At 32.6% G+C, this 144,179-nt stretch overlaps 10 protein-coding genes, 1 non-coding gene and 1 pseudogene across 12 annotated transcripts; 5 read left to right on the top strand and 7 right to left on the bottom strand.

Annotated features, from left to right (window-relative positions):
• Positions 1 to 31,575: 31,575 nt before the first annotated feature.
• Positions 31,576 to 32,632, top strand: LOC131171069 (uncharacterized). The gene is made up of 2 exons (XM_058130523.1): positions 31,576 to 32,203; positions 32,476 to 32,632. The coding sequence occupies exons 1-2, from the start codon at positions 31,732 to 31,734 to the stop codon at positions 32,535 to 32,537; spliced, it is 534 nt and encodes a 177-aa protein (XP_057986506.1). The 5' UTR covers positions 31,576 to 31,731; the 3' UTR covers positions 32,538 to 32,632.
• Positions 32,633 to 43,663: 11,031 nt separating this feature from the next.
• On the top strand, positions 43,664 to 46,749 carry LOC110637955 (tryptophan aminotransferase-related protein 4). Its single transcript, XM_021788342.2, has 5 exons — positions 43,664 to 43,999; positions 44,297 to 44,591; positions 45,262 to 45,557; positions 45,964 to 46,241; positions 46,387 to 46,749. Exons 1-5 carry the CDS (start codon positions 43,692 to 43,694, stop codon positions 46,575 to 46,577), a joined length of 1,368 nt encoding a protein of 455 aa, XP_021644034.2. The 5' UTR covers positions 43,664 to 43,691; the 3' UTR covers positions 46,578 to 46,749.
• Positions 46,750 to 50,619: 3,870 nt separating this feature from the next.
• Positions 50,620 to 51,486, bottom strand: LOC110637975 (auxin-responsive protein SAUR63-like). Its single transcript, XM_021788363.2, has one exon. The coding sequence runs from the start codon at positions 51,239 to 51,241 to the stop codon at positions 50,795 to 50,797; it is 447 nt and encodes a 148-aa protein (XP_021644055.2). The 5' UTR covers positions 51,242 to 51,486; the 3' UTR covers positions 50,620 to 50,794.
• A 5,838-nt stretch (positions 51,487 to 57,324) lies between these two features.
• On the bottom strand, positions 57,325 to 57,431 carry LOC131171479 (small nucleolar RNA R71). The gene has a single exon (XR_009142139.1). It is a non-coding gene; the product is annotated as a small nucleolar RNA R71 (small nucleolar RNA).
• A 19,374-nt stretch (positions 57,432 to 76,805) lies between these two features.
• Positions 76,806 to 77,286, bottom strand: LOC131171107 (auxin-responsive protein SAUR63-like). Its single transcript, XM_058130561.1, has one exon. The coding sequence runs from the start codon at positions 77,202 to 77,204 to the stop codon at positions 76,806 to 76,808; it is 399 nt and encodes a 132-aa protein (XP_057986544.1). The 5' UTR covers positions 77,205 to 77,286.
• A 2,199-nt stretch (positions 77,287 to 79,485) lies between these two features.
• Positions 79,486 to 80,551, bottom strand: LOC110637976 (auxin-responsive protein SAUR63-like). Its single transcript, XM_021788365.2, has one exon. It carries the CDS (start codon positions 80,037 to 80,039, stop codon positions 79,593 to 79,595), a length of 447 nt encoding a protein of 148 aa, XP_021644057.2. The 5' UTR covers positions 80,040 to 80,551; the 3' UTR covers positions 79,486 to 79,592.
• Positions 80,552 to 91,181: 10,630 nt separating this feature from the next.
• On the bottom strand, positions 91,182 to 92,071 carry LOC110637956 (auxin-responsive protein SAUR63-like). The gene has a single exon (XM_021788343.2). It carries the CDS (start codon positions 91,863 to 91,865, stop codon positions 91,419 to 91,421), a length of 447 nt encoding a protein of 148 aa, XP_021644035.2. The 5' UTR covers positions 91,866 to 92,071; the 3' UTR covers positions 91,182 to 91,418.
• A 2,445-nt stretch (positions 92,072 to 94,516) lies between these two features.
• LOC110637988 (auxin-responsive protein SAUR63-like) lies at positions 94,517 to 95,052 on the bottom strand. Its single transcript, XM_058130522.1, has one exon. The coding sequence runs from the start codon at positions 95,023 to 95,025 to the stop codon at positions 94,588 to 94,590; it is 438 nt and encodes a 145-aa protein (XP_057986505.1). The 5' UTR covers positions 95,026 to 95,052; the 3' UTR covers positions 94,517 to 94,587.
• Positions 95,053 to 97,844: 2,792 nt separating this feature from the next.
• Positions 97,845 to 98,894, bottom strand: LOC110637973 (auxin-responsive protein SAUR63-like). The gene has a single exon (XM_021788362.2). It carries the CDS (start codon positions 98,389 to 98,391, stop codon positions 97,945 to 97,947), a length of 447 nt encoding a protein of 148 aa, XP_021644054.1. The 5' UTR covers positions 98,392 to 98,894; the 3' UTR covers positions 97,845 to 97,944.
• Positions 98,895 to 109,809: 10,915 nt separating this feature from the next.
• LOC110637967 (protein GIGANTEA) lies at positions 109,810 to 125,870 on the top strand. Of its 2 annotated transcripts, none has more exons than XM_021788359.2 (16): positions 109,810 to 110,131; positions 110,559 to 110,598; positions 110,722 to 111,000; positions 113,810 to 113,881; positions 114,046 to 114,100; positions 114,223 to 114,365; positions 114,597 to 114,871; positions 116,155 to 116,210; positions 118,092 to 118,332; positions 118,673 to 118,823; positions 120,249 to 120,458; positions 120,775 to 122,325; positions 123,800 to 123,868; positions 124,205 to 124,423; positions 124,651 to 124,743; positions 125,159 to 125,870. In XM_021788359.2, exons 3-16 carry the CDS (start codon positions 110,914 to 110,916, stop codon positions 125,456 to 125,458), a joined length of 3,522 nt encoding a protein of 1,173 aa, XP_021644051.1. In that variant the 5' UTR covers positions 109,810 to 110,131; positions 110,559 to 110,598; positions 110,722 to 110,913; the 3' UTR covers positions 125,459 to 125,870. The 2 variants fall into 2 exon arrangements, with proteins under 2 accessions (XP_021644051.1, XP_021644050.1); XM_021788358.2 differs by having other exon boundaries at positions 110,717 to 111,000.
• An 857-nt stretch (positions 125,871 to 126,727) lies between these two features.
• LOC110637970 (40S ribosomal protein S18) lies at positions 126,728 to 130,429 on the top strand. The gene is made up of 4 exons (XM_021788361.2): positions 126,728 to 126,930; positions 127,209 to 127,369; positions 129,034 to 129,222; positions 130,060 to 130,429. Exons 1-4 carry the CDS (start codon positions 126,928 to 126,930, stop codon positions 130,163 to 130,165), a joined length of 459 nt encoding a protein of 152 aa, XP_021644053.1. The 5' UTR covers positions 126,728 to 126,927; the 3' UTR covers positions 130,166 to 130,429.
• A 1,628-nt stretch (positions 130,430 to 132,057) lies between these two features.
• On the top strand, positions 132,058 to 136,216 carry LOC110637969 (protein GIGANTEA-like; annotated as a pseudogene).
• Positions 136,217 to 144,179: the final 7,963 nt, after the last annotated feature.

Genomic DNA, 144,179 nt, shown 5'->3' with positions numbered 1-144,179 from the left:
AGAGAGATTCTCTTCAATTTACAATCTACTATTGCCTGATGATGGGATAACCAGTCCATTCCCAAAATCACATTAAACTCATGGAAAGGCAGTTCGATTAAGTCTGCTGAGAACTCTTTCTCTTGAATCTTCAATGGACAGCTCTTATACACCTTATTTACTACACTGTGGCCTAACGGATTTGTGACCAGGATGTCTTGGTCACTTTCCTCTACTGGTATTCCCTTTTCTATGGGCAGCTTGATACAAATATATGAATGAGTAGATCCAGGATACACTAATGCATGCACAAAAGTATTATAGAGGAGGAACGTACCCTTGATAACATCTGGAGCATCCTGTTCCTCCTGTGCCCTTATAGCATAGGCTCTGGCTGGTTTTCTGCCTTCTGCTCTCTCCATAGATTCTGACACAGGTTTCTGTGAAGTACCGGCTGCCTTAGCCTTACCCGGCCTTCTACCCCTTGGAGTTGGAGGGGCAGGCCTATCAGTTAATACCGGAGTGGATGTAGCAGTTTTGCGAGGATAATCTCGGACTAGGTGGTCTGTAGATCCACACTGTAAACAAGCACCTATCATCCTCCAACATTAACCCTTATACCATTTTTGGCAATGTGGGCAAGCAACAGATACTGTTGGGGCTGGTCCCCTAAATCCTGTCCTTGAAAAGCTAGCCATTAAAGGTGTGGACTGGCCTCTCCTTGGTGCAAATTGAGATTTGGGCCTCTGTGACTGACCCTGACTTCGTGCTCTACTGAAACTCTGAGTAGGTGAACCTCTGAATTTCTTACTAGGGGCAGAAGATGTACCGGTCTGACCTTGACCACTTTTCTGCTGTCTGTCCCTTCTGTTTTGCTCATTCATTCTAACTTTTTCAACCTTCAGTGTAGCTTCTACTAACTTGGCAAACTCTGTAATCCCCAAGACTATAATCATTACTTTAATGTTATTATTAAGTCCTTCCTCAAATCTCTTGCATCTCTCTACCTCATTATGGACTATTTCCCTCCCATAGTGGCTCAGTCTGATCAATTCTCTTTCATATTCAGCCACTGTCAGCTGTCTCTGGCGTACGGTAATAAACTCCCTTCTCTTTTCTTCCAAGTATACACTGCCCACATACTTCTTTCTGAACTCAGTGAGAAAGAAATCCCAAGCTATCTTGTCACACCCTACCCCTCTGTAAGGCATAACATGATCCCGTAGTATACCTAATGAATTACCAACTCCGTCTACTGATAACCCATTAAATACACTACAAGGGATTTTCAAAACTTTTCTTACTTCTTTTACAGTGGTGAGCACTATTTACAGGTGTTAAAAACCTTTTTGAACTGAAGTGGTAGAACTAACACATTTAAATTATTTGGAATTTCTGTAAAAATTTTGGCAGAGTGCCATCTGTATTTTAGATAAAACAGTCCTTCAGAAACCCTGTAAAAAGCACTTCAATATTTTTCCAAATCTCAACTCCAACAAAATTCAACACAATATTTTTCTCAACTCAATCCACAACAATTTTTCAGTATTTTCAAAGGATGCGATAAAAGAAATATAATACAAATTTTACAAGTCAAAATAACTCATAATTCACTTTACAACTTCAATGTACAATTTTAATTTACAACTGCTCAAATAATTTACATACATATTATTACATGCATACATCAGACCTATGTACATGGGTATACCTATAATATACCTGGAGCTGGTCTGAAAGTGTCTTCAAAGAAACTTACTCATTGCTCTATGCTCTTCTTACCTGCGACAACATACAAAGCTATCGCTGAGTGGTGAACTCAGTAGTGCACAACTATAATTTAAAACATAGTACAATATACATTGACAAAATTTACAGTAAATAATTTGGAAATCTGAATACTCATCAAATTCCAAAACTCAAAATATTCATTGCCAATAATGTAAATCATTTGTATAAATGACTTTGATCACAAAATTCAATTTATCAAATCATGACTAACCATTTAAGTAATTCCAACAAAATCAGTTATACATAAACCATAATTGAAATCACAATTCTTTACCATTCAAAAGCCATTCTGTATCTCAAAAATCATTATGTATCTCAAACATCAATCTTTATCTCAAAAACATGTTGTATCTCAAAAACCACGCTGTAGCTCAAAAACCATGCTGTATCTCACAAATCATTCTTTATCTCACTAACTATGCAAGACTAATCCGATAGGGCCATCTTCGATGTGATTCTAACTCCCTATGGTCGGGGAGGTCGAATCAGATTCTAACTCCCTATGGTCGGGGAGTTCGAATCATCGTGCACAGTACCATCACAATAATGAATCTTCCGCAAGGGCCATAACGATAAAATAAACTTAGATCTAACCTCAAATCAGAGGAAAATCTAAGCCTGTGCACGTACCATGGTAATCAAAACACAACTAACTCCATTGTCTTCTCAACAAATGAGAGAGACGGGTAATAACCTAGTCAAGCATCTATAGTGAGATATAAAGCAATATCACAATCCTTTTAGTGAGCATAAATCACAATATAATTCGATTCAAAGTCGATTCCAATATCCAATAATTTTTATGCTCAACACAATTCAAATCATAAATTTGCATTTTTCCATGAAAATTACCATCACAATTCAAAACATATTCTATCACAATTTTCCAAAACATAATTTATTCAATCCATAACAAAGCTTAATACTTGTGGAAATACCATTCCACAAAGCTAAATTCATACATACTATAACAATTTCAATAATCATTGAATTAAATCCAATGCTTGTTAAACATAATACATGAGAAAAATATGTCATTTAATCATATGAAATATTCAAACAAAATCAGTTAAAAACTAGCTGTGCACAAACCTCTGATAACTGTCTTTCGGTCTAGACTCAGTGTTTCCTTCCCTTTTCCTGAGTCTTTGGTAACTGAGAAACACAATTTGAAGTGTTTCAGTACTAAATTAAACTGTCTCTAACGATAATGTTCGATAAGTAATTCACTGAAGGCTATTATTTGCTCAATCACCAAATATACCGACTATCGATGCATTTTAGGTAAATTAGGTTTTAGTGTCATTAATATGTCACATTCGATAGGGTCTTAGGGTTGGTACGTTTTACCAAACTCATTTCCTTGTTTAGTGCATTTTAATGCAACTTGCTGGATTTCGGTATACTAGTTTGACCTAGCCGGACGACCTAGTTCCCTCGGTTTTCGGGTTTTGGTCAAAACTAAAAACTTGTAGATCTATGTCTTACGGAACGCGCGGCAAAATTTTAGGTCAATCCGAGTTATGTAGACCAAGTTATGGTCATTTTACTGTTGCTGGTCAAATGGCATCAAATTTGGTCATTTTAGGTCAATTTGGTCAACTTTGGTTCGGCCAGTTTTTGGACCCGAAATTGTGCAAGCTGTTTGACATACTTATGGTCATTTCTGGGCTTTGGTGTCTTCATAATACTTGTAGGTATGGGTCTTAACTATTCATGGTTAAAATCTCAGGTCAATTGGACCTGTTTTGAGTGAGTTATGGCCTAAACACTAACTGCTGCCCAATTGGTCAGTTTTTAGGTTTCAATTGCACTTAATCCGAATTGGTCATTTTTCATGCCACCTTGCAAGCAGAATTTTGGTATGCTTTCTCAATGAAAGTTGGCACATTTTGTGCCTAGTTTCACCTCCAATTGGTCTCATACCAATTGAGGTTACACATTTAAAGTTATAGGCTAAAATGCATACTGCCTTAATCACATTGCTTAAACATACATCAATTACACCCTTACCTTACTATATGTTCACTTCCCTTACCAATTCTGTTTTGGTACATTACCAAAACCATATTCCACTTCACTTTAATATCACTTTGGGCAGATTACAATTATCCTTAATACACCAATTAAAACTCAAATTTACAAAGTCTAAGTGCAATCACATATACACCTAACATTACAAATTCTTACATACACTTTACACAATCACTCTATATACATATCCATCAATCCAATGTCAATATTCTGCCAATACCTTCATGAACACATACATTTATCCAAGAGCTCCAAGGCTGCCGAAAATGTTCTTCAATACCAAAGTATCATACAATTCATCAATTTCCATCCCAAGTGCAAAATTCACCATATACATATGGAATAATTTACTAGGATATTAAATCACCATAACCAACATAATTTCTCATCAAATATATGCACAAATATTTCATCAAATACATAACTCCATGGCTGTCTAAAATGGACATCTCAATAACTCTTCAAACTTGAAAATTTTCTTCACAAAACCAACACCCATAACATGAACACAAAGTTTAACAAAGCAATCTTCCAAAATACAAACTTACCTTATGGTTGGAACTTGCTAAACCTTGATTAAACTTCTTGATTTTGGTATCAAATTCTTCCTTATGATGTGTAGACAATCTTTAATGAAGAAATCTAGGTGATTGGAAGTAAAATGAAGGAGGTTAATGGAGCTTTTTCAATTTGCGGCCATGGAGGTTTTTGGAGAAATTCATTCGGCCATGGTAAATTCCCAAGCTTAAAGATGAAATGGCAGATTGTATAATGGGTGTACACCTGCCCCTTTAGTCCTTAATTAAATCCCTAGTGGTCCACTCACCAAATTTAAATCATATAATATGTTAAATGTGTTAATTACACACTTTCACTCCACTTTTGGCTATTTACATTAGGTACCACCAAATTAATTTTTTATTTTATTTTCTAAGTGTAATATTATTTATTTTTAATGAAAATTTAGGTCAAAAGACAATTCAGGGTGTCAAATGACCACAATGCCCCTGTTCGGGTTGCATTCCCGATTTTTCGGTAACACCGAGTTTTGTCCGTTTTTCGATTTCTCACTTTTCTTTGTACTAATTATTTAATTTTTCTTTGATATTTCTAATGATATTTATACTTCAATAAATATTTATTGGAGTCCTAAAAATATTTTCCAGGGTTCCCCGCAGTCCAGGGTTAGTCAACGGTCCACGCCGTGACTTCCCGATGCGGTCACCCATCTCTAGGGTTTTCGACTCGCTTAACTTGGTTACATTTCTTTGCTATTATTTTTCCTTTTGTTTTTCTTGTATTTTCTTTTCTTGTATTTCATTATTTAATGTCTCATCACACATAACGAAGTGTAGTTCTAGGCATCCTAGCTGTCCGGACAGCACTGGTCACCGGAACAGCAGAACGCACTACCGAACTTAGGGGTGTTACAATTCTCCCCCCCCCCCCCCTCAAATAAATTTCGTCTCAAAATTTTACCTGGTATTAGTCTCTGAACAGCTGTGAGTGCTGTCTCCTCATATCCTCTTCACGTTCCCAAGTAGCTTCCTAGCCTGAATGATGGTTCCACAGCACTTTAACCAGGTGTATCTGTTTGTTCCTCAGCTGCTCACCTCATAAGCCAGAATTTTTATGGGTTCTTCCTCATATGAGAGGTCTGGATTTACCTCAATCTCTTCAACTGATAGTACATGAGATGGGTCAGATCTATACCTCCTTAACATGGACACATGGAAGACGCTGTGTATCCTTGCTAGCTCTAGAGGTAATGCTAACCGATATGCCAAAAGACCCACTCTTTCCAGAACCTCATATGGTCCAATGAAACGAGGACTCAGTTTCCCCTTTCTGCCAAATCTCATAATTCTCTTCCAAGGAGAAACTTTGAGGAATACCTTATCACCCACTGCATACTCAATATCTCTTCTTTTCAAACCAACATATGACTTCTGACGGTCTGATGCAGCCTTGAGTCTATCTCTAATCAATTTGATCTTTTCCTCTGTCTGCTGAACAATTTCTGGCCCAATCATCTTCCTTTCACCTACTTCATCCCAACATAAGGGAGTTCTGCACTTCCTACCATACAAAGCTTCATATGGAGGCATCCCAATGCTTGATTGGTAGCTGTTGTTATAAGCAAACTCAATCAAAGGCAAGTGTGTATCCCAACTACCTTCAAATTCAATCACACAAGCCCGTAGCATATCCTCCAATGTCTGAATAACCCTTTCAGACTGGCCATCTGTCTGTGGGTGGAATACTGTGCTGAAGTTCAATCTAGTTCCTAGGGCTCTCTGAAGACTACCCCAGAATCTAGAAGTGAACCTAGGATCCCTGTCAAATACAATTGATACTGGCACTCCATGCAATTTTACAATCTCATATATGTACAATCCGCCAATCTTTCTGTGCTATAGTCCATCCGGACTGGCAAAAAGTGAGCAGACTTGGTTAGTCTGTCAATTATAACCTATACTGCATCATGACTATTCTGTGTCCTCAGAAATCTCATCACAAAATCCATAGTTATCTGTTCCCTTACAATGTTTCATAGGGTGCCGTTTGTATGCTAGCATGACACATATTATTGTATACAAATTCTGTTAATGGGATGTATCTGTCTCATATCTCTCGGATTCAAGGACAGAAGTTCTCAGTATATTCTCGAGGGTTTATTCCATTTTACAGGTTATTATTATCATTTCATTTCATTATTTATCGGAACTCAATGAGTTTCCGAATTTACCTAAATTTCTTATTTCAATTGTCCATCTGTCTGAGGATGATACGTTGTACTGATATCTCTAAGCTTATAGCAATTACTGTGGTACAGGTAGTTCACATTATTGTAACCGAGTTCATCGACTCACTACCTTACAAGTGTAGTCTTTCGACAGTGCTAGTTCTCAAGTTTTAAATTTCGACTAAAATTTTCACATTTATTTCGAGAATAGTACCCTATTCGGGTGCAACTGTATCAATTTATAGATTACTTACAAATATTCTTACTTATTGTACCACGAGGAAGCACGTAGCTCTACACAATAATCCCGTGTCGGTACTGTAATATGCAGCTTACAATACAAACATCGAGAACATTATATAGTCACTACGTTATAGCCTCATGGACTAGGTTTTCTAACATCTTATCTTTCTCGAATCCACTAATATCCCAAATCGATTCTGACAATTTCCTTTGACAATTACTAACAGTAACATCTTTGCCCTCATCTAAAGCAATTCTATTACTGTAACTCACTTTTACGTCCTCTTGCCTTACATTAAGTAGGCTCGCCATTTAGCTTTATAATTTATGGTATGTTAGAAAATACTTTTAGCTAACAATTCTTCCAAAAGTAATGTCAATCATACTTGTTATTATAGTTATTATCCTAAAGGACTAGTCACTAATACATCAAAATTCATTTCCATATAAAGGAATAATAACAGAACATATAGTTCTGACACTAACACACAACTAAGTAGTGCTGGGATCAAATAATATCTAATTGTTTCTTTCAAAAATTAAGAACTTACCAAAGCCTACATCCAAGTTTCTGCTCCTTTTATTTGTCACATATTGGACTCTCCGACTTGTGCTTTAATATATTCGGTTTTACTCACTGTTTTATAGTGGTGAGGAGTACCAACTCTATTTCTATCTTGACTCTGACTGACGGTCTGTGAACTCCAGAGAGCAGATCGAGGTGGTTTAGCACAATCTTTAGCAAAGTGTCCAAGTTTTCCACAATTGTAACAGGCTCCAGAGGCCATACGACAAATACCTCCATGATATCTTCTACAAGTTTCACATTGGCGGGAAGGGTAGGAACTTCTAGTTGTTCGACGACTAGATCTTAGTGGTCTCTACCCTGATGATCCGCCTCTATCATATTTCTGAGCTCGGGTTTCCTCAAATTCTTTTCTCTTCCCCAAATTACTGTTCGAACTCTGACCCATAGGTTTCTCCCTCTTTTCCATTTCACACTGCCCTTGTGGGGATTGGGTGCAGATTGGGCTTGGGTGTGATTATCAGCCATTTGTTGAAAGAAAGTGGCCATTTGCTGGGCCATTTGTGCAGTAATTTGTACTGGTAAAGCTGGTACAGTCGGGCCTTCAACACTTTGTGGAGTTAGGGCCTCAACTTGTATTTCTGCCATCACGGATTGTTCTATTGTCTCATTCTTCTCTTCCATTCTTTTCACAGAATTTTCTATTCCTGTACAACCAACACAAGGAGATTCCTCTCCATTAGTTCACATTTATGATGTAAATGTACTATATGTATCAAACATTTGAGCAGTTGTAGTTACCGATAAAAAGATTTCAAATTCACAGTTCAAAATTTACTTTAAAACCATTGCTCTGATACCACTTAAACATGTCACACCCTACCCCTCTGTAAGGCATAACATGATCCCGTAGTATACCTAATGAATTACCAACTCCGTCTACTGATAACCCATTAAATACACTACAAGGGATTTTCAAAACTTTTCTCACTTCTTTTATAGTGGTGAGCACTATTTACATGTGTTAAAAACCTTTTTGAACTGAAGTGGTAGAACTAACACATTTAAATTATTTGGAATTTCTGTAAAAATTTTGGCAGAGTGCCATCTGTATTTTAGATAAAACAGTTCTTGAAACCTGTAAAAGCACTTCAATATTTTTTCAAATCTCAACTCCAACAAAATTCAACACAATATTTTTCTCAACTCAATCCACAACAATTTTTCAGTATTTTCAAAGGATGAGATAAAAGAAATATAATACAAATTTTACAAGTCAAAATAACTCATAATTCACTTTACAACTTTAATGTACAATTTTAATTTACAACTGCTCAAATAATTTACATACATATTATTACATGCATACATCAGACCTATGTACATGGGTATACCTATAATATACAGAGTTGGTCCAAAGTGTCTTCAAAGAAACTTACTCACCGCTCTATGCTCTTCTTACTGCGACAAAGATACAAAGCTATCGAGTGGTGAACTTCTGGTGCACAACTATAATTTAAAATATAGTACAATATACATTAACAAAATTTACAATAAATAATTTAGAAATCCGAATACTCATCAAATTCCAAAACTCAAAATATTCATTGCCAATAATGTGAATCATTTGTATAAATGACTTTGATCACAAAATTCAATTTATCAAATCATGACTAACCATTTAAGTAATTCCAACAAAATCAATTATACATAAACCATAATTGAAATCACAATTCTTTACCATTCAAAAGCCATTAGGTAGCTCAAAAATCATTATGTATCTCAAAAATCAATCTTTATCTCAAAAACATGTTGTATCTCAAAACCACGCTGTAGCTCAAAACCATGTTGTATCTCACAAATCATTCTTTATCTCACTAACTATGCAAGACTAATCCGATAGGGCCATCTTCGATGTGATTCTAACTCCCTATGGTCGGGGAGGTCGAATCAGATTCTAACTCCCTATGGTCGGGGAGGTCGAATCATCGTGCACAGTACCATCACAATAATGAATCTTCCGCAAGGGCCATAACGATAAAATAAACTTAGATCTAACCTCAAATCAGAGGAAAATCTAAGCCTGTGCACGTACCATGGTAATCAAAACACAACTAACTCCATTGTCTTCTCAACAAATGAGAGAGACGGGTAATAACCTAGTCAAGCATCTATAGTGAGATATAAAACAATATCACAATCCTTTTAGTGAGCATAAATCACAATATAATTTGATTCAAAGTCGATTCCAATATCCAATAATTTTTATGCTCAACACAATTCAAATCATAAATTTGCATTTTTCCATGAAAATTATCATCACAATTCAAAACATATTCTATCACAATTTTCCAAAACATAATTTATTCAATCCATAACAAAGCTTAATACTTGTGGAAATACCATTCCACAAAGCTAAATTCATACATACTATAACAATTTCAATAATCATTGAATTAAATCCAATGCTTGTTAAACATAATACATGAGAAAAATATGTCATTTAATCATATGAAATATTCAAACAAAATCAGTTAAAAACTAGCTGTGCACAAACCTCGATAATCGTTTCTGGCGGACTCGGTGTTTCCTTCACTTTTCCTGAGTCTTTGGTAACTGAGAAACACAATTTGAAGTGTTTCAGTACTAAATTAAACTGTCTCTAACGATAATGTTCGATAAGTAATTCACTGAAGGCTATTATTTGCTCAATCACCAAATATACCGACCCTCGATGCGTTTTAGGTAAATTAGGTTTTAGTTTCATTAATATGTCACATTCGATAGGGTTTTAGGGTTGGTACGTTTTACCAAACTCATTTCCTTGTTTAGTGCATTTTAATGCAACTTGCTGGATTTCAGTATACTAGTTTGACCTAGCCGGACGACCTAGTTCCCTCGGTTTTCGGGTTTCGATCAAAACTAAAAACTTGTAGATCTATGTCTTACGGAACGCGGGGCAAAATTTTAGATCAATCCGAGTTATGTAGACCAAGTTATGGTCATTTTACTGTTGCTGGTCAAATGGCATCAAATTTGGTCATTTTAGGTCAATTTGGTCAACTTTGGTTCGGCCAGTTTTTGGACCCGAACTTGTGCAAGCTGTTTGACATACTTATGGTCATTTCTGGGCTTTGGTGTCTTCATAATACTTGTAGGTATGGGTCTTAACTATTCATGGTTAAAATTTCAGGTCAATTAGACCTGTTTTGAGTGAGTTATGGCCTAAACACTAACTGCTGCCCAATTGGTCAGTTTTTAGGTTTCAATTGCGCTTAATCCGAATTGGTCATTTTTCATGCCACCTTGCAAGCAGAATTTTGGTATGCTTTCTCAATGAAAGTTGGCACATTTTTTGCCTAGTTTCACCTCCAATTGGTCTCATACCAATTGAGGTTACACATTTAAAGTTATAGGCTGAAATGCATACTGCCTTAATCACATTGCTTAAACATACATCAATTACACCCTTACCTTACTATATGTTCACTTCCCTTACCAATTCTGTTTTGGTACATTACCAAAACCATATTCCACTTCACTTTAATATCACTTTGGGCAGATTACAATTATCCTTAATACACTAATTAAAACTCAAATTTACAAAGTCTAAGTGCAATCACATATACACCTAACATTACAAATTCTTACATACACTTTACACAATCACTCTATATACATATCCATCAATCCAATGTCAATATTCTGCCAATACCTTCATGAACACATACATTTATCCAAGAGCTCCAAGGCTGCCGAAAATGTTCTTCAATACCAAAGTATCATACAATTCATCAATTTCCATCCCAAGTGCAAAATTCACCATATACATATAGAATAATTTACTAGGACATTAAATCACCATAACCAACATAATTTCTCATCAAATATATGCACAAATATTTCATCAAATACATAACTCTATGGCTGTCCAAAATGGACATCTCAATAACTCTTCAAACTTGAAAATTTTCTTCACAAAACCAACACCCATAACATGAACACAAAGTTTAACAAAGCAATCTTCCAAAATACAAACTTACCTTATGGTTGGAACTTGCTAAACCTTGATTAAACTTCTTGATTTTGGTATCAAACTCTTCCTTATGATGTATAGACAATCTTTAATGAAGAAATCTAGGTGATTGGAAGTAAAATGAAGGAGGTTAATGGAGCTTTTTCAATTTGCGGCCATGGAGGTTTTTGGAGAAATTCATTCGACCATGGTAAATTCCCAAGCTTGAAGATGAAATGGCAGATTGTATAATGGGTGTACACCTGCCCCTTTAGTCCTTAATTAAATCCCTAGTGGTCCACTCACCAAATTTAAATCATATAATATGTTAAATGTGTTAATTACACTCTTTCACTCCACTTTTGGCTATTTACATTAGGTACCACCAAATTAATTTTTCATTTTATTTTCTAAGTGTAATATTATTTATTTTTAATGGACATTTAGGTCAAAAGACAATTCAGGGTGTCAAATGACCACAATGCCCCTGTTCGGGTTGCATTCCCGATTTTTCGTAACACCGGGTTTTGTTCGTTTTTCGATTTCTCACTTTTCTTTGTACTAATTATTTAATTTTTCTTTGATATTTCTAATGATATTTATACTTCAATAAATATTTATTGGAGTCCTAAAAATATTTTCTAGGGTTCCCCGCAGTCCAGGGTTAGTCAACGGTCCACGCCATGACTTCCCGATGCGGTTACACATCGCTAGGGTTTTCGGCTCACTTAACTTGGTTACATTTCTTTGCTATTATTTTTCCTTTGTTTTTCTTGTATTTTCTTTTCTTGTATTTCATTATTTAATGTCTCATCACACATAACGAAGTGTAGTTCTAGGCATCCTAGCTGTCCGGACAGCACTAGTCACCGGAACAGCAGAACGCACTACCGAACTTAGGGGTGTTACATATCTGTTCTGGTGGCACCCCACTAGTTACTGTATCCCACCATTGGTATGCATCATCTTGCAGTAGTGATACAGTAGCTTCCAAATTCTACTCTAGAGTACAATGAAGTTGTTTCAAGACTCATTCAGTTCTGTCCAACCAGTTTTCAGCTGTAACAGAATCATCTTCCCTTTTGCCCAGAAAATCCACTGCTCCAAACTTCCTGAGTCTCTTTATATGAGATTTTTGATGTGGAGGTGGTGGTGGTGGCATAACTCCTGCCATCTGTCTAAAGAACTCAGCCATTTGCTGAAATGTGGCTGGTGCATTTGGTACTGGTGGAGCAAGTTCCCTTCTGTCTCCTGGTTCAGTCATAGATGGAGCATGACTTTCCACTTCCTCATCGACCGCTCTCTGCGATGTGGAGTCCATATTTTGATCAAAATAACAAAATAAATCAAAAGATCTGCATTAGAGTCATCTTAACACTTACAATGAAATACATGATATGCAATCTATCTAGGTCCATAAATGCCTAAACCTGGCTATGATACCACTGAATGTAACACCCCTCACTCGTCTACAGAATAACCAAGCAAGGCGTGCTACACGGCATGCCGGAACACCTAGTCTATGATTATTTCATTTCCTGAGCTCAATTTGATTCTAAGAAGTTTTTTTTATGTAATATTCATATTATACTGATACTATTTTCATACTTTGGGAAAATCAGTGTTTCAAGATTGGTAATAAAAATTTGGCAAGGTGCCATCTATATTTCAAACAAACTGTCCGTTCAAACCTATTAAAAATAGTTTAATATGATAATATCAAAATCTCAAATATTTCACAGTCTCTATTTCTCAGTAAAGTCATTAGACTTTTACAGTCATTAAATAGTTCCATGATACAGTCCATAATAATTTAAATATATCCAGAAAATCTCCATGTTATTTAATATGTACAAGATATTACAAACTTTAGAGCTTTCATAATATTACAAAATACAAGGTCGAAATTCAAAAATACAACAAAAGTACAAAATACAAGATATCCTAAGTCCTACCATGTATGCAATGCAGTGCAGATGACTCTGGACTCCTGTGCAGATCTGATGTCTCACCCGGTCGTAGGTCTGCTGGGCTCCCCAGCTGTGTCTCCGATACCTACGCGTTACAAAAGCAACGCGCTAAGCAATTTTGCTTAGTGGTACCAAATATAAAGAAATATACACTAAAATAAAGTAAATAAAGTGTTTACGAATTTTTGGTGGTGCTGTATGTCAGTAGACTGGATTTAGCTATTTGAATTTAATAGTACTTGAATTACTGCCCGTGTAGCCTATATACTGACTAGACTGGATAAACGGATATACTGGCACTGGGTAACTAGTACCTCGAGCCGTCGCACCATCAGTCACAAAGTATCTCCCAGTGTACAAATAGCGTGGCTAAAAAGCCATATATTCAATCTGGCGATAAGCCAAGAATAAATACACAATATGTATAGCCATAGGCTATTAAAGTCACAGTGCGGCATAATAAGCCATAAAAATACAGTATGGCATGAAGCCATTTACAGAACAACTGTCAGAATCCTATTGGCATGCCAACCTATTCAAACTAGTCAACTAGGCAAACTAGGGCACATTATAAATTAATTGTTTAATTTTTCAATTTTTAGAGTTTATTAACTATTATGTAATTCATAAGTCAATGCATATGTTGACCTTTTTAGGTAATATGGATAAGTTATTTCTAGCATAAATATGTCAAAATTTATATCTCAATATGCTGCCAATATAATGCAATTTACTATTTTTACAAGTTAGCATTCATTGCCAAAATGCTTTAAGCATCATTGTATGTAAAATGTCGAATTCTCAATTTATGTGTGCTAGATTGGTCTAGCTTAAAGTTCTATTTCTCTTGGTTTTTAGCTTCTGGTCAAAGAAGAAAAATTGTAGCTCTATATCTTATTGCACGCGGGGCAAAATTTCAGGTCATTCTGAGTTATTTAGACCAAGATGTGGTCAATTTACTAAATCTGGACAGATTGCACCTTTAGTGCAAAATTTGATCAATTTTAGGTCACTTTTGGTTCGGCAGTTTTTGTACCCGAACTTGTGCAAGCCATTTGACTTAGTTCTAGCCATTTCTGGGCTTTGGTGTCTTCATAAGAATTGTAGATCTATGTCTAAAATAACCATGGTAAAAATTTAAGGTCAATCGGACCTTTTTTGAGTGAGTTATGGTCATCCCAAGGACTACTGTTCATATGGTCAAAAATCTGCGTTGCAAGGTTGCTATTCTGGATTTGGTCATTTTTAAGGTCAGTTTCTAGGCAGAATTTTGGCAATATTTCTACATAAAAGTTGGCCTATTTGGTGTCTAGTTTCACCCCCCATTGGTTTCATTCCAATTGGGTCCACATTTTGTCACTTATGACCTAATTTAGGCACTGCCTTCAATACACAACCTGCACAAAGCACATACACTTCCAATTTGATATTTCTTCTCCTCCTCATTACTTCAATATTCAATCAATGACACTTCCATATATATATGGTACACAATTCCAGCAACAATTTTGGGCAGAATATTCAAGTGCTCAATATACACAATTCACCATTAAGTTTAACATTCACTTCCACCAAAATTCAACATATCTCAATGTCAAAATTACACATACACTTCAATATAATCATACTTCAATATCACTTACATATGCTGCCCATAATTTAACACTAGTATATTTCATTAATAACTACATATTCACATACAAATTCATGGTTTAATAGGCTGCCAAACTTGGCAGTTTGCCAAAGCATCAAAATCCCATTTCAAACCCTAAATTCAAGCATTAGCATGCACATACTTGGATATAAACTTACTATAACTTTCATTTGAATTAATCAACCTTCATTTCCATTTATTAGAAGTAAAAATAACTCAAGCTCAACAAAGGTTCATGGCTGCCGAAAATGGACAAGTCCATATCTCACTATTTCTTTCATTTATCTTCACCAAACTACTCATCTCAACCTAAACACAACTTTTACTAAAGCTAGGGAGAAGATTTGGACACTTACCACTTTTGAAGCTTATCAAAACTTCACCAAATCTTGTTTTTCTTGTTGCTAATATCTTCCCCAAGGTAAGTAGGCAAGCTTTAATGGAGGAACTAAGTAGAAATGGTGGCATGATCATGCACCCATGGAGGTTGCATGTGGGGCGTCCATGGTGATTTCCATGGTGAACTTCGTTTCTCTCTGCTGGTTATTTCTCAAGGTGGAAGATGATGGTTCTGCTATCCCAAAGGCATATTTAGGTGTCTCAAATTAAGAGTTAGTGGAGCACTAACTTGGATTTTAATGTTAATTATTCAAAGTTTCATATATTGGATTTTATCCCCCATTTCTTTCACTATTCATATAATGTGTCACAATTTAATTTTTCATGACATTCTCTAAGTGTAATATCATTTATTTTTAATGGACATTGAGGTCAAAAGGCAACTCTAGGTGTCAAATGACCAAAATGCCCCACTTCGGGTTATTTTTTTGATTTTTCGGTAACACCGATTTTTGTCTGTTTCTTGATTTTTCATTTTTCTTTGTACTAATTTTTTTTTTATATTTCTAGTGTCAATTAAATTTCAATAAACCTTTATTTATGTCTCAAAATTAAATTCATAGGGTTCCCCGCAATCCAGTGGTCGGCAACGACCTTCCCGATGCGGTCACCCATCGCTGCGGTGACGGCTCGTTTAACTTAGCTTCACTCTCTCTTTCATTCTTTTTTTATTTTTCTTGTATTTTCTTTTTATTTATTTCATCATTATATGTCTGTTCACTATCACATAAGTGTAGTTCCAGACATCCTGACTTGCCTGGACTGTTATTTGGCTACTGGAGCAATAGAATGTACAGAACACGTACAGGGAGGATGTTACACTGAAGATCTGAGAGACTAAGTCAAGGCCTAGAGGCGACTCACATCAGGTTTGTGTACAATAAACCTTATTTGAGCATTTTGTCATTGAAAAATTAATTTAGTATGATTTATGAAAATTTGGTGTTACTCATGAATTGTGTTGCCACTTTGTGAATGAAACTATGAGTTTGGAAATTTATCGGATTTCTCATGAATTATTTGAATAAAATGTTTGAAATTGATTTTTGATTCACACTTAGCATGACAGTGCCTTATTATTCCTCCTCCATTTATAGGGTGAGATCGATTATTTTTCTGTAACACCCTAGGCAAATCCCACATCGACAAAAATGGGAGAGATGCTGGGTTTATAAGTTGGCGGTTCATAACCCCTAGTGACACGTTTTAAAACCGTGAGGGCTTCAGCCCAGAGCGGATAATATCACTAGTGGACCGGGCCATTACATTTATAGTATCAGAGCCACTCCGCGTGCAACCTTGGACGATGGTGGGGCAAACCTCAGCGAGAACGCTGAGTCCCATAAGGGGGGTGGATTGTAACACCCTAGGCAAATCTCACATCGATACCAATTGTAACGATCGGGCTCCAACCACTAGAGGAATTGTCCATTTTGGCCATAAGCCTCATGGTTTTGTCCCATAGGTGGAATGAAGAACTTCCTAGGAGGTCACCCATCCTAGAATTTCTCTCAAGCGAGCACACTTAACCCTAGAGTTCTTCCAACTCTCCCGGCCATTCCACCAAAAGGCGCTTCTAGTGATTAGTTCTCCCATTTTATATATCTTTACTTTTTGAACTCAAGACCATCTTCGTGCTTTGCCGATGTGAGATTTGCCTAAGGGACCTTTCTCCCCCCCTTTCGGGACTCAACGTCCTCGCTGAGGTTTGCCCCATCATCGCCCAAGAGGACATACGAGCGACTCTGATACCAATTGTAACAATCGGGCTTCAACCACTAGAGGAATTGTCCATTTTGGCCATAAGTCTCACAGTTTTGTCCCATAGGTGGAATGGAGAACTTCCTAGGAGGTCACCCATCCTAGGATTTCTCTCAAGTGAGCACACTTAACCCTAGAGTTCTTCCAACTCTCCTGGCCATTCCACCAAAAGGCGCCTCTAGTGATTAGTTCCCCCATTTTATATATCTTTACTTTTTGAACTCAAGACCATCTCTGTGCTTTGTCGATGTGGGATTTGCCTAAGGGATACCAATTGTAACGATCGAGCTCCAACCACTAGAGGAATTGTCCATTTTGGCCATAAACCTCACGGTTTTGTCCCATAGGTGGAATGGAGAACTTCTTAGGAGGTCACCTATCCTAAGATTTCTCTCAAGCGAGCACGCTTAACCCTAGAGTTCTTCCAACTCTCTCGGCCATTCCACCAAAAGGCGCCTCTAGTGATTAGTTCCCCCATTTTATATATCATTACTTTTTGAACCCAAGACCATCTCCGTGCTTTGCCGATGTGGGATTTGCCTAAGGGACCTTTCTCCCCCCCTTTCGGGACTCAGCGTCCTCGCTGAGGTTTGCCCCACCATCACCCAAGAGGACACGTGAGCGACTCTGATACCTTAAATGTAATGGCCCGGTCCACTAGTGATATTGTTCGCTCTGGGCCGAAGCCCTCACGGTTTTAAAACGCGTCACTAGGGGTTACGAACTGCCAACTTATAAACCCAGCATCTCTTCCGTGTTTTGCCGATGTGGGATTTGCCTAGAGTGTTACAATCCACCCCCCTTATGGGACTCAGCGTCCTCGCTGAGGTTTGCCCCACCATCACCCAAGGTTGCACGCGGAGCGGCTCTAATACTATAAATGTAATGGCTCGGTCCACTAGTGATATTGTTCGCTCTGGGCCAAAGCCCTCGCGGTTTTAAAACGCGTCACTAGGGATTACAAACCTCTAACTTATAAACCCAATATCTCTCCCGTGTTTTGCCGATGTGGGATTTGCCTAGGGTGTTACATTTTCCTCCCTCTCTGGTTTACCAGTTGAGGTTGTAGATCGGATGAGTACTCATTAGCTAGCTAGCCACCTCCCTCATTGATTTTGATTAGTGGGGTTGTAGATCACTTTGTTGTGGTGTACAACATGGCATTGATCGAAAATTTTGTGTCATGGCTTAAGTTGTGTATGAATTGGCAACACTATGTTTATGAAATTGTTTAACCAAAATTTGTGTTATAATGAGTTTTGATGATTTGTGTAATATTTAAATTGTGATTTATCAATAAATGTTTTATGTACAATATTTCAAATTTTTATTGTACACTACTAAGTATTTTTATACTCAGCAATAGCTTATTTTACTGTCGTAGATAGGAGCAAGGAAAAAGCAGCAGAGTGAGCTACTGAACTAGAAAGACCTTTGCTGATTTTGTACGGGTATTATTTTATACCCAATGTAATTTAGTTTGATGTAAATAAATATTGTTCATATGTATTAATGTAAAGTTGAACAGTTATATTTATAAATTGTAATAATATTATTTTTGGTTTTTATGTCTGTAAATTAAACTTGTGAATGTAAATTAGCTTTATTGAATGCAATGTTGATGGAATTATTTTGAAACGGTTTGATTTGAGAATTTTGAGTTGAATTGAGATTATTTGGAGGTTGGGAGTTGAGGAAAATTTATTGGAAGTGTTTTTTTTTCAGGTATTTGAAGAACTGTTTTCTCAAAATATAGATGGCACTCTGCCGAAATTTTTATAAAATTTCTAGAAAAATAAAAATGGACAAAAATTTTTACTAATTTTGAAACATCAATTAAATGTTTTTAATTCCTACCAAAATGCTCACCACTTCCAAAATATAAGAAAATGATTTTAAAATCCTTTGTAGTATATTTAATGGGTTATCGGTAGGCGAAGTATGATAATTCATTAGATGTACTACGGGATCATGTTACATCTTACGGAGGGGTAGGGTGTGACAGATATGCCTATGGAGTTAGAATTGAAACACTTCATCTCAATTACTTACGAAAGAGGCAGAATTGGGGGAGTTAGTGTTTCTTAATTCTATCCCGATAAAACAGGTTGTTTGTGGCTTATTAATGGTCTTGTATAGAGGAATAATTAGTCGAAACACCATAAAATGAGGTGAAGTTCCAAACAGGCAGCTGTTAGAACCCTTATGCCTTGAAAGAGGGAAATCGGTATGAAGGTTGGAGGAGTTCAATTCTATGCTTATTAAATTGATGGTTGTATTCCTAAGTATCCCCTGAAATATGCTTTAAACCAGAGTTTTGTTTTGCTTGAGGACAAGTAAAAGTTTGAGTTTGGGGGTATTTGATACACTTGAATTGTATAGATGTTTTTAAGCACATTTGTATCCTAAATCATAGCATTTAGACAAGTATTTTCATGCATAATAGTTGATTTCATTAGTTTTCATAAATTCTATTACCAAGCCCTTAACTCCATGTTTTCTGCATTATTTCAGGTGTTTTGGTGAAGCCCCAAAGGATGGATATGCAAAGGAAAGCTTGGAGAGGTAAAAAGACAAAGAATTGCTGCTGCTACAAAGTACACGGGTCGTGTAAACCAAGCACCGGACCCGTGTAACTCCCTGCCAGAAGAAAGCCAAGAGAATCAATGAGAAACACAAGTACACAGGTCGTGTAAGTAAACCCGTGTAATCTGCAGGGACCCATGTAAGTCTCTGCTGGGCGCAAGCTTGAAGAACCTTATGGGAACAAAAGTACACAGCCTGTGTGATCAGGCTCTTGTAGTTGGCACAGACCCGTGCAACTTTCTGTGCCAAAACAAGACCGCGCGATTCTCCTCCAATAAGTTACACGGCCCCACTCTGCGGGACCCATGTAGTGACACACGGGCCATGTACTATGCTACAGCCTATTTTCTAACTCGAATTCCCCTCCTGTTTTCTTATTCGAACGAGACTCCTAAAGCCTTTTGGACTCAAAATGACCTAACCCTAGAGCAACCAATATAAATGGAGAAGAAAACACCAGGAAAAGAGGTCGACGACTGTTATCGGGAATGCTGCTGAAGGTTGCTATTGTCGTGCTCTACATCAGTACCAAAAGAAGTCTTTCAGCTAAAGCTCCGTAAGATCGAAGCTGAAACTCTCTTTAGTTCCTTCATTTCATCTCCTTAGACAGAATTTTATTATTTTATTTCTTTTGCATAACTCTCTTTTTATTGTTTTTACTTTTTATCATGACATTTGCTGAACTCACCATGAATGAGTAGTTTTCATATTCTGGATTTGGGAGAGTAGCTCATGTAATTATTATTATGGATGAACACTGAGCTTTATTTATTGGATTTGAGATTCGTTTCTTGATTTAATTTCTTATGATCTTAATGCATGCTATGTGTTGGTACCCACTTAGTTATGATTATAGATGTTAATTAAAGGACTGAAAGGTGAAGATTAACATTAGAAAATCGAGATCTTAAACCTAGGAATTCTGACCTAGACATAGGCTAATACCTTTGTGGAACCTAAAAATTGGTCAAAGGTCTTAAAGGATTTTAATTGATTTGATCACCACGAAAGTAGGGTTTGAGTTAATTAGAATACACCCTAGATGCCTTGAGAGAGGATCTAGGATAGCTTAGGACTGATTTCCATCAAGGAAAACGATCTTCAATTTAGTAAATAAACGAGATAACATCCCTTGTATGATTCAAGTGTGAAATCTTAATTCCAGAATTGCTTCAAATAAATTATTTCATTTTAAGTTTACCATTTTAGTGTTTAAAGTTAACAAACTTCATTCCCTAAGTATTCAATATCCTAGATAATCAAGATTTCTGTGTAGATTGGTACTTGCTAAACAAAATTCCTCATGGAAACGATACTCTACTTATCACTTTATTACTTGTTAGCGATACGTGCACTTGCAGTAATTGCAAAATAGCGAAACATATATCCATGAAATGCATTTGCCACAAAACCCCAATCTTCTCATTATGGTTACAAGGAAGTCCCAATTCACATTGTCATAAGCTTTATGCACATCAAGCTTTATTGCCATAGCTCCCACTTTTCCTTTTTTTCTTGCTTCTCAGACTATGAAAAGCTTCATAAGCGACTGTAATATTATCTTGAATACTTCTTTTGGGGACAAAAGCTAATTGTATGGGAGCGACAATCTAATGAAACATCGGTTTCAACCTGTTGGCTAGCAATTTAGAAATAATCTTATAAGCAAAATTACACAGGCTGATCGGTCTGAAGTCAACAAAAGAATGAGGATTACTACATTTGGGAATCAGCACCAAATTAGTGGCATTTAGATGATCAGGCAGAACACTAAATTGAAGAAATTCCTGGACCATTTTTGTCGCATCCTGTTTTATTTCCTCCAAAACTTTTGATAAAAGAGTCCTTGAAATCCATCTGGACCTGGGGTGTAACACCCTCATATTAAGTAGTCTATACATTCTACTGTTCCGGTGACGAGTGTCTGTCCAGACAGTTAGGATGTTTAGAACTATATCTATATCATCTAGAAAAGCCCTAAATGAAAATTATTAGAAATTATATGAAAGTGAAATACAAATAAGAAAAACAGAGCATAATGGATTAAATGAGCCGAGGTCCCAGCGATGGGTGACCATACCGGGAAGTGACTGCGAGTTCAGTTGCTGCCCTAATTTTATATGGGACTCTGTGACACCCCAAGCCTAGAGATAATTGCGAAGCTAGTGAAAATGTAAAAACCACATCAAAGAATAGAGAACAAGTTCAAAAAATTGAATCAGAGTTTAGGAAGTAATCTAGTGCTATTGGAAAAATGAATCATACCGATAAGGGGCAAAATGGTCAATTCACCCTTAGAGGTGACTCTTGGCCTAAGTATCCATTAAAATATAGAAAATTAAAATTATCAAAAACAATTAAAAACATAAGAGGCATATGGAAGGAAAAGGAAAAAGGAAAAGAAAAGAAATCAAATAAGGGAATTATGACATCATGCGTAAGTAAGGGTGACATCATAAAAAGTTATAATTTAAAAATTAGAAATCATGGGATAAATGTTAACATAAAAGACAAATTAAAAAGAAAAAGATTTTGGTCTTCTCTCTTCTCCAAATTATTGTCCTCCCTTTCTCTCCTCTCTCATCTTCCTATTTCCTACATTAAAGCTAATCCTAAGCTTTTGCAACCCTAAATTTAGTCATAAATTTTTTAGTTTCCTTAAGTAAACCTTGCTTTTGGGTCTTGATTAGAAGATTGGGAGTAAAAAGGAAGAGAAAAATTGAAGAATTGAAGATTTAGAAATTCAACAAAGAGGTAAGTGAATCCAAGTCCTTTCTTTTTGAATAATTCATTGAATTGAAGTTAAAATTGATGAATTTATATGAAAAAAACTTGGAAAAAATGCATGGTTGGAGAGGGATAAATTTTTGGCCAGCCATGGATTTGAGAGGAATTGATGTATTTTAAATCCAATTAAACCTGTATTCATGCTTAAATGACTAAGGATAAGTGATTAGTATGCTTAAATTGAATGAATTGTGGCAATTGGAAATTAGGGTTTTAGTTGGAAATTGGGGATTTTTGAGAATTGATGACCTATTGATATTGGTGATGTTTAATTTGGTCAATTAGTGTGTTATGGAGTGTGAATTAATGAATTGAATTGAAATAGATTGTGGTTGTCAAATTGTTGAATTCTGGCAGCTTGACCTTTGTCCACTTAAAAGCCTATAAGATGAATTTTATTACTCTAATTGGTGTGATGCCAATTGTAGATGAAAATAGAGTCATAATGCAACATTTTTTATGTAGAAATCTAGCTCTAAAACTGACCCTAAGTTGACCTAAAGTCTGCTCGAATCTGGAATTAGTACCCTGTTACTGGGCAAAATTGACCAAATGAACAGTACATGTTCAAATGGTCATAACTTAGCATAGAAAGGCTTAAATGATCTGATTTTTGAACCTTTGGAAAGCTTAGACATAGTAGAATAACTTTCATGAAGAACACAAACCTAAATTCTGACCATAACACATGCAAATTGCTAACCAAAGTTAGGTTATCAAAACTACCAGAACCAAAAAGTTGCTCAGAATTCTAGAATTTGACCAATCCAGCCAGTTATGGTAAAAATGTCATAACTTGAGCTACAAAACTCCAAATAGAGTGATTCAAAAAAGAAATTAAACTAGACACATTAAAGAATAACTTTCATGAACAAAGCTTAGCCAAATTTTCACTGTACATTGGTCCAATAGAACAGTAAACCTTAGAGACAAAAAAAACTAAAAATTTACAATTTCTCTTAGGAAACTTTGAATTGAATTTGGCAACCAATACCAAAAAATGTAAAACCCAAAATGTAGTAGGACCATGAATTTAGATTTGGTATACCTATTAAATATGAAAAAGTCAACAATTTACATAATCAGTCAAGTAAATAGTAACTACCATAACAAAAATATAAAGAACTCAACTTATGAGACTATATAAATAAATTGAAAATGCAAAGTTCAATCAGTGAAATTATTATTAGAAATAATTTAGATAGGTATTGAAACACTATAATTTTGTGTTTCAGTGGAAAAAGAGCCTTCCAAGGAAAGAAGTAAAGGGGATTGAATTAAATCGAGCGAAATAGGTTTGTACACAACTAAGCTTCTCAATTGAATTTAATTTTGTAAATGAGTTAAATAAATTTGATTATAAACTATTTGGATGCAATTATGATTTTTCTTTGAATTTTATAAATTATGTTTTGCTAACCATATAAGGGAAATTTCATTGAATGAAATGTGTTATGTGAATTGAAATACAATTATTTGAATGGAAATTTTATGAAATTATTTTTAAAGCACAGTTAGCATTATAGTCCCGCTCGGAACTCTCCAGTGGTAACAACTATTTGGGGTTTGATAATTAAAAATTGCTTATGTCTCCCATTAATAACGGTTAGTAGGGTAATACTATATGAGTACTCATTAGCTAGCTAGCCCTCCCCTCATTAATAACGGTTAGTGAGGTGATTTGCTTTGTCGTGGTGTACAACACGGCATTGATCATGAAATTTTGTGTCATGGTCTAGACTGTATGTTCTTGGCAATACCTCTACTTTGTGATTTGCGAAATATGGTTTGAAATATATGAATCTTATTAACTTGAAATTTTGAAAATTCTACTTTGTTATATTTTGATATATATATATATATATATATATATATATATATATATATATATATATATGATGTGCTTTATAAATGAGTTTTTTTTTTTTTTTTTAAAGTTTAGTTGTGTACCACTGAGTGTAATACTCAGCGATAGCTTTTTTATGCTGTTGCGGGCAAAGAGGTAGATAAAGCAACAGAGTGAGCTGCTTTTGGCTACAGTGAAGATATATTTTTAGATCTTGTACGGATATAATATTTTATACCCTTATAATTATTTTTGATGTAAAATTTTTATTCATATGTATCTATAGAACTTACTGAGCAGTTGCATAGCAAAATTTGTATTAATATTAATTTTGTTTTCTTTTCTGTAAATTGAGACTTTTGTATGTGAATGAGGTTAAATTAAATAATATTGAGGTTTATAGAAAATGTATTGCAATTGTATTGATTTATTTTGGATTGTTGATTTAAAAGGAGTAGTGGATATAGAAAAATATTGGGAGTATTTTTAACAAGTTTTGAAAAACTGTTTTTCTCAAATTACAGTAAGCACTCTGCCAAAATTTTTGTAAAATTTTTGCGATACTAAATTAATTAAAATTTTTACTCATGATACAAACTTCAATTAAAGGCTTTTTTAATAATCATGTAATATTACCTTACACTTTAAAATGAATAGAAATTTGTTTAAAATCCCTTGTAGTGTACTTAATGGGTTATCAGTAGGCAAAGTTCAGTGATTTATTCGGTATACTATGAGATCATGTTATACCTTACAAAAGGGTAAGGTGTGACATGGGGCTTTAAATGCCCCCATATCAAATACTGCAGCTCGCACCTCCTCTTCATTTGTATCTGCAAAAAGGATCTCATTCATGCCTGATGTCACAACGTTTGGAATAGTTTGCAAAATATAATCAGATATATAAATATGTCTTTCCCTGAAAAGATCATTAAAAAAGTCAAAAGTTGCATCCATAATACCCGTTTCATCCTGAATTCTCCTTTCCTGGTCATCCCAAATTGCTAAAATCTGATTCCTTTGTCTTATTTGGGTAGTGGTGGCATGAAAAAATTTTGTAGTCCTGTCTCTGTAAGATAACCAATTTACAGAAAACTTTTGGAACCAAAACATTTCCTATAGGCTCCAAAGAGATTTCAACTGGCTTTTAATCTCGTAAATTTGTTGTTGGTTATCGGAGTTTGAACGGTCAGACATAAAGGAATCAAGCTTTTTTTATAGTTCCTGAATATGTTGTCTGGAATTCCCAAATCTACTGCAGCCCCAAGAAATTAAAGCTTCCTGGCAACTATTAAGTTTATTTATGAAATTGGCATTTGAGTGATTTCCTGACCAAGTTTCTTTGATTACATTGGCACATTCCCCTGAAGTGGTCCACCTGGTATCAAAAACAAAGTTCTTCTTTGGTTTACTAGTGCATGGTTACAAGAATAGGATCAATGGCCTATGGTCAGAAGCTCCGAACTTCTCATGGATTAATTGGCAATAGGGAAGCATAGATAACCATTCAGAGTTAATGATGGCTTTATCGATGCGTTCCAAGATCTTAGCCCTCCCCTATTGATTATTAGTCCACGTAAACTTTCCCCCTTTGAACGGAAGTTCCACCAGTGCTTCATTAAATAGAAACTGATTATAAGCCTTTGCCACTGTGGAATTAATTCTTCTAAAGCCGATTTTATTAGAGATAACATTATAAATATTCAAATCACCCAAAATGAGCCATAGAATGCCATTTTTCAAATTTAACAAACGTAATTCATTCAAAAAAGCAATCTTGCCAAATACAACAGGGTCCTCATATACAAAAGGAATATGGAATTTACTTGGCATTGACACCATGACATCTATCCAGCTCTTAGATGAGTAAAGAACCTGCACCAAATAGTCTGAATTCCACCAAAGAGCAAGACCTCCTGACAATCATCTAGTTCAACATAAATTGAGTTTTGACAGCCAAAACGACGCTTCCACCTCTCCAAAAAACTTTCTTTTTTCTTTGCCTCAGCTAAGAACACCATCCTAGGCTTATTACATGAAATGAGCTCCCTGAGAGCATTCATTGTCAGGAGTTGCCCAAATCCTTGGCAATTCCAACTTAAAATGGTCATTACTCTTGTGGTGGCTTTAGGCTAGCCACTGGAGCCTCTGTCACACCTTAGCCCTCTGTAAGGCATAACATGTTCCCGTAGAATACCTAATGAACTACCGAACTTCACCTACCGATAATTCATTAAGTACACTACAAGGGATTTTAAAACTCTTTTCTCGCATTTTGGAAGTGGTGAGCATTTTGGTAGGAATTAAAATCATTTATTAAAAGCTCATAAACTAGTTAAAATTTTTGTCCATTTTTATTTTTCCGCAAATCTTATAAAAATTTTAACAAAGTTCCGTTTGTATTTGGGGAAAATAGTTCTTCAAATACCTGAAAAAAAAAATACTTCCAATAATTTCTCAACTCCCAACCTCCAAATAATCTCAAGTCAACTCAATTCAATCCACTTCAAAATAATTCCACAATCCAATCAAAGTTTATCATCTCAAAATATTTCATAACTTCATTCACAGTGCATAAAGTGTGAAATTCACAAATACAAACCTTAATTTACAAAAAGAAGTCCAAAAATAATATTATTACAATTTATTATACAACTGCTCAACTTTACATTGATACATAAAACAAAGCAATATTTACATCAAAATAACTACAAGGGTATAAAACAATACCCGTACAAAAATATCAGTGTGGTCCTCAATTCAATAGCAGCTCACTCTGCTGCTTTCTCCTTACTCTTATCTGCGACAGCAAAATAAGCTATCGCTGAGTATAAAAATACTCAGTGGTGCACAATAAAATTTTAAAATATAATACATAAATCATTCATTGACAAAACACAATTTAAATATTTCTCAATCACATTTCACAAATTATCAAAACTCATAATAACACAATTTGATCAAATAATTTAATAAACAAAGTGTTGCCAAATCTTACACAACTTAAGCAATGACACAAAATTTTCGATCAATGCTGTGTTGTACACCACGACAAAGCAATCTACAACCCCACTAATCGAAATCAATGAGGGAGGTGGCTAGCTAGCTAATGAGTACTCATCCGATCTATAACCTCAACTGGTAAACCAGAGAGGGAGGAAAAATAATCGATCTCATCCCATGAATGGAGGAGGAGTAATAAGGCACTGTCATGCTAAGTGTGAATCAAAAATCCATTTCAAACATTTTATTCAAATAATTCATGAGAAATTCGATAAATTTCCAAAGTCATAATTTCATTCACAATGTGGCAACACAATTCATAATTAACATCAATTTTTCATAAATTATACTAAATCAATTTTTCAATGACAAAATGCTCAATTAAGATTTATTATGTACAAACCTGACGTGATTCGCCTCTAGGCCTTGACTCACTCTCTCAGACCTTCCAAGTCTTTTTCAGCTGAAACACACAGTTTCACAGTGTTTCAGTACTATAACTTAGCATAAATCCGAAACTAAATTCAAATTCACTTTTATCTAGTTTATATTCGCTAAACTCGATGTTCTTTAAATTTTATGTTTCAGGGTTACTATTCACTACACTATTCAAGTCAATTTGTTGACTTTCTAAGGCTTAATAGGTATGGGAATTCCAACTTCACCCACATACCACATTTTGGTCACTAAATTTGTTGGTTTTGGTTATTTTCTCAAAACTTAGGTCTTTTAGGCAAAATTACCAATTTTCAGTTTTGGAGTCCTAAGTTGCACTGTTCCATTGGTCATTTTACTGTTGGAATTTGGCAAAACTTTCTTCATAGAAAATGTTTCCTAATGTCTTAAGTTTATTCTCCTTTTTGAATCACCCCAATTGGAGTTTTGTAGCTCAAGTTATGGCCATTTGAACCATGGCTGCCGAATTGGATTCAACCCAGAATTCTGGGCAATTTTTGGTGCTGGCAGTTTTGGGTCACCAACTTGGGGTGGCCAAATGACTTGGTTAATGGCATAATTTGGGTTTATGTTCTTCATGAAAGTTTTAGATCTATATCTCATCTAACCACTGGTAAAATTTCAGGTCATTTAGACCTTTCTAGCTTAAGTTATGACCAAATGAACAAATACTATTCATTTGGTCAGTTTGTATAGGGAAGCCTGCAATTTTCTAACTTTGGTCAATTTGTTCACTAGGTTTTAGTCACTTTTTGGGCATGCTTCCTAAATGAAAATTGTGTCATTTAGTGTCTATTTTCATTCCCGATTAGTCCTATACTAATTGGACTTGTAAAATTTCATTTTTGATCCCTCAAAGGTAACTTGGTCATGCTGCCAGCAGCATGACCACACTCAATCCGAATTTAGCTTTGATTCAAACACTTCAACACACTTAATTAGGTCACAAATGACCATTTCTCACTTCACATTAGGTCAAAGACACCATTTACAAGTTTCTCACATTTTTGTCTCTAACCCTAAGAGTCCCAAAACCCTAACTTACTAACTTGTTGCATTTAACCACATTTAAGCATACCAATCTCATTAGCACATCCATACAAACTTGACTACAATTTAATTTCAATGAAAACTCAAACATATGCATAGTAACCCTAGTTGGCCAAATTTTCAGTTTGGTCCTTCACAAATGTTTTTATTTCATTTTAAGTTAAGATCTAAGTTACCTACACCAAGAACACAAATATTAAACATAAATTTTCAATTTAAATTCACTAACCTTAAACTTTGAATTTCAATCTTCAATTCCACCCCTCTTTCCTTCCTTCTTTCTTGCTCAATCCTCTTCTCAAGTGACTAAAACAAGTTTTTATGTAGTAATTATGGGAGAAATTGGGGTTTAGTAGGGATTTAAGAGCTTGAAGCAAGCTTTAATGGAGTTTTAACAATGGAGATGTGAGGGAGAGGGAGAGTGACGGGTTGAAGAAGACTTTTGTGTTTTGTTTTTTTTTTTTTTCTTTTCTTTCTTTATGCCTTTTGTCTTATGGAAGACCCAAAAATCCATTTCATCTAATTTATTAATTATAGGATTTATGGCATCATGCATGATGTCATGCATGATGTCATCTTCCTACACCTTTTTCATTTTCTTTTTTTTTATTAGTTCTTTAATTTGATTCTCGATTTCGAAATTTTCTTTTCTCCGATTTTATTTGACAGTTAGGTCAGGAGTCAATCTCGGGGTCAATTGACCAAATGGCCCCTCTCCGGTTCAACCCGGTTTGCAAATAATTTAATATTTCTTCTGGCTCCCTGACCTAATTATTTGACTGGCTTAACATATCTTTTTCGTGATTTTCTCTTTTCCACTGTGTTCATAATGGTCCTAAGGACCGCGACGTCACATTTTACGGTTCGAAATTTGAGTTTAAATCGACTTCGTAGTCGTTTCCGAGAAGGTCACCCATCATTGTGACTCTCGGCTCGTTTAACTTCTTATGTTCTGTTCTTCTTATTTATACTTAACCAATTGGCAATTACTAATTATTTGTGTTTATGGCTTATCTAGTTGTCTTACGTGTGGTTCTAATCCCCTTAATTGTCCGGATCGACACGGGTCATCAAAACAGTGAAATATACCAGGCTATACAAATAGGGGTGTTACAGCCTCAACTTGGAAAATGTCAGTCTATATTCCTTCTTGAATCACATTGCTCATAAATACTGGTTTTTGTTGTTCTCCTTCCCCCATTCTCATTGGTCTTAAGTTTAATTGCATGCGTACCAACTGCTTCAATTTCATATTTCTCCTATTCCCCCTTCCTATGCCCTTATTTGGCCCATCCGACTTTATCTTTAAGGTTTGATCTTCTGATTTGAATAACACTCCTCAAAACAATAATTGTATCTTCACATCATTCAAATATTAATATCCCAACTAAATTTATTTTAACTTTTACTTTGCTTTCACTTAAATTTAAATTTATAATTTTTTATTTTTAATTTTTAACTTAACTTTTACTTTTTTACGTTTATATTTATTTTTTTATTTTTTTACTTAACTTTTATTTTCAATTTTTAATTTTACATTTAATTTAAATTTATTTATTTTAAATTTACTCTTCCACCAATTAATATATAATTTTTGTTAACTTTTAAATAATTTCAACATCACTCTAAATTTATAATTTTTTTTTCCATTCACCATAAAATTGTAAAAAGCCCACAGATTGCATATTCTTCTGCTTCACATATTCGCCTCTTCGCCTGTTTAAAAGCACTACACGCATAGGTAAAAATGTTTTCACTAGTTAAATTTTCCTGCCAGCATAATTTTTTTTTCTTTTTTCTTTTTTTTTTTTTTTTTTGAGAGGTTAAATTCGAAGCATACTATGGAACCCTGAGCAAGCTACTGATTTAGGTTGGCAGCAATTTTTTTTTTTTTTTTTTTTTAATTTAGGTTGGCAGCTCTTTGTTTTATGACATACATTGTTAGAACTTATTTGACATACTATCTTAAATATGTTTATTAGAAGCTATTAAAATCTGATTTTAATTTAAAATTGACATTTAATTTGACTTCGATTTAAGATATTTTCTAAAATAAAGGAAATTTGAACCAAAAAAAAAAAAGAAATGCATAACGTGTTAGCATAATTACAGCAATTAGCATGATTATAGGAGATTTGTGTAGCATAATTATAGCAATTATTATTCTTGTCCAAATTAGTTCATATTTTCATGTATAAATAGATGTAATATCTCTGTAAATGGGACACAGACAAATACACAATCCTTTTCTTCATTACTTGTATTCTTTCTTCTAACATAGTATCAGAGCCATAAAGCTTTTATTTCTAGTTTTTGGGGTCTCTCTGCTCTCTCTACAACCTGTTCTGGTTCATTCTTTCATACCTATTATTATACCATTTTTTTTCCTCCTCATCTTGTTATCAATGGAGAAATCTGATATTTCAAGACCTATTGCAACAGTTCTGACTGGTTCCAACTATAATCTTTGGGTTCAATGAATGAAAAGTTTTTTGATAGGTCGTAAGCTTTGGTGTATTGTTACCGGAGATATCACTGCGCCGACAAGAGAGAACGATGAAACTGATGCAAAATTTGCTGACCGTCTTGAGGATTGGGATAGTAAAAATCATCAGATCATCACCTGATTTCGCAATACCTCTGTCTCATCCATCCACATCCAGTTTGCTAATTATAACTCTGTAAAAGAAATCTGGGATTTTTTGGCTAATCGATATTAGACCACTGGACTTGCCCACTATTATCAGTTGTGGACTACTCTTCATAATCTGAAACAAGAAGCAGGTCAATCTGTGAATGATTTTCTTGCCCAGGTCCAACCTATTTGGAATCAAATATCTCAGGCCAAAATCAGTGAAGATCATCTTCATCTCATTCAAGTTCTAATGGCTCTTCGATCAGAATATGAGGCCGTTCGAGCGTCCCTGCTACATCGAAATCCATTCCCATCATTGGAAACTGCTATTCAAGAGATTATTTTTGAAGAGACTCGTCTCAGTTTGGATAAAACTCCTCAATTTGAAGCTGCTCTTGCAACTACTCGATCCTCACATCAGAAATCTGGCAATCAACTTTGTAAGAATTATAATCAAATTGGTCATGCTTTTGCATATTGTCCTACTATAAAATGCAAATATTGTCATGGTTACGGTCATATTCTTGAACATTGTCCCACACGTCCTCCAAGACAAAAAGGAGGGCAGTCTAAATTCAAGAATGTCTCAAAGCCTGGATCTTCCTCTGTCACTGCTGTTGCTGCTACTGAGGGCTCTACTGCCATCACCATGAGTGATCTTGAGGCACTATTCAAACAGGTTATCTCTTCTAATTCTCCTGCTGCCATGTCTGCCACTCCGGGTAATTCTTATTGGCTTTTTGACTCTGCATGTTGTAATCATATGACCACTAATCTTAAATTCTTGTCTTCTGTAAAACTTGTATCTTCCTTACCACCAATCCATACTGCAAATGGTACTAAAATGAACATCACACATACTGGTCATGTGTCTACCTCAAATCTTCATCTCCCTGACACCTATTATATCCCTAATTTGGCACTCAATCTTATTTCTGTTGGTCAGTTGTGTGAAAAAGGACTAAATATTATTTTTTCTCACCATGGTGTCCAGGTACAGGATCCACAAACGGGACAGATTCTTGGGGAGGGTCGCAGAGTGGGTCGATTATTTGAGCTTACATCTTTACATCTTCCTCAGAGATTTGTGTCTGCAGCTACAATCCCTAATTCCTCCATTCACCAATGGCATCTTCGTCTTGGTCATGCTTCTACCAATAAAATTCAACCTTTAATTTCTCGTGGATTATTAGGATCTACTAAGTTTGAGTCATTTAATTGTTTAAATTGTCAGCTTGCAAAACAACCTGCATTATCTTTTTCTCATAATAATACTACTTCAGACACTCCTTTTGGTTTAATTCATTCTGACATTTGGGGTCCTTCTCCTATTTCTTCAATAAATGGTTTTCGTTATTTTGTAATATTTATTGATGATTATTCTCGGTTTACTTGGATATATTTTTTGAAACATCGATCTGAGTTATCACAAATTTACATCACATTTGCAAAAATGATTAAAACTCAGTTCTTTTGTGACATTAAAATTCTCCGAACAGACAATGCCATGGAATATCCGGATTCTTCTTTACTTCAGTTTCTTAGTCAACAAGGCACCGTTGTTCAACGTTCTTGTCCTCACACCTCTCAACAGAATGGGCGAGCCGAACGCAAGCATCGCCATATTCTTGATTCTGTACGTACTCTTCTTCTTTCTGCCTCATGTCCAGAAAAATTTTGGGGAGAAGCAGCTTTTCATGCTGTTTATATTATTAATCGTCTTCCTACCTTGGTTCTTCATAATTTATCTCCTTTTGAAAAGTTGTTTGGACAACCTCCTGACTATTCCATCCTTAAACCTTTTGGATGTGTTTATTTTGTTCTTTTACAACCTCATGAACATACCAAATTAGAACCCCGTGCTCGTCTATGTTGTTTTCTTGGTTATGGCATTGAACACAAAGGGTATCGTTGTTGGGATCCTGTTTTCTAATAGTTACGCATCTCTCGTCATGTTACCTTTTGGGAAAATCCTATGTTCTCTTCTCTTTCCAAATTTCATCACTCACATCATCGACTCTCTATTTATCACTGACTCCTCCAAAGAGCTGGTTCCAAGTCCTGATGCAGTTATTTGTGATGTGCTCAATATTAGCCCACCTACACCGCCTCGTTGAATCGGCACCGCTTGTTGATCCAAAGACTGCGCGCATCTCCTCCTAGCACTACTCTTCGTCGTTCTACCCGTAAGAGAAACTCCTCATTATCTTCGATTTTCACTTTGTTACTCTACTATTGCAACCCTTCATGAGCCTCGTTCTTATCGTGAGGCAATCTTGACCCTTTTTGGCGAAGCTATGACTCGATTTAACTTGGGCTTTAGAGAAAACTCATACTTGGGATGTAGTTGATCTTCCACCAAACAAGACCCCTATTGGTTGCAAATGGATTTACAAAATCAAGACCCGTTCTGATGGAACTATTGAACGCTACAAAGCTCGCTTAGTAGCCAAAGGGTACACTCAAGAGTATGGTATCGACTATGAAGAAACTTTTGCTCCAGTGGCCCGATTAACATCTATTCGCAGTCTCTTAGCTATTGCTGCAGTTCGTAAATGGAAACTTTTCCAGATGGATGTCAAAAATGCTTTTCTTCATGGTGATTTAACAGAAGAGGTTTATATGCATCCTCCACCTGGTTATCATTCTCCTCATAAGGTTTGCAAACTTCGGCGAGCCTTATATGGATTAAAACAAGCTCCCAGGGCCTGGTTTGCCAAATTTAGTTCCACTCTTGCTCAACTTGGTTTTCTCTCTAGTCCACATGATTCTGCATTATTCACTCGCCGAACTAACAGTGGTATTGTTCTTCTGTTGCTTTATGTTGATGATATGATAATAACAGGAGATGATTCGTCTGGTATTCTAGAGTTACAACATTATCTCAATCAACATTTTGAAATGAAAGACCTGGGTTCTCTCAGCTATTTTTTGGGTCTTGAAGTTTCTCAAAATTCTGATGGCTATTATCTATCTCAAGCCAAGTATGCATCCGACTTACTTTCTCGAGCAGGCATCACTGATAGCAAAACAGTATCAACCCCATTGGCATTGGAGCTCAATTGCAAACTTACACCTCTTGATGGCACTCCTCTTGATGATCCTACTTTATATCGACAGCTTGTCGGGAGTCTTGTTTATCTCACAGTTACTCGACCTGATATTTCATATCTTTGTTCATCAGTCACCGGTTTATGTCGCTCCTCGCTCAACTCATTTCTCTCATGCATTGAATCCTTCGTTATATCAAAGGCACTCTTTTTCATGGTTTGCACTTTTTCGCTACCTCCTCCCTAGTATTATCTGGCTACTCTGATGCTGATTGGGCTGGTGATCTAACAGATCATCGCTCTACAACTGGTTATTGTTTCTTCTTGGGTAATTCTCTTATCTCTTGGCGTAGCAAAAAGCAAACTGTTGTTGCACGTTCTAGCACAGAATCTGAATATCGTGCTCTTGCTGATGCTACATCTGAATTACTTTGGTTACGGTGGTTATTAACTGATTTGGGTGTCACTCATTCTTCTGCTACAATGCTTCATTGCGATAATAGAAGTGCCATACAGATTTCTCATAATGATGTATTTCATGAGCGTACCAAACACATCGAAATTGATTGTCATTTTGTACGTCATCATGTTGCTCATGGCACCATATGTTTGATTCCTGTCTCCTCTGTCAGCCAAACCGCTGATATATTCACCAAAACGCATCCTCCCGCTCGCTTTCAGGATCTCTTAAGCAAACTCAAGTTGGCACCTGTGCTACCACCTTGAGTTTGAGGGGGGGTGTTAGCATAATTACAGCAATTAGCATGATTATAGGAGATTTGTGTAGCATAATTACAGCAATTAGCATGATTATAGGAGATTTGTGTAGCATAATTATAGCAATTATTATTCTTGTCCAAATTAGTTCATATTTTCATGTATAAATAGATGTAATATCTCTGTAAATGAGACACAGACAAATACACAATCCTTTTCTTCATTACTTGTATTCTTTCTTCTAACATAACGAAATATATTTAGAGGGTTTAAAAGCCTTTTCAATTTACATATCGAGATAAAATTTAAGATCCTTTAATTTTAAAATAATTTTAATATCATCAAATTAAAATGTATTGATTTAATTTAGTTGTGATTAGGATTTCAACTCAAATTTAAAACCTCAAAGAATTGTTAAAATTGATGAAAGAATCAAACTGACCCGTAAACTTTTCATGAATATTCAATTTTGTTACTAATGACCATTAAGTTTAACTGTTTAATACAACAGATAGTTATTGCTAATTATTAATAGCTAATAGCTTATAATTAATTATAGTTTATATGTAACACTCCTAATTTTTGAATTTATTATTTTGTGGGTAAATATTAATATTTTATTTTATTTAAATTTTAGGAAATTATTTGAAATTTTTCGGATTTTAGAAATCGGGTTCGATTTTCCAAAAATTTAAAACTTTGATGATTTTTAAAAATTAATTTAAAGACCACGTGGTAAAACTAAAAATATATTTGGATTCTATGAATTTTTCTGACTTTTATAGAATTTTTTCGAAATTTTTGGGCCTCGTTTTCAGTCCCAAGGCAGAGTAAAAATTTAAAATTTTGTATCCTGAATCGGAACGACCGAATCGAACCGGAACGGATCAGACCGGCACTTTCTTTTCTTCTTCTTCCCTTCCCCATGCGTTCCCGTCCCTCTTCCTCTCTCTCCCATTTTCTCTCTCCTCCCTCCTCCCCACGCCGCGTCGCAGCCTCCCCACCTCGCCGGCGCGCCTCCCTAGCCTTCCCCACCGCCGGCCGGCTCTCCAAACGGCCGGAAAACGCGCGCGAAGTCCTCTCCTGCTCGCGCGCAATGCTCCACCATTCTGGCCGATCCGGCCACCGATCGGACCGGGTCTTGTGTCAAACCTCTTTTACACCTCGAGAGCTTTTCATAAACACCAAGAACACCAAAATCCATTCAGCGGTTTGCCCAATTCTTGTCCGGGAAGTTTTAGCCTATTTCGACTTTTGAGCTAGATTTTTCGCAAACCGTGAACCCCACGAGAAAACCGAGAGTATAGGAGTGCTCAACTCATCGAGAGCTTCGCGGCAATATAAATTTCAAAATTTTTTGACATCATTTTTCGGTGGGTCCCATGAAACTTCGTAGTATTTTTCCGAGCATTAAATGAGCTTAGAAAATTTTATAAAAATTATATACTAACCCCCGTATTGTGGGCTTCGTGTAAGTACCTTTAATTCGTGAAAATTTGACAGTTGCCTAGGTCTATGAATTTCCGGCCAGACAGACAGGCTACCGAAAAAGTCTTGGAATTGGGTTGAGATTTTGGCTACCCCCATCGTTGTCAGACATCCCGAGCGCGTCCTCGGAGTCAGAATCGGCATAGGTAAACCCGAACCTCACTTTTTCTTAATTGTCTAGTGCTTGAATTGGATTAAAAATCCATAAATATTCATGGTAGCTCAGAAAATTATAATTTCTTTTGCATTAGCTTAGTAATAATGCTAAGGACCGCGGGGCAAAGTTTTAGAATTTTTAGAACTCATTTGGGTAGTTTTTGCAAAAGGGTCAATTATAAGGACTAAACTGTAATTTTACATATTGTGATTGATGACTGTTTGGATGGGCCCAGGAGGGGCTGTGTGATGTGATTGAGTTGTGAGTGTATGGTTTGTGGATATAGAAGTGCGTTTTAAACCCATTTGCAGGTTGGGTAGGTCCTAGGTATAGGGGAGACTCTACCGGATTTTCGGCATGACTTAGGACATCTTTGGTCTTTTCTTAGTTTGTATTGAGTCAAATTTATTAAATAATTGTGATAAAAATTGTCAGGTGAGCCGGGACAGCCTTCCTCCTCCGCCCAGCCGCCACAGTGACTGCAGTTAAGTCTGTGAGTAAAATATTAATTTTAATTGTAATTTCGATATTATTATATGTTCAAGCATGCCCATGCATCACTTATAAATATATATCTATGTAGTTAAACTCTAGGCGCATTTTATGTTGCATTCACAACTGTTAAAGTGTCATGGATGTTGTTGTAGTAATTTGGAGTAGTGTGCGTGCGTTGGCGTGCGTGTGGTATGGTGTTGGATATGGACAGGACGGGTAGACACGGCTTGAGATCTTCGCTGGGACCCAGTCCTTCGGGGTAGACACGGCTTGAGTTCTTCGCTGGGACCCCGTATTTGGTTTATTAAGCGAAAGTCTGGCTTGAGATCTTCGCTGGCAGAGGTTGGATTAAGAGGGCTGTATAGGGGATCAGCTCCCGTATATGTATTGTTTGACATTATCGGGTGTGTGAGTGCTCCAAATTGCCTTTTTGATGTGATTTGTAGGAAATTTATGACAGTGTTGCATTTCACTCCACAAGGTAGAGATTATGGTTAAAATTGATATTTTACTCTCTGAGTCGAACGCTCACTCCTGTTCATTATTTTTTCCAGGCTACAGGAGGATTATTGTTGTGGTTAACCTGCTTTTCTTCTTCGCAGGTCGTTTATTAATGTTTGTATAATTCTGTTAACTCCTAGAATTTTTGCATATGTTAGAAATATTTATTTGATTGGGTCTGTAATATAATTGTCATGTTGGACCTGTAAACTTATTAAAAGCATGTATGGTTGGATTTGATGAGGGAGCCGAGCTCCCATTTATTTTTATGATATTTGATTATGTTGAGGGTGAGCTGAGCTCCCCAGATGATTATATATTGTGTTTACAGGTCGGGTGAGTCAAAAACTCTCCGTTAAATGGTCCATTTTATGGCCGGACTCTGTCCGGTTGAATTCTTGAAATTGGGCCCAAATGGGCTTAGAGTTGGGTTGAGGAATAGTTAGGCTTACTATGGGCCTCAGGGGCTTTAGGTTGGCCCAGGTCCTAATGCCGGTCCGGCCTATAGGTTGGGTCATGACATTATATATCGTAAACGCTTGCTAAAACTATGTCATATGTATAATGACTAATAAGAATATATATTATGTAATTATATATATATATATATATATACATATATATATATATATATATATATATATATATCTCTAAAAGAATTAAAAGTATAATTTTTTCAAAAAATCTAGTATATATCTATCTATAATAGATATAAATGTATAAATGAGGAAGCGAACTTATTGATAGAGAAAAATACCTTTAAAATTTTTATTTTTAATATTATTAAAAATTTTAACAGCGTGAAAATATAATTATAAATCAAAAATTCGTTAAAATAAAAATATGAATAAAAAGTTATTTCTGTTACAATTCCATTTGATTTAAAAGTCTAATAACATAAAATTTTAATTAAACTAAAGATTAAAGAAGTAAATGTATTATTAATTGTTAAATAAAATAAAAAAATGTTTTTTTATTATAAGAAAAAAAGAAACGCCTTTTTCTTATATATAAATCTTTCCTCACTTTTTTTTAAAAAATTACCTAAAAAAATTCTAATAATTGCCCAAATCATGGATAACATTGACGTCTATTTTTAATAATACAAATAAAAATCAATTGCAGAAATAAATATCAATAATTAGAGAATAAACATTTTATGAGAATATAAACATTTTATGTATCGAAATTACAGTAATATGGAAATGCTCCATTTATCTCTGTCTTATTTCACTTTGTACATCCATTTATCTCTTATAATTTATTAAATGGGTGATTTGTTATTAATAATGCAACTACCAATTAAATATCATATAAAGTTCAAAGAATTATAAACATTATTAAATATCATATTAAATATCAATAATGCAACTACCAACTACCAATTAAATATCATAAATTAATTTGAATCTTTTATAACAAAATAAACTATAGTAACAAAAATGTTTGTAAAATTATAAATATTAAATAAAACTAAACTTTTTTTTTTAAACTTATTTCAAAATTATGAATTACAAAAAATTAAAATAAAATATATAACCTAAATCAACTAGAGATGAATATTAATTTTAAGAACTAACTAAAAGTACAATTTCAATTAAATTTTATTTGATTTTGATAAAAAAATTAATACTAATAAAAAATGTTAACGACAATTAAACAAAGTTTAATTAATTTATTTGCATATATTTTTATATTATTGTAATTATTTTATAATTTTTGTTTCCTAAAATTTGCTGTCATAGAGTTATATATTAATTAAATAGATGAATATTTATATTATTATAATTATTAATATTTTTTTCTTACTTTTATTTGTTTAGCATTAAAGGTAAGGGTGTGCTGTAACAACCTTTTTTTTAATAAAATAATTTTAATTAAAGTATTGTTTTATTAATAATTTTTTCATTTAGTTAAATTAATATTTTTAGGATGGTATTTTTCCTTAAAGTAATAATTTTATTACATGCATCATCGTCGTGGTCATTCAAATGTGTTATAGTTGAAAAACTTTTGAAGTTTCAAGGATCAAAATAAAATTAAAAGTAAAAAAAAAAAAATCTAAAACAACTCGCTCCCACGTGTTTTCTCCCTCCCTGCTCTTTCTCTCTCTGTCGTCGACCACCATCACTGCTGACAACGAGAGCAAGCGGCTCCAACTCACTCAGTGATGCCAATGCAGCCTTTAAGTCTAGCGAATGGTATGGCAAATGGGAGAATCCTTTTTGGAGACCCACCGAATCGCATGGAGAAAATCAGCCGTGTTGGTTGTTCTAGCCAATGTCCGGCCACCCCACCACCCTTATTCGGCCCCCCTCATCCCGAGGAAGATTTCTTGACAAACCTCGCCACCAACAACCACCGGAATCACAAGAAACGAGGAGAGAGAAAAGTGAGTTTTTTTGCTATTTTCCGGCTAGATTCCAGTCAATCCAGTCATCGGATTAATTAGCGATTCAAGACTATCGATGAACTCAACACATCTTTACCTTCGAGATAGAACTAACCTCACTCCAATCAGATATTATTTAAAAAAGGTGATCATCAGACAATCTAAGTGAACAGTGAGATTTTCGAGTCTTTTCAATTTTCATAAATTAAATATAATTATATGATAATTATTAATAATTTATAAATTTTGTTTAGGTTTAATCATATCAGCGATAACTCATTGGCACTCAGAATCGAGTTTTATGATATTTTATGATGTTTAATAATATTTTATTCTTTATGTTTGAGCCTTGAGTTTGGGTTTGATTATGAGTTTAGAAATAATGAGACTTACCAGCTCAAGTCCTAGTGCCGGTCTGGTTCATAGAGTTGGGTCATGAAATGTATATAGTTTTATTATTTTTTTAACTAAAAAATTAAATCTATGAGAATCAAAATTGAAAGAAAATCAATATGGTAAGAACTGAACCTTAATGTATAGTACAAACTTATTTTATTGTTTTAATACAATTTTTTATTTTTATAAATAATTATAATATACCAAAAACTATATTATATTGTCCAAAATAAAAGAGTAAACATACGTGTATTTTTATATTTTTACATATATTATATAATTTCAATATAATTATATATTATATATAAGTAAGTAACATTTATATATATATAAATAATTTTTAAAGAATATTATAATCTAAATAAAAAATAAAATCAAATTAGCTATTAATTTATATAAATTATAGCTGATAAATTATCTATCAACTATTAACTGTAGTTTTGTTAGTTTACCAAATATGTTAATTCACCTATTTGGACCTCAATCAATTATCAACTGTATACAAAAATTAAACCAAAATCTTGGTCTAATCAAACCAGATTAAGCTTCTTAACCCTAAGTTGAAGGTTACTCAAATTGTGCTAGATTTGAGGAAACAAGACCTTTTGAAGATTGCCAAGGAGTGAGGTGGGTAAATTTGGATTTTACTTTTGTTATTCGTTTAATGCATAATTTGTCCTTTTTTTCACTTGGTATGTTTCTTATTGTTTTTGTGTGCAGAGTATATTTCTTAATTGAACACCATTGAAATCTTGGGGCAATGCTTTGTTAGTGAGATTGTATATATTTGTATTGTGGTCCCTTTGTTTTGTTTGAGTGAAGCATGTGCTCTGCCTTTTTTCTCTCTATATACATATTTTTTAATCTTCTAGTAGATTTAATATTAATTTTACATTAGAAAAGTTGTATTTTGTCTCTGAATTATGCATATTTTCTTGCTTTTAATTTGCTTCTCCATTGATATATATTTCCATCATGGGTAGCAAATGCCTAGGAAAATAATGGAGGAGTTAAGGGAAATTTTATATTAGGTAATTATTTATTTTGTGTTTAAATAATTATGCATTTTATAAAATATTAATATATTTATATTTATAATTATTTAAACAAAAAATACTAAAAATAATTAATTAAATAATAATATCTTTTTTAAATAGTAAAAAAGTAGTAAATAAAAAACAATATATTTTACTAAATTCTTTATTTTTTATATTGTGATTTATAATTTTGTAAAAAGATTTTTTTTTATTATACAATTCTTTTAACATGATTTTGGAGAAAAAAATTACTTTAATATGTGAAGTAATCCTGATAAGGCACACTGAAAAGATATAAAAATAGATTACTAATTATATGTTTATCTTTTAGATGTATTAGAAGCTAAAAGACAATTCTAATATAAAATAAATTCTAGAGTTCTAAATTAATACGAAATAAATTTTAAATTAAAAGGAATTAAAATACTAAAATAAAAGTACAAGTTTTAATTAAAATAAAATTGAAAAATCAATTTTTGAAAATTTGCTAGTCTTCCACGAGCTGCTAATAGTCCTCCACTTGACCTTACACGAGATTTGACCAAATCTTGAATGAAACACAGCCATACGCACGGCATCAGACTATAATCTGAAAGACAAACTCTATAATCTGCTGTTGCATTGTCTAATATTGAAGCTAAGTACAATGCTCTTACAGAAATAGTGAAATAGTCTTGAGTTGAATTTTATGGTTGCCAATTGCGTATTGCGATGCTCAAAGTGTAATATTTTTGGGGAGGAAAAAGTCTAAATGATGTCAGGGTGTTACGCATCTGGCTGTGTATTGATTTCCACCCTCATAATTTTTCTTTTCTTTATTTAGTATATTATTCAGTATATTATTTCTAAATCAGGTGATATTTTTAATTAGATTAAAATTGAGGTGAATAAGACTATATTATTTGGCTTTGCTTGTTACTGAAGAGTGGCTTTCAATCCAAAGAAGAAAAGGTTTTACTATTGAGGATAATTGTATTTGCCTATTGCAATGAGATTTTAGCTTTAGGTAGAGGAAGTGTATAATTACTATCTATTGGTGAGAGGACTCTTGCTCGTATAGTTAAAGGTTTAAGCTTATAATTTATGATTTATTACCGAAGATAGTGGAACATGATATGCCCTTAGATATAACTCAATATAGGAGAATGAACTACGTAAATATTTGTGTCTTATATATTTACTTTATTTTTTCATAATTTACACTTTCTCACGTTCATAACAAATATATTAACACATTCCAATTTTTCTAAAGTTTGATTTGAATTCTTCATCTTCCATTTAATTTTAAGATAAGATTATATAGTTAATGATTAATCACAAGTAACAATCACGTGCGTAGCCGTATGCAAATTTTTCATAGTTTGATTTTTCATAAAAAGCTGTCAAATAGAGAGATTTTTAACTCTGACTAAAATTAAGAAGGAAAAGTCAGATAATCGAAAATAAAAATGATAAAAAAAAATTAGTTAAACTCGCATCCTTTCTTCACGTTTTAAGCATAAAAAGTAATCAAGAAGCTATAGTTGTCATGATAATATTAAAATATATATTTTGCTCAAATTCAATTCGTCATAAATAAATCTGAAAATACAAAGTAAATAAATCTCATATATTTATATTAAATATATAATAAAATGAGTATAAGCAAGAATTTTCTAAAACAAGAATCCAAGATTATAATTGGCTAGCAGCCATTCCTGAAAACTCAAAACCATTTTGTATTTGGATGCGTAATGCAGTTTTCTTTTGCAGTTGAAAAAACAAAAAATAGTAGACTATTTACCAAAAATAATTAAAAAAAAAAAAAACCGTTGAGCACATCATATTGTAATATTCACCAACATAAAAAAAAAAAAAAAAGAAAAGAAAAATCAACGTGGAAACTTGAAATCCATAATATGCATACTTTTCTTTCCCTTCCCCTTAAATACAGATCATAAGCCACATATCCAAAACAAGAAAAAAAAAAATTCAAATATGAGTAAAATAGAAAACACAAGAAAAAACCACTACCATCCGCGCTGCTTAGTGCCATCCATAATTCTTATTCTGATTTTTATATACAAATGTGAGGGTGATGGATCGACTTATCCTGCGGGTTGGACCAGAAGAGCAGCAAAAGAAGCTGAGGCAGTAGCAGCCATCTCTTGCTCAGGCCATGGAAGAGCCTTCTTGGATGGCCTCATTCTTGATCAAAGACAATCACCAATCTGTGAGTGTAACAGTTGCTATGGAGGTCTTGATTGCTCCCAGTTCTTCCCTAATTGTTCTGCAAACGCTGATAGGTACTTCTCTTTTTCTCTCACTCACAAAACACACAGAAAACTCAAGCTTTTTGTTCTTGTTTGTGAGCAGGAGTAACATGATACTATTTCAGGTAAATAGAAGATAAAATTGGCAAACTGCTACTGAATGACAAAAAATAAACTTCAAAGAAATGAAAATTGAAGAAAACTATAATGTGCACATAGAGCAGAACTCTATTGAGAAGATTCACACCGATGGGATGAATTTGTGATGGCAATGAAACATAGAACATTTCATTATTATGTTGCTCATCACAGTTAAATCAAATGTTACAGTGGAGATCCATTATTCTTGGAGCCTTTCTGGATGCAGCATGCAGCCAGCAGTGCAGTTGTTGTAGCAGGATGGCATCGGATGAGCTACTCATTCGGAGATCAAACCTACATCTCACAAGAGCTCGAGAAGCACATTCGCAAGCTCCATGACGCTGTAGGGAATGCAGTAACACAAGGAAGGTACATTATTTTTGGTGCTGGCTCAACCCAACTCCTCAATGCTGCAGTTCACGCTTTATCACCTAATAATGCCTCATCCCCTGCAAAAGTTGTAGCTTCAATCCCCTTTTACCCGGTTGGTAGTACTAATTGTTATTCATTTCTTGAATTTTTATAGTTATAGAATTGGGATTTGACATTAGATTCTTGATTTTGTTCATTTGTGGAAAATAATATATTTTTTATTTTTTTAAGAAAATTTAAAAAATATAAAAAAATGTAATTAGCTATAAATAATAGAAAATAATTTTTAAATTAAAAAAATTATTATATCTTTTATAATTAGAAAATAAATTATTCCAAAATATATTTGAAAATTTGTTTTATTTTTAAAATTTTTTTATATGTGTAATTCATGTATTTTACAATATTATAATTCTTTTCTTATCATTATAAATCAATATTTTTAAATAATTATTTAATTTTAATTATAAAAAAAATTATAGTATAATTTTGGTTACAAAAGAATCATTGTTTCCATTTGGAGAACAATTTAAAAACAAGATTTTTGTTGCAAAAGAAAATAGCAAAATAATTTTAAAAGCTATTTTCCAAATCTTAATTAAATTTTGGGAAACTAAAAAACTAGTCTTCTAATTTCTCATTTGGAAAAATGGCACGTCTGAGTACGAATCTATTTTTCAATTTTCTTAAAAAATTGTTACACAAAGTATTCCAGTTTTCCAAAATTGAACAAGCCATATACTTATGTTATATTGAGATTTGATTTTAAATGCTTCTTACAGGTTTATCAAGAACAGACGGACTTTTTCAGGTCAGTGGATTACAGGTTTCAAGGAGATGCATCCCTGTGGAAAAACTATTCAGAGACTAGTACAGATCGTATGATCGAGTTTGTAACTTCTCCAAACAACCCCGATGGCCAGCTGAACGAGGCAGTTCTTCAAGGCCAAAATGTGAAAGCAATTTATGATCTTGCCTATTATTGGCCTCATTTTACAGCAATTCCAGCTCCAGCAGATGAAGATGTGATGATATTTACACTCTCTAAACTCACTGGTCATGCTGGCTCTAGATTTGGGTAATATAAAAATGCCAAGTCTCTTATACACTGAGCCTTATGCATTTGGTTTGCTACTGCCCTTTTAGTTGTTTGGGTTTTGCTTGGCCTTGTTTATTGCGTTGCTGGTTGTTTTCTTGGTTTGTGACCTGTTGATTGTAGTTTGCTTAGGTCTGTGATGGTTATCTGTGTACCTGTGTTTTGATTTATGGCTCCTTTGGTTTTCTTTTCTTTGAGGGGTTTTTCCATCAACATTAGAAGTTAGTTGTTTAGGTTTGGGTGTATTTGGGTTGAACCTGTTGTTTCCGGGCTTTTCTTTTGGTGATTTTTCCCCTCCTTCCCTTCTTTCATTTAATAATATCCCTTCGTTCATCAAAAAAATAAATAAATAAGTAAACCTAATAGTTTTTTCCCTTGCCTTGTGCAGTTGGGCAGTGTTAAAGGATGAGGCCATCTATCAACGCATGCAAAGTTATTTGACATTAAATACCATGGGGGTTTCTCGGGAAAGCCAATTAAGAACTCTGCAGCTCCTGAAAGTAGTCCTTCAAGGAGGAAAGGACATGTTTGAATTTGGACATGAAACGATGAAGAAACGTTGGGAAATATTGAACAACACAATATCCATGTCAAAGCGCTTCTCTCTCCAGAAAATAGAATCCCATTACTGCACATTTTTCCAGAAAGTCAGGGAAGCTTCACCAGGTAACTCTCAGTTAAAGATTGCAAACATTTAAGAATATGTGGGCTCTAGTTTATATTAGGCATAATTTTGAAAAATTTCTTGCAATTTGCGCAAATTCGAATTCAAGCTAGCATTACAATCCTAACTGCTGTGAGTTCATTTCAGCTTATGCATGGGTGAAGTGTGAGAGAGAAAAAGATAAAGACTGTTATGCAGTCTTTCAGGCAGGCAATATCACTGGTCGGCGTGGTAGTTTGTACTTCGCAGGAGATCGCTATGTTCGTCTCAGCCTCATTAGAAGCCAAGATGATTTTGATTTATTGCTTCACAAGCTTAACCAACTGGTCTACGACTAGGGACGGATCCAGAAAATCTAGGTAGTTGGGACAACATGTGTTGAAGTACAAATAAACATATATATACATATAGAAAGAGAGAGACAATATACATACACATGTATTTAAATAAAAATAAACATGAAAATTATTAAGAATAAAAGTAATAAAGCTTATTAAAATATTTCATATATTTTATAAATAGTTGAATTTTCAATTTTACCTTATACTCGACATTCACCTTATATTTACCAATACAAATGTCGAAGAGATTGCTTCAAAATCAGGTAAGTTTTTGCTATTATGATCACCAATACCTAAATAAAAGACTGCTCTATTACTTTCTATATATAGACAATAAAGTGTACAAGATCAGTGCTTTTTTTAAGAGAACCATGACTGTCACACACAATTATCTGCAGGTGTACCAATTGAGCTAACTTCAAATTGCAGGACAGTGCTATATCTATTATTCTTCAGATTAGTAATTGTCATCAATGCTTCATACTTCCTCTGCTATTAATAGTTCTCACCACCATATGAATAAAAAAATGTTTCAATTGATTTTTTACTTTAATCTTTAGTTTTGTTAATGTCAAGAACACCTTCTCGTTGGCTCTGCACTCTAGTATTGCTATGCAAGCAAATTTTCTGACACCCTTCCTCTAAATTAAAAATCCATTCTTTCTTTGTTTCTCAGGACCGTAGAGTTTGGCCAATCAAAGTTTTAAAACCACCGACTGATACTCAACATTCACTTATATTTTACTCGCGAAACTAATGAGTTGAGAGGAATGAGTTTTTGGAAAAAAGGTTTGATAACTTGGCATGCACAATATACATCATGCAATAGAGGAAATTAAACATGAAGAAGCTAAATGATTAAATTCAATAATAAGATTTTTAAAACAAACTGAATAAATTGAACAACCAATTTCAATACGCTATACAAGGGTAGAATCTCCATATCATACTTAAATTATACTCTTTCTAATCTCTAATCATTTTTTACTTACGTAAAAATTATTAATAATTGGCTCTTAACATTCGAAGAAACGCCAAAGTATTAAAATAAATATTATCATTTCCATATATGTTGTGTTAAACCTCATAGTGGTGACTCCACCTCTTTATGGATAGCTCTTTTCTACTACAATAATTAAACTATTGACATTTCTTTAATGGGTGCAAATATGTTAAATATAACTTAATAACTTATAGTGATAGGAAAACATATCAAAGTTGTCAAAATCATAGACCATCGAACTCATAAAATCCAATAACATAATTATACTGAATAAAAATTTATTTCTAACTAAAGTAGCTAAACAATCATCATATACTAATCTACATTCTTATAATATTTCCCATAACTCTAAAATATTATATTACTTTGCTGCTATCTCTCCATAATATAAAACTAATCTCATCACCATTTGCTATTTTTCCTCTATCTCATAACCTATAACTCTTTTTCTATACTTGCTAATATGTATGAGATAAATTAGAATAAGAGTAAGCAACTATATAACAGAATAAATTGAATCATGATGAGGAATCAAATTATCAAAATATAACAAATGATATCAAAAATAAAAAACAACTCTTAAAGAATCAATAATTAATTGAGAATCAAATTCATGTTATATATTGTAAATATCACTCACTTGATTGCTACGTACAACTCACAAATACCATTCCTCCATCCATTTAAATGGAACATTATCAATAATTAATTCTTAGCATCCAACAAGAGTTTAGTGATAAATTTAAGAGTTTCATTCCCTATTAATTAAAATTTGATTTTATTAAAAATATTTAAAATTATTTATTTTAAACATTTGAAATTGACATAATAAAGAAATGATACTTTTAAAATCACTAAAAAAAAATAATTTCCATTATAAAAATTGATCCCATTATATTATTATTATTATTATTATTATTATTATTATTATTATTATTATTATTATTTTGTAATATAAAGTGTATTATTCCAACAATAGTATTGTGATTATTTTATATTGTGATTCCTCATTTTCAGTACCTTTATTTTTTAGAAAAACTTTTCACTTTATTTCCAGTGTCTTGAAATCTTTTGACATGCTTACACCTCTTTTTCATTTCTGTTTAATTTCTATTTTAAACTACTTATATTAATTCAAATTATTTTTCTCATTTTAATTTCAATTTCTATTAAACTATTTAATTATTATTATTTTCATTGAAATATTTTTAAATTTATTTGTAATAAAGTGTAATTCACAAATCTAACAACCGTTTTGTGTTACTCTATTGTGATTCTTTATTTTTAGTATCTTTGTTTTCTTATAATTTTTATTTTCTTAATAAAAACAAATACTTTCTTTTCAATTTTTACCTGTTATACTTTAGAATCGTTTGATATGCTACCTCACTTTTATTATTTTTTTTTTCAATTAATTGATTTTTCTAAATTAGAAGGAACGCTTGAGTCCCATTTAAATTTCTATTTAATATTTTATTTTATTAATTAAATTTTAAATTTTTATTTATTTCTTTTATTTTTTAAACGACATAAGTATTCATATATAATTTCAAATTATTGTTCTACTATTTTATTTTTTATTATTGTCATTATAATTAATTTTGAATTATTTAACTATTTAATGATTAAAGTTGCATTAATTATTATTGTCTTTCTTAAATTAATTTTAAGATGAATTTGTTTTATGATAAAATAAATTTTATTTTATACACCAACATTATATTAATGAGTTATCAGACTTTCATCTCAATATAAGGAAAGTGTAACAATAAATTATTTATTTTTTAACAATATTTCTTGCGCCTTCCTTTTGCTATAAATACTACATTAAATTTACTTTAATTTTAATATAATTTATGATATATTTTATTTATTTTTAATAATTAAAAATATTTCAAAACAATGTACATATACATTACTTTTATATAATAAACCTATTGCCATAGGAAGAGTTTTAGGCTTTTTTAAGATGCATTAATTAATTTACTTTTTTTTAACTAATATTACTATTGTCATCTTTTATAACTAGACTACATAATTAAATATTTTTTATTATTTAATTATATTTTATTCAATATAATATAATAAGTAAATAATAAAAATTATATTATTTATATTAGATTGCCTTAAACTAAACTATGAGTCCTATGAACTCATGACTAATACATAATACATATTGTAAATGATTAAATTTTATTGATAATTTAGTGTACCATTATTCAAACAACTTAAATCAGAACAGGACAAATAAAATTTTATAAGTTTAAAACTAAATAGATAAAATCATATTATATATGATTAACCAATAATTCAGGTGATAGCTATAATGGTAATAAAAAGAAATTATTTTTAATGGGTTAATTTCATTCACTGTTATTAATTTATCCCTAAAACAATTTTTTTAAATTATTTTTTAAATTAATCTATAAAAACATTTTTTAAAAAAATCAAATCGTTTAATTAAAATATATTTAAATTTAATTTTTTTTAGTTAAATACTTAAACATGATCTGTTTCATGATAAGAGTTTTTTAATTATATTTATAACTGGCAAGATAAATTCAAGAAGAAAATTTCTTGAGGTTTTTGTTAACATTATTAACCTTGAACCTCATTCTGCTAAGATAAGTGTTTAGAAGCTGATGTTGATTTGGTTTTTGATTTACATATGCAAATAAAAAAAAATGGTAGTTACGGACATGATGAACTTTGGTGAGAAAGAAAATTTGGACTGGTTAGACATATTTTTTGCTATAATTTTATGACAGGACCCACAATGTCTTCCAGCTCTTCAATCTATGAATGAATTCTTTAACAGAGTTAATGACAGCTTTCAAGAACTGAAGACAATGGGACACACTTTATCCAAGGATTAATCCTTTACAGGAATTGGTATATAGGGGCTTTGATTTTTAATTATTTACAAGAATTAAGCCATGGTGAAATATATTTTTTTAAAAGAAAATTATTAAGATCACTGTGTGGATGTAGAATCCCTGCAATGACATGGCAGTCTTAGACCCAGAAAGAAAAATCTAATGAATAAAATTGTGCATCCCTTGCTTAGAATTGCTTGCAAATACTTATTCGATAAAACAGTAAGTGCAAGATGTGGTGTCCAAACGCTAATTGATTCATATTGAAGAGAGTCTTACAAATCTTTTTTCTAAAATTTCTGTACACTTATGCAGATCAATTGCAAAACAGAATATTAGAAGCTGCAGATTGGTAATTGTTGACTTGTAATTGCTTGATGAGGACTGATAGATGATGAGCAGCGAATGTTAGCGATGGATATTAGCAATGCTTTCTCTACATCTTTAGTCATACGCCTTTGGATTAAATCAATTATGTACTCCATAAAGCCTGCTTCACATGGCAGTACTAGAGGACTATTGCTTGCCAATCCAAACTCTTCTTCAGCGAGATCGAATAATTCTTTGACAATATCACTCTTAAGATATTCTAAGGGAAGCACAAAGCGTCTTTGATCAATTGTGTACACCACAAAGTGACCTTTCTCGCCGGGGCATGATGTGCTGCAATTTTCTGCATCCACAATCTCTGTGTTTCTTGGCAATGTTATTGTTTTCCGCCTTAGAGAAACCATCCTCTGCCATTTCCTTGCCAGTTTGATAAGCTTTTTGGCACTGATCATCTTGTTAATCTAGCTTTTAAGATGGTAGAATAAAGAAGAAGGGCTTCAAGCCTTAGAACGCTGGGTTCTATTTTTGTGCTGTGCAGGAGGTAATGAAATGGGTTGATTATATATGCATATAGCCAGAGGCAGTTCCTTAAATGGGGCCTCCATAGGCAAGGTAACATGGGAAGCAAAACCATGTGATAAAGAAGAAATGAGGAGATGTTAGAGAGGCAGGCATGTTTGTTTTTGTTTGGCAATCTACGCACAAAGGTGGAGCTTAGAAAGTGAGTTGCACATGATATATCTATATTTCTGTAGACTGATTTAACAACAAATGGGTCCCAAATAAGGTGATATCTCATTATCACAACTCATACAAATTACTTGGTGAGTAATATATATTTAATGATTTGTGCAAGTTTGGTGGAGTGGTTCATGCTTTATTTCTGCACACAAACTGCGGTAGATTAGACCTAACATGAAGAACTGCCTCACATAAGGTGGGGATGGTGCAAATTAAGGAAAATTCTTATCTAAATTCGGTCACTATAGATCCAAAACATAAGATATATAATATTTAATATTGCACACACACGTATATAGTGCAACTTAAGAAAATTATGAACTGCAAATGATGATATACTTAAATTTTTTTTAGTACAATTAGTTTCAATTAGAACTTGAACTCGAGACCTCATAATTATGGAGACAATTCCAATATCATTGAATTAAAATTTATTGGAATTCAATATCACAGTAGAAACATTATATATAAGTTTGCACTTAAATAAAATCTAAATTCTTAATCATTTCAAATGCTAATTATGGGCATTGTGTTCACCTTATTGTGAACTTATGATTGTTGGTCATCACCTAATTCATGAATGGAGAATTTTGAGCTCAACAAAACCGCAAATGTTGAATTTACAGTAACTGTAGATTTATTTGATGAAAAAGAAAAATTGTATATTAATTTGTTAACTGATTTTATTAAATTAGTTAGCAGGACATGTAACGCCCTCACATTGGACACTCCTATACAATCTACTAGTCCGGCGCCTGATGTCTGCCCGGACAGTTGAGACATCTGAAGCTATATCTGTGACATCTAGAAAAGTCATAGATAAAAATAAATAACAAGTATAAGAAGGAAAAATATAAATAAGGAAAATAAAGTATAAAAAGTTAAATAAGCCGGGGATCACAGCGATGAGTGACCGCACCGGGAAGTGACTGCGAGATCAGTCAAAACCCTAATCTCGTACGGAGCATTGTGACACCACAGTCCTAGGAAAAATTGCAAAGTTAGGGGAAATGTGAAAATCACAGAAAAAGGTTGAGAACCAGATCAATAATTAGGTCAGGGTTTCGAAAGAAATGCTGAATTATTGGCCAACCGAATTAGACAGGCGATGGGCAAATTGGTCAATTCACCCATAAAGATGACTCATGACCTAATTGTCCAATAAAATGTAAAAAATTAAAATTTCGAAATATAGATTTAAATTGAAGAAGTTGTAGAAAAAAAAAGGAAAAGAAAAGAAATTAAAATAAACTTTATGACATCATTCAAGTGACATAAGCAAAATGTAATAAAACTCTAATTTTTATTATTGGAAATTTTGGGGACAATTTAGCCTTATAAGACAAAAAGAAAAAAAATAATAAATGAAATTTTCCTTTCTTCTTCCATTTGCCGTCTCCCACATCTCTCTCTTCTCTCTCACCATTTTCTCTCAACCTCCATTAACACACCCATTCCAAAGCTTCACTAAATCCTAATTTATGCCCAAAATTCCACATATAAATGATAGAAAGCTTCAAATTGACTCTTAAGAAGAAGATTGAAGGAGGAAGGACAAGAAAAAATTGAGGAATTAAAGAGCTAGAAAAGCTACACAAAGAGTTTAGTTAAAATCATTAAATTTCTCTTTATATTCATGCATGTACACTTGAACTAACTTAGGAATTGAGGAAAATGAAACAAAAACAATATGTTAGGGACCTAGAGTGAAATTCGTCCAACACATAAGTAGTTAGGATTTGATGGTCTTTAATTAAATTAAACATGGATTCTTGGTGAGTTGAAGTTGTATAGGTGATCTATATGTGTGAATTGCATGAATTGAAGAATTTAGAAAATTAGGGTTCTTGACCCTTAGGGTTTTGGGGAGGAAATTTGAGAAATTAGTAAATTGATGTACTTTGACCTAAATGAGGTTTAAAATGGTCAATTGGAATTAATTGAGATGTGTTGGAGTGATTAGCATTGCAATGAAATTCGGATTGGTGAGGGGTCATTACTGGATAGCCTGACCTAGATCCCTTTCAGGGACCAAAAATATAATTCTGCCACTCTAATTGGTGTGATGCCAATTGAAAATGAAAATAGACACATAATTCCACAATTTTTGTGTAGAAACTATGCCCAAAAAATGACATTAAGATAGTGAACAATTAGGTCAAATCCGGAATTAGAACACTGTCACTTTACAAAAATAACCAAATAAACAGTATTTATTCATTTAGCCATAACTTAGTCTAGGCAGGTCCAAATGACCTGATTTTTGAACCATTAGAAAGCTATGACATAGTACTACAACTTTTATGGAGAACACCAACCCAAATTCTGCCCATAACCAAGTCATTTTGCTACCTAAAGTTGGTTGCCCAAAACTCCCAGAACTAAAAACCTGCCCAAAATTCTGGGTAGATACCAATCCGGCCAGTCTTAAGAAAATGGCTATAACTTGAGCTATAAAACTTCAAATGGAGTGATTCAAAAAGGGAATTAAAGATAAGACATTAAGGAACAACTTTGATGGAGGAAAGTTAGCCAAATTCCCACTGTATGCAAACCAATGGAACAGTATAAACAAGTAACCCAAAACTGAAATTTTGATATTTAACCCTAATAGACTTTGAATTGAATTTGACAATCAATGCCAACAAAAATATGACTCAAAATGTGGTATGTGAGTACAATTAGAATTAATAAACCTATTTAGTAGGAAAAAGTCAATATTTTGACTTGAATAGTGCAATGAATAGTGACCCAAAATGCAAAATTCAAAGGATACCAATTTAAGCAAATTTAAGGCTACAACTAAGTAGGCATGAAATAAATTAATGGATTTATTATGAGATATGGTACTGAAACACTGTAAACTATGTGTTTCAATTGAAAAAGAAACTGGAAATGGATCTTCAAGGAAAAACCGAAATTTGGAGTAAACTAGTCAACAAAGAAGTTTGTGCACAACTAGTTTTACATTGTTAAAGTTTTGCATATTTTATTTGGTTAAAGGATTTTAGTTTCTTTATGTATCATGTTTACCAATTATTGAATTTATTTCAATGATTATTAAAATGTGTTATGGTATAAATGAGTTTAATTGTGGGAAAATGATTAACTTATGATTTTATTCTTGATATGGATTGAATGAATTCAGTTTGGAAGTTGTGATTGAAATGGAATTTACATGGAAAAATATAAATTTATGTTTTGAATTGAAATGAGCATAAAAATTATTGGATATTGGAACTGACTTTGAATTAAATTGTGTTGTGATTTATGCTCACAAAAAGGACAAAGAGATTCATGATATTATTTTATATCTCACTATAAATACTTGACTAGGTTATTACCTGTCTCACTCATTTGTTGAGGAGACAATGGAGTTAGCTTTGTTTTGTTTTGAATACCATGGTATGTGCACAGGCTTAGATTATTGATATATGCATTTTGCATAGTCATTTAGGTTTAATTTCATGGCCATTTTATTTGATTGTTAGTCACTTTTAGCTAATTTCATTAGTTATTTAGATAGTTTTTCATTATTGCCAATTTTTGGATTAATTTATAATTTTACTTTGTTTTGTAGGAAAAATGGTGTTTTTGAGGGACTAAAAAAAGATATTTTGCCATTGAGGAGTGATTTCTATAGCCAAAGATGTCAAAAATAAGTTTCAAAGTTGAAGTATGCATTGGCCAAATTGCGCATAACTTACCGCATAAGTTGTGCAGTTCTGCACAGGGAGAAGAAATAATTTTCCAAACCTGCCGAAATCTGCATAAGTTACTGCATAACTTATGTAGATTCATGCCTTGCTTATGCAACCTCACGGAAAACTGCATAACTTATGCAGTCTTGCACCCTGCTCATGCAGCTTCACACAGAGAGCCCAGGAACTAGCCGAAAACTGTATAAGGGACTGCATAACTTATGCAGTCCACTTATACAGTTCCATAAAGTCTTCATAATGAGCTGGCAGAAGATTCTCTCATAAAAACACACCTCAAACACACCATTTTAGGGCTACTTGTCAGAGAAAAAGATATAAATAGGCCCTTATCTCATTTTAGAAAGAGAGGAAAAAGAAAAGAAAAGGAGCAGCAGCAGAAGAGTCAAAAAGGGGAGCAAAAACGTCACCTCTCCATTTTCTAGACCAGATTTGGAGTTTTCTTTCCTTTCTTGCATATTTTCTACCTTTCTTGTATTGGGTTTCTTAGTTCTTAGCTTAGATTAAAGATTTATTTCCATATTAACTCAGAATTTCTTATAAATATTATGGATAGTGAGTAGTTTTTATTAGATTCTAGAGTTGGAATGTAATATTTGAGATATTTTGTGGATTTTGATTGGGTAATCCATATTTTGTGGTTTTAATGAGTTTTATTCATTTCTTGTGTGCTCATTGACATGCTTAATGTAGGATCCCATTAAGTATTGTTCTTAATCCATGGTTGAAGCACTGAAAGGAGAAAGCCTTGTGATAGATAATCAAGAAATTGGACTTAATTAACTTAGATCTAAAAATAGACTAAGGATTAAGAGGATTTACAGATTAATTAAGGAACTTAATGGGTCTTGATTAATTTTAACTTCACGAAAGTAGGATTAGATTGATTAAGGCACTCTTTGTCCCACTTGAAAGGGTATTCAAAGGATTTCAGAATTAATCTCCTTAAAACCCATAAGTTCCACAAGATTGGATAACCAATTTAAAAATCCCAAAATAGCTTGAATATGAACTCCCGGACTCCGGAATCGCCCTTTTTATCATTGTTTATTTCTAATTAAATTTAATTACTTGTCATTTTAAATCTTGCCATATTTCCATTTGCTTATCTTAATTTGATGCAAATTTAGTTAAATCATTACATTGTTGAATAGATTATTAATTTTACACATATAGAATTCACACTTCAATATCTATCAATTTATTACTTTAATTTCAAAAATAGTTCAAATTAGTCAGAATTTTTATATCAAAAATTCAATCATTAATGCAACTCTTCGTGGGAACGATATCTTTTCTATATTACTTATACGACTCGTGTACTTGCGATTGGGCCACATCAAGTTTTTTGCACCGTTGCCAGGGAGTTGTTTGTTTAAGATTGAATTCTTGATTATTTTAGTTGTTTATAGTTTTATCTTTGTTATCTTTTCATTTTGTGTTTGTTTGTTCTTTTTAGGTACTCTTATTCTTTTATGAGAAGAGCTAGAAGCACAAGTGACACATCTTTATTGTTTAATCCTGAAATTGAGAAATTTTGTAGAGCCAACAAGAAAGAAACCAGAAAAAGGAAAGAAGCCTTGAGAGAAACTGAAATTGAAGTAGACATGGCTGATGAAAGAATTAGAATTGGTGGTGGTAATGCTGGAAATGATCGAAACAATGAAATTGTAGCCCAAGGTGAAGAGGTTGTAAATGCTAATGTGCCTAGGGGAAATATGATGGATCATGCTTTTCCTCGTTTTGATGACTTAAGAGAGAGTATAGCAAGACCAATAATTGATGCAAATAGCTACAAGATGGATTTTGGGGTTCTTCAAATGATTCAAAATTCCCAATTTGGGGGACATCCTTCTGAAAATCCACACACACATCTAAAGAAGTTTGCTATGATTTGTGATATGCAAAAACAACCTGGAGTATCTGATGATGCAGTAAGATTGAAGCTATTCCCATTCTCTTTGAAGGATAGAGCATTGGATTGGCTTGACTCTTTACCTCACAACTCCATTACAAATTGGAAGCAACTCACTGATGCATTTCTTGCACAATATTTTCCACCTGGAAAAACTCAAGAATTGAGGAATCAAATGACAGCTTTTAGACCAAGAGAAGATGAAACTCTCTATGAATCATGGATGAGATGGAAGGAATTAAAGAGACAATGCCCACATCATGCCATTCCAAAATGGATGATAAACCAGAATTTTTACACCAACGTTACTCCTGCAATTAGAGGGATTATTGATGCTCAAACAGGAGGAGAATTTATTATGAAGTATGAATATGAAGCTTATGAGCTATTAGAGAAAATTGCAAAGAATACTCATCTTTGGAGTAGTCCAAGAGGACCAGCTCCAACTCAAAAGAGGTAAGCTGTTGGAATGTATGACCTTAATCCATTCAACATGATTAATGCAAAGTTTGATGCACTTACAATTGTTTTGGCTAAGAAGATGGAAGATTTAAGTATGTTGGTTAGTTCATCATCATCATCTGGAAGTTCACAACAAGTTGCTTATGCGGAAGGAACTACCAGCTGTGGAGTAGACTATGGAGAGCAAGCTGCATATGTTGGTAATTATGGAAACAAACAAATGGGGAATCATTACTCTCAAACTTATAATTCAACTTGGAGGAATCATCCCAACTTTTCATGGCGAAATCAGCAAAGTCAAGTCCCAAATCAGAATCTTCAGCCACAACAGCAACAAGGAATTCCATATCAGCAAAATAAGCAACCATTGCCTAATTTTTAGCAGAGAAATATGAATCCTCCACCAAAATAGTAAGAACAAAGTTCCACCACAGAAGCTTTATTACAACAGATTCTTGCTAACCAAACTAAGCATGATGAAGAGATGAGAGAGATGAAAGCAAGGCTAGAACAGATGCAAACACATAACAGAATGTTGAAAAATCAGATTGCACAACAAGCATCTTCCTCAGGTACCAAGTCTTTTGAAAAACTTCTGAGTCAGCCGAAAAACCTAAGAAAGCAGTGTCAAGCTATTACTTTAAGAAGTGGGAAAGTTGTAAATAATGAGAAGAGTGAAAAAAATGAGAAAAGTGAAAATAGTGAGAAGAGAGAAAATGAGAAAGAAATTGATGAGAGAGAAAGACAAGAAAGTGCAGAAAAAGGTAAAGAGAAAATTGAAGAGAAGGAAGAGAAGTATATACCTCCAGAGCCTTACAAACCACAACTCCCCTTTCCACAAAGATTTCAAAAAGCCAAGCTTGATAAGCAATTTGGAAAGTTCTTAGAGGTTTTGAAGAAGCTATACATAAATGTGCCTTTTATTGATGCTCTTTCACAAATGCCCTCTTATGCAAAATTCTTAAAAGAAATTCTCTCAAACAAGAGGAAACTTGAAGACCATGAAACTGTAGCTTTGACAGAAGAATGTAGTGCTATCCTCCAAAGGAAACTTCCTCCAAAGCTCAAGGATCCAGGGAGTTTTTCAATTCCATGCCACATTGGGGAATCATGTTCTACAAAAGCTTTATATGATTTAGGGGCTAGTGTTAGCCTTATGCCCCTCTCCATTTATGAGAAGCTCAATATGGGAGATCTTAAGCTAACCCACATTTCTCTTCAGTTAGCTTACAGATCAATTAAGTATCCTGAAGGAATTTTGAAGAATGTGCCTCTGAAGGTTGGAAAGTTCTATATACCTATTGACTTTGTCATGTTAAACATGGAAGAGGATTCTAATATCCCAATTATCTTGGGAATACCCTTTCTAGCTACAGCAGGAGCATTGATTGATGTTAAGGGAGAAAAATTAACTCTTAGAGTTGGTGAAGATCAATTGGTTTTCAATATTAATAACACTATGAAGAAGCATCATTCTGAAGCTGATACTTGTTTGAGAATTGATATCCTTGATGAGCTGGTTAAAGAACACTTCAGAAAGAGATATCCAGAAGATCTACTTGAAAATTGCTTAGTTTATGGAGGAAGCATAGACTATGACAACCCTCATGTGGCTGCATATGCTCAACATTTAAAGGGTAGTCCACCATTCATTTCTGCTCCAGTTTTTCAACTCACACAAAAGGAAATAGTCGAATCTAAGCAACCATCATTCAAGGAAGAAGATGCACCTAAGGTAGAACTTAAGCAACTTCCTTCTCAGCTCAGGTATGAATTTCTTGGCACCAATAACACTTATCCAGTAATTGTAAATGCAAACTTGAGTACTTCAAAGGTTGATAAGTTGTTAAGAGTATTGAGGCAATTTAGGAAAGTTTTAGGATATACCATAGATGACATTAAGGGAATAAGTCCACACTTTTGTATGCACAGAATTATTTTGGAAGAAAATTGTAAGCCATCTATTGAATATCAGAGGAGGTTAAACCCAAATATGAAAGAAGTTGTTAAAAAGGAAATTTTGAAGTTGCTTGATGCAGGGATCATATATCCTATCTCAGACAGTACTTGGGTGAGTCCAGTACATGTTGTCCCAAAAAAGGGTGGAATGACAGTGGTCAAAAATGAAAATAACGAATTAATTCCCACCAGAACAGTGACTAGTTGGTGAATGTGCATAGATTACAGAAAATTAAATATTGCCACTCGAAAATATCATTTTCCACTTCCCTTCATTGATCAAATGTTAGAAAGACTGGCTAGGCATTCTTATTTTTGCTATTTAGATGGGTATTCAGGATTTTTTCAAATCCCTATCCATCCAAATGATCAAGAGAAAACCACTTTTACTTGTTAATATGGAACCTTTGCTTATAGGAGGATGCCATTTGGGTTGTGTAATGCACCAGCCACTTTTCAAAGGTGCATGATGGCAATCTTCTCAGATTTCATTGAAGATATAATGTGAGATTTTTATGGATGACTTTTCTGTTTATGGATCTTCATTTGACATATGCTTGGCTAACCTTTCTAAAATTTTGCAGCGGTGTGCAGATACTGACCTTGTGTTAAACTGGGAAAAGTGTCATTTCATGGTTCAGGAAGGGATAGTGCTTGGACATTTGGTGTCTAACAGAGGAATAGAGGTTGATAAAGCCAAGGTTGAAGTGATAGAGAAGATGGCTCCTCCCCAATGTTAAAGGAATTCGAAGTTTTCTAGGGCATGCCGGGTTCTATAGACGCTTTATCAAGGATTTTTCTAAAATAGCCAAACCTTTGTCTAATTTGTTAAGTCATGACATACCATTTGTATTTGACCAAGAGTATTTGGATGCCTTTTATAGGTTTAAGCAAGCTCTTATCACTGCACCCATCATGCAACCGCCCGATTGGAGCCTACCTTTTGAAATTAAGTGTGATGCTAGCAACTATGCAATTGGAGCTATTCTTAGTCAAAGAAAAGACAAAAGGGCTTATGCTATTTTTTATGCTAGTAGAACATTGGATGAGGCTCAAACAAATTATGCAACAACTGAAAAGAAATTTTTAGCAATTGTCTTTGTATTAGAAAAGTTCAGACCTTACATTATTGACTCAAAGGTGGTTATACTTTCAGATCATGCTGCTATCAGGTATTTACTCCGTAAAAAGGAGGCTAAACCTAGGCTCATTAGGTGGATTCTGATGCTACAAGAGTTTGATTTGGAGATTAGAGATAAGAAGGGAGCTGAAAATGTAGTTGCAAATAATCTTAGTAGGTTGAAATTGGATGATGAAGAAATGGATGAAGTCCCTATTGATGAGTTTTTCTTGGATGAACAACTTTTCTCTCTTGTTGCTAAACTACCTTGGTATGCAGACATGGTGAATTATCTATCTTGTGGAGTTTGACCTCTAGGAATGACATGGCAACAAAAGAAAAAGTTTTTGCATGAGGCAAAATTTTATAGATGGGATGATCCTTTACTCTTTAGGAGATGTTGTGATGGTTTAATAAGAAGATGTATTCCTGATAAGGAGACACAGAGTGTTATGCATCATTGCCATGCTTCTGATTATGGAGGACATTTTAGAATCTCTAAAACAACTAGTAAAATTCTGCAGGCTGGTTTCTTTTGGCTAAATCTTTTTAAAGATGTGAGGAAATTTGTGTTAGAATGCGATAAATGTCAAAGGAGTGGAAATCTGTCAAAAAGATATCAAATGCCCCTAAATAATATTCTTGAAGTGGAATTATTCGATGTCTGGGGAATAGATTTTATTGGCCCATTTCCTCCTTCATATGGTAATAAATACATTCTAGTTGGAGCTGACTATGTGTCAAAGTGGGTAGAAGCTATTGCAACTCCAACTAATGATGCTAAGGTGGTAGTGAAATTCTTAAAGAAATTTGTCTTTAGTAGATTTGTAGCTCCAAGGGCTATAATTAGTGATGGGGGTTCACATTTTTGTAATAAGCAATTTGAGAGCTTAATGAGGAAATATGGTGTAGTGCACAAGATAGCTACCCCATACCATCCTCAAACTTCAGGATAAGTTGAAATTTCTAACAGAGAACTCAAACATATCTTGGAGAAAATAGTGAGCAATTCTCGGAAAGACTGGTCTGTCAAACTAGATGATGCTTTATGGGCATATAGGACTGCTTACAAAACCCCTATAGGAACTACTCCCTTTAGGTTGGTGTATGGTAAGTCTTGTCATTTACCTGTGGAGCTAGAGCATAAAGCATATTGGGCCATTCAGACCTTGAATTTTGATCTCAAGCAAGCTGGTGAGAAGAGGCTATTGCAACTTAATGAGCTTAAAGAATTGAGGATGGATGCCTATGAAAGTGCCCGTATTTATAAAGAAAGAACTAAAGTTTGGCATGATAAGCATCTTAAGAAAAAGGAATTTAAAGAGGGCGATTCAGTTTTGTTGTTCAACTCAAGATTGAAATTGTTCCCTGGAAAACTTAAATCAAGGTGGACTGGTCCATATAGAGTTTCTAAGGTTTTCCCTTATGGAGCAATTGAAATTTTGAGTGAAAAATCTGGAAATTTTAAGGTCAATGGGCATAGATTGAAACATTACATAACTGGAGACCCAATAAAAGGAGCAAGCTGTTACAAGCTCTTTGATCCCTCACCTCCTCTTAGTGAGATGCATGAAGAGTCCAGCTAAGCACTATAAATTAGCACTCTTGGGAGGCACCCCAAGTTCCTTTATTTTGCTTTCGTTGATTTACTTTTATTTACATTACTTTTGTTTTTATCTTAAATCTCCCCAAATTCAATTTTTGACATTGTTGAATCTTGTCCTTTGTAGATGTATTTCAATGGATGAAGGTTGTTGCACTGCTGGGGAGTAACTCTTAATCTGATATTTTATCCATTAACTCTCCCAAGATTGGTTTATTTTCATTGCATATCCTGTGCAGAACCCTTTCTTGGCTTATGCAGAGAAATAAAATTTTCAGCAAAAAAGGTCTGCAGCATATGGTATTTGCTTCTTTGTTGAGGTTGGGTGTGTAACTTTTAAGTATTTGTGCTTATCATGTTAATATGATGGTAAGTGGGTCATTTTAGTAGTTTTGAGCTTATTTGGGTTGTGTGATTCAATATGCACATGCTGCATTTTCTTGGCATAACTTGGAGAGTCTATTTTCTTTTGTGGATAAATGCAACTTTGTGCAGATTTTTATTGAGCCTTACTGTGCTAAATGTTAAATTGCAGAGTTTGAGTTGAAATGGCATAATTCACAAATGTCACTTATGCAAAACTTACTTCTACAAGCTTGTATGGTGCAATTGTGATGGATTCTGTATATATTGATGTGTTTTTTATGATAATTACTCATGATTTATGTTTCATAGGATTACATTTCTTCATTCTAGTGTATTTTTCAAACTTGCAAAACATTTTTTATTGTAATCTGAATCTTGTTGAAATGTGCATAAGTAACTGCATAGCTTATGCAGCTTTCAGGTCTCATTTTTGCCATTTTTTCTTTTCTGCTGAAACCTTCGTAAGCCTTTGCATAACTTATGCAATCCTGCATAACCAAATTTTTGCCATTTCATTTCTTACCGAAATCTGCATAAGGGTGTGCATAACTTATGCAATTCTGCACCTCCACATTTTTGCAAATTTTCATTTCTGCCGAAACTTGCATAAGTGTGTGCATAACTTATGCATTCTTGCATAACTTCAAATCCTGCATTTTCATTTTTGCCGAAATCTGCATGACCAAGTGCATAAGTTATGCACTTTTGCATAACCAATTTTTCAGACTTCCCATTTTCTGCCGAAACTTGCATAAGAGAGTGCACAGCTTATGCACTTTTGCATAACCAAATTTTCTGGGATTCCATTTTCTGCCGAAACTTGCATAAGAGAGCGCATAAGTTATGCACTTTTGCACGACCAACTTTTCACACTCCCATTTTCTGCCAAAATTTGCATAACCAAGTGCATAAGCTATGCACTTTTGCATAATCAAATTTTCAGACCTCCCATTTTCTGCTGAAACTTGCATAAGAGAGTGCATAACTTATGCACACCCATTCTCCCCTTATACAGAAAATCACATGTCCTATGCAAATCAAAATTTTCGACACCCCACTTTCCCACCTCCCACTTCCCGTCATTCCTGTTCACAACCTCCCTCCTGTTCATATTTCTCGGCATTAATCCTTCTCCCCACACCTCTTTTCACCTACCAATGCCCTAACTTCCCTTTATCTCTTTCACTTTCTTCTTCCCTCCTCCATTCCCACCATCGACGACAACCACCATGGAAACACCTCCCCCTTCCCCTCAAGGCTCTCCTCTCCAAGTCACACCCCTAGCAATGTAAGCCCCCAATCCTGATTCTCCTCCACGACAAACCCCTCCACCTCCTCCTACGTCCACCTATAAAAGGAGAATCCGGTTGAAATCAACCCGACCCATGGCCTCTGCACCACCTCCCACAAAACGAAAAGACCCACCTGCTACTCCACTTTTAGAGCCTACACCCAAAAACCCTAAAACTTCAGCTTCCACACGACAGGGGGTTGGCGTTTCTACCTCTACCCCACAAGCCAAATCACCCTCCTCTAGCAAGAAGCAACATTCAACAGTGGCATCACAGGTATCCAAACTACCTTGGCCCCTTCCTGATGCAACCTATAAGGCAACTTTTAAGAGGCTAAAGGATAGAAAAGTGCAACCCACTAGGTACATTTCTGCAGATTCCCTCCAATTAGTTGGTTTATTTGATAATATTGTTGCCTACCTTGATGGTCTAGGTTGGATGGAATTTGTGCATAAACAAGAACTAGTTTATCCAACTCTAGTTTTGGAATTTATTCCTCATTTTCTGCTACTCTGAAATTGCATGAGATAGATTACAAGCTAACTATGAAATTTAGGTGCTTAGGGCAAAATAGAGAGCTATCATTAGACTAATTTCATAGTATTTTTGGGTTTGCAATTGATGGATTGTTTAGGGTACCATTACAGGCATAGAGGTAGCAAATAAAGGTGTTTGGAATGTTGTTTAGTTTTGGAGGAGTATTACAAACCAATCTCAGAGTTTTTATGCTGGCAGATCCAATACCTCCCAAATAATAGACCCAGCACTTAGATTTATCCATAGGCTTATTACTAGCACTATCTTAGGCCGAGGACTAGTTCTGGTGCTGTTGGAAAATCTGACTTGTTCATGCTATGGTGTGCTTTTCACAAAGTCAAAATATCTCCTCGTTACTTCTTCTGTGAGCATGTGTTACATATTGCTACCAAATCTGTAGGTGATATAGTCATGGGTGGGCTCATAACTGTTATAGCTAAGCATTTTGGTTTTGATCCAGAAGAGCATCCTCTACCAGCCCTTTCAAACACTCTATATTTTGATGCTACTCACTTATCCAAAACTGGATTCAGTTTGCCACCATCTGACATTGCACAACCGTGAGTACAGACCTTGCACAACCAGAGGCACAATCTGTACCACCAGTCCAACAGCAATCTACTGAACCTACACCAACCACTCAGTCTGCACAGGATACCCCAGCAGAATCTGCACAGCCAACACCATCTGCAGCTGGACCCTCTTCATCCACAGCACCTCCTCCCTTCAACACTAAAGCCTTATTCACCTATCTTGAGAGGCTTAGTGATGATGTATATTTTGTGGATAGGAAGCTTGAATCTGGTCTTAATACACTCAAGGATCGTCATAATCAACTCTTTGATCTTGTTATGGAAACCAGAGATAAGCAAAAAGAGTTAAAAGAGATGATGAAGCAGCTCATGGCTTTTCTGGGAATGCCACCTCCACCTCCATCACCTCCTCCAGAACCACCCCTTCAGCAGCAGCCAGCTCCATCCAGTCCTTTAGCAGCACCTTTGGACAAGGGCAAAACCATAGAATTAGATTAGTTTTTATTTTGCTTTTGTTCAACTTCTAGGAGTTTTTCTTTTTAGATGTGCTGAAACAATTTTAGTTTGTCTTGAATTCTGTTTTCTTGAAGTTCAATTGGATGGCTATTCCATTAGTTTTTCATTGTTTCTCATTGCCTTTACTGCCCTTTTGTGCATACTTGTCAATACACTGTATATATTTACATACCTCTGCTGGTGTTTGCACATTTTTCCTTGATATATCATTATGCTACAGCTTTTCAATATACTGCACAGGCTATGAAACTCCTTATGCAAATGTTCTACATAGCCTAAGCAGTCCCTTATGCAACTCATGCCATACTGCACAGCTTATGCACTCTCCTTATGCACCTGTTCTGTACAACATTTATTCTGCATAACTTGTGCAACTTTCTTATGCATCACCATCATCTCTTGAATTCACATTTTGGATGCTAAAACACTGCTCTATACCAGGTAACTCTTTCTTGCTCTTAAATTTAACTATTCCTGGTTATTCCCTTTTGCTTTGAGTTTTGATGCTGCACTGCTTTAGACATTGAGGACAATGTCCAATTTTGAGTTTGGGGGTGTGCATTTTGATTTTTGCTACATTTTTCACATTTTGAGTATAGGAACATCTCATCCCATTCCATTTACATATGTATTGTAAATATTTTACATATACATCCATACATACATATACATAACACATTTACACACACATTATACACACTTAAAAATTGTACACACTACACACAAATAGATTTCCTCCATTTAGTTAATGCATTACTCATTTTTAGGAATCATGCATCATGAAATAAAATCTCTTGCCAAATCCCTTGAGTATTGAAAAGTTGCCTATGAGAGTGATTTGACTTACCTTTAGTTGGGTTTGTGGATTGAAAGTTTTCTAAGAGGTGCAAAGTTTTGAAGTGTTTATCCCTTGCCTATATCTTCTTAGCCAAAAAGCCACCCAACTAGTCCTTTAGAGATTGGAGTGTTTAGAGGGAGTTATTGGATATAAGGTAGTCAAATGATGTCTCACCAATCCTAGAACAAATTTTCTAAACCTTTCAAGGCGAAATACTAGCTTACACTTGAAAAGAGAGATGATTAGGCATTCTTTGATTTAAACCTTCTCATTTTAAACCTTTGGCCTTTTTCCTAATTAAAATTAACCCTTGCAAACCCCTTTGAGCCTTTTTATTCCCAATTTTTCTTGAAACCCTTATTGCTACCTAGCCAATGAACCAAACACTCCAACCCTTTTCATGAGGATAATTGAATATTAGGTACACTTTATACTCTGATATATATATAAAAAAAAAGAGAAAAAAAATATATATATATATATATATTAATGAAAGGGAGAAGAAATACTTGTCATCTTGTAAAAGTACTAGTATATGTGCTTTTCATTATTGTCATTCAAATTGAAAGAAATCCACCCAAAGTAATTAAAGGAAATGAGTTTGGGGGTGGCATTTTTAGGAACAATCATTAAGAGAAAATACAAGATACAAGTTTAAAGTATCAAAGTGTCCCTCCATTTTTATGTATTTTGTAAAATATGCTAGCACTTGACAATTCTTATTGTGTATTTCTCTCCTCCATATATATATATATATATATATATATATATATATAAAAGAAAGAAAAAGAAAAAAATAATAATAATAATAAAATAAGAAGTGTACCTTATATTTTTAAGATTGAAAATATTCTCATGCTTTGAATCCTTTTTCTCCTTTTTCTTCTTAGCCTCATTTTGAACCCCATGGCCCCATTACATCCCTAAAAAGACCTTTAATCTCTTGATAGTACTTGCTACATTAATGGAGATAGGAGTAGGGAATTTGCCTATGGGATTGAAAAATTTTCCATTCATTCATTCAATTCCATCATTCTATATAGAGACACTTTGACTATTGATTGTTCTAGAATTCCTTTTGAGCATGACTCTCTCTTTTGATTGGTTGGTTTGAGAATTTTGGATGATATTTGACTTGATGGCTAAGCGGTAAAAGTTTGGATAAGCATTAAATTCTGTGCATTTTTGAAGGATGGGTATATAGATTGTTGGTATGGCTAAAGATATGTTAAGTTACTTTAATAAGAGATTTTCATAGCTCTTTGGACAAGGCACCCCTAAAAATTGCATTATATTTTAAAGTTTTCTTGAGGACAAGCAAAAACTTGAGTTTGGGGGTATTTGATACATGCATTTTGCATAGTCATTTAGGTTTAATTTTATGGCCATTTTATTTGATTGTTAGTCACTTTTAGCTCATTTCATTAGTTATTTAGATAATTTTTCATGATTGCCAATTTTTGAATTAATTTGTAATTTTACTTTGTTTTGTAGGAAAAATAGTGTTTTTGAGGGACTAAAAAAAGAAAATTTTCCATTGAGGAGTGATTTCTACAGCCAAAGATGTCAAAAATAAGTTTCAAAGTTGAAGTATGCATTGGCCAAATTGCGCATAACTTGCCGCATAAGTTGTGCAGTTCTGCACAGGGAGAAGAAACAATTTTCCAAACCTGCCGAAATCTGCATAAGTTACTACATAACTTATGCAGATTCATGCCTTGCTTATGCAACCTCACGGAAACTGCATAACTTATGCAGTCTTGCACCCTGCTCATGCGACCGCAGAGAGCCCAGAACTAGTAAAAGCGCATAAGGGACTGCATAACTTATGCAGTCCATTTATGCAGTTTCATAAAGTCTTCATAATGAGCTCTGGTAGAAGATTCCCTCATAAAAACACACCTCAAACACAACATTTTAGGGCTACTTGTCAGAGAAAAAGATATAAATAGGCCCTTATCTCATTTTAGAAAGAGAGGAAAAAGAAAAGAAAAGGAGCAGTAGCAGAAGAGTCAAAAAGGGGAGCAAAAACGTCACCTCTCCATTTTCTAGACCAGATTTGGAGTTTTCTTTCCTTTGCATATTTCCTACCTTTCTTGTATTGGGTTTCTTAGTTCTTAGCTTAGATTAAAGATTTATTTCCATATTAACTCAGAATTTCTTATAAATATTATGGATAGTTAGTAGTTTTCATTAGATTCTGGGGTTGGGATGTAATATTTGAGATATTTTGTGGATTTTGATTGGGTAATCCATATTTTTTGGTTTTAATGAGTTTTATTCATTTCTTGTGTGCTCAATGACATGCTTAGTGTAGGATCCCATTAAGTGTTGTTCTTAATCCATGGTTGAAGCATCCAAAGGAGAAAGCCTTGTGATAGATAATCAAGAAATTGGACTTAATTAACTTAGATCTAGAAATAGACTAAAGATTAAGAGGATTTACAGATTAATTAAGAAACTTAATGGGTCATGATTAATTTTAACTCCACGAAAGTAGGATTAGATTGATTAAGACACTCTTTGTCCCACTCGAAAGGGTATTCAAAGGATTTAAGAATTAATCTCCTTAAAACCCATAAGTTCCACAAGATTGGATAACCAATTTAAAAATCTCAAAATAGCTTGAATATGAACTCCCGAACTCCGGAATCGCCCTTTTTATCATTGTTAATTTCTAATTAAATTTAATTACTTGTCATTTTAAATCTTGCCATATTTTAATTTGCTTATTTTAATTTGATGCAAATTTAGTTGAATCATTATATTGTTGAATAGATTATTAATTTTACACATATAGAATTCACACTTCAATATCTATCAATTTATTACTTTAATTTCAAAAATAGTTGAAATTAGTCAGAATTTTTATATCAAAAATTCAATCATTAACACAACTCCTCGTGGGAACAATATCTTTTCTATATCACTTGTACGACCTGTACACTTGCGATTGGGCGACAATTATCCTCTTATTAAAGGTTAGATCTAAGTTTTTCATTGGCCCTTTCAGAAGTTGCATTATTGTGGTGTGTACTATGCACGATGATTCGACCTCCTCGACCATAAGGAGTTAGAATCATCCTGAAGATGGCCCTTACGGATTAGTCTTGCATAGTTAGTGAGATAAAGAATGGGTTTTGAATAGTAAGAATTGTGATTTCAAATGGGATTTATGCATAATTGATTTTATTTGAATTAAGATTGGTTTCCATAAATTACTGGAATTACTTTAAATGTTCAGTTATGATTTGATAAATTGAATTTCTTGAGCAGAGTCATTTTAACAAATGATTTATTTTATTGATAACGAATATTTTGATTTTTGAAATTTTGATTGAATTTCAAGATTTCCGAATTCTTTGCTAAAATTTTAGTAAGGTATTGTATATTATGTTTTAAATTATGGTTGTGCACCACTGAGTTCACCTCTCAGCGATAACTTTATATGTTATCGCAGGTGAAAGTAAAGATAGAGTAGCCGAGTGAGATTTCCGGTAACTGCGCCTTGAAAACTCATTGGGATTAGCTTCGGGTATATTAGAGATATACCCTTATATATTAGATTTTGATATATGCATGTAATTATATGTATGTAAATTGTTTGAGCAGTTGTACAAGAACTTTTGTAATATTATTTTGGGTGTGCAAATAAAAATACAAATTATTATAATATTCAAATTTATTTCTGAGTTTTGTAATTAATGTAAATAATTAAATTTTTATATTTTGTGAATGAAAAATTATTCTCTTTTTTTTTAAATGAGATGCTTCGAATTGCGGTTGAATTTGAGTTGAGCTTCTTGTATGAGATTATGAGATGAAATGGATTTGTATTGGAGTTATGGTTGAGTAAAATTATTTGAAGTGTGTTTCTTTTCAGGTTTTGAAGAATTGTTTTCTCAAAATACAATCGGTACTCAGCCGGAATTTTTATAAAAATTACGGTAGTTTTAAATATCCAAAAGTTTTATTTGTGACTTAATGTCAATTAAAGATTTTTAATATTTGTAGAAAAAATTTACCCACTAACTTAAAAATGAATAGAAATTATTTTAAAATCTCTTGTTATTTAATGGATTACCGGTAGGCGAAGTACAGTAATTTGTTAAGTGTACTACGGAATCATGTTATACTTTACGGAGGAGTAAGGTATGACAGGACATATTATACTTTCAGCTGTCAGTATTTTTACTTATTGATATTATAAAAGATATAAAAATTCAATTTTATTAATAATTTAGTGTATTCCATTATTCAAACCACATAAATCACAACACAACAAATAAAAATTCACAAGTTTAAGACTGAATGCATAAAATCATATTATAGATAATTAAGCAATGGTTCAGGTGGGTGGTAGAATGATAATAAAAAAGAAATTATATTTTAATGAGTTAATTTCAGTCATTTTTATTAAAATTGTCCCTAAAACATTTAATTAAATTTAATTGAACATCGCTCAGGTTCCTCGATGAGGATAAAACGCAAGGATCCCTGGTGGACATTCTCGGACAGATATGGCTAATAGTCACCATTTGTATAAGCTCTGAAAGAGAAGGACGAAAGGGATCGAAATTGAAGGAGCAAGGGGCAGGCGGTGGAAAACAGAGGATTGTTTTAGGTTTATTAAGTTCGCTCAACCTTAAAACTACGTAGTTTTGAATAAGAATTTAAAAATTTTATTTTTTCTATTTTATTTGTTATTTTAAAAAATTAAGGAAATATTAATTATTTTTTAACTTTATTTTAATTATTATTATTTCAATATATTTATTTTTTTACATATTTTTACATTTTAATTATATTATAAAGAAATTTTAATTAATTTTAATATTATTTTTATAAAATGATATTATCTAATAATTTTTTGAAACTTGACTTTAAAATTTATTAAATAAAATATATAATAGATAAATTTTAAAGCCAAAAGTTATCGATTTCTAAGTGTAAATAAAAAAATTAGAAACCGACAGAAATCGGTTTCTATTTTGACTTTAAAATTTAGTAAATAAAATAGAAATTATATTGATTTTGAAACTGACAAAAATCAGTTTCTAAATAAAATTCGATTACAATTTAATTTTTGAAACCGAAAGTAAACGATTTCTAAACAACTTAAGGAATTAGAACCAATAGAAATCGATTTCTAGATAAAATTAGATTACAAATTAATTTTTGAAACCGAAATCAGTCAGTTTCTAAATAACAAAAGAATCAGAAACCGATATAAATCGGTTTCTATTTTGACTTTAAAATTTACTAAATAAAATAAAAATTATATTCATTTTGAAACCAATAGAAATCGGTTTCTAAATAAAATTAGATTACAATTTAATTTTTGAAATCGAAAGCAATCGGTTTCTAAATAATTTAAGGAATTAGAAACCAATATAAATTGGTTTCTATTTTAACTTTTAAATTTAATAAATAAAATAAAATTATATTAATTTTGAAACCGATATAAATCGGTTTCTAAATATAATTTTTGAAACCGACATAAATCAATTTCTAAATAACATAATGAATTAAAAACTTATATAAATCGGTTTCTAATTTGACTTTAAAATTCAATCAATAAAATTGATAATAGATTTATTTTGAAACCGAAGTTAATCGGTTGATCAATTTACCTTTAAGAAATTAGAAACTGATACATACATTTTGCATAGTCATTTAGGTTTAATTTCAAGGCCATTTTATTTGATTATTAGTCACTTTTAGCTAATTTCATTAGTTATTTAGATAGTTTTTCATAATTGCTAATTTTTTGGATTAATTTATAATTTTACTTTGTTTTGTAGGTAAAATGATGTTTTTGAGGGACTAAAAAGAAATTTTGCCATTGAGGAGTGATTTCTACAGCCAAAGATGTCAAAAACAAGTTTCAAAGTTGAAGTATGCATTGGCCAAATTGCGCATAACTTGCCGCATAAGTTGTGCAGTTCTGCATAAGGAGAAGAAACAATGTCCCAAACCTGTCGAAATCTGCATAAGTTGCCGCATAACTTATGCAGATTTGTGCCTTGCTTATGCGACCTCACGGAAAACTGTATAACTTATGCAGTCTTGCACCCTGCTCATGCAGTTTCGCACAGAGAGCCAGAAACCAGCCGAAAATTGCATAAGGGACTGCATAACTTATGCAGTCCCATAAAGACTTCATAATGAGCTGGCAGAAGATTCTCTCAGAAAATCACACCTCAAACACACCATTTTAGGGCTCCTTGTCAGAGAAAAAGATATAAAAAGGCCCTTATCCCATTTTAGAAAGGGGAGGAAAAAGAAAAGAAGAGGAGCAGCAGCTGAAGAGTAAAAAAGGGGAGCTAAAATGTCACCCCCTCCATTTCCAGACAGATTTGGAGTTTTCTTTCCTTTCTTGCATATTTTCTATCTTTCTTGTATTGGGTTTCTTTAGTTTTAGTTTATTTTCATGATTTATTTCCTCTTTTACTTAGAATTTCTTGTGTTAAACATGGATTGTGAGTAGTTTTCTTTGATTCTGGAGTAAGGGATGTAATATTTTAGTTATTTTTGTGGATTTGAACTGAATTAGTCCCAATTTAATGAAATTTATGAGGTTTAATCCATTTCTTGTGTGCTTATTCACATGCTTAATGAAGAGCCCCATTAAGTTATGTTCTTAATCCTTGGTTGAAGCACCGAAAGAAGAAAACCAAGTGATAGTTAATCAAGAAATTGGACTTAATTAACTTAGATCTAGAAATAGACTAAGGGTTAAGAGGGTTTTAATAGATTGATTAAAGAACCTAACGGGTCTTGGTTAATTTTAACTCCACAAAAGTAGGATTAAGTTAATTAAGGCACTCTTTGTCTCACTCGAAAAAGTTTTCAAAGGATTTTAGAATTAATCTCCTTTAAACCCATAAATTTCATAGATTGGGCTAGCTTGGGAAAATCCCAAAATGACTTAAATATGAACTCTTAACTCCAGAATCGTCTTTTATCAATTATTGCTTGGAATTTTACTTTTGAGTGTTTAGTTTAATCTCATTTTATTAATTTTCATTATTAATATTATCAATTTCTTTATTTTGCGAATTATTAAATTAGTCATTGTTTGAATTTAATTTTGCATTTTCATACCTTATGCTTCAAATTCCTAAATTGCTTTTATTAATTTGATTAAAATACACTTTTAACATATTTTATTTTACATCAAAAATTCAATCATTAACACAACTCCTCGTAGGAACGATATCTTTTTCTATACTACTTGAACGACTCGTGCACTTGCGGTTGGGACACATCAGAAACTGATTATATTCGGTTTCTAATATGACTTAAATATAATGAAACTAATTTTGAGCTTTTAAATTAGAAATAGAAAATGATTCGGTTTCATATGTCGGTTTATAATCTGTTTCTAAACCGATGCTAAATTTACCACCAAATCGTGCCACGCAATTTAGAAACCGATATGTTTTCATTTCAAACTTCGGTTTCAAATCGGTTTCGAATCGGTTTCGAATATATTTGATCAATTCTTCTCAATTACCGTTTCAAAAGCCATTTTAAATTGTAAACCGACATATATCCGTTTCTAAATTCAGTTTCTGTTTTGATATTTTTTTGTATTTAAATAATATCAGATTTCAATTTGTGAATAAAAATCCCTCAACATTATAATACTAATAAATCAATAAAATATCTCACAAAAAAATCAATAAAATAGAAAAGACAAAAAATTGTAATTAAGTAAATATTTAGTTCTACTACAATAGTTTGTGTTTTATATTAAATTATCATATTATAATTGTTGTTTTCCATGTTAAATCAAAGATTTTTATATTTTAGAAGGTTTATCTCAATTGCTTGTTTATTTATAAAATATTCAGAATAACAAAAGAGAATACTAGAAAGATTTTGTTGGAAATGTCCCACATCATAAAAATATATAAAAAAAATACTAAATATAAATAAAAAATGCTAAATATAAATAATTAGATTGCAATATTAAATAGGATAATTATTTTGATGTGTTAATCAAATCAATCATTTATATTTAATTGAAAAAATAAAATTAATTATAAAAAAAAACACTTATTTATCTCTTGCCTATATTATATTTAAATAATTTCTTTTAAAAATTTTTATCCCAATTACATTTTATATCAAATTTATTCATAGAAGAATATCCCAATTACATTTTATATGAAATTTATTCATAGAAGAATATCCCAATTACATTTTATCTCAAATTTATTCATAGAAGAATATTAATTATGTTTATGGGTCTATTACATGATTAAATTCAATTTTCATAACATATACTATTTTTAAGTTTAATAGAATCATTCTATATTAGTAAAATTGTGGATAAACATGTGAATTATTGTTAAGAATATTATAAAAAAATCTCATTTGTTGGAATTTTCTAACATTATTATACTGATTCTTATAATAATTTATAATCACTAAATTCAAAAAGGCATAAGTTAATTGCAATTTTAATACTATTATTTAAAATATATTATTGAATTCATAAATAATTATAAATTTTACTTTAGCACATATAGTTTTCTAACTAAAACTCCCTTAACTAATAGTTGTGAAGTGATGCTAGTGGGGTCAATTTGAGTAATTTTTTTTATGTTTAAGTTAGTAACTAGAGAAAAATAGCGTATTTTACTGTAAAAGCTTGAGCTCCTTGCATAAGTAGGGGCCGATGTAAATGGATGGTAAGGGTCCCTAACCCCTTTTTTTTTTTAATTATAAATTAAGCTGCTCTTTTAAACAAAATAATTAAATTATTAAAAATTTTAATTTCAGTTTAATTTTTGTTAAGTGACTCTAAAATTTCTGTAAATTTGAGAATAATCGTTTTTATGAAACTTAATATTTAACTTTTCATGGCATAAAAATTTGTATTTATTATTTATTATAATAATTATAAATTATTATTTTACAGCTATAATTAATTTAAAAATATCTCTATGCACACTCAAACTTTTACAACCTAAATTTAGTTTTTTTTTTATAACATTTTAACTCTTTAATAAAGTATCATTATAAAGTTGACATTTTTCATTGATGTATTGACTCTCAATTTCTCCAAAAATAAGTATAATAGCTATATAATAGAATTGCTTCTTCTTAATGCAATTTTCTATTAAAGAAAATGTGTGCACCATTTAGAATTAAATGACATGTGCCGATTGAAAAAAAAATTATCTCTGACTATTTACTATTATATAATAAAAATTTTATTAAAAATTTTACTGTAAATTCACTTATGGATAATTTTTGTGATATAATATGTTCTTTTTTTTAACATGTTGCATATAATCGTAAAGATAAATTGATATTTAAATATTGATCCTTTTAAGAGTGTGATCATAATATATTCAAAGTGAGATATGAAATCGCTCTTAAAATAAGAGACTAATCTGATAGTATTTATATTATATTTAAATTTTATATATTTAAGTATTTTTTAAGGCGATGCTGTATGAAGTTTACTTAGATTTAATTATCAATACAATTAACTTTAATTCAATATATAATTTACCTATGATGATTTAATGCATAAAACATTTTTTTTTAAAAAATCAAATCGTTTAAAATGTAATTCAAACATTAATTATTTTTAAAAATTAAATACTTACATTTTCTGATAAAAAAAATACTTAAATGTGATCTACTACATGATATGAGTTTTGTAATTATTTTTATTATAAATTGCAAGATATCAAAATTCAAGAACAAAATTTCTTCAAGCGAGAATCATTTTTGCCCCTTAATTAAAAATTCTAGCTTCACCAGAGTATGTAATGTTCTGCCAAACACACAAGTACACCTTATGGGATTTGTTAACATTAACCTTCAACCTCATTCTGTTAGTTTTTAGAAGCTGTAGATAAGGAAATGTTGATTTGGTTCTTCTTGATTTACATATATTTTTATCCAATTTTTTAAAATATTTATTTTGCCATAATTTAATAACAGGACTGCAATGTCTTCTAGCTCTTCAATCTATGAATGAATTCTTTAAAGAGTTAATGGCAGCTTTCAAGAACTGAAGTTAATAGGGCACATTTTATCCAAGGATAAATCCTTTACAGGAATTGGTATACACGGGCTTTGATTTTTAATTATTTACAAGAATTAAGCCATGTTGAAATATATTTTTCTAAAAAAAAAAATTATTAAGATCACTATATGGATGAAGAATCCCTGCAATGACATGGAATCTTAGACCCAGAAAGAAAAATCTAATGAACAGAATTGTGCATCCCTTTCTTGAAATTGCTATTAAATACTTATTTGATAAAGCAGCAAGTGCTAGATATGGTGTCTAAATGCCAAATAATTCATAATGAAGAGAATCTTATAAATATTTTTCAAAAATTTCTGTACACTAGATCAATTACAAAAACAGAATATAATGAGTTTTAGAAGCTGCAGATTGGTAATTGTTGACTTGTAATTGCTTGATGAGGATCGATAAATGATGAGCAGCGAATGCTAGCCATGGATATTAGCAGTGCTTTCTCTACATCTTTAGTCATACGCCATTGGCTTAAATCAATTATGTACTCCATAAAGCCTGCATCACATGGCAGTATGAGAGGACTATTTCTTGCCAATCCAAACTCTTCTTCAGCGAGCTCGAATAGTTCTTTGACAATATCTTTGTCAAGATATTCTAAAGGAAGCACAAAGCGTGTTTGATCAATTGAGTACACCACAGAGTGACCTTTCTCGACTGCGCAACAACTTTCTGCATCCACAATCTCATTGTCGCTTGGCAGTGCTATTGCTTTTCCCTTAGAGAAACCATCCTCTGCCATTTCCTTGCCAGTTTGATAAGCTTTTTGGCACTGATCATCTTGTTAATTTAGCTTTTAAGATGGTAGGAAAAGAAAGGCTTCAAGTCTTAGAACACTTGCTTTGCAGAAGGTAATGAAGTGAGTTGGTTATATATGTAAATAGCCAGAGGCAGTACCTTAAATGGGGCCTCCATAGGCAAGGTAACATGGGAAGCAAAACCATGTGATAAAGCAGATATGAGGAGATATTAAGGGGGGTAGGCATGTTTGTTTTTTTTTTTGACTATCTACACACAAAGGTGAAGCCTAGAAAGGGTGTTACACATGATATATCTATCTTTCTGCAGACTGTTTTAGTAACAAATGGGTCTCAAATAAGCTGATATCTGACGAACACAACTCATACAAATTTTATGAACCAAAGAAACCCATAAAAAATTACTTGGTGAATACCAATACATATCATTAGCGATTTGTGCCAGTTGGCATAGTGTTGCAAACATCATATACCCCCTTTGTAAACTATAATTTTACAAGAATTTAATTCAATTGATTTTTTTTTTTTTTATCAATTCTCATATTTGAAATGACAGAATTTAATTCTTTAAATTTAAAAAAATAATTCAATTTAAAAGAAATAAAATTCACAAATGATTGCTAGAAAAAAAATTTTTTTTTTTACAAATGATTTATTCCAAATGAACTAAATAGCTAAGAAACCATTGACATAAATTTCAAAAATTAGTTATGAGCATTGGACTAGCTGATGCTTAAGAATTGGTGCTCCATTTCTAAAACAAGGGTGTATATATATTTATTTTCACTTATTTCAATAGGAAATTTATCAACTTTAAGCTAATGATTATAAATAATTAAAATAAATGTATGAAAAGTAAAAATTAAAATTTTTTTCTCCCAATTACATTATTGTAGCAAATTTTTTCAAAGAAGAACATTAGTTATTATGCGTCTATATTATGATTAAATTCAATTTTCATAACATATATTTCCAAGTTTAATAATGGACTCATTCTATATTAATAAAATTGTGGATAAATTAAGATGTGATTTATTTTAAGAATATTATTAAAAAATTCTATTTTTGGAGTTTTCTAGCAATATTATATTGATTCTTTGTAATCATTTAGAATCAATAATTATAAAAATTCATAAAGTATAATTTAATTGCAATTTTAATACTATTTAAAATATTATTATTGAAATCATAGATAATTATAAATTTTACTTTGGCATAATTTTTTTAGCTAAAAACTATCTTAGTTTTTAAAAATTGCTTAGATTTGTCTAATCTGATTTGATTTAATAGTTAAATGCACATCACTCATTTAACAGAGTTAAATTTAAATCCTCAATATCTCAATAGTCAATCCTCTACTTAGAAAAAAGTTTGCTTATATTTAGTTTTCAATATAATAAACTTTACTTAAATATATAATTTAGCTTTGATGATTTAATATATAAAAAAAACTTTTGAAAAAAAAATCGTTTAAATATAAATTAAATATTAATTATTTTTTAAAATTAAATACTTAAATTTAATCTAGTTCATGATAAGAGTTTTGTAATTATTTTTATTATAAATGGCAAGATTTGAAAATTCAAGGAGAGAAATTCTTAAGTGAGAATCATTTTTGTCCCCTTAATTAAAAGTTCTAGCTTATGTAATATTCTGCTAAATACATAAGTACATCTTCAGGGATTTGCCAATATTAACCTTGAACCTCATTTTTTTTTTTTCAGAGTGAGAAGTGTTTAGAGCCTGTAGATAAGGCAATTAATGTTGATTTGGTTGTTCTTGATTTATATAAAATAATAATAATAATAATAATAATAATAATAATAATAATAATAATAATAATAATAATAACTGGTTGCTGTGGACATGATAAACTTCGATGAGAGAAAAATTAGACTGGTTAGGTATATTTTTTGCCATAATTTAATAACAGGACCCACAATGTCTTCGAGCTCTTCAATCTATGAATGAATTCTTTAAAGAGTTGATGGCAGATTTCAAGAACTGAAGACATTTTATCTAAGGATAAATCCTTTACAGGAATCGGTATATAGGGGCTTTGATTTTTAATCATTTACAAGAATTAAGCCATGGTGAAATATATTTTTTAAAAAGAAATTATTAAGATCACTATGTGGATGAAGAATCCCTGCAATGACATGGAAATCTTAGACCCAGAAAGAAAAATCTAATGAATAAAAGTGCGCATCCCTTGCTTGGAATTGCTTGTAAATAGTTATTTGATAAAGCAGTAAGTGCTAGATATGGTATATAAACGCTAAATGATTCATAATGAAGAGAATCTTACAAATCTTTTTAAAAATCTCTGTACACTTATGTAGATCAATTACAAAAACAGAATATAATGAGTTCTAGAAACTGCAGATTGGTAATTTTTGACTTGTAATTGCTTGATGAGGATCATTAGATGATGAGCAGCGAATGCTAGCCATGGATATTAGCAATGCTTTCTCTACATCTTTAGTCATACGCCTTTGAATTAAATCGATTATGTACTCCATAAAGCAGGCATCACATGGCAGTATGAGAGGACTATTGCTTGCCAATCCAAACTCTTCTTCAGCGAGATCGAATAGTTCTTTGACGATACCATTGTTAAGATATTCTAAAGGAAGCACAAAGCGTCTTTGATCAATTGAGTACACCACAAAGTGACCCTTCTCAGCTGTGTACGATGTGCTACAAGTTTCTGCATCCACAATCACAGTGTTTCTTGGCATTGTGATTGCTTTTCGCCTTAGAGAAACCATCCTCTGCCATTTCCTTGCCAGTTTGATAAGCTTTTTGGCAGTGATCATCTTGTTAATCTAGCTTTTAAGATGGTAGAAAAAGAAGGGCTTCAAGTCTTAGAACACTTGCTTCTATTTTTGTGTTATGCAGGAGGTAATGAAGTGGGTTGATTATATATGCATATAGCCAGAGGCAGTTCCTCAAATGGGGCCTCCATAGGCAAGGTAACATGGGAAGCAAAACCATGTGACAATGAAGAAATGAGGAGATTTTAGAGGGGTAGGCATGTTTGTTTTTGTTTGGCAATCTGCACACAAAGGTGGAGCACAGAAAGGGAGTCACGCATGATATGTATCTATTTTTCTGCAGACTGATTTAGCAACAAATAGGTCCGAAATAAGCTGATATCCCATGTTTACAACTCACAACAAACTTATGAACCACAGAAGCTCATGACAAATTGCTTGGTGAATAACAATATATACTTAACAATTTCTTCAGGTTGGCAGAGTGGTGCTTGCTTGATTCTATACATAAATGTGGCAGAACACCTAACATGTCGAACTGCCTAATCCAGTGTATATATAGGGAGAGGGTCTCTTGCATGTTTCTACTTGGATAAGAGTGTTGATTTCTAGTAATAATAGAAAACTTTATCAAAAAAATAAACCATTGAGAAACTTACCCAAAAATTTCAATAGAACACTACAGCATGAATTGTATACTAAATCCACAAGCTGCACAGGCTAAAGTTAAACAAAAAATGTTGATTTGATTGAAAGAGATTTAATTACTCGGTGATTTTTCACTGGCAGCTGTATTTTCGCTTTGGACCAAATGAGTTATCTATTTCTCCTGGAAAAACAGTCAGAACATCAGCAATATTTTTCTAATATGTCTCTACAATTGTTTGGATCATTACATAATCAAAACATACTGTGTTTCAGAAGCTGCAGACAAGTATTTTTTGCCATTTATCTGCTTGATGGGGATACAAAGATGATGAACAATGACTCCTAGCCATGGACATAAGCAGTGCTTTCTCTACTTGTTTAGTTGCATTCCTTCGGATTAAATCCATTAATCTTGTTAATAATGATCATCTTGTTAATCTGCAAATGAAGGGTGTACGTGTTTGTGCAAGATTTTGAATTATAAAAATGGAGACCTTCAGGTTTTAGAACACTAAGAGCTTGAGTATTTCTTGAATGTTTAAAAGCTTAAAAAGCACTAAATACTTATAAGATAATTTTCATAAACAAAGCTAAACATCCTTAAAATAATATCATCCAAAAGAATTAATTTTATTTATTTTAATAATAAACTTTAGTTTAGTAATATTAGAGTTGTCTGTAGGGTCACGATTATTTAAAAAAAAAAAAAAAAAAAAAAAAAAAAAAAAGCTCACTTTTCTTTTTCTTTAACATGATTGAGTTGGAGTCTTGAATGATGGCTGATTTTAATGGGAGAGGAGGATTTGGGCTAGATGTTGGCTTAGCAATTGGGCTTGAGACTCAAGAACTTGACAAGGCCCAACCCAACGAGCATCATCTGGCTGATCTTTTTCCATACCACCCCTGCCGCTGGTTTTTTTCCTTTATTTTATGTAATTAAAGCTGAAGCTGTCCCTACTTAATGGAAGCTCAGTCAGACAAAATCAATCAACCCTGTAATTATCTCGCAGCCGTCCAACCTTTTCAAAATCATTTATCATTGGCCTACGAAAGATCACAGTCCATGGGCCCACGCAGGGGTGGGCCGACCATGACCAACAGAAGACACGTGTAGGGATAATAAACGAACACATCCTTCACAACCAACTCGTGATGGAGGTTTTAGGAGTTAAATAAGTTATAACTTTGTGTCCTTTCAGGTTACACGTTCTGTTTGGCAATTGGCCATTGGTCCGAATTTTCGGTTATTTTATAGTGAGTGTGTAACCGACATTCACCTCATTATTCTTTATTTATTTATTAAATACATTGTTCCGTCCATGGCTCGGTTTCTTTTTCTCATTAAATTAACCATATCATAATCAACTCCCACAATAATTAAATCTTTTTTAATTATTTTTTTTTTACTCTCTTAGCCCACTTTTACTTGTTGCTTCCTCCCTCTTGCGGTAAATTATACAAAAATTAATATATATAATAATTTAAAATTAATTATTAATTATGATAAATTTTATATAATTTTTATCATAATCAATAATTATAATAAAATTAATATGTATACATCATAAAATAAAAATTATATTCTCATAAAGATAAACTTATTTTTCTTTTTTTATCTATTTTAAATTATAAGTCACTTTCTTTTTTTTTAAACAATAATTTTTGTTTACTTATTAATATATTTTTATTTAATATATATTAAAAAAGTAAAATTCACCGGTTTTCTTATAAATGAATTTTCCACTAATCTTTTAAAGGAAAAAAGTATAATTTAATAATATAAATTATTTAATTTTTAATAAAATAATACAAATGAATGATATATTAGAAAAAAACTAAATAAAATTTATTATTTTAATTATATTAATTACATTTTCTTAATCTATATAAAAGTAAAAGTAAGTTTATATTTGTGAGACAGATAGAATATTTCTTTAATAGTTATTTTATTTCAAAATATTTATTATTTTGAAATAATTAATTAATATTAATTAATTTTGCTTATTTTTACCTTCACATGTACTAAACATAATAATTATTTTTTATAGTTTTTTTAAAAACAATTTTATCTTTGCTATCTTAATTAGATGAAATAAAGGATAATTAGTTGAATTAGAGAGTATTTTATTATGGTTGAGGTGATTTATTTGCTTCTTTAATTATTGTGTAAAAATTTCAAATTTTTACATTTTTTTAATTTTATAAAATTACAGTTTTAAAAAAAAATTGAAATATTACATTATTTACATTCTACTTGGTAATTTATTTGCTTCTTTAATTACTGTGTAAAAATGAAGAGAGGAAAAATACTTTAAAAAATGAAAAAAATATTTTTTTATTTGAGAAAGATTAAAAAATTTAGTAATATCTCAAATTTTTAAAATATTTCAACATATACTTTAGTAAAATTAAAATATACATAGCATAAACTCTGATTATACTTGATATGGTGATCGATTAATTAAAATTTAAAAAATATTTTAATTTTACAACAAATATTATAAAATGTTTATAAAAATTAATGTGTCATGAAGATTTTAAAAATTTTGGGTGTGAAGATAATTTATGGGTTAAGCCAAATTTAAATTAATTTATAAAAATTTTCCGCCCACTGGGAAGGCTGCAGTGGCAACGCACGTTTTGAAGGAGTCAACGCTTGCGCAAGGCAATACCTTTACCAAGCGAATCACAATTCACAAACGAGCAACGAATGCCATGCATCGCATCCTGATACATAATGATCATCACCATCATCGAATCATATTGCACCACATGCACGGCCGGGCAAGGAGTGGACCCCACAGCAGACCATGAGGGCAAGTGGTTCAAAAAACTCAAGGTCTAAAGCAAGATATATTCCTAACACAGCATTTTGCCACGTGTTGTAGTGATTTCTAGTCCTTTATATATCTATACCTCTTCTCTGATTGGTCACACGTCACCCATCGCTTAATATATTTTCCTTTATTTTTTTTAATTTTTTAGGTAATTTACTTTGTTACTATTTAAAAGCAAAATATCTAACAAGGATGCTGGGCGGGGCGTCTAGCTCCAGATATTTATGGGATCTCACCGTAATCTCTGCCCGCGAATTCCCAGCCACCTAAACTGGTTACGTGTCGCGTAGATGATGGTACGATGCTTTTTGCACAACGGTTGACCGTTGCCCTGCTAAGGGTACACGTGGAGAAATCAATTTGTGCTAGATGCCAAGTTAGACGCCTAGGGAAAATGGAATCGTTTGGTTTTTGGTAAATGTCAGAAAATAAACCCAAAATTACATGCTTCAATTTAAAATTTATTTTTTATTATTAATTTTTTTATTATATTTAATTCTCTTATTCTTATATATATATATATATATATGTATATATATATAAATTGTAACTCATTAAAATACACAAATATATAATATAAATATACTTTCTTTCATGATATCAGAGCCATAATTTTATACTCGTGACATACTTGCTTTGAATCTTTTGGGGTATTTGATTACTTTTTTTTTTTAGGCTTTCTTTGATTGGTTTTCATCTTCTCATTCCATTTTTTGTCCAGTAGTAATTATTCACAGTACCTATTTATTTTCACTTTGGCTTTATCTCACAATTCTGTTTTCATTGAAAAATTTGATGTGTCACAGCCTATTGGCACCATTTTGAATGGATCCAACTATGTTCTTTGATCCCAAGAAATGTCTAGCTTTCTCAAAGGACATAAGCTATGGCGTTATGTCACTGGTGATGCCACGAAACACACTGTAATCAAAGGTGAAGATGAATCTAAATATGTCTACCGCCTTGAATAATGGGATTGTAAGAATCATCAAATTCTTACTTGGCTACGTAACACCTGTGTTCCATCCATCAAACTCCAATTTGGACGATTTGACACTACCAAAGAAGTTTGGGACTTACTGGTCAAGCGTTACTCCACTACGAATGCTATTCATCGATTTCAACTCTAAGGTACTTTTCACCGCATGCACCAAAAATCAGGTCAGTCTATTAATGATTTTTTGTCTAAAATGACTGCTCTATGGGATCAATTGTCATCATCTGAACTACTTTGGCATGACACTCGTAATGTTGAACTCTATGCTAAAGAAAGAGATGAATTTTGGGTTTACCAATTTACCTTGGCTTTAAATGATGAATTTGAGTCAGTCAGATCCTCTCTGTTACATAGAGATCCTTTTCCCAAACTTGAGACTGTAGTTACAGAATTACTGGTTGAAGAAGCTCGTCTTGCTATCTTGAAATCTCAGCAGTCTATTATCAATACTGACACAGTGTTAGCAACACCAGCATCTTCTTAATCACAAAAAGTGACTTGCAGGTATTATCGCAAGCGAGGGCATCTTATTTCCAATTGCTTTAATTTGCAATCCAAGTAAGGAACTGGACGAAATAATCAATCACAATTTAAGTCTGGTAAGGCTTCTAATCACACTGCTGCTGCTGCCACTAAAGGTTGGTCTTCTGGTGAAACATCTACCTTAGATAAACTTTTTAACCAGATAAATATTCATGCTTTAAAACAAGCCTTAGCCCACTCTATCACTGGTGTCTCCACTTGCACTGCTTCGTCAGTCACTCCAGGTACATCTTTTTCTTGGTTTTTTTACTTTGCTTGCTGTAACCATATGACAGCTGACTTTCATCTTTTCAAAACAAAACATACCATATCTCATTCTCCTGTTATTCATACTGCTGATAACTCATGCATATCTGTTAATCATATTGGTGATGTTTCTACTTCAGCTTTATCTTTACCTAATACCTTTCTTGTTCCTAAACTGTCTCTCAATCTTATTTCTGTCGGACAATTATGTGATCTTGGTCTTGATTTACATTTTTCTCGTCATGATTGTTATGTGCAGAATCCGCAGACAGGACAGATCCTTAGGATGGGCCGTAAAGTTGATCGTCTATTTGAATTGACATCTCTTCACCTTCCCTCACATACTGCATCTCTTTCTATCCCTCCATCACAATGTGCTGCCTTTGTGTCTACCTCTACCTGGCATTCTCAACTTGGTCATGTCTCCTCTTCTAGACTAAAATCTGTACGTTCTAGTGGTCTTTTAAGAAATATTAAATATGAGAATTTTGATTGTGCTTCATGTGAACTTGGGAAGCATCATGCTTTACCTTTTAATAATAGTACTTCTATTTCCCTTTCTATCTTTGATCTTGTACATACTGATATGTGGGGTCCCTCTCCTATTCCCACCATGGGCAATGACACTTACTTTGTGATATTTGTGGATGATTACTCTATATTTACTTGGATTTATTTTATGAAAAACCGTTCACAATTGTCTCAGATTTATGCTAATTTTACTGCTCTTGTCAAAACTCAATTTTCCTGTACCATTAGAACTCTTCGAACAGATAATGCCATGGAGTATAAAGATACTGCGTTCCTCAATCTTCTCGCTCAACATGGCACTACTATTCATCGATCTTGTCTAGGTACTTCTCAACAAAATGGTCATGTAAAATGCAAACATAGACACATTCTTGACACTATAAGCTCTCTTTTAATTTCTTCTTCTTGCCCTAAACCTTTTTGGGGAGAAGCTGCTCTTACAACTGTCTACACGATCAACCGCATTCCTTCTATGACAATCGGTAATCAAACTCCTTTTGAACGTCTGCATGGTCTCTCTCCTGATTACAATCTTCTTCGTGTTTTTGGGTGTGCTTGTTTTGTTCTTCTTCAGCCACATGAATGCTCAAAATTGGAACCTTGTGCTCGATTATGTTGTTTTTTGGGCTATGGTATTGAGCATAAAGGGTATTGATGTTGGGATCCTATCTCTAAGCGTCTTCATATCTCTCATCATGTCACTTTTCAGGAACATAAAATGTTTTCCACCCTCTCTGAATTTCAATGTTCAGACAATCACTATCCTTTCTTCACTAATTTGTCCGTTGAGCTATTCCTTGATACATCTATTCTTAATGACGACAAGACTCCCCCTCCTAAAATCTTTAATACAGGACAAACAGATGATCAACCTATGGTGTTGCCTGAGAGATCTAGTTTATTTGCAGATTCTATCTCTCCATCCACAGTTTCTATTTCTTCTGATGTTGTAACTCCTAGAGTACGTCGCCCACCATCTTATCTTCATGATTATCATTGTTACTCTACTATAGTTTCTTTGCATGAACCTTCCTCTTATAGGGAAGCTAGTACTAATCCTCTTTGGCAGTAAGCAATGCAAGACAAATTGCAAGCCTTATCAAAGACCTATACTTGGAACTTGGTTGATTTACCGCCTGGTAAAACTGCTATAGGATGTAAATGGGTTTATAAAATCAAAACTCGAGCAGATGGCTCAGTGGAACGTTACAAAGCTTAATTAGTGGCAAAGGGCTTTACTCAGGAGTATGGTATTGACTATGAAGAGACTTTTGCTCTTGTAGCTTGTCTCACATCTGTTCGTAGCCTCATAGCTGTTGCAGCTGTGCGTAAATGGACACTCTTTCAGATGGATGTGAAAAATGCCTTTCTTAATGGGGATCTTTCCGAAGAAGTTTACATGCAACCTCCACCTGGTTATGATCATCCTCCTGGTAAGGTTTGCCATCTTCAAAAGGCTCTATATGGTCTTAAATAGGCCCCTAGAGCATGGTTTGCAAAATTTAGCTCCACAATCAGCAAATTGGGTTTCTCTTCTAGCTCTTTTAACACTGCTCTCTTTGTTCGCAAAACTGATAAGGGATACACTCTCTTGTTGTTATATGTGGAAGATATGATAATCACCGGAGATGATTTGCAAGGAATTTTAAGAAGTGAAAAAGTTTCTTGGTACTCAGTTTGAAATGAAAGATCTTGGTCATTTGAGTTATTTTCTTGGGTTAGAAGTCTCTTCTGATGATACAGGCTATTATTTGTCTCAGGAAAAATATGCCACTGATCTTCTTTGTCGAGCAGGTTTGACAGATAATAAAACTGCTAATACTCCACTTGAGGCAAATGTCAAACTTTCACCTACTGATGGAGCCATTTTGGATGATCCGACCCTTTATAGGCAGTTGGTTGGGAGTCTTATCTATCTCACTGCCACTCGTCCAAACATAGCATATGCAGTTCATATTGTTAGCCAGTTCATGGCTGCTCCTCGCACTTCTCACTTTACTGTTGTTCTTCGTATCCTTCGATACATCAAAAGCACTTTGTTCCATGGTCTTCATTTCTCTGCTCAGTCATCTCTTAAACTAAAAGTATATTCTGATGCTGACTGGGCTGGTGACCCTACTGATAGACGATCTACCACTGGTTATTGTTTCTTTCTCGGAGATTCACTTATCTCTTAGCGTAGTAAGAAGCAAACAGTAGTTTCTCGCTCTAGTACGGAAGCAGAGTACAGGGCACTAGCTGACACTACTTCTGAACTTCTCTGGTTAAGATGGCTATTACAAGATATGGGTGTCTCTTAATCTGACGCTGCTACAAACATCTATTGTGACAATCAAAGTGCCATCCAAATTGCCCACAATGATGTATTTCATGAATATACAAAGCACATTGAGATTGATTTCCATTTCGTTCGTCATCATCTTGTTAGAGGCACTCTTCGTCTCATTTCGGTTTCTTCTGCTGATCAAATAGTTGATATCTTCACCAAAGCTCATTCACCTAGGCGATTTCATGACTTATCTTGCAAACTCAAGTTAGCAAATACTTTGCCTACATGAGTTTGAGAGGGGATGTTAGAATATAGCTGTCATTGACCCAAAATTACAGGCTTGAATTTAGAATTTACTCTATGCCTTATTTTTTGCTGCCAACTTTCTTACTATACTTTGCTCTCTTATTCTTGTATATATAGATCTTTGTTGTAACTCATTGAAACGCACAAATATATAATACAAATATACCTTCTTTTAGTAAATATATCTGATTCGAATAATCGCTTTCGATTTTCAATTCACTTATTAAGGAAACTCTATGATATTTTTTATTTAAATGTATATATCTTATTTTATTTGCCCTTAAAATAGGAAAATAAAAACTATAATTAATTTTTAAATATATATAAATGTAAAAAAATGTTGTGTTTGCTATAAATAATTATCTTGCAAATTTCATGGTCAATGCAAAAACAGAAATTATAATCATATTTTTTTAATATTATTCAGATAATAATTAATTATTGTTGCAATTTGTGCTTATCCTATCACCAAGTCATCAACGCATCACATGATTGAAATTGAGAAAATTAATCAAGTAATTGAACTACGATAACATGAGCAGGAGATATTCTCATTCTAATATTAGAAAAGTCTATAAATCACTGAAAATTTATAATAAGACTTATGTATTATTTGCCTATAAGAAATTTTAACAGCAATATGTGAATTTAAATTTAAGATAGGATGTTATTTTATGTTGCGTGAATTTTGAATATGTCTTGAGAGACTTAAATTATAATTTGACCTGAAAGTTTTGTATTGCGATTTGATTAAAAGAAAAAGTGAGGTATGTGGTGGTACTAACAACACACTGAGCTTTAGAGTATAAGAGCTTTAAGTGATTATATCTTGCTCTTTTTTATCAGAATTTTTTCTTTTATTTTGCTTGTAAATGTAAATTTTATAGTCAAATCACGTAAATTCTATGTTATTCTTCTTATATTCTATATTATGTACTTGTATATGTGTTTTAGATTTATATACCTGCTAAAATATATATATTAAAAATTGAATTTTTAGCTGTAAAAATTCATTGGGCTAAAATGAAAGTAATTCTTTAATAATGATTGTTAATATTGTAATAAGAATTTATCAATTGGAAAGACTAGTCAATTCATACACAAATTTGTACCACTTTGCCAAGAACCAATAATTGGATTATAGATAGTAGAAAAAGAAAAGTACACGTGATATAAAATTGCAATTGCAATTGCGTGTGTTTCCCACTTGAAATCCATCAATTTTCTTTCCATTTGAAGTGCTCAATCACTTTATGGACTTCAATACACCACCCAAGTATTTTTATTAAAAAATAATTTGAAATCAACCAAACTCATTCAGTGTTGTTTTCCACTTCACGAAGTCCACCAAGATTCACCACTTCATGAAGTCAAACCCACCACCCATCTATTCTACATGCCCAATGCTTTGATTGAATTTGTGCTTTATTTTTTTCCCTAGATAGCAATTGGTGAGTTTTATCCATTTTGCAATTCAATCTACAATGATCATCTTAGTTACATCCTCTCTTCTAACTCCTTGAAAGTCACCATATCTATGTGTTTCAATTGGTTGAGCATTGAAAATTAATTACTAATTGTGTGTTAGTGTTGGTTTAGAATTTTCAATTGCAGAGAAAGAGTTGAATTTGCCGTTGGTTCATGTTTGAGCTCGTTAATAGGAGATGTTTTGTTGTAGATGGGTTTGTTGTAAAAACTTCTAATAAGCCAATTTCTCTCTATCATAAAATTGTTTCGATCTCTTTGATTTATCATTTAGGATGTTCTGAGGGTTGCCATAGGAAGAGTTTTAGGCTTTTTTTAGATGCATTAATTAATTTACTTTTTTTAACTAATATTACTATTGTCATCTTTTATAACTAAACTATATAATTAAATATTTTTTATTATTTAATTATATTTTATTCAATATAATATAATAAGTAAATAATAAAATTTATATTATTTATATTAGATTGCCTTAAACTAAACTATGAACTCATGACTAATATATAATACATATTGTAAATGATTAAATTTTATTGATAATTTAGTGTACCATTATTCAAACAACTTAAATCAGAATAGAACAAATAAAATTTTATAAGTTTAAAACTAAATACATAAAATCATATTATATATGATTAACCAATAATTCAGGTGATAGCTATAATGGTAATAAAAAGAAATTATTTTTAATGGGTTAATTTCATTCACTGTTATTAATTTACCCCCTAAAACAATTTTTTTTTAAAAATTATTTTTTAAATTAATCTATAAAAATATTTTTTAAAAAATCAAATCGTTTAAAATATAATTTAAATTTAATTTTTTTTTAGTTAAATACTTAAACATGATCTATTTCATGATAAGAGATTTTTAATTATATTTTAACTGGCAAGATTTTAAAATTCAAGAAGAAAATTTCTTGAGGTTTTTGTTAACATTAACCTTGAACCTCATTCTGCTAAGAGAAGTGTTTGGAAGTTGATGTTGATTTGGTTTTTGATTTACATATGAAAATGAAGAGGAAAAAAAAATGGTAGCTATGGACATGATGAACTTCGGTGAGAGAGAAAATTTGGACTGGTTAGACATTTTTTTGCTATAATTTTATGACAGGACCCACAATGTCTTCCAGCTCTTCGATCAATGAATGAATTCTTTAACAGAGTTAATGACAGCTTTCAAGAACTGAAGATAATGGGACACACTTTATCCAAGGATTAATCCTTTACAGGAATTGGTATATAGGGGCCTTGATTTTTAATTATTTACAAGAATTAAGCCATGGTGAAATATATTTTTTTAAGAGAAAATTATTAAGATCACTGTGTGGATGAAGAATCCCTGCAATGACATGGCAGTCTTAGACCCAGAAAGAAAAATCTAATAAATAAAATTGTGCATCCCTTGCTTAGAATTGCTTGCAAATACTTATTTGATAAAACAGTAAGTGCTAGATGTGGTGTCTAAACGCTAACTAATTCATAATGAAGAGAGTCTTACAAAACTTTTTTCAAAAATTTCTGTACTCTTATGCAGATCAATTGCAAAATAGAATGTTAGAAGCTGCAGATTGGTAATTGTTGACTTGTAATTGCTTGATGAAAACTGATAGATGATGAGCAGCGAATGCTAGCGATGGATATTAGCAATGCTTTCTCTACATCTTTAGTCATACGCCCTTGGATTAAATCAATTATGTACTCCATAAAGGCTGCTTCACATGGCAATATGAGAGGACTATTGCTTGCCAATCCAAACTCTTCTTCAGCGAGATCGAATAATTCTTTGACAATATCACTCTTAAGATATTCTAAGGGAAGCACAAAGCGTCTTTGATCAATTGTGTACACCACAAAGTGACCTTTCTCGCCAAGGCATGATGTGCTCCAATTTTCTGCATCCACAATCTCAATGTTTCTTGGCAGTGCTATTGCTTTTCGCCTTAGAGAAACCATCCTCTGCCATTTCCTTGCCAGTTTGATAAGCTTTTTGGCACTGATCATCTTGTTAATCTAGCTTTTAAGATGGTAGGAAAAGAAGGGCTTCAAGTCTTAGAACACTTGCTATGCAGAAGGTAATGAAGTGAGTTGATTATATATGTACATAGCCAGAGGCAATTCCTTAACTGGGGCCTTCATAGGCAAGGTAACATGGGAAGCAAAACCATGTGATAAAGCAGATATGAGGAAATGTTAGAGGGGTAGGCATGTTTGTTTTTGTTTGACGATCTACACACAAAGGTGAAGCATAGAAAGGGTGTTACACATGATATATCTATCTTTTTGCAAACTGTTTTAACAACAAAAGGGTCTTAAATAAGCTGATATCTCACGATCACAACTTATACAAATTTTATGAATCATATTCTCATTTTTATCATAAGGAGAAAGAGAGAGAAAAATCAAAAGAGGAAGAAAAGAAGGAACCACGCCATTTTTGGAGGAAGAACACCAGCAGAGTGACGTTTCCAGCTTCCATTTTCAGATATTTGGATTTTCTTCTTCTGAGTTCTTTTATTTTTAGTCTTATTTTCATGTTTTCTTGCTCCATTTCATATTTTCCACTTGTAAATACAAGCATGAGTGAGTAGATACTTAGGATTTCAGAGTTGGGTGTAATGATTTAAGTTTTATTTGAGGATTTGGAATGGTTTTAACCAAATTTTAGTATTTATAAATTTTGATTCTTATCTTATATGCTTATTTACATACCCATTGTTGGTACCATTTGGGTTTTATTCTTAATTTTAGATTGAAGGATCGAGAGGTGAAAATCTATGATAGATAATCAAGATAATGAACTTAATCACCTAGTATTAGAAATAAATTAGTGAGTTAAGAGAAGGGGTTTTGGGTAATTAAACATCGCATGAGAATGGGGTTTAGTTTCTTTTAAAACACTCTTTAGTTTGCTTGAAAGAGAAATTAAAGGAAATTAGAATCAACTTCCTTCAAACTTGTATTTCACTTAATCTTAGTTTACCTATTCAAATTCTAATGAAATTTACTTCGTGAACCTCAACTCTGGAATCAATTTTTACCATTAATTAATTAAATCTTTAATTACTTGCTCAAACTTTAATAAATTAATATAGTACTTAGAATTTTAATTGCTTAATTCATTATAATTTCCTTATTTTTTAATTTAATTTTCTGCATCTCTTCCTCTATTTTTGGCTCAAATTATTGACAGCCCAAATAATCGTAACTTTTATAGTTTGATACTCAAACAACAAATCTCTGTAGGACGATATTTTTTCTTTACTACTTGAACGACCCGTATACTTGTGGAGTACGCAATCACGGACTCAAGTGAATGGTGAGGGTCCCTGACCCATTTTTTTTTTAATTATAAATTAAATAGCTCTTTTAAAAAATATAAAATTTTAATAATTTTTATATTTAAATTATTAAAAATTTTAATTTTAGTTTGATTTTTTTACTAACTCTAAAAATTTTTCTCTAAGTTTGAGAATAATCGTTTTATCAAACTCAACATTTAAATTTTTATGGCATGAAAATTTGTATTTATTTATTTTATTCCTATAATGTCAAAATTTTTAGTTATTATTTATTGATATTTAAATGTTGGCCCCCTCTATTTCTATTCTTGCATCCCGCCCTGCATATAAATGTTAGGTAAACTCTTGTTTTAAATTAGAAGTATAATTATAATATATTCAGAGTGAGATTTGAAATTCCTATTAAAGTAGGATACCTATTTGATAGTATTTATATTATATTTGAATTCTATATATTCAAGTATTTTTTAGGACGGTACTGTATGAAGTTTACTTAGATTTAATTATCAATACAATTAACTTTAATTCAATATATAATTTACCTATGATGATTTAAAACATAAAATATTTTTGAAAAAAAAAATCAAATCGTTCATGATGTAATTCAAACATTAATTATTTTTAAAAATTAAATACTTACATTTTCTGATAAAAAAAATACTTAAATGTGATCTACTACATGATATGAGTTTTGTAATTATTTTTATTATAAATTGCAAGATATCAAAATTCAATAACAAAATTTCTTCAAGTGAGAATCATTTTTGGCTCCTTAATTAAAAATTCTAGCTTCACCAGAGTATGTAATGTTCTGCTAAATGCACAAGTACACCTTCTTGTTAACATTAACCTACAGCCTCATTCTGTTAGTGTTTAGAAGCTGTGGATAAGGAAATGTTGATTTGGTTCTTCTTGATTTACATATATTTTTATCCAATTTTTTAAAATATATATTTTGCTATAATTTAATAACAGGACCCACAATGTCTTCGAGCTCTCCAATCTATGAATGAATTCTTTAAAGAGTTAATGGCAGCTTTCAAGAACTGAAGTTAATAGGACACATTTTATCCAAGGACAAATCCTTTACAGGAATTGGTAATACAGGGGCTTTGATTTTTAATTATTTTCAAGAATTATGCCATGTTGAATTTTTTTTTTTTTTAAATATTATTAAGATCACTATGTGGATGAAGAATCCCTGCAATGACATGGAATCTTGGACCCAGAAAGAAAAATGTAATGAATAAAATTGTGCATCCCTTGCTTGGAATTGCTAGTAAATACTTATTTGATAAAGCAGCAAGTGCTAGATATGGTGTCTAAATGCCAAATAATTCATAATGAAGAGAATCTTATAAATATTTTTCAAAAATTTCTGTACACTTATGTAGATCAATTACAAAAACAGAATATAATGAGTTTTAGAAACTGCAGATTGGTAATTGTTGACTTGTAATTGCTTGATGAGGATCGATAGATGATGAGCAGCGAATGCTAGCCATGGATATTAGCAATGCTTTCTCTACATCTTTAGTCATACGCCATTGGATTAAATCAATTATGTACTCCATAAAGCCTGCATCACATGGCAGTATGAGAGGACTATTTCTTGCCAATCCAAACTCTTCTTCAGCGAGCTCGAATAGTTCTTTGACAATATCTTTGTTAAGATATTCTAAAGGAGGCACAAAGCGTGTTTGATCAATTGAGTACACTACAAAGTGACCTTTCTCGACTGCGCAACAACTTTCTACATCCACAATCTCATTGTCGCTTGGCAGTGCTATTGCTTTTCGCCTTAGAGAAACCATCCTCTGCCATTTCCTTGCCAGTTTGATAAGCTTTTTGGCACTGATCATCTTGTTAATCTAGCTTTTAAGATGGTAGGAAAAAGCAAGGCTTCAAGCCTTAGAACACTTGCTATGCAGAAGGTAATGACGTGAATTGATTATATATGTACATAGCCAGAGGCAGTTCCTTAAGTGGGGCCTCCATAGGATAGGCAACATGGGAAGCAAAACCATGTGATAAAGCAGATATGAGGAGATGTTAAGAGGGGTAGGCATGTTTGTTTTTTTTTTGACGATCTACACACAAAGTTGAGGGCTAGAAAGGGTGTTACACATGATATATCTATTTGACGATCTACACACAAAGGTGAAGCATAGAAAGGGTGGTACACATGATATATTTATCTTTCTGCATACTGTTTTAACAACAAAAGGGTCCCAGATAAGCTGATGTCTCACGATCACAACTCATACAAATTTTATGAATCACATAAACCTATGAAAAATTACTTGGTGAATACCAATATATCATTAGCGATTTGTGCCAGATGGCATAGTGTTGCAAACACCATACACCCCGTTTGTAAACTATAATTTTACAAGAATTTAATTTAATTAATTTCTTTTTTATTAATTCTCATGTTTGAAATGGAAAATTTTAATTATTTTAATTTAAAAAATAATTTATTTTAAAAGAAATAGAATTCATACATGATTGCATGAAAAATCTTTTTTTTTTTTCAAATGATTTATTTCAAAGGAACTAAATAACTAAGAAACCATTGACATGAATTTCAAAAGTTAGTTATGAGCATTGGGTTTACCTAATTAAGAACTTATAATTGCTGGTCATCACCTAATTTTTATTTTGAGTTCAACAAATAGCAGATATTGAATTCACGCTAACTGTTGAGTTTGATGGAAGAAAAACTAAGCAGATTTATGTTGGAACAAGTAGAAGAGGAAAAAACAAAAACATAAATTTATTACTAAAACAGAGGACTTGCAAATACAAATTTAAAGATTTTTTTTTTCCTTCATTTTCTTAGCTCTCTCAAACTCTTTTTCCAACCTCTGAAGTTCTCTGCCATTTTTCTAACAGCAACCTCTTCCTTTTTATGGATAAAGATTGCTTTCTCTCATCAATATAATCCAAACTTACACTATAATAGAATATAATCATCATATGTACAATAATTTTATCATAGCCATTAATTATAGTGAATTTCATCATAATTAATGGCAAAAAAACTAATCGTTGTACATAAACGATCGTATGAAATAATATTTGGACTAGCAGATGCTTAAGAATTGGTGCTCCATCTCTAAAACAAGGCTGTATATATATTTATTTTCACTTATTTCAATAGGAAATTTATCAACTTTAAGCTAATGATTATAAATAATTAAAATAAATGTATGAAAAGTAAAAATTAATTAGATCATATAGAGGGGATAACATAATTTTATAAATTTAATTTTATTGAGATTCTAAAGTCAAATTCTAGTCCGAATCAATTATATTAAAAAAAATTCACTTATTTGTCTCTTCTCTATATTTACATAATTTCTTTTAAAAAATTTTTCCCCAATTACATTATGGTAGCAAATTTATTCAAAGAAGAATATTAGTTATTATGCATGCGTCTATATTATGATTAAATTCAAAATTCATAACATATATTTCTAAGTTTAATAATGGAATCATTCTATATTAATAAAATTATGGATAAATTAAGATGTGATTTATTTTAAGAATATTATTAAAAATTTCTATTTTTGGAGTTTTCTAACAATATTATATTGATTCTTGGTAATCATTTAGGATCATTCATTATAAAAATTCATAAAGTATAAGTTAATTGCAATTTTAATACTATTTAAAATATTATTATTGAATTTATAAATAATTATAAATTTTACTTTGGCATTATTTTTTAAGCTAAAAACTCCCTTAGTTTTTAAAGTTTGCTTAGATTTATCTAATTTGACTTGATTGAATAGTTAAAGGCATATCACTCGTATAGCAAAGTCAGGTTTGAATCCTCAATATCTTAGTAGTTAATCCTCTACTTAAAAAAAAAAAAGTTTGCTTATATTTAATTTTCAATATAATAAACTTTGCTTTTATTTAATTTTCAATATAATAAAATTTAATTAAACGCATAAGTTAGCTTGGATGATTTAATATAATAAAAAAACTTTTGAAAAAAATTGTTTAAATATTAATTATTTTTTAAAATTAAATACTTAAATTTAATCTAGTTCATGATAAGAGTTTTGTAATTATTTTTATTATAAATGACAAGATTTGAAAATTCAAGAAGAGAATTTCTTATGTGAAAATCGTTGTTGCCCCCCTAATTAAAAATTCTAGCTTATGTAGTATTCTGCTAAATACATAAGTACACCTTCAGGGAGTTGTTAATATTAACCTTGAACCTCATTTTTTTTTAAAGTGGGAGAAGGGTTTAGAACCTGTGGATAAGGCAATTAATGTTGATTTGGCTGTTCTTGATTTGTATATGAAAAATAAAAAATGGTAGCTGTGAACATGATAAACTTTGTTGAGAGAAAAATTAGACTGGTTAGGCATATTTTTTGCCACAATTTAATAACAGGACCCACAATGTCTTGCAGCTCTTTCTATGAATGAATTCTTTAACAGAGTTAATGGCAGCTTACAAGAACTGAAGTTAACAGCATACATTTTATCGAAGGATAAATCCTTTACAGGAATTGGTGTATAGGTGCTCTGATTTATTTAATTATTTACAAGAACTAAGCCAAGGTGAATATTTTAAAAAAAATTATTAAGACCCGCATTGGGATGAAGAATCCCTGCAATGACATGGAAGCCTTAGACCCAGAAAGAAAAATCTATCCCTTGCTTTGGATTGCTACTAAATGATTCAAAATGAAGAGAATCTTATTAATCTTTTTCAAAAATTTCCGCACAATTATGCAGATCAATTACAAAATAGAATATTAGAAGCTGCGGATTGGTAATTGTTGACATGTAATTGCTTGATGAGGATCAGTAGATGATGAGCAGCGAATGCTAGCCATGGATATTAGTGATGCTTTCTCTACATCTTTAGTCATACGCCTTTGGATTAAATCAATTATGTACTCCATAAAGCCTGCTTCACATGGCAATATGAGAGGACTATTGCCCGCCAATCCAAACTCTTCTTCAGCGAGATCGAATAGTTCTTTGACGATATCATTGTTAAGATATTCTAAAGGAAGCACAAAGCGTCTTTGATCAATTGTGTACACCACAAAGTGACCCTTCTCAACTGTGTACGATGTGCTACAACTTTCTGCATCCACAATCTCAGTGTTTCTTGGCATTGTGATTACTTTTCGCCTTAGAGAAACCATCCTCTGCCATTTCCTTGCCAGTTTGATGAGCTTTTTGGCACTGATCATCTTGTTAATCTAGCTTTTAAGATGGTAGAAAAAGAAGGGCTTCAAGTCTTAGAACACTCGCTTCTATTTTTGTGCTATGCAGGAGGTAATGAAGTGGGTTGATTATATGGGCATATAGCCAGAGGCAGTTCCTTAAATGAAGCCTCCATGGGAAAGGTAACATGGGAAGCAAAACCATGTGATAAACAAGAAATGAGGAGATGTTAGAGGGGTAGGCATATTTGTTTTTGTTAGGCAATCTACACACAAAGGTGGAGCATAGAAAGGGAGTCACGCATAATATATATCTGTCATTCTGCAGACTGATTTAGCAACAAATGGGTCCAAAATAAGCTGATATCCCATGTTTACAACTCACGACAAACTTGTGAACGACAGAAACTCAGGACAAATTGCTTGGTGAATAACAATATGTACTTAATAAATTGTTCGAGTTGGCAGAGTGGTGCTTGGTTGATTCTATACATAAATGTGATAGAACACCTAACATGTCGAAAACTGCCTAATCCAGTGTATATATAGGGAGAGGGTCTCTCACAGGTTTCTACTTGGATAACATTGTTGATTTCTAGTAATAATAGAAAACTTTATCCAAAAAATAAATCATTGAGAAACTTATCCAAAATTTTCAATAGAATATTACTGCATGAATTGTTTACTAAATCCGCAAGCTGCACAGGCTAAAGTTAAACAAAAAATGTTGATTTGATTGAAATGGGGAGATTTAATTACTCGGTGATTTTTCACTGGCAACTGTATTGTCGCTTTGGAACAAATGAGTTCTCTATTTCTCCTGGAAAAACAGTCAGAACATCAGCAATTTTTATGTAATATGTCTGTACAATTGTTTGGATCATTACATAATCAAAACATACTGTGTTTCAGAAGCTGCAGACAAGTATTTTTTGGCATGTATCTGCTTGATGGGGATACAAAGATGATGAACAATGACTCCCAGCCATGGACATAAGCAGTGCTTTCTCTACTTGTTTAGTTGCATTCCTTCGGATTAAATCTATTAATCTTGTTAATACTGATCAACTTGTTTATCTGCAAATGAAGGGTGTACGTGTTTGTGCAGGATTTTGAATTATAAGAATGGAGACCTTCAGGTTTTAGAACACTAAGAGCTTGAGTATTTCTTAAACGTTTATAAGCTCAAAAAGCACTAAATTTTATAAATAAAGCCAAACACCCTTAAAATAATATCATCCAAAAGAATTAATCTTATTTATCTTAACAATAAACTTTAGCTTTTAGAGTCGTCTTCAGGACTGTAAGCTCTTAAATTCGACTCTGGATTGGAGCTGATTATAAAAAAAAAAAATAAAAAAAAAAAATCACTTTTCTTTTTCTTGAACATGATTGAGTTGGAGTCTCGAATGATGGCTGATTTTAATGGGGGAGGAGGATTTCGGCCAGGTGTTTGCTTAGCAATTGGGCTTGTGACTCAAGAACTTGACAAGGCCCAACCCAACGAGCTTCTTCTGGCTGATCTTATTCCATACCACTACCGCCGCTGGTTTTCTTCTTTTATTTTACGTAATTAAAGTTGAAGCTATCACAACCTAATGGAAGCTCAGTCAGACAAAATCAATCAAGCATGTAATTATCTTGCAGCCGTCCAACCTTTTCAAAATCATTTATCATTGGCCTACAAAAGATCATAGTCCATGGGCCCACGCAGGGGTGGGCCGACCATGACCAACAGTAGACACGTGTAGGGTTAATAAACGAACACATCCTTCATAACCAACTCGTGATAGAGGTTTTAGGAGTTAAATAAGTTATAACTTTGTGTCCTTTCACGTTTTGGTACCGACACGTTCTGTTTGGCAATTGGCGATTGGTCCGACTTTTCCGTTATTTTATAGTGAGTGTGTAACCGACATTCACCTCATTATTCTTTATTTATTTATTTATTAAATAAATTGTTCCGTTCAAGACTCGGTTTCTCTTTCTCATTAAATTAATCATATCATAATCAACCCCCACAATAATTAAATCTTTTTTAATTATTTTTTTCTTTTTTACCCTTTCAGCGCACTTTTACCTGTTACTCCCTCGCTCTTTCAAGTAATTATTTATTTATTTTAAATTATAAATTATTTTTTTAAGAAATAATAATTCATTTTTTCACTTATTAATACATCCTTATTTATTATATATTGAAAAATAAAATTTATTAATTTTCTTATAAATGAAATCTGCATTAACCTTTTGAGAAAAAAAAAATTAATTTTCAATGAAATGATATCAGTAGATGATATATTAAGTAAATGTTAAATGAAATTTATTATTTTAATTATATTAATTATATTTTCTTAATATATGTAAAAATAGAAATAAATTTATTTTTATGGGATGGATTAGAGTATTTTTAATATAGTGATTTATTAATTAAAATTTAAAAAATATTTTAATTTCACGACGCATATTATAAGGTGTTTATAAGAATTAATCTGTCATAAAAGATTTAAAGGTTTGGGCCGTTAAAGAAGATAATTTAGGGGTTAAATCAAATTTAAATTAATTTGTAAAAATTTTCCGCCCACTGGGAAGGCTGCAGTGGCAACGCAGGTTTTGTGATGGAGTCAACGCTTGCGCAAGGCAATACCTTTTATCAAGCAAATCACAAACGAACAACGTATGCTAATGCATCGCATCATGATACATAATGGTCATCACCATCATTGAATCAAGTTGCATCACATGCACGGCAAGGCAAAGAGTGGACCCCACAGCAGATCATGAGGGCAAGTGGTTCAGAAGCTCAAGATCTAAGCAAGATATATTCCCAACACAGCATTTTGCCACGTGTTTTGGTGATTTCTAGTCCTTTACATATATCTATACCTCTTCTCTGATTGGTCACACGTCACCCATCGCTTCATATATTTTCCTTTATTTTTTTTAATTTTTTAGGTAATTTATTTTGTTACTATTTAATAGCAAAATATCTAACACGTCTAGCTCCAGATATTTATGGGATCTGACCGTAATCTCTGCCCGCGAATTCCCAGCCACCTAAAGGAGTTACGTGTCGCGTAGATGATGGTACGATGCTTTTTGCACAGCCGTTGACCGTTGCCCAGGTGAGCGGTCCACGTGGAGGAATCAATTTGTGCCAGATGCCAAGTTAGACGCCTTGGGAAAATGGAATCGTTTGGTTTTTGGTAAATATGTCCGATTCGGATAATCGCTTCGATTTTCAATTCGCTTATTAAAGAAAAGTTCTATAATATTTTTCGTATATTATTTTATTTACTCTTAAAATAGGAAAATAAAAACTATAATTAATTTTTAAATATATATAAATCTAAAAAAAATGCTGTGTTTGCTATGAATAATTACCTTGCAAATTTCATTGTCAATGCAAAAACGGAAATTATAATTATATTTCTATAATATTATTCAGATAATAATTAATTATTGTTTCATTTTGTGCTTATCTTATCGCCAAGTCGTCAACGCATAACATGATTGAAATTTAGAAAATTAATCAAGCAATTGAACTACAATAATATGAGTGGGAGAGAAATTCTCATTCTAATACTTAGAAGAGTCTACAAATCACAAAAAATTCAGTGTAAGATTTATGTATCATCTGCTTATAAGAAATTTCAATAGCAATATATGGATTTAAAATTAAAATGGAATGTTGTTATTGAAAGAAAAATAGCAACAAGAGTATAAAATTAGCAATTTTAAATCTTAATATATTATGCAACATGTAAATGCTTTTATTATATTGTAAAAACACATATTTTTGTTATAATACTTGTAACTCAATTGCTAAAAAGTCTATTAGCTATTAGGAAACTTAAACCTTAAAATCATTAAGATAAAATTAAGAAATTTATCCGTTTAGGCGTAGAATTACATTCAACACCTTATCCGAGAAGTTTAGATCGTCAAAAGTCGACCCTCTAATCCGTCCACACGAACAAGATGACCAAAGCCCCAAGATTCAATAAAAACTCCATTGTGTTTCATCTCCTTGTCTTGACCAAACTTACACAAAGATAAAGTTTAAGATTTTTCTTGGTTTTAAACTAATGAAAGTATAGATAAATAATTTATCTACCTTTAATTTAATTCAAGAATAACAATTTCAAATTTCTCTTGATTTAATAGCAAGGAATAAAATAAGAAATTTTGGCTTGAGAGAAAAGTAGAGAAGAGGAAGAAGATTAACCCCTTAGAGACTTTTAATTCCCTTAATGTCAATTAGTGGTTGACTACTAATTATTACCTCATTTATAAGTGTTCACTTCTAATTTATTCAATTAGGTGTGTTTTCTTATTTTGATTTTGCTACTTGTCAAGCTAACATAAATAAGGGAATTAAAACTTTAATTAATTAGTATTATGAAAAATACTAGTTAACCATTAATTTTATCTCTCTTATGACTTCTTAAGTCAAATTAACTAAATTAAAATATCTTACCTTATAAATTAATTAATCAAGTTTATGTTTAAACATTTTAAATATTAACTTGAATACTTTCATTGATGAATTTAGTTCTAGAAACTTTACAATCTAATTGCAAATTAAAAATTTTAATTTAATTAATTAATTAAACCATTTAATTAATTAATCAAATTAATTATGCTTTAATCATATTATTCTTATTGTGTGTGATTTTCTAGATTCATTACTAATTGGCAATAAGAATAATACTAACTCTTTAATATTATTAAAATTATTCTATGCTTAGAGTGAAATTCCCTTATCACTCTTAATTCTCATAAATCATTAGTGATATTCAGCATAGTATATCATAACTACCCAACTAGTGATGAATTAATTTATATTTAACTCATAAACCTTGATCATACATACTATACACTAAAATCTTCCCATTATAAAATACTAATTCTAGTTAAGGCCATGGTTTATGTCAAACCCTAATTGCTTAGATTCATATGTTCTCATCTTAATTCCAATTATTGATTAATAAGACTTTACAATCAGAAACACCTTTTGAATAAGTCTATCTGTCATGACCATGAACTTTATTTATCGAGAATAATTAAAATAGATATAGAATTTTATCCCTATTTACTTAGAACAACGAATTTCATATTGACTTAACACCTATCTCTATATATAATTAATTACAGCCAACACATGCCCGTATACTCATACTCAGTATAAGTATGTAAGCGGTATAAAACTCAAATCACCTATATACAAAATAACTATATCATCTCAAGTTAAAAGATTAAATGCATCATTATGATCCAGATGATAATGTATTGACAAGAGTAAATTCCATGCACAGATCATCTTAATGTCACTGGTTCAGTGTATTTATCTTATAAGTGCTCATCATGTTTGTTATATGGCATGAAACTCACCATTTCATTTTATTACTATCTTATACTAATATATGGAAACAAACATAGGTGACAATCTACGCGGATAAATCATACCCAATGTGTCACACCGTATGGGCATAACATGATGTAGAATACTTAAAATGACTCTGAAAAACTTCACCACCGATAAATAAATTTAAAGTACCTACAAGGGATTTTAAAGCAGTTTTACATTTTTTTTTGGTGGTGGCATTTTTAGTGAGAATTAAAAGTCATTTATTCAAGCTTAAATACTAGTAAAATCAAATCAAAAATTCAAAAAAAAAAAACAAAATCAACACAAATCAACAAAAAAAAGTTCAAATTCATAAAAAAGTTCATAAATTCAAAATGCGTAAAAAAAAATTAAAATAGGGTAAAATGCTTAAAAAAACTTATAAAAATTCTTAAGTAAATCTTCCAGTCCCCAGTTCCTAAATTTCTTTTCTTTCATTTTTTCATTCGAAATTTACCTTGAATTTACAATCTTTTCATTAACAAAAAAAACAAAAATAATTTTTAACAAAAGCTTAAACAATATTCTAAATCCTAATTTAAATTTTAATTTTTTTTTTTACTTTACTATTTTTATTCAACATCAAAATTTTTACTTCTGTTAGTTAACTTACTATTTACTCTCACATTCTTTTCATTCCAACATATTTGGTCAGTTTTTTTTTGGTTTTTTTTTTTGTTTTTTTTTTCATTTTTTTTTTTTTTTTTTTTTTTTTTTTTTTTTGTTTTTTTTTTAATTTTGGTTTTTTTACTTCCATTTTCATCATTGTATTTTTCTTTTTGAAAAACTGTTTTATTTTTAAAAAAAACTTTTTCTTATTGTTGTTTCATTTCAATTTATTTATTGTATTTTCTTTTAGTAAACCCCAATTTTGTAGCTCATTTTCAATTTATAGCCAAATTACGGTTTTTTTCTCATTTTTGGTCCAATTTTTTTCACCATCTTTTCAATAATTTTGTCATCATAATTAATTTAAATTTAATTAATTTCAAATTCTAATTTAAGTTATATTTCAAGTTTTTCTTTATTCATTTTCATCTAGTTTCTAGAGAGTTCTAGAGATTAAGTCTTAGAGAGACTTTCTTTTTCAATGAGAATTTTGGTCATTTGCAATTCAATACTTTCAACTTTGCTCAAAAATTCAACAAATTCAAAATTCTATAATAATTCAATAATTCAAATGATTGAAAGTTATGAATCTAATTCTTATTAATTTTGGTCAAATAATAATTCAAATAATTGATTCTCAATCAATAAAACCTTCCAAATGTATCAAAATTCAATTTTTTGAATAGTTCTTCTGAACAAACACTCTCACTCTCAACCAACTTGTTCACTTTGGTTTTTTGGGGTTGGTTGGTTTTTTTGGTTGTGGTTTTGTTTGTTTTTTGTTTTATTTTATATCTATTTTATTTTCATTTTCATTTGGTGGCATATTTTTTTACTTTTATTTTTTTTTTTTGTAAATTGTTTTTTTGGTTTTCCTTTTTTTTCATTTCATTTTCAAACATTTTTCCTTTGGTTTTTTTTTTTTTTTTCTTTTTTTTTTTAGTCAACACATTTTTTTCTTCATTTTTCATTTTTTTCTCATTTTTCTACATTTTTCCATTATACAAACCTAAATTATAACAATTATATAAATTCAAATTAACTAAATAAATCAAATAAAAACAATCACTTAACTAAAATTAACAAATTCATCTCAACTCATCAAATTCTCAAAATTCATTTTCATTTCTTCAAAATTCTTCAAATTTCCCCAAATTTGTTTCATTATTTTTTTTTATTTAAATTCACTATCACAACTAATCACAAACTAAAATAACTAATTAAGTTAAAATAGTAAGTTAGCACTAACCTTCTTTCTCTTCTCTCTCTTCTCTCTTCTCTCTTCTTCTTCTCTTTCTTCTTCTCTCTTCTGTTTCTTTTTTATTTTTTGTTTTTTTTGATTTTTTTTTGAATTTTTGAAAAGATTGAGAAGAAAATGGTGTGTTTTGTTGGCTGGTGGATGGGGATGGGGGGGAGGAGAGAAAGATGGGAAGAAGAGAGAAGGGATTTTTTTTTTTTTTTTTTTTTTTTTTTTTTTTTTTATTTTTTAATTTTTAATTTTTATTTTTTTTTTTTTTTTTTTTTTTTTTTTTTATTTCGATTTTGAGTCAGTCAAGTCAATTAATTGTCAAATTGTCCCTCTCATCCCTCATCAATAAAAAAAAAAAAATTTTTTTTTTTTTATTTTTATTTTTTTTTTTTTTTTTTTTTTTTTTTTTTTTTTTTTTCTTTTTTTTTTTTAATAGTCATAATAGTCCCGACACACACATTTGTTTTTTTAATTTTGATTTAAAAATAAAAAATGAGATTTTCCCAAGGAGAGTCACTCTCATCACTTGTGACTCTCGCTTCTTTTTCTCTATTTCTTTTTTTTTTTTTTTTTTTTTACTTTTTTTTATTAATTTTTATTTATTATGTTTTTTTGTTTTCTTGTTGTAAGTATGGCTAATCCCATTAAATTAATTGTCCCGACACGCAGTCCGTCGAGCAGTGAAATATACTAGGCTATACCAATAGGGGTGTTACACAATGAGATATAATTGACTGTGAACTAAAATTTATAACACTTGTACTAGATTATTCCACTATTCATATTCTTAATACCTTAAGAATGAAACATTTAACAAGCGATATTTTCAATTAAATTTAAACAATTTAAATTAAAAAAAAAAGATATTTGCCATTAAAGAGGAATTAAATATTTATAAGATACAAATTACTAGTTATGCTATAGGATATGCTACTAACAGTTATTTTATGTGGCTTGAATTTTGAAATTGTTTTCGTGGATTCAAATTATAACCTGAGCCAAAAGTTCCACGTTGTGATTTGATTGGAATAAAAAATGAGTTTAGGGTATGAGAGTTTTGAGTAATTGTATCTTACTTTTTTTTATCGAAACTTTTTCTTTCGTCTTACTTATAAACGTAGATCTCATAGTCGAATCACGTAAATCTTATATTATTTTTTTCTTTTTTTATATATATATTATATGATTGTGCACTTATATGTGTTTTAAATTTACATACCTATTAAAATAGATTATTAAAAACTGAATTTTTAGCGGTAGAATTCCTTGGGCTAAAATGAAAGTAATTCTTTAATAATGATTGTTAATATTGTAATAATAATTTATCAATTGGAAAGACAAGTCAATTCATTCACAAATTTGTACCACCTTGCCAAGAACCAATAATTGGATTATAGATAGTAGAAAAAGAAAAGTACACATGATATGAAATTGCAATGGCAATTGCGTGTGTTTCCCACTTGAAATCCATCAATTTTCTTTCTATTTGAAGTGCTCAATCACTTTAAGGACCTAAATACACCAACCAACTACTTTTATTAAAAAATAATTTGAAGTCAACCAAAATATTACTTGTTTTTCTCATTTAGTGTTGTTTTCCACTTCACGAAGTCCACCAAGATTCACCACTTCCTGAAGTCAAACCCACCACCCATCTATTCTACATGCCCAATGCTTTGATTGAATTGGTGCTTTATTATTATTTTTTTTCCCTATATGGCAATTGGTGAGTTTTATCCATTTTGCAATTCAATCTACAATGGTCATCTTAGGTTCATCCTCTCTTCTAACTCCTTGAAAGTCACCACATCTATGTGTTTCAATTGGTCGAGCATTGAAAATTAATTACTAATTGTGTGTTAGTGTTGGTTTAGATTTTTCAATTGCAGAGAAAGAGTTGAATGCCGGTTGGTTCATATTTTGTTGTGAAACCTTCTCTAAATAAGTCAATTTCACTCTATCATAAAATTGTTTCGATCTCTTTGATTTATCACTAAGGATGTTTTGAGTGCTGAATTGTGGATTCATTTTTTTTTTTATGAATTATTGATGTGTTCCACATCAGTTATATAGAAAGATTTTGAGTGTTATGTATATGGATTTATAAATCTCCTTTATAAGCTAGCTTTTGCAGTAAAATTAGACGAGTTCATATTATTTAATATCAAAAACTTACCCTGCATAGGTCGGTGAACCATGTACAAAGATTCACTGATATTTTTTGAGAGAGATCAAAGTAAATGAGTCATGACCTTTTATATATATATGAATTTACAAACCAACACTCAACATTCATCTTTATTTAAAAAAAAAAAATCAAGAACCAAATATTGAAGCTCCAACAACAACCTGACATTATTTCCTAAAGCTTATTTTCTTAATATGTATCCTTTTTAGTAGAGCAATAAAGAAGGTTAGAAATAATTTGGCTAGGGCGATTCTCCCTCAATTATTTGGATTTCTCTCTCTCTAGGTTGTAAAATCAAAGTTCCCTCTCTCTCATGGCAGTTACTTTTTTCTATTTTAGCTTTTAATGGTTGATATTAATTTTTAAAATTTTTATTTCAAGTAAGACTTATAATTATAATTAAAATTATTTTTAATTAAATAATTAATAATATTTAACAGTATCAAACCAAAAAAAATCATTTTGCTCACTACATGAAATCATAAAAATACATATTTATCATAAATTAAATTATAGAACTCTACTTAAAAAATACATTCACTACAATAAATATTAAAATTAATAATAAAAATTTTAATTTTATTATTATAAACATAATATACAGCAATAATATGAATAATAACCGTTAACAGTACATAGAAAGAATACTACAATAATTGTTAGTATTGATAAATCTTTTACAATAATATTTATTGCTGTCACTAACTTTTTTTAGCAACAATAATTTTATTATGAAATTATATAAAGTCATAATTTTATAATAATAATATATAGCAATTCATATATTAATATTATAAATTTATGATAATAAATTTTATATTTTTAATAATAAAATATTTACAATTAAATTTAATATTTCTTGCATGGTTACACTCAAAATCATACTATTATACTAAAACAATAAACACTTTTACTGTTTATAAGAATAATAAAAATATTTATTCTTATTATTTTGCCCTTTAGATATTATATTTAATTTACAATTCGTCAGTAAGAAATCTCTTAAGAGAGCAATCGAGTTATTATTATACTTATAAATTAATTTAAAATATTTTATCATTAAAATAAATAAAATAATATTAATTTAAAAATATCAACAATTAGAACGTTGCAAATTTGGGTACTAAAAATTGTTTTCATAAATTAAAAGAAAAATGAATTACGGAAAGGAAAAAAAATAATTGTACTAAAATCAAATATTCATAAGAAAAGTATATATATATATATATTATATAATTAAATATTTTTAAAAAATTATATTTTATTCATTATATTGTAATGAGTAAATAATAAATTTTCTAATATAAATATTAATAGGTCTTAAGCTAAAATATATGTACAAAAACAAAATATACAATACAATGAATGATCAAAATTTTAATCAATTCAATTAATTAAATGATTTCATTAATTATTAATATAATAATTTTTTTATAAGATGTAAATATAATATTTTATATTGTCATAAAATAAAATTAGATTTTTTTGTGTAAATATTTATTTATTAATTATATTAATATAATAAATAAAAAAATAAAAAGGGCAGTCACCTGCGGGTATTAAAGCTTGTAATACACTAAATGAAGGGGGCAACTAGTGTTATAAGTGTAAAGTACTAAAGGTATGACTTTTATTTATCTTCTTTATACTATAATTTGTTAGACAATAAATTTGAAATTTGGAGGTAGACGTACACCTGAGTATGAAATCCAACAAAACCCACGCCAAAATATCTAGGACAGTTCCACTACCAAACCCTAATTTTTTAATCCCAAGCATCTCCCTGCAATAATTCCAAACAGCAACCAACAATATTTTATTGAAGGTGTTGGGGGTATTTTAATAATTTCACAAGTCCTAGTGATTTTGTCCTCTATAATTTTCTAGCTCCCCCACCTCGTTCACCTCAAATTTAGCCTGTTTTCCGACACATGTGTATGTATGACATGTCATGTATCGTGTGTATATGTATGTATGTGTACATGCATGCGTGTGAAAGAATATAAATGGTGAAGAGAGAGATGACTTGGGCCTCTAAGGTGAGAGGAAAATATCATTGCCACGTCAGCTGGCAATCTAAGACTGTGAGGCCTTCTAAAGATCTCCTCTTCTCTCTCTCCCTCAAGAACTACCACCTCTTAATAATTCCAACCTGAGAAAAAAAAAAAAAGATAATTCTGTGATAAATTGGAAGGAAAAAAAAAAGAAAAAGAAAAATCTCGTTTTTACAAGTCACAGAAACAAATATCTGAAAGAAATCAGCAAAATCAAAGCAATTTTCAGATACCTGTAAATTCCAGTACACAAGTGCCAGGTACCTTGTTTTTCTTCTCTTTTCTTTTTTTTTTTTTATAATTTTATTTTTAGTTTATCAGCTTCCTATCTGTTGTTTTTCTACACTCGATCTCTCTGTAATTTTAAGTAAAAATAATGGTATTTTTCTGGGTTCTTGGATTTTTAAGCTCAAATTCGTATCTAGTTTTATGGGTATATTTTTGTATGGCTTTGTTTTATGTTAAATTAAATCCCATATTTTCAAGATTTAACCTTCATTTACCAGCTGAAAATGATTTATCTGAAAGCCATTCAGATGTTTATCTCGTGTGTTTGTATCAATCGTTTCTTTTGATTCTTTGTCGTTTCTGTTCTATATAAAATTGTGTGTTGATGTCCTCAATTTTTTTTTTCTCTTCAGATATCCGATTGTCTAAGTCTGATTTAATTTCAATCTGTTATTGCAGAGCAGCTGTTTCCAATCGTAATTTCCATTCCAACTATCAGGTTTTGGAAGTTTAACACTTTACAGGAGCACAGGCTTCGAATTTTGATGAGAAAAAAACATACTGAGATGAAATTTTCATTGAGAGAGGTGTACTGATCTGTTTTTCAATTCTTTCAGCGCAGAATCAAGCCCAATTCTTAGTTTTCAATAGAGGATTCTGGGAGCTCGGTGGACCATTTTGGGGGAATGTTGAACTACGATATATTGATTCTTGATTGGTAGTTTTTGGAAGGGAAGCTTGTGGTTTTATATTCGGTTTTGTTATTTGGCATAAAAAGGAAAGGGTTTGTTTGGAAGGGGAAAAAAAACTTTTTATGGCAAGTTCTTCTGAGAGATGGATTGATGGTCTTCAGTTCTCATCATTGTTTTGGCCACCTCCACAAGATGCCCAACAACGAAAGGTCAGATAGACGAAATTTTTATTTTGTTTACTTGTTTTTAATTTCCTTCCCATTTTTTCAAGTGTTATATTTCATTGTCGTCTTGATATCAATTGTATGTTTCTCCTTCTCCTTATAACTACTACCGTGCTTGTATGGGAAAATTCGGAAAAGTTTTAATTCAGCAGTGAAAGAATCTATAATATTTATTCATCTTCGCGTCCATTTGGATAGATGTGCAGTTGGAATTAAATTGGGTCTTAATTTGTTTCATCATAATCTTTAAGTGAGAAGTCACATACACCAACACTAATTCTAATTCAAGTACCTCTTCATTTTGAATTCTCATCTATCCAAATGATTTTTTTTGTGGAGTGATAGTCCACCATGGAGGGCAAGGGATCCTCCTACGTGACTGGTTACAAACAAGAACATAAATCGCAAGCTAGAAAAGTAATTTCCAAGGTTAAATGATTCTTAATGGTAGTGAAGGTGTTCTACAGTTGGAACTTGGAATGAGCTTGCTAGGGCCAATAAAGTTGTCCTAATTGTACCATGGTGAATGTGCATAAAAGCCTATGTGATATTTTACCATGCAGACTTGGTGTTTAATAGAGCTGAATGGCGAAAAAGGATCTGCATAGCTGACCCTAACTAGTTTGGGATTCAGGCATAGTTGTTGTTGTTGTTATTGTATTCCTGTGTCTATGTGGTGTCTGTGGAGAAAAAAATGAGTGGAGATTGTATTAGGATGTTGGTTTCCTTTTAATGAGGTTTTATTCTTTCTATGTGAGTTGAACTGAGCCATTTGGAATGATCTTTTGGTACTTTTTGAGAAGAATTGAGTACGATATGCACTGGAAACTTTGGTAGTTTAAAATGGAACTGAAACTAATAGCTGATGTAATCCCTAATTTCAGTGCTGTGCTTGTAGAGACTGTTTTTTATTTTATATTGTTAACTTTTACTTTTAAATTGATTTTTCGAAATTATATACTGTAGGCACTTTAACTTTCATCATGGCTGTGAAAAGTTCTCTATATACTTATTAAATAATTAAGCATTTATGATTAATAATGAATATAAAATGCATTTAATTATATATTATTATGTCATGCTGATGTCAGAGTCATGATAATTGATCCTCTCTCTTTTCTGGTTTCACTGATAGGCTAACTTCCGAAACATTGCTTATTTATTTTTCCTATGGTGCTAGGTAGCATTTGGAGCTAGCTGATGATCATTAAATATCACTGCAGGTGTATGGAATGCTAGATAGAAGTTCATTGTTGGATAAAAAAATCTTGTAAACTAGAGGTCATAATCTATGTGGTTATTTTCTATGGCCTTGTTGTGCCTAAGCTATATATGTTCTTATGTTAGTGTGAAAAGGCTTGCTTAGCATGGCCACAGGGATCAGGTTGGTTGCTCTGAATCGAAAAGATGCTTTCCACTTCCAAATTCTGATCAACCAAGGGAATTGTAAATTAGGAGATAGCAATGTTTTAAGCATAATATTTTCACCATGAGAGATGGTAGTGAAGGTTAGATTGCGCAAAGGTCACAAGGATGACACAAATGCTTTGTTCCTCTACTTTACCTCTTACTACTTCAACATGTGATGTTATTAGGTTGGATGGCACCCCAAAGATAAATTTCTATATTTAGTTCAATATTTGTTGTACTAACTTGCTGACATTACTTGAGGAGACCCCTTGTGATTAGTATGGTGTATTTGGAAGGAACAGAGTAACTGAATGTCTTGGAGTGGAAGCATTGCCGCATTATGGTATTGTTTGGCATTGCTGGTGGAGGAGTTATTGAGAAAAGCAACATCTTGAATATGTTGATTATAAGCTATTAAAAATTGTTTTTAAGGTAAATTTATAATCTTTTAGTCATAAAAACTCAAAAACAGCTAAACAAAATGTAGCATCTAAAATTGTGCTTTTCGACAAAGCAATTTTCAACATCGATACCAAATAGACTAGATGTCAGGATGGACTGTTTGGAGTGATTGCATTAATTTCTTATCTGTCATATCCACTATTTTACTTGATTCTTAGGGGCTTGACCTTCGAATTTTGATATATTTTAAGGTATCTTTTTTCTATATATCTAGTGTACTTAGGCGACGACCAGGTTGGTCTGTCAGTCTGCCTTTTTGGCATTTCAAAGGAAGGAAATAAAATTGTTTTAAGCAAAACTGTTTCTGATTTACAGCAATCTTGGGACTTGGAGTTTTCTCATAATTTCAGAAGATATACGACTGTGACCTGTACTTCGGACAAGTAATGTTGGGTTGTTCCTTCATGGGGGACAACTAGCACCTTAATTGTTTCTTATAACAAGCAAAGCCACCGCATCTTCTTTCCATGATCAAATCCGCAGATATAATCATTCAATATTAGATCACAAAAGACGAGAGCACAGATTAGTGGAATCTTTTAAATTGAACAGTTGAACATTTTTATCTAAACAAGTGATTAACCATGGTTGCAAGTAGATATGTGGAACTGAAAATAATAGCCCATTCATCCTTAATCACAGTGTGCTGCTTCTTAATATATGTTTTATTTTTTAGATGCTGATTATTGAATTTGGCTTGAGATTGAGATGATCTCTCATTAGCACCTCATTTCTACCAAATTCCAATAGCATGTGTGAAAAAGTTTTCCATTTTAGATTAGTGGACTTGTAAAAGTGCTTGATTTGGAAATTTCTCATCTATGTTTCCTACTTCATAAGATTTCTTTCTACTAATATATAGTTCCTACTTCCTCCAATAATTGGAATACAATGATGTGTCTGCCCCTGTTCCCCTCTGCAGGCGCAAATTACTGCTTATGTCGAGTACTTCGGGCAATTTACATCTGAACAATTTCCTGATGATATTGCTGAGGTATGCTTCATATCTTGTTAGTCTTTTTGTTTGTATGGTATGACACACCATGCTAAATTTCCCAGAAAATTTAAAAATATGTAGTGTTTGGGACATATGTTTAGTGTTCAAATCTCCAATTGAATTGAGATTATTGTTTATTGATGTGCATAATTTTTTGACAGCTGATTCGTAATCGTTATCCATCGACAGAAAAACGCCTTTTCGATGATGTTTTGGGTATTGATTCTTCATCTTTGTCAATTATTAAAACAATTTATTGCACCTGTAGAGTATCATATCAATAAAAAACATTCTTGCAGCTTCATGGTAACTGCTTCATATATTTTTATTGATTCCAGCTACATTTGTTCTCCATCATCCGGAGCATGGGCATGCAGTTGTTCTTCCAATTATTTCATGTTTAATAGATGGTACACTTGTGTACGATAGGAGTAGTCCTCCTTTTGCTTCTTTCATTTCCTTGGTCTGCCCAAGCAGCGAGGTATGTGACCTGAAAAGATGAACACACCTTTCAAATCTCTCCCTCTTCTTCTTCTCCTTGCTTTTTTACCAATAACTTTTTTGCTTTCTTGATAAATTATAGTTTCTAATTCACTTTTTGATTTTCACTAGTTATATCCTAAGTGATTTTTTTTCAACTGCTACATCATTGCTTTACAAGGTAGAAATAAGATTTAAATTTCTGATGTATATTTGTTGTTTCTTTTTACAGAATGGATATTCTGAACAATGGGCTTTGGCATGCGGGGAGATTTTGAGAATTTTGACTCATTACAATCGCCCAATATATAAGGTGGAACAACAAAATAGTGAAATAGAAAGAAGCAATGGTGGCAACCATGCTACAAGTAGTGGCTCCATAGATGGGGAATCCTGCCCAATGCCTTCAGTACAGCAGGAGAGGAAACCTTTGAGGCCTTTGTCCCCCTGGATTACGGACATATTACTTGCTGCACCTTTGGGTATTAGAAGTGATTACTTCCGTTGGTGAGTGTCTTATATTATTTTCAACATTTATTACTTTATTGGGGTAGGAAGTAGTTGACGTCAAAGTGCTGACAGTTAGTCATGCATGTATGGCGAGCCATGTGGCATTAGATTTAATGCTAAGCAAAAGGATGAACCATAAAATTTTTAATAGAAGGGACTATGTTTCCATTAAAAGCTGTATCGCAAAGAATTGTTAGTTGACTTATGATAGAAGGTTTGGATTGGAGTCCTAATTGAAGGGACAAATAGATGGTTGTGAGGCCTTTTGACGAGGATGAATGAGATGAAGTACTATTTTTGGGATGAATGAGGAGAGAGTTCTATGGTCTTATATGGTTTCTTTTTCACATTTTAGAAAAAGTGCTAGAGTTAGTATGACTTTGAATTTTATCATCATCAATCTACCAAGGTGCAGAATTTTATGCCTATTAGTCTGGTGACGAGTCTTTGGAAAATTCTATATAGTATTATCTGATTGTCTTTCTATAGTGTTGGATAATGCCATAGCAGCCAATTCCTTTTGGTATAAGGTTAGCTTACAACATAATAGTGGCAGAGTAAGACTTAACATTTTTCGTTAGAGCTTATGGGAATTCACATCTCAAGTATCTCATGCTTCCTTTCCTTTTATACAATATTAAGCGGGTGAGGGGACATTTATTTTGCTTTTGGAATGACTTTTGATGTGGTCAAGAATCTCTCTCTTCTCTTCCCTGATTTTATAATTCTTGATTATTTTTGTGCATGAAGACAATACCTCTTGATTGTATAATGCAGGCAATGATATTTACTTCTTGTATTCTGATCATTTGCTATGAAGTTGAGGTTATAGTGTCATATTGATAACTATTCGAAAGCATAAGATATCTTAATTCAAGCTAAGTTTGAAATTTTTATTTTTTTTATTTTGTTAACATAAATGACAGTAGCATCAAATAACTTCTTTTGTGTCAAAACTTCATAACTTGCAAGATAGTAGTTGATGAAATTATTTTATTTGTATTTTAGTTTGTTAACTTGTTTAGTATCAATTATTTCATTTTTCTTTCAAATTCTTAATTCGTTTAATGGTAGTGACATTGACTTTTACTGGCTCACCAATACTATTGTTTGTCTTTTTAAATTTTCCCTCTTTAAACTTGCTTAAATAACATAATTTTCATCTATACTTTGCTTGCTTTGATAGTTGCATTGTATAAAATTGTGTGAAACTTTTCTTGTGGAAGCAATTTAGCAAATTGAGAATATGACCTTAATCATAAATGTTAAAATGTTTTCAGGTGCAGTGGTGTCATGGGTAAATATGCAGCTGGAGAGCTCAAGCCACCTACAACTGGTTAGTTAAACCTTCCTTTGGAAATGTTGCGTGCAATTGATTATCCTAATAGTATCTATTTTTAACTACTCATATTTTTGTTCCTTAAATGTAAAACATTTTCTTTTTTAAGGCTTCTCGTTGGAGTGGTTGAGAGAATTGAGTCAATCATGAGAGATTTTCTTCTTTCATGGGGAAGGTAAGGTAGTAAGTCGTATTTTGAGTTAATTGGGAGACCTTTTGTAAGCCTAAGTTTTTGGGTGGGATGGAGGGTTATTATATATTGGCAATTTGGTGGCTAAAAATATTTTTCTAGTGGTGAAATGGTTAAGTTAATATCCTCAATAAGTGAATTCATTTTTTCATAAGGCGATCTATGATTTAAAGTAGAATTGGATGCCACTTCTTATATTAGATAGGTGTTAAAAATCTCTATAGCCTTTCTATTGGAAGGTGGTTCCTTGTAATTAGATTTGTGCACAAGCTTGGGTCCCAGGCTTGGCTTCTTTTGGCTTGAGCTTGGACAAGGATGGAAGGCCTAGGCTTGCTTAAAAACTATTTCTAATATATAAAATTTTTTATGTATGTATATATGTTCAATAATTTTTATTATTAAAATATATTTTATTTAAAAAATATACTTTTTATTTTAAAATAATTTTTTAAAATTATATTTGGTGAGTAAGGCCTAGGTAGGACTTTTAGGCCCAGCCTGCCCACTGTTCAGGCCTATTTCTAAAGTTCTGATAGTCTTCGGATTATTTCAAAAGTCTTCTTCAAATCATTAATGCAATATGATTATATCAAAAGTTCACTTCAAATCATTAATGCAAGATGGAGGGAGGGATGAACGACTATTGATGACTTGAAGTATATCATATTATGTTTTTTCATTAAGGCATACATGATATTTACATCTGTTATGGTGCACTTTGGCAATAGTTGGGAGGTTTATGATAATATTATTTAGTGAAGAGCTACATTGATATTTGTTTTCAAGATTTACGTTTTATGTGCAATTTGATCTTTGTGCATAGTTATTTTATTCTTTTACTCATTATTCCAATAGCAAGATTGCCTTCTTCTGCATTTGCAGTTGTAGTAGAATTAGTGTATTTTCTCTATCTACTTTTGTGGATGGCATATATGCATGTGGTGTTAATTTGACCCATCCATCATGCCTCATCACTTATTTCAGCTTGCTCACTAAACTTCAATTCTGTCAATAAAATCACTTAGCTTTAGTTTTGTTTCAATAAGTTTAACGTTGCTAGATTTTGATATAATTTCATTGAAAACTTTGATATGATAACCAAGTAAAATTGTTCTAATATAATTCTGTAATTAAAATAGGATATTTCTCAATCAATACATAGAATATTAGCTATAATCACTATGAAAATTTGGCAATAGTGACATTTGCTAGTACAAATTGAATTTTGGTGACAGTGCCAAAATTTAATGATAACTTGTGAAAGTGTGTCTGTGAATGTATGTACATACAACACTCATGCTTTTGTGATTTTATGTTGCTGTTACTAGTGATAGGAATTAGGTTTGGCATTGAATATGCTTATCTAACAAAATGATCATAGTTTCCTACTGTTATTTGTAGGCTTGATAGTAGTTCAATTTGAAATATCCTAATTGATGTTCTCACAGTTAATTTTATACTTGCGGAGCTATAAAACTGACACAAGATATTGCTTCTTTGAGATGAGAATTTCCAATAATTGCATTTTGGTCTTATAATGTTGAAAATTGTATTTTAGAGTTAATATTCTCTTTACTAAAGGATCAAATTTTATTGCTAGCACAAAAATGCTATGGGAGGTTTCCATTTGACACAAATATATTACGGTCAAACTAACTTATGTGTCTTCTTTTATTTTTATTCTTTAGCTTCATCTCGTGGATCTGGGAAGCATCCTCAGCTTATGCCATCAACCCCAAGATGGGCTGTAGCCAATGGTGCTGGGGTTATATTAAGTGTGTGCGATGATGAAGTGGCTCGCTATGAGACTGCTACATTAACTGCGGCTGCTGTCCCTGCACTTTTACTTCCTCCTCCTACAACAGCTCTAGATGAACATTTAGTTGCTGGGCTACCGGCCCTTGAGCCATATGCACGTTTGTTTCATCGGTGAGTATTTTATAAGATATGTATTTGATGTGCTTTCTTAAATGGTTTTGGCATATTGTCTAGGAACACATGTGCTATGTTTGGGCATCCCAGGGACACATTTCTTTTGTGCCTGTTCTTACTTGTGAATTTTTATAAATACATCTTTAATGAGTAAAATGGGTAGCATGTAAAATAACAACAGAGATCAAGGTGGAAACTTGAATACAAGTGACTGAAGACAGTGGGATAGAAAAGGTCCTCTGTTTACAAGTGTCTGACTGAGTGCCACTTGTTACTAGTTTGAAGCATCCTACAATACATATTGAAGTGTGTTAAATTTGTTCTTTCAATGGGTCAGGTATTATGCCATTGCAACTCCAAGTGCCACCCAGCGGCTTCTTCTTGGACTTTTAGAAGCACCACCTTCGTGGGCTCCAGATGCACTTGATGCTGCCGTACAGCTTGTGGAACTCCTCCGAGCTGCTGAAGATTATGCATCTGGCATAAGGGTAAGTTGGATAGTCTGATTGTTGAAATTCAATTTTCCTTGGACAAGCATCAAACATTTTAATCACAGTTTATTAATTTATTTATAAATTTTACATCTTTATAGAATTCCACCTTGGTGACTAAATATGCCTCATTTTGGTGTAGTTATTAGCCTTTTCAGAAGTAGACATTTAGTCCTGAACCAAAAAGTTATGGTGAAGGGGGCTACTGTTTCACATTTGCAAGATACACGTGGAACTTGCTAGTCATTTGCCGCTAATACTTAGGGTAGTTTTTGTGATTTAAAGAGAAGGTTCTTATTAGTTTCAATGCTTTACTGTATTAAAAACTATACAATGATGTCACCTTGCGTTATAAAGCTTGCTTAGGCTTATGGATTCAACACTGATTATGAGGATATATTTGATCCTACTACCAAAATGATGAATGTTTGTTTTCTTACTGTGATGTTTTAGTTTTATAAATAAAGCTGTCATTTGCTCTCCCCAACTATCTCCACCATGTTGATGTACTTGATATTCTTATTTCTTAATGTGAAAGTTTAAGAAAGTTGATTTTATCCTTTATTTATCCATATATTTCCATTGGCATTTTGGTATATACTTTTACTTTTTGCTTGTTGAAAACATGATAATAATTGAGATAATGACAGGTAATCCTAGAGCTTTTAACAAGTCTTCAATTGAATCCTCCAACATTTATCTTTCTCTATCTAAGTACCTAAACTTTTAAACTGTATCAGTTTAGTCCTGATTGTATTGGAAGCCAACAAGCAGCATGCTAATTTAAGGGTTGTGTTAGGCTATTTCATTCAATTATAATTTGGTTGATTTGTTTTGTAATTGGATCAAAAACATAAAAGTTGAGGACTGACTTAAAAAAATTCTAAATTCAATTACTCCTTATGTGATTATCTTTTTTTTTTTTTTTTCCTGATGTGCTTTCTTCTTTTTTTGAGAGGAGGATATTTTATTCTCCAATTGCTATTTATTTTGTTTCTGTGTTAATAACATTTCATTGTTATCTTCAAGAAGTTTATGAATCTTGTTTACTGATGGGTTTCATCTCATTGAACTTAGGGCATACATACAAGCATACATGTCTGCTCATGTGTTCACAATTTGTAGATCTTCAATGACAAGATGTTAGTATATTGTACTTAACATATTTTTTCCTTCTACCTGCCCCCCACACTGTGGCTTGAGAGTGGACAAATTTCCACTGAAATGGAGCTGTTTTTAACAGAAAAGAAATGGAATTCTTTGCTATGAACAGTATTTTTTAATATTAATTGATTTTTCTGGGTAGCATTGTATAGATTCCTAGATTGTTTGTAACTGGATCAACTTATCTTTCCGTTTTTTTTTCCCATTAGATTCTGCTTAATTTCTTCCTTTTTTGTTCTCTTTTTTTGGCTGTTCTAGCTTCCCAGGAACTGGATGCACTTGCATTTCTTGCGTGCAATTGGGATTGCAATGTCCATGAGAGCAGGAATTGCTGCTGATGCTGCAGCAGCCTTACTTTTTCGCATACTCTCACAGCCTGCATTGCTGTTTCCTCCGCTAAGGCAAGTTGAGGGAGTTGAAGCTCAACATGAACCCCTGGGTGGTTATATTTCAAGCTACAGAAAGCAGGTAATGTAGAGTAGCAACAGTAGTAAATTCATCACTATCACTCATTGTGCTTTCAGATGATGAAAGCACTTCATACACTGTTCTATGTCAATTTAAAAATATTAAGTTTATAACCATTAAACCTAACCTTAAAAAAAATGGCCTTTGCCCAGTTATTGTCCTGCCAAAGGAAGACAATCTTATGTAATCTTTGCACACTTTTGCATGAAGCGGATGCTCCCACGCCTTGAACCTGAACCTTTTTTTTCAAAAGCATGACGGACAGCTTTGCACTAGTTATTTGAACCTAACTACCATCTCAAAAATTTATGACCAGATAGAAGTGCCTGCAGCAGAAGCAACTATTGAAGCAACTGCTCAAGGGATTGCATCTATGCTTTGTGCCCATGGCCCCGAGGTTGAATGGAGAATTTGCACCATATGGGAAGCTGCTTATGGCCTGATTCCCTTGGGTTCCTCAGCAGTTGATCTTCCTGAAATTGTAGTAGCATCTCCATTGCAGCCTCCTATATTATCATGGAACCTGTACATACCTCTTCTTAAGGTCTTGGAATACCTTCCTCGTGGAAGTCCATCTGAAGCATGTCTTGTGAAGATATTTGTTGCTACTGTAGAAGCTATTCTTACAAGAACATTTCCACCTGAATCTTCCCGAGAGCAAACCAGAAAGGCTAGATATATTTCTGGCTTGGCATCTGCCTCCAAAAATCTTGCTGTGGCAGAGCTTCGCACAATGGTCCATTCCCTCTTCTTAGAATCATGTGCTTCTGTAGAGCTTGCTTCACGCTTACTATTTGTTGTGTTAACTGTGTGTGTTAGTCATGAAGCTCAATTCAAAGGGAGTAAGAGACCAAGAGATGACGAAAGTTTTCTACCAGATGACAGCAATAAGAACTCACAACTAACATCTGAAATGCAAAGCAACATGAAATCTAGGAAATTGAAAAAACAAGGTCCTGTTGCTGCATTTGATTCTTATGTGCTTGCTGCTGTATGTGCTCTCGCCTGCGAGCTTCAGTTGTTCCCTTTTGTTTCAAGGGGCAGTAATCATTCAAGTTCTAAAAATGTGCAGACTGTGGCCAAGCCTGTAAAATTAAATGGATCCAATGGATCTATTAGTGAGTTCCAAAGTAGCTTTGACTCTGCAATTCATCATACTCATAGAATCTTAGCCATTTTGGAGGCACTTTTTTCTTTGAAACCATCTTCTGTTGGTACCTCCTGGAGTTACAGCTCAAATGAGATAGTAGCTGCAGCTATGGTTGCTGCTCATGTTTCTGAATTATTCAGGCGGTCAAAGGCTTGCATGCATGCTCTCTCTGTTTTGATGCGGTGCAAGTGGGATAATGAAATTTACACCAGGGCGTCATCACTGTATAACCTCATTGATATTCACAGTAAAGCTGTTGCATCTATAGTTACCAAGGCTGAGCCTTTAGAGGCCTACTTGCAAGTACCAGTTTGGAAAGATTCCCTTATGTGTTTTGATGGCAAAAGGCAAAACAAAAGAGCAAGCAGTGGCTGCTTTGATTCAGGTGAGCCATCTGCTTCACAATGTGAAGAATCTGCTCTTTCAGATACTAAAATCATGACTGAGAGATCATCACACTCGGAAGGAGGTTCAGGAAGTACCTTGGGTAAGGGTATTGCAGGTTTCCCATTAGATGCTTCAGATTTGGCCAATTTCTTAACAATGGACAGGCACATTGGATTCAACTACAGTGCACAAGTTCTTTTAAGAACCGTGCTTGTGGAGAAACAAGAGTTATGTTTCTCTGTCGTCTCACTTCTATGGCACAAACTGATTGCAACACCTGAAACTCAACCTAGTGCAGAAAGCACTTCTGCGCAACAAGGATGGAGACAGGTAATTTCCATTGTTTCATATAATGCAATGTCATTTTTATTTATGGACAATTACTAAAAAAATATAGCAATGAATCAGTTTAAGTTACTAATATTTAAAAAATTAATATTCAAAGTTCAAACCCTGAACAATTCAAGACTTTTCAGTGTGAATTGGGAAAAATTTTATCTTTTTAATTTCTCTCAAACTTTTTTCTTTTGGTTTGGCAAAATTGGATTAGAGTTTTAACTACCTTTACAATAAGCTTTAGTTTGATATATGGTTTGCATGAGATAGTTTAGTATTATGCGAGAAACCTTCAGGAGAATTTTTATATTGAAGATCAATTTGTTTTAGCTCCAAGTGTCATTATCTATACTAATTGAACACTCAAAATTTTCCACTTGATGAATAATTTCTTTCAGCATTTCTTTCACAAGATATTATGGAGAAATTAGTAAGTATCTGTGGAAGAAAAATTCTGCCAAAGTTTGGATTGAAATTTTTAAATTATGACATTTTAAGACCTTAATTGTAATCAACCTCTCAACTGTAAGGATTTCTTATTAATTATCGCTTTTTTCTTTTAAAAAAAAATTTATGCATATTTTGAAAATATTATTAGAAACATATAACACCATCTATATCACTTTGTTTCCACAGTATTAAAAAACAAAATTTCAATTTCTTAATCAAGAAGAACTCTAAAGTCTTTTTAATTACTCAAGTCCTTTCATCACAACTTATCTAATGTATCTGTCTGAGATATCTCTAGTTGAGTTGTTGATGAAAAGGAACAAAAAATGAGCACCTTGGTTCCTTCATAAGAAGAAAGAGGAAAATAAAAATGAAAATGATTACAATCACCCTGTAGAACAGGGAATGGAGGGCCATAGAATTATAGCTATCTCACTGTGGGATGTACACTTATTTAATCAGATAAAATGGGGTGAAGTACTTCAGATCCAAGTGATCTAAGGAGCTTATCTAAGGATGTGATTAAGAGCCAATCATCCTTTTGAATGAATAGGCTGCTGATTTTGCGGCTTGAATAGAAGCAGATGACTAAGCAACTTGTGAACAACTTACAAAATCACCTCCAACCAAATTAAGCAGCAAATTTGGGACACAAAATTTCTGATCTGAACTAATCAATCTTCCAAATAGGCTTATATTTTCTCATTACACCTGGATTCCTTAAATCTACGAGCTTCTGCTTGTTGTCCTGCACTGCTTTTTGGGGTTGTGTGTACTGGAATTGCTTTGTGACTATTTTCATTTTGAAGTTCTAATTTATTTGTATAGAGGAAGGTTTTTAACTTGTATTGTATTGAAGGAAATTGAATTCGAAGTTTTTGAGTAGCATGACTAAGATGCATGAGCTGGTACCCAGTTTTGGGGCAGCTGATGCAGTAGGTCCATTTGTTATTTGAATTTTGTTGCTATTTTACAAGGAAAATATTTTCTTTTGACCATCTTATTTGGATGTGTCTAGGTTGTGGACGCACTATGCAATGTTGTATCAGCATCACCTACAAAAGCAGCTACAGCAGTTGTTCTTCAGGTCCAAATTTTGTTCAACTTGTATATTTTGTCAACAAACATGAAATTGTTTAGGTTTTTCCTTGGTCCCTTGCTTGAACATCCAGTTATTGTGAAAGGTAACACCATCAAAACAGGAAAATAGAAACTCAGAACCACCATCCCTGTTGGTTTTAAATATACCAACCGATAAACATATAGTTCCAAAAAAAATCTATTTGAAGTATTTCTGGGATGTTTAATTGCCCTATTTTGGTGGTTCGGCCTAGTGGGTGTCCAAGTCAGCAATTTTGTTTTGTTCTTTTTATTTACTCGATTACTTTGCATAGTCACTTTCATTGCTTTGTGTGCTTGTCAGGCGGAGAGGGAATTGCAACCTTGGATTGCCAAAGATGATGATCAGGGTCAGAAAATGTGGAGAATCAACCAGAGAATAGTCAGATTGATGGTAGAACTAATGAGAAATCATGATACACCAGAAGCATTGGTAATTTTGGCAAGTGCGTCGGACCTACTTCTACGGGCCACAGATGGAATGCTTGTGGATGGAGAAGCTTGCACTTTACCACAGCTGGAGGTAAGAAAATGTTTTTATGTGAACTGTGGCAATTAATCTTTATATGTCACCAATTTAGCTATTGACCAACTCTTTTCAACATTCGTAATTTATTAGCTTTATCACTGTCTATTTGCCTTGAAAATTGCATATGAGAATCAGATTGAAAGATTATCATATTGCAAGATGTAGCCTTTATTAGGTATGTCTATCTGTTGGTTGATGCTTCAATCTTCAATTTGTGGCAGTTACTGGAAGCAACAGCTAGAGCAGTTCAGCCTGTGCTGGAATGGGGAGAATCTGGATTTGCAATTGCAGACGGCCTTTCAAATCTATTGAAGGTTAAAAAAAACCCCATTTTCATATCCAATTCCATATAGTCCAAAGATTGCATACACCCATAAACTACACGTACTATTAAAGATATAATAAAACCCATTCTTGGACTAATAGTTATGAGATTGAGCTTTTAGGTTGAAGGGTTTTTTGACATAGTATCAAGGTATACTGCTGTATTATTAATTAAATTTCAATGGTTCAAGCTTTGTGGACTTCTGTATGAATGGGGTTTTGGAAATATGAAAAACCCATTCTTGGACCCGTGAGCTTGAACTTTTGGTTGAATGATGTTTTGACACAAACGCCACTCATGCACCGAGACATAATGCTATCTAATGAGTTATTGGGATGTCCCATGCTAGATGAAATCCACACCATACACATGCTGATTTGATTTCTTTTGGTTGATTCATGCAGTGTCGACTACCAGCTACCATCCGATGCCTTTCACATCCAAGTGCACATGTCCGTGCTCTTAGCACATCAGTTCTTCGTGGTATTTTGCATACTGTTTCAATAAGACCTACTGCTAACCGAGTGGACATAAATGACATTCGTGGACCCTCTTATCAGTACTTTAACATAGATGTCATTGATTGGCAAGCTGATATAGAGAAGTGCTTGACTTGGGAAGCTCATAGCCGACTTGCAACAGGAATGCCTATTCAATTTCTTGATACTGCTGCCAAGGAACTAGGCTGTACCATTTCCATATGACATCAACTAGCTTTTGGTAACAGTTTCAGGTTTATGGGTGTTGTTTCTTTTTTATGAGTGGGACCTACAGGTAGAAATATACCTTGGTAATTAGATTGAAGGACATGCTGGCCAGAGAAGTAACTTGCACTTCACTCTTCTAGGTTTAAGGCCTCAAGGATAACAGTGCATCCTGAAACAGTCGACAGGTCCATGATAAAATTTCGTCATATGCTTAATTTTATCCTGCTATATCAGATGTGTATGTTACAATCCTGGGTTTAACATTGTTGTGTAGAAATCCTGGGTTTAACATTGTTGTGTAGATTATCAGAGGTCATTTGTATTTCTTTTGACAGATTGGAATAGCAGACAGCAATAACTTAAAGGGGTTCTACCTCTGTTACCATAATGTGATTATTCAGTTCACTGCTGTCCTTGCAATTCACTAAATTTTGCTGTCCCCTTTTGGCTTTCAAGCAGTCCTATTCTAATTTCTAATTCACTGCAGAATCACGAACGCTTATACTGAGGAGATTTCTTATACCTTAGCAGCTGGAAACGGGAGCGCTTTGATTGCTTTGCTTGTTGCTTGAAGCAGTTGCTCCCATTGAACTTGCATATGCATTCATAAAGCATACGGGTCTTAAGTCTTAACAACAACAACATTTAAATCTTAATCCTCTGAACTAGTTGAGGAAGGTAATATTGAGTTTCAATGTGAGCTTCTTGAAAATTTTAAAGAAAAAGAAGCAAGTTGCATTTATCTTCACCATGAATATGCTAAAGACCTAAGGTGCCAAGGTTACATGTTTTGGCGGGAGTGTTGAGGTGATTTTTGGGAAATTTTAAGTTAAATAAAAAATTATGGATTGTTAATTTTGAAAATTGAATTGAACTCAAAATGGTTAATTTTTAAAATTTAAATTGAGCTATTTTAACTATAAAATTGAGTCAAAATAATATGGTTCGGTTTAGTTTTTTAAATATTTTTTATTAAATAAGTTTATTTGTTTAAGATCTTCTCTATTAAGCTAGTAAAACCGCTTTAGTTAATTTCCATTTAAATAATTATTATTGAATAATTATAATTAAAATAATAAAATACTAATTAAAACTATTTGTATTCTAATTGAAATATGTTCATCTAATTTTAATATTTAAAAATATAAGAATAATATTTTATGAATAATAATTAAGAAAATATATATATTTTTTTAAATTGAACATAATTTAAACAAAAAATTTGTGGATTAATTGACTCCCAAATTGAGATTCTTCCGATGAATTTTAGGGCCTTTGAAAAACCTTCGGAGGGTAAAATCGTCTTTCAAGAAAATTAAAACCCTAACCAGAGTGCTACATAAGACCCTTGAAAACCAATTCCCTCTGCTGCTCGTCTCGTTAGCTATTAGAAGTTGCGCCTCAGTAGTCAGTACTCCTGAGTCCCTCTCTGCTCTCTCTCCCTCGCGAAGTCCCTCCAATCCAACATGGTAATTAGGGTTTCAATCGCTTTTACGTCATTAATTGTATTTTCTTTATTATATAAACAGCTGCATTTGCTTGCTCGTTTATGTGTGAAAGATTAAGCATCTTTTAGTTCTTTGAACAATCTGTTTGCTTTCAGAGCTGCATGTTTGTTTAGTTTGATCTGGATCCGTAATTGCAGTTTCCAATATGTGCGTATTTTTATATTTGAGTATAGATGGGTATGTATATGCGGTTTGATTTTTGATAGATGAGAATGTGGGTATGGATTTTTTGCGTGCAGTCTCTGGTGGCGAATGAGGACTTTCAGCACATTTTGCGTGTGCTGAACACTAATGTTGATGGGAAGCAAAAGATAATGTTTGCTTTGACCTCAATCAAAGGAATTGGGAGGCGTTTTGCTAACATTGTCTGCAAGAAGGCTGATGTTGACATGAACAAGAGGTCTGCCACTTCTATACTCTGTTAATATGTTTTCATGATTATTTTTACTTCGAAGAATCTCATTAAATTAAATGGCTTAGCAAACATGGTCTTCTTAACTTATTCTGTTTATATGTTGGCTGAATTAGTGTATTATCTTTCATTTACATAGTATTTGGTTCAATTCAATCACAAATTTAGAATTCATTTGAAATGAATTTAATAGTGTCCAAGAAATTATAATTTTCTGCTCTATCAAAAAATAATTCTTATACTTGATAAAATTATAACAATTACAAATATATAAATCTTTTAACGATATATTAATAAATATAAAATAAATTCACGTCTCATAATATAAGATATTTATATAACATACATAGTGTCATTACTAAGTGCATAATAAACTTAGATATTGTTATGTAAGTTTTATGGAATTGATTTCAAATTCCATCAAATTTAATAGGAATTGGTTTTAATTATAACCAATTTCATGGAATTGAATTCCTGAAATTGAAATCTAAATTTTTTTTAAACCAAATGCATAAAACATGGAATTCAATTGGATTCCAAGAGATTTTGTGGAATTGAATTGAACCAAACATGGCCTTAGTGGGGATGCTTTTTTATAGAGACATGAATAGAATGGGTGGGGAAATTCCGACTTCTGGATTATTCTGCGGTGGAATATTTGAGATCTTTCTTGAAATGTAATGATTTACTTGTATTTTTTTTTCTTATCTTAGATGAGGTTTTACTGTTGGCAGTTTAAAATAATGTGGTTTTGGAACACAAATATCATAGAATTGGGATTGCAATGTTAAACCCGATAGTTATATGTTTGAACATTCTTTGAAATAATGCATCTAAAACTTGTGTGCTTTTAGTTTTTTTACCCATAGAAACAGATTTGGAGTTCTGCTTTATTACCAGTTTTGTGCTCTTATTGCCAAGGCTGTCTTATATTTGTAGTCGTCATTTTTCCTATCAATGGAGTTATAATTTTTCATTGATTTTGATATATTACCTAGTAGGGCTAAGCATTCAGTTCAAATTGGACCAAATCATTAAAACCGAATTAATTGAATTATCATATTTTAAAAATCAAACCGAACCGAAATAAATGAAAAATTAAATCAAACTGAGCTGCTATATTTCGGTTCGGTTTAGTTCTAAATGATTGGTTTGTAAGTTTTGATGGGTTTTTTTAATTTAAACTTGATTTTCAAGTTATGTGATCCGATTTTGACCTTGGTTTCAACCTAATAATCATTAATCAATGAAATTAAACAATATATATATATAATTACTTATAATTCATAAATTTCCTATAAAAATAAATTAATTTAAAAATCAATAAAGCAATTCAGTTTGATTTGGTTTAACCTAATCGATTTTTTTCTTCAAAATCGAACCGAACTGAAGTAACAGAAATTCTTAAAATGCAAAATCGAACTGAACTGAATTATCTTAAAAATAGAACCAAATTATCGAATTAAGACGGTTCGGTTTATTCGATTCAAACTGAATAGTACTCACCCCTATCACCTAGCAGGGTTTCGTACTGTAATTTATCTCTGACACCAGATCTTCTTGACTTTGATGCCTTCAACTAGTTTCGATTCATTAAGCTATCATTTTTTGTTGTATCACACATGTAATGTGATTTGCTTCATTGATTTCAGGGCTGGTGAATTAACTGCTGCTGAGCTGGATAATCTCATGGTCATTGTTGCAAATCCTCGTCAATTCAAGATCCCAGACTGGTTTTTGAACAGGCAGAAGGATAACAAGGATGGGAAATTTTCTCAAGTTGTGTCTAATGCACTGGACATGAAGTTGAGAGATGATTTAGAGCGACTAAAGAAGATCAGGTAATTTATTATTTCGATTATTAGTTGGTTTCCTTGTATAATGCCTTGCTCTCTAGTTTTGGAGAGCAACATTTACTCAACACTTATTTCTGGCTTGGTGTGCTGATCTTGTTTTTGGCTGAAAGGAGGTTTCCTTTGCTATTATTGGCTTCTTTTTATAACTAAGATGGGCATTTCTTAGATGTCCACTTCTAAGTGTAGCTGGGAAGAATGGAAAACAGTACTTTTATCTTTTTCTTGGAAGGTGGTGGTAGTGTTATGGCTTAAGATGTTAAATCTATCTATATAAATATTGTAAAGCTGAGCTATGAAAAAGGAACACTAAAAAAGTTGCCAAGTGTCACTTTTTTTTTTTTCCTTACATATGGCGTTCCAAAATGTTCACACATGTTAAAGTTATTTAATAGGTGATGACTCTTAATAATGCTAATATAAATTATTAGAAACTGGTAAGTTTTATCTCATTTAAATGTTCACAAGTGTTAAAGTTATTTAATAGGTTATGACTCTTGGTAATGCCAATATAAAATATTGGAAACTGGCAAGTTATATCTCATTAAAAAAAAAATTTATTATAACGAGTGCATCTTTAATTCATTTATGTAATGAGTGAACTAATTTAACTTTATTGTAGTTACAAAATGACTTTTAATGTGTTAAAGTTATTTTATAGGTTATGACCCTGGGCAATGCTAGCGTAGATTTTTTTTTTTTTTTTTCATTATACGCAATGCAGGGGCTTTCAACTAGTATAGTTATATAATTAGTTAATTGACTTGGATTATGCTCACACCGGTGAAACATAATACTGCTAGCTGATCAGACATCATTTTGCAGGAATCACCGGGGTCTGAGGCACTACTGGGGTCTTCGTGTCAGGGGACAACACACCAAGACCACTGGTCGTCGTGGAAAGACTGTTGGTGTCTCTAAGAAGCGGTGAGAATCCGTTCACTGGGTTGAACAATTTAATGCATGGGGTGGCAGAGTTGGTTCCATGCTCCAAGTTTTTGCACCAGAAAAATTTAGATGTGTTTTTGTTAGATTGGAAGGGTTTTATCCTATAAAGTATTTTAACCATTTACTGTAGTTGCAGAATCCTTATTATATTATGTTAAAATGTTTGCAATTTGCATCTATTTGAGTTGTGATTTTCTGTGTAAAATTATTATTAATATTGGCCTATTGTCTTTTTAGTGTTTGGATATATGGTTCTTTAGTGATCAAGTTAGGCCCAGCCACTCACTGGAAGTGCATGTCATTTTCTAGGGGTTAATATGAACGCATTTGCATGGTTCCGGGCCACCTTAAACAAAAAATAATTCATTGTTATGCATCTCGCTTTCACTATATGTCAAAGCTTAATCTTAACCATTTCCATAAAAATCCATGTATATTGAAGGTGTCATGTGGTTAAACTTTTTCAAGAGTTAGCCGCACGGCATTCACATGATATGATATTTTTTTATGAAAATAATTTTTTCTAATGTTGTTACATGATTCCTCTTATGAAAAAAAATAAAGAAAAATTAATATATAAATTAGTCATTATTTAGTTAACAATGAAAATCAACTCAACTAAATCTTTATCTCAATAATTTGGAGTCGGCTGTATAGATTTTCTTTTTTCAATCTAAATGATTTTGGGTTAAATCTTTATAAATGTGTAATGTTTCTAAGTTATGTTGTACTACTCTCCTCCAAATTAGTTTTGATCTGCCCCTTTTTTCTCTATACTCTAATCTAATGTGCTCTACTTGTCTAATTGGAGCTTCTGTATGTTTACGCTTTACATGATCAAACCACCTCAATCTTTCTTCTCTCAACTTATCCTCAATTGGCACCATTCTTACATTTTCTCTAATACTCATATTACGGACTTTATCTAGTCTAAGATAAAACATAATTTAAAACATAATTTAAATTATTAATATTAATATTTATTTTTATAATTTATACTTACATATTTAGTATAATTCTCTTAAAAATAATATCTATTTAAAATAAAAAATAATTTTATTTTTTTATTATTTAACTAATATCAAATTATTTTATATTTTTAATTTATTTTTTTATTTTACTATTATTTTTATTAATTTTTTTTATAATATTATAAAATCTCATTAAAAAATTTGTGAGGTAAGAAGTTTAGTTTACATAAAATTAATAAAAAAAAATATGGCTGACTATCAAAAATTTAAAATACTAATTTATTTTCCTATATTAAAATGAAAAATTATTTATATATTATATGCAAAGCACTGGCAAATTCTTATAAGTGTGAGTATGACTTTTTTCTTGATACAGCCACATGTCAATCTGGCAAAAGGCAAAACAAAAGAGCAAGCAGTGGCTGCTTTGATTCAGGTGAGCCATCTGCTTCACAATGCATTTGAAGAATCTGCTCTTCCAGAAACTAAAATCATAACTGACAGATCATCACACTCGGAAGAAGGTTCAGGAAGCACCTTGGGTCTATGTAGCACGGAAATGAAGACGCATATACCGAAAAATGTGATAAATGAACACTGAAAAATGACATTTGAAAAAATATAAAAAATAAAAATGTGAAAAAATGTCTAAATATAAAAAATATAAAGATATATTTATAAATAAATAATATATATATATTTAAAAGTTTTAATTATAATAAATTTAAATATTAAAAAAAAATAAAATTAATTAATTAAATTATTTATATATTTATAATTATAAATAATTAAAATAATAAATATGTAAAATAATAAAATTAATATTAAAATACTGAAAATAAAAAATTGAAAAATAAAAATAATGATTAAAAAAATTTCAAATAGGAGATTCGGGCAAGGAGCAGCGCCGTCGGGGAAGGGAGGCTGATTGGCAGAGCAGCATCGGATGGAGAAGGAAGCAGAGATCAGTCACCTCCCATAGCCGGCACGCTGCCGCACCAGGTACTCCTCCTCCTTCTCCTCTTCTTCCTCTTCTTCTTCTTCTTCTTCTTTTTTCTTTGCCTTCTCCTTTCTTCCTGGAGTTGCGACTTTTTTTTTTTTTTAAAGAAACGCGTGTCCGGCGAAGGAAACGCGTTTCCGATTTCAAGGAATTACGGAAACGGCCCGGAGACGTTTCCTCGCCGTGTCCTAACGTTTCCGGCAAGGAAACGTTTCCAGAACGGGGAAACGCTCCCGCCTCCCGTTTCCGTGCATCCTAAGGTTGGGTAAGGGTATTGCCGGTTTCCCATGAGATGCTTCAGATTTGGCCAATTTCTTAACAATGGACAGGCACATTGGATTCAACTACAGTGCACAAGTTCTTTTAAGAACCGTGCTTGTGGAGAAACAAGAGTTATGTTTCTCTGTTGTCTCACTTCTATGGCACAAACTGATTGCAACACCTGAAACTCAGCCTAGTGCAGAAAGCACTACTGCGCAACAAGGATGGGGACAGTTAATTTCCATTTGTTTCATATAATGTAATGTCATTTTTATTTATGGACAATTACTAAAAAAATATAGCAAGGAATCAATTTAAGTTACTAATATTTAAAAAATTAATATTCAAAGTTCTAACCCTGAACAATTGAAGACTTTTCAGTGTGAATTGGGAAAAGTTTTATCTTTTTAATTTCTCTCAAACTTTTTTCTTTTGGTTTGGCAAAATTGGATTAGAGTTTTAACTACCTTTACAATAAGCTTTAGTTTGATATATGGTTTGCATGAGATAGTTTAGTATTATGCGAGAAACCTTCAGGAGAATTTTTATATTGAAGATCAATTCGTTTTAGCTCCAAGTGTCATTATCTATACTAATTGAACACTCAAAATTTTTCACTTGATGAATAATTTCTTTCAGCATTTCTTTCATAAGATATTATGGAGAAATTAGTAAGAATCTGTGGAAGAAAAATTCTGCCAAAGTTTGGATTGAAATTTTTAAATTATGACATTTTAAGACCTTAATTGTAATCAACCTCTCAACTGTAAGGTTTTCTTATTAATTATCACTTTTTTCTTTTAAAAAAAATTTTATGCATATTTTTAAAATATTATTAGAAACATATAACACCATCTATATCACTTTGTTTCCTTAGTATTAAAAATCAAAATTTCAATTTCTTAATCAAGAAGAACTCTAAAGTCTTTTTAATTACTCAAGTCCTTTCATCACAACTTATCTAATGTATCTGTATGAGATATCTCTAGTTGAGTTCTTGATGAAAAGGAACAAAAAATGAGCACCTTGGTTCCTTCATAAGAAGAAAGAGGAAAATAAAAATGAAAATGATTACAATCACCCTGTAGAACAGGGAATGGAGGGCCATAGAATTATAGCTATCTCACTGTGGGATGTACACTTATTTAATCGGATAAAATGGGGTGAAGTACTTCAGATCCAAGTGATCTAAGGAGCTTATCTAAGGATGTGATTAAGAGCCAATCATCCTTTTGAATGAATAGGCTGCTGATTTTGCGGCTTGAATAGAAGCTGATGACTAAGCAACTTGTGAACAACTTACAAAATCACCTCCAACCAAATTAAGCAGCAAATTGGGGACACAAAATTTCTGATCTGAACTAATCAATCTTCCAAATAGGCTTATATTTTCTATTTACACCTGGATTCCTTAAATCTACGAGCTTCTGCTTGTTGTCCTGCACTGCTTTTTGGGGTTGTGTGTACTGGAATTGCTTTGTGACTATTTTCATTTTGAAGTTCTAATTTATTTGTATAGAGGAAGGTTTTTAACTTGTATTGTATTGAAGGGAATTGAATTCGAAGGTTTTGAGTAGCATGACTAAGATGCATGAGCTGGTACCCAGTTTTGGGGCAGCTGATGCAGTAGGTCCATTTGTTATTTGAATTTTGTTGCTATTTTACAAGGAAAATATTTTCTTTTGACCATCTTATTTGGATGTGTCTAGGTTGTGGACGCACTATGCAATGTTGTATCAGCATCACCTACAAAAGCAGCTACAGCAGTTGTTCTTCAGGTCCAAATTTTGTTCAACTTGTAAATTTTGTCAACAAACATGAAATTGTTTAGGTTTTTCCTTGGTCCTTTGCGTGAACATCCAGTTATTGTGAAAGGTAACACCATCAAAACAGGATAATAGAAACTCAGAACCACCATCCCTGTTGGTTTTAAATATACCAACCAATAAACATATAGTTCCAAAAAAAATCTATTTGAAGTATTTCTGGGATGTTTAATTGCCCTATTTTGGTGGTTCGGCCTGGTGGGTGTCCAAGTCGGCAATTTTGTTTTGTTCTTTTTATTTACTCGATTACTTTGCATTGTCACTTTCATTGCTTTGTGTGCTTGTCAGGCGGAGAGGGAATTGCAACCTTGGATTGCCAAAGATGATGATCAGGGTCAGAAAATGTGGAGAATCAACCAGAGAATAGTCAGATTGATGGTAGAACTAATGAGAAATCATGACACACCAGAAGCATTGGTAATTTTGGCAAGTGCGTCGGACCTACTTCTACGGGCCACAGATGGAATGCTTGTGGATGGAGAAGCTTGCACTTTACCACAGCTGGAGGTAAGAAAATGTTTTTATGTGAACTGTGGCAATTAATCTTTATATTCACCAATTTAGCCATTGACCAACTCTTTTCAACATTCGTAATTTATTAGCTTTATCACTGTCTATTTGCCTTGAAAATTGCATATGAGAATCAGATTGAAAGATTATCATATTGCAAGATGTAGCCTTTATTAGGTATGTCTATCTGTTGGTTGATGCTTAAATCTTCAATTTGTGGCAGTTACTGGAAGCAACAGCTAGAGCAGTTCAGCCTGTGCTGGAATGGGGAGAATCTGGATTTGCAGTTGCAGATGGCCTTTCAGATCTTTTGAAGGTTAAAAAAACCCCGCATTGTCATATCCAATTCCAAATAGTCCAAAGATTGCATACACCCATAAACTACACGTACTATTAAAGATATAATAAAACCCAGTCTTAGACTAATAGTTATGAGATTGAGCTTTTAGGTTAAAGGGTTTTTTGACATAGTATTAAGGTATACTGCTGTATCATTAATTAAATTTCAATGGTTCAAGCTTTGTGGACTTCTTTATGAATGGGGTTTTGGAAATATGAAAAACCCATTCTTGGACCCCTGTGAGCTTGAACTTTTGGTTGAATGATGTTTTGACACAAAGGCCACTCATGCACCGATACATAATGCTATCTAGTGAGTTATTGGGATGTCCCATGCTAGATGAAATCCACACCATACACATGCTGATTTGATTTCTTTTGGTTGATTCATGCAGTGTCGTCTACCAGCTACTATCTGATGCCTTTCACATCCAAGTGCACATGTCCGTGCTCTTAGCACATCAGTTCTTCGTCGTATTTTGCATACTGGTTCAATAAGACCTACTGCTAACCAAGTGGACATAAATGACATTCGTGGACCCTCTTATCAGTACTTTAACATAGATGTCATTGATTGGCAAGCTGATATAGAGAAGTGCTTGACTTGGGAAGCTCATAGCCGACTTGCAACAGGAATGCCTATTCAATTTCTTGATACTGCTGCCAAGGAACTAGGCTGTACCATTTCCATATGACATCAACTAGCTTTTGGTAACAGTTTCAGGTTTATGGGTGTTGTTTCTTTTTTATGAGTGGGACCTACAGGTAGAAATATACCTTGGTAATTAGATTGAAGGACATGCTGGCCAGAGAAGTAACTTGCACTTCACTCTTCTAGGTTTAAGGCCTCAAGGATAACAGTGCATCATGAAACAGTCGACAGGTCCATGATAAAATTTCGTCATATGCTTAATTTTATCCTGCTATATCAGATGTGTATGTTACAATCCTGGGTTTAACATTGTTGTGTAGAAATCCTGGGTTTAACATTGTTGTGTAGATTATCAGAGGTCATTTGTATTTCTTTTGACAGATTAGAATAGCAGACAGCAATAACTTAAGGGGGTTCTAACTCTGTTACCATAATGTGATTATTCAGTTTACTGCTCTCCTTGCAATTCACTAAATTTTGCTGTCTCCTTTTGGCTTTCAAGCAGTCCTATTCTAATTTCTAATTCACTGCAGAATCACGAACGCTTATACTGAGAAGAGATTTCTTATACCTTAGCAGCTGGAAACAGGAGCGCTTTGATTGCTTTGCTTGTTGCTTGTAGCAGTTGCTCCCATTGAACTTGCATATGCATTCATAAAGCATACGGGTCTTATGTCATGATCCAACCTATGGGCCGGACCGACACTAGGACCTAGGTCAGCCTAAAACCTCCGAGGCCTGTAGTAAGCCTAACTATTTCTCAATCCATGATCAGGCTCACAATTTAGGTTCAATATACATATAAAATAATTTAAATTAAACTGTTCTAATTTTATTTTGGATCAACTTTAGCTCAGCAATTATTCGAAACTAAAATTAGGGTAGCCCAGCTCAACTTTGTTACATTATTTATAAACTATTCAAAATTCATAAAAAATTTTCATTTATTAATACAAAACTTAAATTCATGCAATCCGTGACAGGATTAATGCCATTACTAGTACATGCGGAGTTCTAAATTTCGAATTTAGATAATAAAAATACAATTAAGAAATTTTTATTTTCATAACCTGCGGGGAAAGGAACAGGTTATTCTTAAAAATGTCTTCTCTTATAGCATGGAAAAATATGGTGAACAGGAGTGAGCGTTCGACTCAGAGAGTAAAATATCAATTTTAACCATAATCTCTATAACTATTTAAAGCTAATGCACCATGTAGAGTGAAATGCAACATCGTCAATATTTTCACATCATAACAACAAAAAGATAATTTGGAGCACTCACACACCCGATAAGGTCAAACAATACATATATAGGAGCTGATTTCCTGTACAGCCCTCTTAATCCAACCTGTGTCAGCGAAGAACTCAAGCCGGACTTTCGCTTAATAAATCAAATCGGGGTCCCAGCGAAGAACTCAAACCGTGTCTACCCCGAAGGACCGGGTCCCAGCAAAGATCTCAAGCCGTGTCTACCCGTCCTGTCCATAGCCAACACCATACCACACGCACGCCAACTCACGCACACTGCTCCAAATTACCACAATAACATCCATGGCACTTTAACAATTATGAATGTAACATAAAACATGCCTAGTATTTAACTACATAACTATATATTTATAAGTGATGCATGGGCATGCTTGAACATATAATAATATCGAAATTATAATTAAAATTAATATTTTACTCACAGTACACCGAGGACTATTGTGGCTGCTGAATGGAGAAAAATAGCTGACATTGATCACCTAAATAATTAAATTATAAATTTATTAGTATTAAGTCAAAATAAAGCTCTAAAGAGACAATAGAAAGCCTAATTTATGCCGAAAATCTGACAGAGTTTCTTCTATATCTAGGACCTACTCAACCTGCAAAAGGCTTTAAAATACACTTCTATATTTGCCAATCACACAATCACCACTCAATCACATTACAAGGCCCCTCCTGGGCCTACCCAAACAGTTAACAATCCACAATTTGAAAAATTATAATTTAACCCCCATAACTAGTCCTTTTGCAAAAACTATCCAAACGAGCTCTAAAAACTTTAAAATTTTACCCCGCGGTCCTTAATAATATTATAAGGCAATTGCAAAAGGAATTATAATTTTCTGATCATCCAAGAATATTTTATGAATTTTATTCTAAATCGATATTAGCCGAAAATGAGCAACTTGGAGTTCGGGTTTACCTTTGCCAATTCTGACACCTGAAACGCGTCCAAAACGCCTAAAAATGCTAGGATTGACTATAATATTGATCACGTTCTGAGACAGGCTGTCAGGCAGCCGGATCTGGCTAAAAATGCGGTCTCGACGCCGGTGAGCTATCCTCGATCCGATTGCACCTAAATTAAGTCCAAATTGTGTTAATAATTATTATAAAAATATTTTTAAATTTTGAAAATCGAAAAAGTTTGAAAATCTCACCAAATAATCTGAACCGTCTGATTATCGCCTTTTTCAAACGGTGTCCGATCGGAGCGGGACTAGTTCTATCTCGAAGATCTCGTCGTCCTGAGTCCATTGGTGACCTCGAATTTCCGATCCGATGGTCAGATCACCGAAAAAGTGGCCAAAAAGCCACTGCCATCACTTTCTCTCTCCTCTTTCTCTTTTTTCGTGACTCACCGAAAACCTCCACGGAATGGAGCACCGCCGGTCGAGATGGGAAGCTCGTGGTCCCAGGAGTCGAGCGCCACCCTCACTTGGTCGGAATGCCACCGGGAACCGCCGAAATCGTTCTGGAAGGACGCGGCTGCCGCGCAAGTTGGGTGCCTCCTCTCGCCGCCGTTCGCTGTCTAGGGGGTTGCCGATGCCGCTGGGACCGCTGGGAGCTTGCCGGACCTCTACCGACCGTCGCCCGCCACTAGGTCGGCCGGAGACACAGTGAACAGAGAGGGAGAGGGAGAGAGACGGGAGGGAGGGGCCTGCTGCGTTTTTCAATTTCTGGGTTTTTTTTTTTATCTTTTAATTACATTATTAGTCTCTCAACTTTTTAGGGGTTTACAATTAGGTCCAAAATAATTTTTTTATTATGTTAAAATTTAATAAAATTCTAGTAATGATAAATATAGTCTAGGAAAATTTAATTATTTTATTCTCATTTGCTAAATTAACTTTAATTAATTTAATTGTTATTACTTTATTTATTTATTTATTATTATTATTATTATTATTATTATTATTATTATCTTTTTTTATTTTTAAAATAAAATAAAATAAATCCTATGATATTAATAACATAATATTACATAATATTTCCTTTTTATTTTATTTAAAATTTAAAAATTTTTGGGGTTGTTACATTCTTCCCTCCCTTAAGAAAAATTCGTCCTCGAATTTTCGAATAAACAAGAGATAAGGAAAAGAAGATTATTAGAACAAGTGTGATTATTACTCCTCCGGCTATGCAGAGATTGGTATAACATTTATTCTTCAAACTCTTCGTATATTATATATGACATTCTACTGCTCTCTGATTCTACTATAGTATCCTATTTGTCATCATCTCTTTTTAAAGATGCTTTTATCTCTTGGCTATTCATTGACCATTTTTCTGACATTTCAAGTATTCACTATACCTCCACTACTCTCGACTTGATATCTGATAACTTTAATCAACTTTAGCGCTTACCTCACTTTTATTACGCCCTAACGTGTCTCTTGGTGACTTCAGTCCTTATTCCTTTGTTTCAATAATCTTTGTTTCCCCAAAACATGACCTATGTTCCTTATCCTAAGGCATCCTATGAGTAGCTTTCCTGTAGCACCTAATCTAGGCATCTCGTTCGAAACCTTTACTTATCCTTTGACCTTAACGGTTAGTACCAATGCATCTTCTCACTTTCATGATACTTCAAATTTCCAATCTACTTGTGTCATTACTAAGGTACTTAGACTAACCTCTGTCCATCTTATGTAACCAGTCAGGTAGAGTCCCCTCTAAGGGCCAAGTGTATCATTTATCAACATTGGAAGGTGAACTGGGTCTCTCCTTCTAGGTGACAAGAGTGTTTATATTCCCTGACAACTCAGTTTATGTGACTTTATCGTTTCCCACTCCTTCTCTATAATGGAAATATCTAGACTTCTTCTTAAAGCTTCTTAGTATGTGTCATACTTCTAACACATTGGCACTTAGATCAAGGCTCCGCTACTCCTTTAATATATCATCTCATAATAACTGATTTCAAACATCTCTTAATGTATTCCTAGCATACCTATTCCTTTTTATCCTCATCATTTTAACTAGCTCTACCGAGCTTTCTTCCTGTCATTTGGATCTTATCCACTTCCTTTTTCCTATTTCTGGTATTGTTGACATCTTTTTAACCTGCTGTACTTATTCCTTAATTTTAGTCCTGTCTCACCCTAACACCTTTTCCTTCAAAGATGTCTATCCCATCATCAACTTTAACTTTCATTTTATTTCTTAGTCTTATCTTGATTACCAGTTCCATTACTTCGGGAATTCTAGCCTTACGATTTACTCCTACGAGCACATTCTTCACCTTATGTAACACTTATAATTAACCATAGAAAATTCTTTTTGTATCCCCTTTTTCAACTTAACTATCAGAACATTATCATTCCCTACCGGCCTTAGTCGGAAATTGCTCACCCTGGATGGATAGGAGCCCCAGAAATTATAAGTTCCATCTGAACTAACACGGCTGTGGAAAATATGTGTCATGCCTTTATTCTGAACAATATATTTCACATGTTCATTCTCCTTCACATATACTGCCCATAGCTTTCCAAACTTCAGCCTCAACTTTTCCTATTAGTAATAATTTCATTCGCTGTAACTCATTAGCAAATAGCACTTCCTCCAGCTTATAGTTCAAAAGGGTTGTAAGTCCTAGTAACTAGCTCGATTTAACTCCTGTCATTACTCTAATCGTCCTTTCATACTTAATACTAGGTATGCACTTACTGTCATTCTCATATCAGGAAATTGTGTATGAATTGGTGCCTACCAAACTCTCAAATAACTAGGTCTCCTTGACTCAGTCTCTATTCCTTATATAACCCTCTAGAACCAAAAGCACAAGCTAAACTTGAAAAGAAAGAAAAATATCTTCTTATATTCAACTACACTCGATTGTCCATATAATAACGTTTAACCTATGTTTCTTAGTCTTTCTCTTCAAACTTCATCATCTCCTAGCACAATTGTGGTCTACCTATAAGGTATCATCTGCATAAACCCTTTACCGTACCATTGTCCTTCCTGACATAATATTTTATAATTTATTAGCTTTACTTATACTCGACCTATGATTCATATCTATCATCATTTATATTGTGCCCTTAACTTTTGTTGAATCTTGAAAGATTTCTCTCACTAATAGATTCTTCCAGCACTAATTCCACCCTTATCTATGGTCATTAATTTGATCCTTGAACTTTCTAGTGATTTATAACCACCCATACTTGTCACTTTTCTTTCTACCCCTACTGTTGTTCTGTCGTTATTGCGTCACTGCAAAGTGATTCTGTTGATCACACTAAAAATGTTTGCCTGACATTCATAACAAACCTCTAACTACCTTCTCACTATCTCAAAAGTCTAACCTAAAGCCTATGTGTCATTATCTATCATTCTTTTCCTCTCATCATACCTATTTGATCCCTTAAATTGACTTTTATTTAACTTACTGCTTACTAACTTCTCTTTCTCTGCCTAATTAGATAGTCCACAATACTATCGCACACCTTCTAGCTTTTACTCATTATTGTATTCCTCGCCTAATCTTCTTGATACTGTTAATAAGTTAAAAGACTCTTGCCCCATTGCTATCCACTTCACTTTAGGAATAGGGAATAAATAGAGTATGATCCAATCATGCAACTCCAAGCACTATATTTTAGCCCCTGGCACCACCTCAATTACATCATGCTATGAGTATCACATTACTAGATTCCATACCTCCATCACTATTCTCACTAATGTGGTCCCATTTTGGGTTTTCCATCCTTGTCATTCATCTTGCCAAGAATAACACTTAGCCTACCCTATATCTTAACTTTGTTCCTTTTATTATGCGCTCTTTAGGTTGTCCTTTCGTTTATTTCCTTTGTCTTACCCAAAATAGAACATGACTATTCTATCCCTGGTTCCATTCTTCTTCCTAAAATGACAGCTGTACTTGCTAACTATATCTTTCAGAGTCTCTACCGTGTTATCACATATCTATGCTACTCAGATTTGGTCCTTTGACCACTCTAGCTAGTACTTCCACTGGCATTTAGATTATATTGCATCTGCAATCAATTGTCCAAACTTTCATTTTGCACTTTCTCTATCCATTGGCCTTCTGTGATTTATCTTCGCTAATTTATTACTCTTAACACTATTATAATTAGATTATACTATTGTTTTGAACAATATGAAGTTAGAAAGGAACTCAGGAAATTGCAGTTATACTTTTATTGTATGATCTCTATTCTTATCATTTAGCTTACATAATACCCTTACTACCTCAAGAACTGATTCTGCAGCAATTTTATTTATTTGTTATTATTATTATTATTATTATTATTATTATTATTATTATTATTATTATTATTATTATTATTATTATTATTTCTTTTTCCATGTTTACTCAATTAGCCAAAACTTAAGATACCGAGCACCCAAACCCGTCATCCAATTTAAAGGATTTATATCCATCATGATCTGATTATATATGATTCCTATAATGGAACTTGTATCCTCTCCAGGATACCCGAGCCAACTACTCTCTACCACACTCTACAGTTCCATCTGGGACACTATTCCATAAGTCATCATTATCAGTAATAACCTTCGATCCCTTCTAAAAAGATAGAACTATACCCTAACTTATTGCAATAAAGGTACTACATTTACCACCTTGCCAAAATCATGTCAAATTAATGACTCTCTTATCATATCATAGCTCTGTGAATCATCAATTCATAGTTCCGACCTTCCCTAGGTAGTAGGGTTGTACTTTACACCTTGTTAATACACACAAGATATACTATTCTCACTAAGCTCTAAGCAAAACGTCTGTCGTACTGCAAAAACCATCCAAAATTCTATACTAAAGATCAGATGGTCTCACTCTATAGATGTCACCTTTACTTTGCAACTAATTCGCAACCTCTGGTCTGATAGCAACTCTTGATGTAACTTTAGCTCATGCTAGGGTAACCTAGTCACTGACTCTAGTTATCTCCCAACTGTGACCTTTCAATATTCTAACTCTAGACTCTTAACCAGGAGTTTCCAACTCCTCTGCAGATATAGAACTTTGTTCCGGCATAACTGTACCAAAACAGAGGCTATTTGCAAACACCCTCATTATGGAGCACCATGGGGATGCACACAGCTTTACACAATAATCTTGTGTTGGTACTGTAATCTGTAGCTTACAGAGCAGATATCGAGAATATTGTATAGTTACTACGATACGTCCTGATAGACTAGGTCTCCTAATCTCTTTTCTCACTTGAATCTACTATTATCATAAACTTACTCTGACTGGGTCATCCACTGACGACTGCCAGCAATGGTATCCTCATCCTTATCTAGGGCAATTGTAATTTCAAGACTCACCTTTATGTACTTGTGCCTTGCAAGAAATTGGCACACCATTTAAACCCATACAGACAGAAACATAGCATTTCTTGGAGTACGTATCCTCATGACAGACCTCAACATGTCTGCTAACTCTGTTTCACATTTCTATGTACTCCACGAAAATCAAGACACTAACTGAGGCACTTTTATATTTCCCAAGGTATAATGCAGAATCTAGAAATAAAGAATTACAGAAAAAGATAAAACAGAATCCTATACTCCGCATGTAATATCCTAACAAGACTCCTTTTACACTCCCAAGTATATTATTTCCCATGAATCTAGAGCCTAAGCTCTGATACCACTCTTGTCACGACCCAACCTATGGGCCGGACCGGCACTAGGACCTGAGCCAGCCTAAAGCCCCCTCGAGGCCCGTAGTAAGCCTAACTATTCCTCAACCCATGACCAGGCCCACAATTTAGGCCCAATATGCATATAAAATAATTTAAATTAATCTGTTATAATTTTATTTCAAGCCAACTTTAGCCCAGCAATTATCCGAAACTAAAATTAGAGGAGCCCAGCTCAACCCTGTTACATCATTTACAAACTATTTAAGACTCATAAAAATTTTTCATTTGTTAATATAAAACTTAAATTCATGCAGTCCCTAACAGGATTAATGCTACTACTAGTACATGTGGAGTTCTAAATTTCGAATTTAGATAATAATAATAATAATACAGTTAAGAAATTTTTATTTTCATAACTTGCGGGGAAAGGAACAAGTTATTCTTAAAAAGTTCTTCTCCTGTAGCCTGGAAAAATATGGTGAACAGGAGTGAGCGTTCAACTCAGAGAGTAAAATATCAATTTTA

This window comes from Hevea brasiliensis, chromosome 12 (genome assembly GCF_030052815.1).
Source record: "Hevea brasiliensis isolate MT/VB/25A 57/8 chromosome 12, ASM3005281v1, whole genome shotgun sequence".
Classification (NCBI taxonomy): Eukaryota; Viridiplantae; Streptophyta; class Magnoliopsida; order Malpighiales; family Euphorbiaceae; genus Hevea; species Hevea brasiliensis.
The sequence above is the reverse complement of the archived record's forward strand: the minus strand, read 5'-3'. Positions and strand labels throughout refer to the sequence as shown.

Bases quoted from the DNA above. Each gene is read 5' to 3' on its own strand.
- LOC110637967 (XM_021788359.2), top strand. From the start codon at position 110,914: ATGGCAAGTTCTTCTGAGAGATGGATTGATGGTCTTCAGTTCTCATCA. The intron at 118,824-120,248 runs GTAAGTTGGATA...TGGCTGTTCTAG, and splicing joins ATTATGCATCTGGCATAAGG to CTTCCCAGGAACTGGATGCA. The intron at 122,326-123,799 runs GTAATTTCCATT...GGATGTGTCTAG, and splicing joins CGCAACAAGGATGGAGACAG to GTTGTGGACGCACTATGCAA.
- LOC110637973 (XM_021788362.2), bottom strand. From the start codon at position 98,391: ATGATCAGTGCCAAAAAGCTCATCAAACTGGCAAGGAAATGGCAGAGG.
- LOC110637955 (XM_021788342.2), top strand. From the start codon at position 43,692: ATGAGTAAAATAGAAAACACAAGAAAAAACCACTACCATCCGCGCTGC. The intron at 45,558-45,963 runs GTAATATAAAAA...TGCCTTGTGCAG, and splicing joins CATGCTGGCTCTAGATTTGG to TTGGGCAGTGTTAAAGGATG. The intron at 46,242-46,386 runs GTAACTCTCAGT...AGTTCATTTCAG, and splicing joins AGTCAGGGAAGCTTCACCAG to CTTATGCATGGGTGAAGTGT.
- LOC110637988 (XM_058130522.1), bottom strand. From the start codon at position 95,025: ATGATCAGTGCCAAAAAGCTTATCAAACTGGCAAGGAAATGGCAGAGG.
- LOC131171107 (XM_058130561.1), bottom strand. From the start codon at position 77,204: ATGGCAGAGGATGGTTTCTCTAAGGGAAAAGCAATAGCACTGCCAAGC.
- LOC110637976 (XM_021788365.2), bottom strand. From the start codon at position 80,039: ATGATCACTGCCAAAAAGCTTATCAAACTGGCAAGGAAATGGCAGAGG.
- LOC110637975 (XM_021788363.2), bottom strand. From the start codon at position 51,241: ATGATCAGTGCCAAAAAGCTTATCAAACTGGCAAGGAAATGGCAGAGG.
- LOC131171069 (XM_058130523.1), top strand. From the start codon at position 31,732: ATGGCTCTTCGATCAGAATATGAGGCCGTTCGAGCGTCCCTGCTACAT. The intron at 32,204-32,475 runs GTAATTCTTATT...CATGGTGTCCAG, and splicing joins TGCCATGTCTGCCACTCCGG to GTACAGGATCCACAAACGGG.
- LOC110637970 (XM_021788361.2), top strand. The intron at 127,370-129,033 runs GTCTGCCACTTC...CATTGATTTCAG, and splicing joins GATGTTGACATGAACAAGAG to GGCTGGTGAATTAACTGCTG. The intron at 129,223-130,059 runs GTAATTTATTAT...ATCATTTTGCAG, and splicing joins GAGCGACTAAAGAAGATCAG to GAATCACCGGGGTCTGAGGC.
- LOC110637956 (XM_021788343.2), bottom strand. From the start codon at position 91,865: ATGATCAGTGCCAAAAAGCTTATCAAACTGGCAAGGAAATGGCAGAGG.